A 144,179-nucleotide genomic window follows, 5' to 3' on the forward strand; every position below is an offset into this window, starting at 1 on the left:
AGTTGACAGGCTCGTATCACTTTCATCTGCGCATGTGGTATGCCCAAAGTATGGGGTATGCGTGGATGGGAACTTCAGCAACATCTTCAATACGGCTGATTACCCTAAAATCCATCCTGCTTGATATTTGTATGTTTTATTAGCCGCTGAAGTACAGAGGGCTGAATCAATCTCTGCGCCAAAAGTTAACTTAGCCTCAGATCACTGAATATTTCGTCGTACATTTCTTCTGCCTTTCCTCTGCACTGCAAGGGAGAAAGTCACAGCAGCCTTGAGGATTTCCCTGCTGGCCAGGGCTACACAGGACCCTCCAGCAATCCTCAGAGCTGCGACCTGCAGCAGCACAGAGAATGTCTGTCCATACACTGCCATGACCCACAAGCCTCCCCCTCCCTCTGCGGAAGCGCAGTGGTGACCACTTCAAATCTGCTCTAGCTAAAAAATGCCTTTACACTGAAAAACACTTCAGTGAGTTACTTATGGCAGCTTCACAGCTCATTTACGTAAAGGAGTCATGAGCCACGGATGAATCAGGCTCAAATAAAATGATTTGCAAAAGGCCACACAGTAAGCAGCAGGGAGGACGTGAGCCAGAGACTAAGAGCATGCTCTATTGTGCTTGGTGTTGCCAGTGCAAAAATCCAATGCCAGCGTGCAAAATGCACCATTTTCTCTGCTTAAATCTCGACAAAGAGATAAAAGTAGTTTCTCTCGTGTGATACAGCTGCCTAGCAAACCGACCTTCATGTCTGACTTCAGAACTTTATGAAAGACTGTAACTTCCTTTTGCAGTCAAAATTATAAAGGATCTTTAAAAGAAAACTTTCTAGCTACACTATTCTCTCTTCTTGGGAGGAAACTTAAATGCAGTGAAGACTTTGAAGTGAGCCTTGGGTTTGCTACAATGGACTAACCTGATTAGAAATCATGCAAACTCTTGCTGCTCTTCAGCTGCATTCCCCCACAGGCTGTATTACAGCTCTCTAACCAGTCCCACAGCATTGAATGATGTCATGGGATCTGCAGCTCAGCGAGATGAAAGGGATAAAGCGGAACCCGCTGGCACTGGGGAAAGCTTCCAACACACAATCCACAACACAGCTTGGGAACTCAAAAGCTACAGATCCAGCCACTCAACCCCAAGCATTTCAGAGTCGTGCGCATTCTCCCAGCACAAGCAAGGAGAGGGGGAAGAGAGCCAGTGCAGAGCACTGAAAGGCAGAATTTGAGTGCAGCTACCTGCTGGAAAAGGAGCTCTTTTTCCTCGCCAAAGCACTGCCTTTGATGTACGGCAACTGATCACTGATCAGATTACAGGCATTTGGTCTCAGTGCTCGTCTGCCTTTGATCTGCATGGTTAATTTTATTTTCCCGGATTTGGAGTTTCGTCTGGGCTTGTGCTGACATACTTTTTTGTTTTTCTTTTCTTTTTCTTTCTTTCTTTTTTTTTTTTTTTTAAGGAGGTAAAAGCACTTAATACAGAAGCTCCGGCGGTGTGAAATTAAGCTGCAGAAACTCTGGCACTGGAAAACTTCATCAGATAACAGGTACTGAATTTTGCGGTTGTTTCTCAGTTTTCTGTTGCAAGAATTTAAGGAATTATAAAGTTCACATAACCAATATTACTACACATCATTGTGTGTACAAAGTTCAAAAGATTGTTTGTAATTTATGCAGCATTTAGTTTGCAGCTCTTGGGCAGAATTATATAGAGAACAGACTATCTAGGATAATAGATTGAAAAACTGAAGCAAACCCAGTCTTTTTTAATGCTTTGCGGGTACATAAGGTTTTGGGTTGCACTGGTCATTCATACCATCTATAGTTTTGTAAATTTGTATTTGAATACGTGTATTACATGACTCAGGGGAGTACTTATTTTCTGAGGAAAGACCAACCATAACCCCTACACACTGTAATACTTTGTTTGCTCTCAGTGCATTTATTAAACTGTGCCTTCTTCAGACAACACTTTTAAGCCCAATAGTTCCATACTTGAGATGAAAAAAAGTCTCCACTTCCACAAGTATTTAGAACTAAATTTATAAGCATAACATCCCTATCCACAAAAGGAAATGGTTTTATTTTAAGTTTGAAGGGATTATAGTTCAGCTGTACCATATGAAATATTGAAAATAAAAGTAATCTTCTGACCTGATGATAGAAGTTTCCTCTAAGGCATTTTAATAAATATATTAAAGAAATCTTAGGTTTGTCTAGAGCCAACAGCTAGTTTTGCTGAATTTCATAGAAGTTTTGCTGCATTTCAGTGATGCAATTTCCACTCACAGTGTTTTGTCTTCTGTTCCTCAAACTCTTATTTATGAAAAGTATTGTGTTGAAGAAATTTTGAGACATCTACTCCATAAATTCATTCTAAGGGAACAATCTTTTGAAGGTTTAGGATTATTCACACATTTGCAGTTTTAAAGGGCCAGATCTTTGTGCAGGTTTGGGCCAAATCCATGAGTGTTCTGTGCCTGCAGCTGGAGTCAGACTGTTAAAATAAGACTCAAACTCCTTCTGTAGTATTTAAATATAATTTAGATTTTCAGAAGAACTTAGAACCCATAATTGGGACCAGACTTGTGAACATTCCAGATACTGAGGTCTTTGAAGATCTAGTCTTAATGGTGGGTAGTAATACTGACTTATATAGTCTTAGGTCTAAATTTAGGTGTATATAAATTTTAAATACATTTATTAAGAAATTGCAACTAAAAGTCAGTCAAGCATCACTTGAACACTATTCTTTAAGATGTCTACCAGTCCACAGGACCTTGAAGATATTAATATTTCAGTATGCACCATTGCAACATGCAAACCCAAATTTTAACAGGCTGCTTGCATCTGAGGAAGATCAAGTTATCAACACTTTCAGATAAATGTAGATACCTTTCATTAGTCAGTCTGCAAAGTTTGTTTCTTCTAATTAAAACAGTATTTGTATATATAAAACTTCAATTTACTGAATATCAAAAGATAATATGCCAGATACAGATTAACTAGGCCTGACTTGGAATTACTTAGTTTTCCATGCCACCAATTAATTCACATTCTTACTCAACAAGTCAATTATATTATAAGGAAAGTAATTAGCACTGTATGAATAATATGTGTATAGCTGTCAAGAAAGAATATAATTTAAGGCATAGCCAAAGCAAAATGTAGTATTTCTCCCTAAGTCGCAATGATTTGCTAAAATATGTTCCTGTAACCCTGGAAAGATGGCTCTATTTATTAATTCTATGCTTTGCTGTTGAGCTTCTCTGCCTTTCCAGTCCCCTCTTGCTTGTTGCTTGCTGTCCAATACGTACATCTATTTTCTGAGGAAAATTGTTTCTAAACTTTACCTCTGCTTGGTGTAAAGTAGAAAGGGAAGCAAATTTTAAAAAATAACACAAGGAGTCTTTTTCCTCAGAAGTAAAAATATCTGTACAAGTCTAATGCAATTAAACTATCACTACAAGGGTCTGACCTATCACACAAATGGGTGAAGTTGCACACAGGAGAAATACTGGTTAATCAGATAGATTACACTGCTGAGTAGGATTTGTATAGATAATTATTTGCAACATTTAGGCCCTGAAAATGCATTTAAGAAACAAAGTGTTCTTAAATTTTGTAAAAAGCCCCTAGGATTTTAGGTAATCCGCCAGATATTTAAACAAAGATGGGCGTCAACCCAATTAAGCTGAAAAATATCTTTGCTCGTCTGTATGTAAGTGAGGCTGAAATGAAAGCACACTTGAACACATTCAAGCATGGTGGGAAGAGGATTTTCAGCAAATTTTGTTGTTTTAAATAGCAGTTCTCTGACAGTTTAGCCTGTCATTGATCTGACTTTTAAAGATTAAATAGTAATAATTCTTGGCACTAGTAACTTTGCTTTTACTAAGAGCTGTATAAACATTAATTAATCCTCAGGCTTAAGCCTTCAGAAACAAAAAATTCACAATGCTTTTTCAAGCAGATCTGACTAGGAAACTCCCAAGTGTATGATTTTTTTATTAAAATAGCTTGAGCAATTTCTGATTATAAATAGATCCATTTTCAAACAGTGTGCCTTAGATAACATCATAAACATATTTTAAGGTTTGTAATAGTTAAGATTATCAAAAGACATTGCACAGTTATACTGACATCAGTTTCCAACAGCTGTCATAACAAGAGTAGATCTATCTCACAGTTGACTGGGGGAACTGTGTTAGCATTTGAGATATGGAGATAACAACTTCCTATTGCTGTACAATTTCTGCTTCCACATCAGATATGTCACGCAACTTAGTCTTATCAAAGGGGTCAGCTGAAACTGCTTTCCAAGTATTTCTTTTTTGCTTTCTCTGTTATAGTGAGAATCTCTGTACTAGTTTGAACAATTCACTTCTTCAATTTCCTGAGAAGCATCATGATTTAAAACAATGTAAACTCTACAATTTTCAATACCTTTCAATGATGAATGGAACTAACTCATCCATTTTACATTTAGAGGAAAGATTTTACATGCTACAACAAGGACTTAAATGTTTAAGTTTCAGTGTTACAGACAACACGTTGCTCTGAGTTCATTAGCATAGTAACCCACTGTCTGATGAAAGTCTTAATGTTTCTTTATATGGTAATCCTGAGTGTTTAGTCAACACTTCAAGAAATCTGAGATATTTTAATACCTTTGTCTAACTATACTGCTTTAAAACAAGTATCTGAAACACACATGATGATTCTACTAAGAAGAACTCACGCAACAGTTTCACTGGTGGCTCCAGAAAACAGATAACACACAAAAGATTGTCAGTAAATAGTGAGACAGTGTGCAGTGCTCAGTGGTGTGCAGCAGCTGCTATTCACAACAGATGCGCTGCTGTTGCGCCGCAGCATGCCATTCCTGGCTGAAATTCCAGCCCCTTGCAGAGCTCCTCCTGGCAAGGGTCCTGAAGCAAAGCTCTTCTTTGAAGGCCCTTCAGAAGAGAATTACAAGAAAACCCCTGTACATTCAGAGTTGTTTGGGTTTTATAATTGGAAACAACTAGTTTTGCAGCAGTCATTTCTCTCTTTGCATACAACTTGCTGGATTTCAATAAGCACTCCTTGTTTTTAGAGAAGCACTTTGGCTGGTGATCTTCAAACTTTTTTGGTGAGGAGATCCAAAATTTCTGTTTATTTGAAAATGCTTTACCTCCCAGTATGTTCATTTTTTCAGAGCCTAACCCTGTTCCTTGTGTGTCCATACAGTTGTCTAGACTGTAAGTGGATCATTAACTTTTTCATTAGAAGTAAAACTAATAACCTGAAATCCTTGCAGCAGCAGTACTTTTACCAAGGTCTTCAAGACTAGTTTCACCAATGTTGGAGCATCACTAACTTCAGGAAAGCTCCTAATTTGTGTCACAGTAAGTGGCAGTAACACCCAGCCTAGTGACTATGAATAATTTACTGTCCTTGAAGGGCTGGATTTCTCCATTTCTTCATGGATACTTGCATTTGGTATTGGCACTGTGCTTACAGCTGGGTAACTTATTACCTGCAGAATGGATAGAATATTTCAGGCTCTGAGCTAGCAGGAAGAAAAAGCTACTCAAGAAAGGAGAATTTGCAGTGTGTTATCAGAAAGCCTCTGTCATGCTTTTTGGGCAGGAGAGGTGGAAAGGGCTTTGCTGAATTACAAGGATTCATTGTACACTCACCTGAACAGTGGCCAAGAGCCAGTACCTTTAGAACATCCCAGCAGCCACAAACAAGCCTGAGCTCCCTCTGATGGGGATCAGCAACGCCAAGGCTGCAGTCCCAACACTGGGCAGCATCTGGAAGCAGCGGTGGGCACAGGAGTGCGCTGCTATCCTGTCCTCCTGGTGGGATAAAAGGGACACCAGCCCCTCACTTGCAATTCATCCTGGCTTTGCACCAGTGGTAGGGGGCACACTCCCCCACTCACCCCCTCCCAGCATGGACGCACGGCGCCATCCATCCATCCATCCATCCGTCCATCCATCCATCCATCCATCTGTCATCCATCCATCCATCCATCCATCCATCCATCCATCCATCCATCCATCCATCTGTCATCCATCTGTCATCCATCTGTCATCCATCCATCCATCCATCCATCCATCCATTGGCTGTCCGCGCTCAGCTGACAGCCCGGGGCGGGGCGGCGTTGCCGGGGTGACGGGGCGCCCGTCGCGGGCGGGCGGCGGCGGAGGCGCTGCGGGCCGGCCGTGGCAGGTGGGTGCGTGCGGCAGCCGGGCCGCGGGGGAAGCGGCGGCTCCGCCGGGGCACCGGGGGCTTGGCCGGGCACCGCCGCCCCGCCTGGCACCGAGCCGCCCGCCCGCTCGCCCCTGGGGCCCGCGGCGGGCTCGGTGAGGGCAGCGGGCTCGGTGAGGGCAGCGAGCCCCGCGGAGAGCGCCGGCTGAGGGGCGGCGGGGCCGCGGGCAGGGCTCGGCCGGGCCCTGCATCCCCGCGGCCGCTCCGGCTCCGGCGCTCCGAGCCGCCCGCGCGGTGGGTGCGCGGTGGGTACGCGGGGCACGGCGCAGCCACGGAGCTGCTGGTGGTGGTGGTGGTGGTGGGTTCTGCAGGTCTCGACAGCCCTGGAGTGGCTGCTCCACGCCCCGGAGCGCGGCGAACAAAAAGCCCTTGAGAGCCGGGCTTTCATGTTCGCGAGCGCTTCTCGTGTCTGCTGCATTAATAAGCTGCTGTTTGCTTCAAACAATGTTAGAGCTGGAGTTGGAGGAGTAGGAGCTCCCCACTTTTTCTTTTGGCTGGTAAGAGGTTTAAAAGCTCCAATTACAGTTCGGTTTATTGAAAAGGTTTTGATTGTTTGACTTCCTTTCCTGTCCCTGTTTAATCTGACCTTGGACCAAAAGCTTTACCTGATATTTGTGAAAAGTCTAAATACTTATTTACCACCTTTATATTTACAACTACTTTAGAAGGATGCTTTTATCAAGTTTACAAAGTGGTCCAGTAGCATTTAATATGAGTAATGGCAAATTGACTCAGTCTGTAGGTAGGTTTCTTAACTACTGCATAATCTCTTTCAAGCACACCTTCACCATCAGGTGTAAAGCCAGTTACTTAGGTACTTAGGTGTGTTACCTGGGAGCTTGTTACTGTAAGACAAGAGGGTTGGGTTTTTGGAGTGGGTTTTTCTGTTGTTGTTTTTGGTTGGTTGATTTGTTGGGGGAGTTTTTTTGTTTGTTTCTTTTCGACCTAGAAGTAAGCTTCTTTATTAGTTTACTAGTAAGATGCTTAAAATGTCAGTTAAGGAGGTAATAAGTCACTTTTTCTCACTTTCAACAACTTGCAATCCTAGTAAAAGAGAATGGTGTGAATGAAAGTAACTCATGTCTGTGGTAGTTAAGACATCGCATGCCATCCAAAATTGCTCAAGGCTGACTTGATAAATGTAGCATATTGGCATTGCACCATTGTAAGGTATATTAACCAGCCCAATGCTTTCTAATTCATGATCCTTAAAAATTACTTTGAAAAAGAACTATTCGTATATTTTGGTGTAAGTGAAGTATGAATATAATACTGGCATTCTCAATGTATTACTTATTCACATATCTGAGTACAAAAGTAAAAATTCATCTTGACACTGAGCTTTCATCTAGCAAACCAGTGTCTCCTAGAACTTAAGATGGGTGAGATGTGTTAAACAGAAGAAGCAGCATTCTTTTCACCACAGTTTTGATGTTGTGTGAGTAGGCTCATCAGCTTTGGTGAGAGTGGGAGTTCTTGTGTGAATCACAGGCTCTGATCCTCTAAAATGCTTTGTTTATGTGTAGGAAAAATGTTGCCACATTGCACCTTTGTTAACACTATTTCAGTCTAATATCTAATTAATGATAAGCTGGATATGTTGAAGAACACAAATGATAAACTGCTTTATCACCATTATTCCTGTAAAGACAAGTACTTTAATTAACGTAACTTGAAGTGTGTGGTACTCAGAAGCAGCACAAATATTTCCTGGCTGTGTCTTATGGGCCTTTCTTCTCATTTCCCTCAGCCCCAAAAATACATCTAAGTGGTTTTGATCACCAGCAAGGTTCTAACTTTAATCTATTACCTCTGTCTTTACAAAATTAGAAATAAATCCATAGCAGCCTAATGTTGTATATTTCATGGTATGGCAGGATTGTAAATTACAGATCTTTTCAATGTGATATTTAATGTGACGAATGTGTCCTAACTGACAGTATGGAGTTTTTTCCTCCACATTTCTTGGAAAACTTGGAGCAAATGTGGTCAGGCAAGACCTCATTTACTTCATAAAGTGGAAGACTACAAGGGTTGTGGGCAGGGTGTAAGGGGAAGGTGTCCTAGACCTGTGAGACAGAAATAACAATGTGCAGCTCTGTAGTGGAAGTTCTTGTCCCTAACTTGCTCCCTTGCTTTGTCTTTGTCATTGCAGCAGCATGAGTACTTTCCCTTCTCTTGTTTCCTTCCCCTGGGGCACTGACTCTGCTGAAGCCATCTGCCACTCCTTGTTTTATTGCGCGCAGTTGACAGCTGCGGGTGGGAAGTAGGTGGTTAGAAAGGAGCTGAGACCCTGTTTGTTGGATACCACAGACCTCTGTTGGCAAGATAAAATGATTATATTTTCAGTCCTCTTTCTCACCCAGAACTTGTCAGAGTACTCTGCTAGTGTTATAGAGTGTGTGAAAAGTGGTCATCAAGTAAAAATATCAAATCAAATACAGGAAATTTCAGAGACCTGGTTGTGCATTAACTGAGAATTCACAACTTCAAGTTAAGTCAATGTGAAGTTGGAAGTCTTCACCATTTTTAAAGTTTCCCTTAGAAAATGGATGATGTTAACTTCAAAGTTTGGATGCTTCTGTGTCTGAGAAACCTGCTAGTCGGCCATCATTTAGTCATGCTGCTTTGGTTCTTGAGGTGGTGTGTCTTTCATGGGGAAATTTGAAGTGTTTTGGAGAGAAAAAAGACATATTTTTCTGACATGGACTTTGAAATAAAATGATGAGTACTATTCAAGCAAGCTGGTAAATGTAGGAGTAAATTTTAGAGGGCCATGGATTCTATAACCTTCAAAGGCTGGAAGTTCTTACTTCCACAATACATTTATTACATGTTTGATATTGCCCTCTTTATATATATGCATAGTAGCCCCCAAATGACCTTAAAATTATGCAACTACATTTCCTAATGCAAGTTCCCTCTCCTGAGTTCAGTACATTACCAGTAATGATTGCTTTTCCCTGAGTATTTTAGGCAAGCACATTATTGTTAACCTAATAAGATGTATTTGGAATGATTTAGTGACCTCAAAAAACTCTGTCCACAGACTTCTTTCTTCTAATAAAACTGAGTATAACTGAACTCAGTTTAATATCAGTATCTGGACAAGAGCAAATAGTCTTTAAAGGTATGGAACCTCTGTTTGCTCACACGTGTTTTAGAGGCAAAAATCTTCTAATAACCTCTTACTTGAAAGCATGAGGTGAATGACTAGTGTCCAACAGACATCAGTATAATGCCATTTGATGTCATAAGAGAAGAAATTCGCCCAATGGCAGCCTATTATTAAGTGCTGCAGTCTCTGCTTTTCAAGCAGGGCTTTTTACCAAACTGGAGATTGAAGCAGGAAACATGTAGCTGACACAGTTATCTCTCCTCTGGGACTTGCACTCAATATATTGAGTTATTAAGGTGCCTTTCAATTTTTTTTATCAAAACGTTGTCATGAAAGAAGCATCTTATTTTATTTGTCCTCTTAACAACTGTTATTTCTTGTACACTGGCTCATTTCTCTCTCACGTTAGTCAGTGTAGAGTCTTTGGTGTTGTTTTGGCAGGAGTGGTGACAATGGATGCAATGATGGCACGATAGAGTACCACAGGCATTCATACACGTCTGCTGAAATTATTTAAATGTGTTTTCGTGCTGCTGAAGTGCTCTGAAGTTTAAGGTCCATACACCTGCAAGCCTCTTTTGGAATCTTTATTGATCATAGAAGACTTGTTATATAGAAGATATATTATAGGCTTAAAGCTGTAAAATCTCATGAAACTTGTAATGATCAGTCAAAAAACTGAACCTTAGTCAAGCATTGGGTAAGTTGGAGAAGTCCTTGCTAGTTTGATGCCAGTAATAAAACACTTGATTTTAAAAATTTACTCTGGGTTGTGGAACTCCTGGTGATTGGACTTGCCAAGACTGTTATAAAGGCAGTAGTTTTTCTTTTAAATAAAGAATATTTCACAGCTGCAATCAAATTTCACACCTAAGTGTACAAAATGTATTGTGGTACAGGATGGTTTGCCATGTGCTTTTTACGCTCTAAAAGTCTTTGAGATACTTGCTATAAGAAGATCATCTTATAACAGATAGGGCAATTCCAAAACTGAAATACAAGATTCAGCATGACCAGCAAGATTTTTAATATTGCTTTTTGTTCTGTACTGGCATTTAATTTTTATTCCATTGTGACTCCAGAATACTAAAAGATGAAAATATGTAATTAGCTTTGTTTCAGTATTGATTTTGAAGTTGTATATATACTGGTTTTTAATATTAAATCTTCAAGTTATTGTGTATTAGAGAAAAGGTATAATATACCTGGATTACATTAAGCTAATGTAGTTTTATTGTAGATAATTAGTCTGCAGGGCAGTTAATTGGGCTGTCCTAATTTGCTTTATTTTTTCTGTGCTTCAGGCGGCTTGCAGAGAAAAAATAGGCCTCTTAGATTATGTTACAGCTCCACATTTTAGATCATTAGGCTTATTACAGCTCAGCAGTAGTTTTTGTATTGAAAATTCAATGTGAAACTTGACACAAAAATATACAATTTTTACAATTGTCAGTTTCTTTTTGATATGTTACACATCTACTTTCAGAAGCAAAAGTAAATATTGAAACTTAAAATGAAACTTACTTTTAACCTTAGGAAGAATTCTGGTTTTGAAGTTTTGGTAGTATTCTATAGATGGTCATAATTGCATTAGAATTATGGTTTAGCTATTTTTTAATTATTAAGGAATCATATGACTTGGAATAATCACTTGTCATTCAAATCTAAGAAATTCAATTATGTTTACAACTTTATTTCCCTTTCACACTTCTGTAAAGTTTTAAGTCCTATAGCAACTAAGAAAGCACATGAAGTATTTATTTTTTCCACTAAACAGAATTACGTGAAATAAAAAAGTTAATGGGGATTTTCCTGCCAAGTCCCATTAATTTCAGCATGATTCTTTGGATCAGTATTTAACCAGTTTATTTAATTTAACTCTTAAACTTCTAGCTTTTCTGTCTTGTCTTCTCTGAATCACGTGAAGTCAAGCTTGTTTTACAGGACTGCTTTTCTGTAATGCAGTGTAGCCTTATTTATTGTATGATGATTCTAAGTTATTTTTTCATTTCTTCATATATTACTCTTGAATTTCTGTAGCATTCCAAAGAGAATGAACAGCAAAATTGAACAGGATCAAAATTAAGACTTGATAATTATTTCAAGGTTACTGAGGTGCAAAGTGTCACAATTTGTCTCTTATCTAATCTGGTTTTACTTAAAAGATTTGGTTACTTGTTGGCCAGTACATGATATAATGTATGGTGTGTGTATTTACCCATTTTCTATGTTTCTAAAAACAGATGAGAAACGTTTCTTGAAATTTCTGAGTTCTCTTAACAATATTTTTACTGTCTCTGTCCACCGTTTGCTCTTTGCTATTACTAGAAATTGTTTTGTTCGTGCATCCCTGATTTTTTTTCAGCATTAGAATTGTCAGCTTCCCATGACTTCAGAACTTTTAAAATTTGTTGACTTTCCTTTTTCATTTTTCTATTTGTCCTACAGTGCTTTTTACATGAAGTTGTGTTTTGGTCATCCAGAATTTTTTCTGAGATTTTTCCATTTAATGTTTCTTGCATAATTTTTTTCCCTCAGCCTTAAAAAAGAAACCTATGTCAAATACTATATCTGTATGTATTCACATTTCTTGAAACCACGTCTCCTTTTTTACCTATGCTGACATGCATTTAATCTGGTAATTGTCATTGGCCCATAGACCATTGCCATCACTAAGTGAGAAATAACCATAAAAATGTCATGTTGGCTTTCCTGTGGAGTGCTGTCTGACACATCTCTACCTGCTCTGTTCTTTCTAGTAGACTTTTCCTCTTTTTACACTTCAAGATACAGCTTCTCTTAAAAATATCAATAGTAACTGAAGCATACTTTCTTCTTATTGATTAGAATTTGTTAACTAGGGTATTCATGCAGTAAAATGTGGAATTGAGTGTTTATTATAGTTTTTGTTCATTCTGGTTGTATATTTTTGAAAGCATATTATGCTTGCAGTAGTTCCATGTTGGAAAGCATTTTGTGATTATTCTTAATATTTTTCTCTGGTATTTTCCTTTTGTGTTGGCTTCCATCCTTTCATTTCAGTCTCTGCTCTTAAATGATAAAAACAACATGGTGTATTTGAAGAAATTTATTTTTGTCTGTTGATCACATACTTAGTTGAGTGTTTTACAAGCAAGAAACATATGTTAGGGATGTTAGATTAATAAATGCTGATCTTCTGTAATCTGGATTGATAGCCAGTTAAGACTCTCTTCTTTTGAGATTTAAAGCTAGAGAAACTTTGTGTTTTGTCTTCAAAAGGCATATGATTTTTAAAGCATATGTTTGTTGTTTAGCATCTTCCAGAAATCCATTTGAAAATGTTAATGGCATTGACAGATTGTATTTTGACATGCCAAGTATCATGAAGTACAATGGACACATGACTTCTGCAATTTAAACAATGTAAATATAATATTTTTTTTTCCTTTTTATATTTTTCTAGGGAGAAAGGTTTAATCTCAAGAAATGGATGGTAAAGGATTACAAAGAGATGATAAACTGAAGGTGCTTGTCATTTTACTAGCGTATTTGGTAAGTTAAAGATTAATATTTTTCCCCCATGTTGAAAAAATTGTACTGGACAAAGAAGCTGTGTCTTTTGTTTTACACATTACTACTAACACTAAAAGTCTTCAAATGCTGCATGCAGACAATGCTTACACATTTTATTGATGTGAGCTTAAGCTTGGTCCACTAATTCATATAATTTCTGGCTCCTCCTCATACACAATTACAAAATTTTACCTTGTGAGCCTCTTCATGTATGAAGGAGTGGACTAGAACAGAAAATGTAAGTGAATATAGTGCTGTGGAGGTGATGCTGCTTCACTTCAGAGGTGGCCATCTCTTACTCCAGTGTGCTGTACATAGTTTAGATGCTTGGAGTATTCAGTTTATGGATAGATTGTGGCACAGCACGCAATTACCTTGCCTACTCAGTGTACTTAATTCTGGCTTGGTGTACAACTAAGGGTAATTAATAATTCCGAAAGTTATTTTTAAGATCAAAACATGGATTTATTTCTCAGATTTAGTATATTTTGATGAATTTACTTTTGTTTGTTTGTTTGTTTTGTTGTTGTTTTGGGTGTTTTAGCTAAGTAAGGTAATTTGCGAGACTGGAGACTGCAGAGAGCAAGAATTTAGGGACCAGACTGGAAACTGTATCCTCTGCAAACAATGTGGTCCTGGAATGGAACTCTCAAAGGTAAGGAAATCATGCTTTCTTGAATTTATTTCTGATAAGTGCATTTATGTATTTGATCTAAAATGATGGATATCTGTACTTACATTAAAATATGTACATTTTTGGCATTTGAGCCTTCTGCAGTTGTTCAAGAACCATGTTATCTGTTTCATTTTTTATAAAATGCTCAGTTCAGAAAATGATGATGCGACTAATAAAGTAGGCAATACCATCTGGATGGGCTTTCAAATGATTGTTTTAAAGGTAACAACAAAGGAGGGGAAAAACTACAAAGGGGGAAAAACCACAGTTTTTTTCCGGGAGTTAAGACTGCATAACCTTACTCTGTAGAAAAGAATGTGAAAAATTAATTTCAAACCAGTGATTAATTTCAAACCAAGTGCTGACATGGAGTGGTTTAATTTTTACAGTGCTGGCATTCACAATTGGTTCTGGATTTTGGGTGACAAAGTTTAGATATTTTATATATGACTTTTTTGTCTTAATAGAATGGGTCATACAAAAAAAAATACAGATTAAGATTCAAATGAGAGCTAATATAGTTCCTTAGAACAGGAGGGAAATAGGTGATTGTTCTGTTTTCACTAGGTCTATGGTTGGAGCACTTTAGGAAGCCAGATTCAAGTCAGGCTTGAACAATTTCTTTGTTTTACAATTCATTAAAAATGCTATAAACCTAATTTTAATCTTTATGCCATGAAAAGTAATTGAAAAAGTTGAGGCCAGACAAATACATGATAGTATTTAGAAAGCACATAGGAAGTTTTTTTGATTTCATGGAGAAGGAAATACTATTGTGAATCTTAGGCAATTGCATTTTGCTTTTATAACAATTGCAGTTCTTGCAAAAGCAAATCCCCATAAAAGTTTTTGAAGTACTAGGATTTGAGGACAGTGGAAATGAATCAACAGAGATGAATGCTGGTTGTGATTATGGGCTGGGATTCAGTAGAATAGAAAGTTCACTTGGCAAAATTTTCAACAAAATTCCAAGTCTGAATGCAAGTCACGAGGGGGATCTTAGTTGTTTTCAGTTCAGAGAAAGTAGGTGCTGTGCATGAGCAGGGATAGAGAACAATGAAGGAAAACATAGCTGAAAGGGAGGAATATGTTGGTATTCATTAACTCAGCTGCTGGAGATGAAGGGGGCAACAAAATGGGTTATGTGTCTTGGGAGATTGGATGTCTTGAGGGAGCAGGAGTGTCCTGCCAGAAACCTGAGGATGGTAAGGCAAAGAACAGTGCAGGGTGGTGTCAGGAGGGTGAGGAGACCTACCAAGACCCATGCATGTGGAAAACCCTTTCTGCAGTGTCCAGCTCTAAACCCATATCTTGCCCATTGCCGGAGTGTGACCCTAACATAACTGTGCAGTCAGATCGCACCTGGGAGGTGGGGCCATAAAGAGCATTCCATTTGCATGCAGAAGGGCAGACTCTGTCTTGTACTTCTACTGAGAGTGTGAAAAGGATGCTGAAGGTGGAATTTAGGGTGTTTAAGGGAATTTGAAATGTTTGTTTTGAAAATTTTTTAACATGAACCGTTACTAAGTTTGGTGTGTATGTGTGTTCAAACTGCAGGGGAAAAAGAAAAGTTCAGTTTCAGTTTATGGCTCTGTAGTTCCTATTATGTTCAGCTCTGAAAAAAAGCACAAGTTAAGTATTGTGGCTTGTGTGAGATTTGAAGGGATTTACTGAAACTGAGTGACACCTTTTCTCTATCGCTTGACCCCCTGTGGTGATTGTTCAGTGCATTAACAGAAATACTTAGTTTCACACTTTAGTGGGAATCCCTTTGTATGGTGGGCAGCATTAGTTAAGGTTTAGTCATACAAGCAATGCTCTTTAAGCAGAGATTTAGACATGACTTATGACATGGATGTGGTTTAGTTTGGAGTTTTTCAGAGTGGCCTTAAATTTGAGATGTTCTAGGGGGTGTTTTAATTTATAAAGGCACTTGTAAATATGTCACTTTGTAACAGTGGGCCAGTACTATGTGCATTTATATAGTTAGACAATATACTTAACTAGTCGGCAAACAAAACCCAAAAGCATAAAAACTCAGACCCTCAGTAATTACACTCAATTTAATAAAGAACTGCTAAACTAAACAAGATTATAGTTTGCAGTAGTACACTATTGAAGTTATGGTTTTGCTTCACCTATTTTTGTTTACAGTCTGTTAGTTTACAGATTGTTTACAAAACTGATAGGTTTTTTGTTTACAGTCCTGATTCTTCTAGGACTAGTTTGGTGTTTTTGAAAATAGGAATGATGGTTAATTTCACTATGTAAGCAATTACTTGTCGCAGACAATAATAGGCTTTCAAAAATATTTTTCTTTTATACTAGAATGAAATAACAGATTTTGTTCAAACCTAAATGATTGGAATTATAATTTCCTGTATAAATAGAGGTACAATTTTCTGTGAATCATAGTGAAGGATGTGATGCTGTGGCTGTAACTGAAATGTGGTTGAAAGTAGTCATGCAGAACTACAGCTTGAAGCAACAAATATGTAAAGTCAAAGGTCAAAATGCAAAGGGAAGAGGCCTTTAATGATACACTTGAAGTAACTTGCAGCCCAGGAGAAGTTTTGTTTGCTTGGTTTTTTTACATATGAGAAAACAATGATATAATAATGCTACAGTTTAATAACAGTTTCTTAACACTTAATAATATGTCAGTTTTCCTGTTGAATATTTAGTGTTCCTGCCTAAAACTAGATATACTGCTGGATGTGTCAGCATGATTGTGTGTCTAAGTGTATTGTAAAATGCAATGTTAGTGGTGGGGATTTTGGTTCAGTTCTCCCTTAGTGTTTTAAGCAATTGACAGACAGGTTTCATTTTTATATTTGTAACAAAACACATCAGCCTGTATGGTTGAGTGCAAAAACCCAGCTTTTATCACCTTGTGTATGAGAAATTACCTCAGTTACAATCTAAATATGTAGTTTTCTTTCTTGTCATGACTTTACAGAAATACAGGGCAAAAACCCAGCTGTACAGACTCCATATATGTGTGTATACTTATTTTTACAACTTCAGTTAGATATATCTGTCTTTGTTGCTATATTCTATGAGCATTTCACCTTTCTAAATGAGGGGAATTCTGTTGCCCTTTCTCAATTTATACATGAGACACTAACATAAATCAACTTGCCTGTGGTAATGCAGGACTATTTTGGTAGAACTATTTTGGTAGAGGCCATAGTGTGTAACAGAAGCTTTCTCTTCACAAGGCACCATATAGACAAGGCAAAGGGTGATGGGCACAAATTGTACCAGGGGAATTTCTTTTTTACAGTGAGAGCATTCATTCACTGAAACAATCTCCCTAGAGTCCCCATCACTGGGAGCTTCTGGGATGCAACTGGACAGGGTGCTAGATCATCTCAGATCAGCTCAGGTCCCTGACCCATGAGTGTTTGCTTCAGATGTTCTTTCAAGGCTCCTTCTGACCTGTCTGTTCTGTGATTCAATGGTGAGTCTTTTAATTTTGGTTGCAAACCAATGCTCAGTCTATTGGATTGACCTTCCTGTATAGGTAAGCAACTTCGGACACCCTTGACAGCATGAAACAAAACAAAACCAGCAAAAAATCAGCCTTATTTCATGTAACTAATTCAGAATCTAGACCATTCTTTTCAGCTTTTGCTGTGACAGTTTAATGGGCTCACTTTTTCAAAAATGTTTTTAAAGTAATTTTTCTTCCTTCAAGTGAGAAAGTAATAGTACCACCCGCAGCTTTTCCTTTCTGATTGCCTATATGCTGTTCTAATAACAATGCTGCAATGTTACATTAGCTTAGAACTAAAATCCATTGATCACTTATGTTAATTGTATCTTTATTAAGTACTTTTAACATATTGCCATCAGAAGAAAGGAAGCTTTATTCTTGTATCAATAGAATTGATGGGAAAGAGAGTGAAAGCTGCTTCCCATGTTTTTTTGTTTCTATTTGTTAATTTAAAAAAATCTCTGTATAGCCTTTTCTTCTCATAAACATGTCTTTGGTAATGTTTGTGAAGCCATTGAATCACTGAATTAGCTTAGTTTTCAGTGTGGGCAGTCTTTGTTTCATGTTGTTTTTTTGTTTGGGGATTTTTGTTCGATTTTTCAGGTTTTTTTTCTTTTTTTTGTTAAGCAGTGCTTTCTTCTGGGGTGGGAGACTGAAATGGTTGTGTTGATTCAGAAGGAAGAGTTTGCTTCATGTGGCTCAGCATTATTGCGTTTCTCATTCATTTAGTAGACAGCAAAGCTTCACATAGTTAAGCAGAAATAATTTAATACCTTTTATTCTTTAAGTGGCTTCAGTTTACCAGTGCCTGAATAGTCATTGGTTTGGCTTGATAGTAACAGCATTTCATCCTATCTTATATATGTTTCTGAAATAAATCAAGCCTTATATACTATTGAAATTTATACCAATCACAATTAATGCAGAAAAAAAAATGACATAGTTCATGTTTCAGCCATTTTCTTAAAGATGTTCAAGTACAGAATTGAAGTCCTTCCAGTCCTTTCACCACCATTTTTTTAAAGTTATCCGCTGAGCCAGTGCACTGCGGACAATAAATGTCAAGGAAGGAATAGAAACCAAGAGGTAAAATGGAGAGTGCCTGAAGCCAGCAGTGCCATCAAGTGAGCCATGATAAATAGTGTCACTGAGAGACAGCTGGTGGGACAGGGGCAGCTTGGTGGTTGCTGAGGTGGGGCTGTGTGTCACAGCTTGCTTCCTTGTACCAGGTGTGTGATGAGGAAAGAGAAGACTTGCAGGTTGTCTCAGAAAAAGGAATTGTGAATTAAACAGGCAGGTACTGTTTGAAGCTTCTCCTGGATGTGACAGTCCTGACACAAGAACATCAGTGTGCTGTGCTGCCACTGGTGAGCTGTCCCAGTGAAGGCACCGAGAGCAGCTGCTGCCACGTTTGCAGTCGCTCTTAAATTTTCAAAGCAAGAGAGCTGCTTGTGAGGAAGCCTGCCAGATCTCAGCTCAGGAGAGGCCAGCATGTGTTTCTGGAAACTGGAGCAGCTGCATGTAGGCATGTCAAATCATCTTCACTGAGAATGAAACTTTTCTGACCCTAGCTGTGCACTTTGACACAGCAGCTAAGCCTGATGTTTGCAGCATGCTGTTACAGCCTGTCCTGCTCAGAGACTTCTGCTGATAGATCCAGCTCATTATTGGATTCTAGATGAGGCTGACCCACAGCCTGAGGTACTTTAGGAAGCTAAAACTGTGTGCTATTTAAAAAGGCCATGTACTCAAAGGTATTAGGAAAACCTTCATTTCCCAGCACCAGCGTAGTGCCGCAGCCTGTTACATGAACCCAACACCAATTAAGTGTCTTAATGCCTGATAGACTTTTTCTTGAGAATACCAAGTATTCTTGTAATCATTATGGCATAAGTGGAACTGCTTTGGCTGTGTTGTCTAGGGATTTGCATAGTTTGTGGATAATCAGTGGGACTAGAAACAATTCTAAAATATACTTGCAGATTATGATCTTAATGATGCCTGAAAGCATTTTTTAAATGAAATTTGAAGTTATTTTAATTGAAATAATGTTTAAAATCTAATTTACTCTTCATTTACTGTCTGTGTTGGATTCAACTTTTAGGGAAAAACCATACCACTTAACTCCAGTACCCTTTATAGTAATTCTGTCTGGATCAATGTTTGGGTAGTACATAGTGAAATAAAACTTTAACAGTGGCCAGGTAGTTCTTGAATAGGTGTCTGCATTATTGTGTGCTTTTAATATTTTTATCTAGAAGCAGAATTATGAGTTTGGTTAACTAGTTTGCTGCAGATTCCTAGGCAGCCTTGACCAGTCACCCCACTTGATACCTCAGTGAAACACTTCTGAACAGAGTTGTTCTGGAGATACCTAAGTTAAAGGTCAAGAGATGGCACATTACCATGGTAGTGAAAGCTGTATAGATATCAAGAAAATTGTGGTGCATTTGAATTTTGAAGATTTTTTTTGTAATTAACTTGAATTCAGTTTTCTAAAGGAGTGTTTGAGTTTATTGGTTTGTGTCTTTTGAGAGAGAAAAATTTCATTCATTGTAAAGGGAAAGTAGAAAGGGAGGAGTGTGCTAAGTGTTCTTCACAGAAAGCTTTGCAACAGCAAAAATAAAGGCAGTATTTATTTGTGCTTTTTTTTTTCTGGCACAAAAATAAAATTTTTTTTTTTTTAAATCTAGCTGATTGCTATTACAAATTTTATTTCTCTTTTCTACAGTCCTAAGTTCAAATGCCACAGGATATGAGCTCTCTTTTAAAGTTAAGAGTGGGAGAATGGAGAGGATGAGGGGGAGTTGGGAACTATTCAGATCTCATCAGCCATACAACTTGCCAGTTTTTTAAATAGAACACAGAAAAAACTGGTGCACATCACTTTTGCACATGCACTGATAAAAAATGAACAGTCAATTGTTTGTATCTTTGCTGGACTGCTAAATTATGAAGTCCAAGATTTCAAAGTGTTTGAATCCATCATCTAAATCATATCCTTCAGTTTGGGGAATGTGGTTAATTATAAGTACAGATCTTTTTGAAGTTCTGCCTGGTTTACAAGCTTAAATATTTATTTGCACCTGCCAGGCAGTTAACTACCTCAAATATTATGTGAACAGAAAAAGTACATACTTAAAGTTTTAGTTGTTATGAATTGGTATCTGTGGAATTCCTGGCAAGGACTTAGAAACTGTCTTTGAAAAGATGGGAGACTGTAAATTCCTTGGGCAGAAGATTTCTTTATGTTGCATCCACTGTTTTTATAGCTTTAAAGTAAACCATTCAATGATGCAAAGGACCACTAGGATATGTCCATACATCCAGCCGTAGCAAAGCAGATCTGATCTAGAAACAATTTACTCAGGTTTGGTTACTCTGTTTGGGCCAGTGAGTGAAAGCATTTAATTCTAACTTTTGCTTCCTGCTTGTTTCTTGATCCAAAGCCTCAAAGGTAGTCTGGAGAGGAAAATAATTAAGTTAATTCAAGCCTTATATTTGAAAGTTTGATAGGACTTGGGAGGACGTGATTCCAAGTGATTTATCAAAAGATCCAAATGTAAATGGTTTAACTGAGTGGTATAATATATTCCATAATGCTACTGTTTGGATAAGCTAACTAGAAGGAGTAGGTATTTAGAAAGAGTGTGTTAAAGATTAATGATATTCAATGAAAAAGTTTATTTAGACTTAGGGAGTGCAAAATCTAACACAAGTTTGTCTGGTTCCAGTCCCTGGTGGTAATCATGTAGCTTTGTATACAGTTTTACAAGTACATAAATGAAATCAAGTGTAAAAATTAACACAGGAAGATAGGCTAAAACTGACATTGCTTTGGCATTGATTCCTGGTAGAAACTTGTCAATTTGAAATAAAATTGTGTAAAATGTTCTATATCTGAAATAAGTAAAAAAAAAAGAAAATAAATGTTTTTATATTTTTTTAAAACTTTATGCCTACCAGCTTTAATATGGTCCTAGTATATCACAGGAGGACCGTGCTGTACAGTGCATGAAACTGTAAGGTCTTTGGTTTTGTTACTAACTGCAATGATTTGCCTGTCTGCTCCTTGGTCTGAAAAATATTCAGTAGTAATAAGCTACATTTTAGCTAAAAGAAAGCAAAACAAAAACTAAAAATTATTGACTAAGTTTGTGGATCTATTTTTACTATCTTTTAGTAGTTGCTTTCATAAATTGTTCATTTTCTGCATACTTCAGGGCTGTTCTTCAGAGGAGATTAAAGTTTATTCTTAACATAAAGGAAAATTAGAAATTCTTAGAATGTCCTGTAAAATGCATCTGAAGTTTTTATTGTTACTTTATCATTTCAGGTTAGAGGCCTATTGGCCAGCTTGATCACAAAGCTCCTCCCATAGACGCTTTCTCAGCACAAAGCCTTGGAAGATCCAAGTGTATTGGATCTTGGAGAATCTGAGTGTTTCTAAAGTTTAAAAGCTTTTCTTTTTTACAGCAGATTTGGTTAGGTTGGTGACTTTGGAAAAGTTTTTTATATGCATCACACACATGCATGTTTATATGCATCAAACTGGTGGAAACCTCCTCTGAAGTTGTCCTAGTTGAAGATTTCCTGCAGCTTCCCACTGGGAAGATGCCCTGTTCTTCCACTGAAAATGGAAGAGCAAGGTCCCCATATTGTGCCTTTCCTAATTAATTCTTTCTGGCAATTTGTTGTGTTCCCCTTGCAGTTTTGTGGTGTATCACTAATACATCAAACCAAACTTCAAAGTACCAAGCAAAATTGATAGGACATTTGGAAGGAATAGCAGCTCCCAGTAACTTGATAACTCTTGATTGATAGTTCTTGGTAATGAATTCATAGGATTCAGTACCCAAAATTTTACATATGGCTCAGTGTTTATCTTTGCAGCTTGTCCATTGTATTAGGTGCCCTTTTGCAAATTAATGGAAATAATGCCTTTAAACTGCTAAATTTGGCAGAAATAACCAACTATAACAACATTACTTGTATAGTAAAATATAGTGCCCCCTGTGATCTGCAGATCTATTAAACTTTTCTGACAGTTTGAGAACTGTGAGAGCTGTAGTGGATTGAGTTTTTGACATTCTTCTTGGCTAAGCAACATTTTATGCCTAGCTGATGGTCATTAGCCAGCTCTGGTTTATTTGGTAACAGAAGTCCTAAGCTTTTGAAGATCAGTGCACTCTCTTTGGCAATTAACTTTGTTCGCCTTAGCTATGAACCTTAATATCAAAGTGCTTCTTTGCTGTTTTTGTAACTGAGTAAGTGCCTTCATACTTCACTTGTCCCAGTTTCTTCTCTTTCACATGACTGACCTAATTAAAAAACAGACAGCTCAATAATTCTACCATAAGCTAGTAATAATGAAACTGTGGGAGTCCTTGAAGCCCTTTATCATTCAAATACACAGTGGTTTCATGAATAAAGTGGATGACTAAGTATTACTTATAGAAGTAAGGGAGATTATTAGCAGTGGAAGACACATTTGAACTTGCTGAAAGGCTGGCTTTTGTCTAGAGAAAGACCTACTCTCAGTAATAATTACACCAGGTCTTCATTTTATCCCAGCATTCTCCTCTTGTTCACTCTTTCAATGACTGAATAGCTTGCTGTTGCTTGTTAATCCCTGCAGGAATGCGGCTTTGGATACGGGGAGGATGCGCAGTGCATGACATGCCGGCCAAACAGATTCAAGGAAGACTGGGGCTTTCAGAAGTGCAAGCCTTGTCTGGATTGTGCCTTGGTTAACAGGTTTCAGAAGGCCAACTGTTCTGCCACCAGCAATGCACTATGTGGGGACTGTTTACCAGGGTAAGACCATTTCTGACGATGAGACTTGAACCAATTCTAACCTGATTTACATTAAAATTGCTTGTTCATGTTTTCTGGATAAATGTTGGTACCCTTTGTATATGTATGAAGGTCCTATGTTCTAATCTTGGCTTTACTGTATTATCTGAGCACAGAATTTGTGAATTGCAGGAGTAATTATCTACAAAAATGGTTTGATAATTACCTACTTGGTCTGTGAGAGTATTGTCTGTACAGCGCCTGAGCAAAATACCTCAAACAGTGTTACTGGTGATTTAGTTCATTGTTATAAACATTTAAACATTTGAAAACATACACTGCTACCTTCTACAAAAATTATCACATTATTTGCTTGCATTTTTTTCCACCCTTTGGTCAATGCCTAATAATTCTCATGCACATAGATTCTTAGGTCAAAAGCAGTGGCTGTGGTTTACTTTCTGATATTTCTTTCACCTTTCTTTTCTTTAAAATTCATAAAGCATGATCCTAGCTGAAAATCATAAATTAATCTGAAAGAATTGTTTGCTGAAACTGCTGTTATAAATCAAGAACTGTGCTTCATTTGTTGTCCAGTCATCCCAAAATTCTGTTACTAATTTTCTCTGTTTGTACTATTAAATCTTAAGATCTCTAAAAAGCTATTCTTTCCATTGTTGCCAAGTTCTGATATTATAAACACCTGCCATGAATTTGTAAAAAGACATTTTTGTTGCTTTTTTGAACTAGTAATTTAGCTGACAGTAATAGTGTATGAGAACTGATTTGAAACTGTAACAGTCTTTGTATTTTCAGAATATATATTTCAGACTTGCTAAAAAATTCATACATTTGTTTAGTATCTATATTTCAGCTGTTCTTTTTTATTTGTATATATATATATTTTTTTTTTTTTTTTAATGCCAGCTATCAAATACCTGAACTGTTGAAGCTTCTGCCATTACTCCTTCTCAAGCTAGAGGTGAAACCTCCTCATTTAAAAGTACTTAGTACAGGTTTGGTAGCTAATCTTAGCTTAAGTCACTGTACAAGAGGGTGCAGCCCCAGGCATTATAGATGTTACCCACAACCACTTTTAGTACTACTTGCAGCCACATGGTACATTGATCAATGCTCTTATAGCATATTAATATATAATTATTGCAGGGCTTACTTGGTTGTCAGCAAGGAGATGATTTTCTTCTTCTGTAAACAATGTAAGCTGAATTTTGGAAGATGAGAAAGGATTAAAAGAGAAGCCACATTAGGACATGAATTAAAGGTAAAGCTAAGCTGGAGGACATGGGAATGCTTCTCAGTATTCCAGTCAAGAATGCCTCCTAGATAGGTATGTTGAGTATGTTTTAAAATGAGAGCTGCTTCCACAACCTGAGTTTTCTGACAGCATAGCTGGAAACAGGAGGAAGGAGGGAGGGAGACATGGCCATGGCAAGGTTAGTCATGGGACCCCTGGTCTGGATATTTTGAGTAACAGAACTTCTAAACACACCACCATTCATACCTGTCCTTCAGTTTAGATGCTGCCCAAACAAATGGAGGGTACAGCTAGGTTAACCAAATAGTTTAACTGATGTTTTACCTCTCAGCAGTCTTATTTATCTCTGTTTTGCATGGGTTTCCAACGTGCCATTCTCTATTGTTCAGCTTCAAAATACTACAGTGAGCATGTCAGCTAGAAACAAATATTAACATATTCTGTTCAGAGTAAATGATCACAGTGACCCCTTCAGTCTTGCAGCCTGTGGATCTGTTTCTGTTCACATTGATGAAGTGGGAGTTTCTTGAGCAGTTGGAAAGCTGTTTGCATTATCTGATAAAATACTTTAATGGCATTTGCAGTGTTAGGAATATAACATCAGTAGAGTTGGCACCTTTTATTTAATGTGCCACTACCACTACGTGTACTCATCTTGAACAGGCCACTACTGCTGATTCTGTCTTACTACTAATGAATGGTTGAAAGACAGACAGACCTATTTGATTAGAGGCTGTAGGTAAGTTCTTTAGAGGATGTCATACATAAAAATTTGAAATACAGCGTTATAAAGTTCTGCTTTTTCTTTGGTGCTACTCTTGTTCCCTGATTGGGAATGTAGGGTTTTGCCAGTCTCTGTAGTCAATATGATCTTCAAACATTAGCTCAGTATTAAAGTTCTTGAAGGGTCTTTAAATAAAATGTCACTGATATCCAGCCTGTTATATATTTTTAGAGGTGATAATTACCTTGTAATATATAGATCAATCACTTCATTTTTAGTTTTTAGACATGTAACTAAGCCTGCATAAGATAAGTTCTTAATGCGTGTCATTAATGTATGTTGTGATCTGTGTGGAAAATGGGATATTGATTTCTGTCCAAAATCTCCAGAACTGTTTTTCTTCTGTGAATATAAGATTGGACTAACAGATCTAGATGTTTTCCTCCTATTTATTTTCAATCTGTCTTGTCCTATTAATTAATAGGTACTGTACTTCTGTTTACTTTTATTTTCTTCTGTTTCCTGATTGTTTGCATTGAGACACAGATCGACAAAACTTGAAATTATAGAAGATTTTATTAAAACACCTGAATTATTTTGTGAGGAATAGTAATTTGTTTCGGTTAACTATTTTTTCACATTCTGCTATCTTCTAGATTTTATAGGAAGACTAAACTTGGAGGCTTTCAAGACATGGAATGTGTTCCTTGTGGTGATCCTCCTCCTCCCTATGAGCCTCACTGTAAGTGCTGGTTTTGCTGTTTTCTCTTTTAACTTTAAAGCCTGGCCAAAAAAAAAAAAATATAGTCACAGTCACAAACTCTTTTTAAAATTCATTTTCTTGTTAGTAAATTATTTTGTTCATACATTTCAGCAGGTCCAGTACTATCACTGAGAAACTCCCACAAATAGCCAGTCCAATGCTGATCAACATTCCTGTCACACCACATGGTCACCACATGGTCAGGGAGTCTTGATTCCACTTCTGATCTTGTCTTATAATTTTTTAATTTCTGTGTTAATGCCAAAAGAAAAGCAATCTTCCTAGACCCTCTGATAACTGTCAGGTAGGGTAGTATCCTTTCCTGACACCCAAAAAGGTATTTGTTGATACGTTTAAAAATAACTTTTATACTATGGTTACGGTGAGAGAGAACAATATAGACAGTAACTTTATATTCTTGTATACTGTTAAAAGGAAGTAAGTAATTGGTTTGTCTATTTGTTTTTTGCCGATGAGAGAATTAGAGTCTCTTCAAAATGAGAGAACCTCTTTATTCTGTAGCAGAAGCCTTGTTACCGCTTCTTCCAAGACTGTTGGTGGTCTACATTGCATCATGTTTTTAATTCATTTAAAAGAGTGAACTATTCTTTTTTGTGTTTATTGCTGTCTACTTTTTTAAAATAAAAAAATACATGTGATTCAAAATAATTATGTGGAAAATCTTGGGGTTACTTGATTGTTTCTGTAACGGTGAAGTTACGTTTTAGGAGGTTTTTTTCCCCTAGTTCAAATTGGAACATTTGTTTATAGAAAGAATAAATTGTCAGGGTCCTGAAATACTTTATGCTACTTTAATAAATACACACAGTCTCTTATAAATATCCTTTCTTTTTTTGTTTAATTGTGTAAAATTAAAACAGAACCAAGAGTATACTATTGTGCATTAAATCCATACTTTTCAATAGTTTTATATTGCATTAACTTCAATGAAATAATTCATCTTCTTCAACATTTCATATATTGCTTTAATAGTCTTTTTACAAATGAACTGAACTTTCTTCTGTCTTTTCCATCCTAGTTTTAGTGCCTTTTGGGTAATAAACTTGTAAAACCAGATTTTCAAACATTTTCCACATCTATGAAAACATTTAAGGACTGAAACACTCAAAGCCTGTAAATCAGAGAATAAGTCAAATAAGTTCTAATGTTCACAGCAGTAACTCATGCCCATGTATAACATAAGCCTAGAAAGTAAATTCAAAAACGTTCAACTATTTTTGTAGTCTAGACAGCATCTTAGTGTGTTTAGAAAGAATGTTCTTCATATCAAACGCTGTCGGGTTTGATGCCAAGAATGAAATGCTGATCTCGACTTACTGATGTAAATCACTCAAATTCAATGAGTTGCAGAAGTTATTCTAGACAGAGTATAGCCAGGCCATTTCATCTGTGTATGTATTTTAATTCCTTCAACTGGGAAAATTCAGTATTATTGCCTTTATCTCTTTTTAATCTTTTTTTATCTGGAAAAAAAAAAAGTGAAATGTAAAGTGGAACAATGTTATTCTAATGGAGGATCTCTAATTCATAAATTCAATTTATGGGTTTTTTTTCTCTTCTCTTGTTTGTTCCCTTCTAAGAAAGTGTGCTCTTCAAACATGAATTCTGTTCTCTAGCACAATCAAAGACAGGGAAAAGGAAATTATCTCCCTTATCATTTGGCTTTGACTGTAGTTAGCAACTTGTGTATTTCATATTTTTCAAAGTCACAAGTTATTATTTTGAAAAGGTGATGAAAGAACAGTTGCCAAGTCTTCTGAAATAACTCAGATTGTTTAGTTTATAGTGATTTGGCTTTCGTAATTGAGCCTGAGGTTGGATCCTAAATTGAACCATTAGGAAGCTATTACTCATTTTAAATGGACAGCAGGCAACCCCATGGAAAAGAGCATTTTCTCTGGCACAAGCTGAAGTGGTAAATCCAGATTAGAGACATTTTCATTCCTTACTCTCATGGCTGGCACAGCACCTTTGGCTAAATGACAGAAGTGGTAACAGCAAAGTTGTGAGAATTGGCAAGTATTTCTAGCTTTTACAGAAGCAATAATAAAAGGTTTGAAATCATTAAAATGTTTGTTATTTGCGTAGTAACCACCCATTAAAATCCTAAATAACAGAAATCCTACATGAAGTACAGTTGCCATATGTTGCTGTGGTTTTCAGGAGGCTTTTGTTCAGAATTTGTGTGTTGATTCTTCAGGTACTAACAGCAGCTGCCTCAGTTTTGGAAAGTGTATATGCCTTCCTCAAGCAGCCTAGGAAGTTTTTCCTACAACAGTTGCTAAATGAACTGAAGTACTTTTGAGTTTTACCATCAAATAGGGGGAAATTTAGGTCCGAGTAAAAACCATGATTCTGTAAGTGTACATAAATAATGTGTGGAACATTTTACATGTAATGCTGACAGTGTTAGTGGTCTATTCCAATAATGGATGTATTTTGATAGTTAAGACTACGTTACCTGAAGCTAAGTGGAGACAGATCATTAAGTGTGTGGGACACGCTCTCAGTGATCAGAGAACTAAGTTCCAATTCTCTGCTTTTCTTATCCTTCTCTCTTTCCACTGTGAAACTGAAAGTCAAATATTAGTGCAGCTAGCTCTTATGTTACAGATGAAAAGGAAAAGTTTAAATGTCCTGTTTCAATGAATTAATTGTCCTCCAAGGTGTGTGGCAATCTTTTGTTTGCTTAAGAACATTACCAGAAGGGCACAAAGGCTCACAGCCCCCTACCTGGACTACAGGCTCATGTTAAAGCAGAGACATGGATCAAATTCTTTCTAGTAGCAGTTGATTATTACCCAGCTAGCTATAAATCTAAATACTTGCTTTTATCTCTTTTCTGTAGACATTTTAAAACAGATCTGGTTTAAATATTTACTCATGAAAAAATGAGTTTGTGAATTGCTGGAGGCAAAGTTGAAAGGATTCTATAATGAACAAGTAAAGAGAGTATTAGAGGCCAGGAGAATTGCTATCACCTTTGTGCAAACTTTAGAGGGGGACACAATGACTTATGGGTGTTTTTAAAATGTCAGACAATTAAATACACAATTATATAGTTATATTTTAATTTATTTAGTTCAGGTAAATAAACTATACAGACCAATCTTATGTATTTGGTCATCTAAACATTAGAAATGTTTAGATGCTGACCAAATGCATGTTTTTTAATTTGTTTTTAAAATTGTGATTTATGCTCGCTTTGTAAACTGAAGACATTTTTGTCACTGAAGACTTTTTTTTTTCTCATCTGAATGACAGAATATGAATTCTTTGAACTGGAAATTAGAGTGGAATTAGAATTTATCATAGATGTAAATTCTGAAAAAGAAGCTAATATAGACTGTCCAAAAGTGTTGAAACAGTAAATTTGATAGGGTTCAATGACTCTTTTTTCTCAGTACCAATTTAGATTTGCAGAGTTCACTCTCCTGCTCAGGCCACTGTTGTGCTTTCCCCACAGTTATGCTTAAACTGAGGCTGCTCAGTAAGCTGGACTGTGAATCTATCTGTGATAGAGCAGAATTAAAATAATTCCCTTCTAAAGGTTATTTTTAAATCTAATGAGCTCATTGACCTCAAAACACTTGTGGTGGCACAAGTTAAGGAGAGATGTGGGAATGGTTCAGGTAATGAGCAGATTTTCTGAAGATACCATTGCTTTCTTGGAACAATCATTATGTTTTCAGCTAGTCTGTCTTAGCAAATAAGCAAAGCAAAAAAAAAAAAACACCATTAGAAATCATAATTACCTTCTTTCAGTCATAAGAGGATGGCAGATTAAAATTGAATCAAGAGATATATGTCAGATATTCTTACAAGTGGTTCCTTTTGTATTGTTCAATTCAAAATGCAGAGAAGCCCCAGAGTTACAAAAATCCTTTAGTTTCTGGACAGGCTTTCTGCTAAGCAGAAGAACCTGTGGCATGAAACCTTTTTGAGATGTATTACAAAAATAGTTCCTAGAACTTCCACATTAATGTTCTTTTCTGTATCAATCTAAAATCAGTGATGTTCCCCTTTTATGTGCAAATTCAGAATTTGGTAGAATTTAGCTGTACCAACAGTTAATTTGGAATAAATTGAGAGAGTCAAGGAAATGAGAAAATTAACACCTAGGCGCAAGAGAGTATTTTACAGCAAATCGGCCACCAAAAGAAGAGTCTTGTGCTTTTTTTCCCTCTAGTTACCACACTGTTACGTTTATAAAAATACAAATTTTTTACATCATGAAAAATTGAACAGATTTTCCAGCCAAAAAATTCCACAGGTTTTCTGCTTGTCTTCATGGCATAGATCAAGGAGCATGGGAATCTGGGGGGCACAGGATGGGGGAGGGATACCATTCCATGTGGAGCTTGGGAAACTAGCCTCTACATGTTCCAGGAAATAAACACATTCTTTGCTTCAATGAAGCAGAAATGTTTTGGTGGGTAAGTCACAGCAGTGGACATATCTCCAGTTTGATTGTAACATCATTTGCATTTGAAATAAACTGGCTGTCAGGTCTAAAATTGCTGCTTTGCCATGAACCAGATTGATTTCAATTATAAAGTATGTCTCAAACTAGAAAAGAAACAGTTTTTTACTAAGGTGTGGAATAAAAGTAGAGACTATAGCTTGTTGAGCCAAAATACATAAAGAAGATCATTAAATGTGAAAACATCACATTTTCTTGAGGCATCCATATCTTACCTGCTTTAAATTTTGTTCCTTTAAGGAACTCCTATGACATTTTGACTGCTTTAACTAAGGCTGATCACAAAGTTCTCTTTACAGTTTTCTTGTGTAGAATTTTTATTAGTTACTTTCTGTAGGTTTACAGTATTGTTTTATCTGGGAACTAAATATAAGTGTTCTGGAGCTGTGTCACTCTTCAAATCCACAAGGTATGTTGTTTCACTAATGAAAAGTACTATTTAGGGGACAAAATTTGCTGTTTTTTCCTTCTTCCTAGTGTTAAAGGTGTAGGATGGGTAGGAAAAGTGTAGGATGGTGTAGGAAAAGTCAGATTTCACATAGATCTACTTATTTACATTACCAAGATTAGGATCTGTGACATTGTAAACTTTCCTGTGAGTGTAATGAGTATTGGGGGTATGCAAGGACTAAACATCAGAACAAAGCTGAAAAGCTAGAAATTGCAGTCTGCAGGGTAAGAACTTATCTTGTTTTGTAAGGAGGGAGCTGGAAGCTTGCTGGCTACATGTGTATTCTGTAAAATAATTTCACTAGTGGTAAAACAGAAAAAATCCCATTGTCAAAGCTTTGCTGAAACTTTCTATATTATTTCATTAAACATAAATACAGCTTTTCAACTTGAGAGTAACTTTTGGATGATGTTCAATTCCACATTAGTTCCACTGTTTATATAATGGATTGTTAATTTATTTGTGTCACTTTCTTCTTTCTGTTTACAGAATTTTGTGATTTCAAAGCTGTCAGGCTCCAGATAATGTTTTTCCATCAATTGAGTTTTTCTGTCATTTTGTTTGGTTGCTTTGTACAGTAAACTTTGTATTACTAATGCCAAGCAGCCTTTCAAGGAAGGCTGCTTATGTGCATGAGGCAAATGGCATCTGAAAGTACATAGCAAGTGAAATTATTCCTAATTTTTTGGTTCTGTTCCAACATATATCCCCTTTTTATTTCAGTATTTGTTCTGATTTGAGATTACCTAACAGCATCTCTCATAGTCATCTTTGCCATTTTGACACTGTGATAGAAAGCAGCTGGAGTATTGCATAAACCTTTCACAACATTCATGAGCAGTGACAGCTAATTTAAGTACAGATAATAGCATCATTAGGTTATAAATATCATTACTTTTTTATTGCAGAGACATTGCCTTCCCCAAAACTGAAATGTAGACTTTTGTAAAAATGTAGTAAGTCAGTCTGATATTTTCCATATGTGACCTGATGATAGAGTAACTTATCTTCAGGAAGTCTGAAACAAACTCCATGAGGTGTTTAAGAGAGATGAGAATTGCTATTCATGTCTTAAAAAGTTTTATTACAATTTCATTTCTTTCACTCATCATAAAGAGAGTTAACTTAGGAAACCTAAATGTTTTTAATTCATTGTCCTTGGTATTAAGTTGGTTCTGACCCTTTAGGGTTCATGTATGACTTAGAGTAAAACAGCTCCTTTTCTTGCTGTTCTGAATTTACTTTATATGTTGGCCTCCTCTTCTAAAAAAAGTTGTAAAAAAAGAGAGGGGAGATTTTTATTTATTTTAATAACAGAGGTATTACCACTAAAATGAGTTTAAATAGTTCTGAAGTGTTACTTAATGGAGAGGAAATTCAAATACATTGCAGTTTAATCATGTTCTAAAACTTTCCCAGCTTACTCTCATGAACTTTCCTTGCATGTACCTCTCATTTCTGTGCCTATATGTATGGAAACACTTCATTATGTAGCTTGTTAACACTACATATGTATTATGGTTAGTAGACAGAAATGGTCAGCAGTATTTTCCTCTTTTCTATCTGCTATCCAGTATATGCCTCTTAAAAAGAAAAGGAAATTAAAAAATAAAACCAAGCCTACACAAACCAAAAAACACCACAAGTTTTCTATTGAAGAAAATTTAGCTTATGAATTGAAATGACATTGCAAGGAGGTGCAACTCCTAAACCTAACAGAATTTCTGTTAAGTAAGCCAGACACTTTACCAAGGATTGACCGAGGAATCAAGATTTGGAAGCTGAGGCTCTCAGGGCATCCAGTCAGTTTGAAGTGTTGAACTTCTGCCCACTTTTTTGCACTATCCTTAAATGTTTTCTACCATTCAGTTAATTTTTTTACAGTGGAAAATTTGTTTATACAGAAAGATTTCTAATCACGTCTATTACAGCTTAATTCCGCAAAAGTGTAGGTGTCAAGGTACTTCCAATGAATTGATTCACTTACTAGTAACTTCTGTGGAACAGAAGTATTCAGTGTAGCATGTCTGCTCTCTTATGAAAGTCTGCAGTAACCTCAAGTAATGAGTGTTTGAAATGTCTTTATCTTTTTATCTTCTTTGAAGCTCTTACAATGACAATAAGCAGGGTCCTTATTTTATGCCTACTACCTAAAGTCTAACTTAGATTTCTTTGCACAGTGAAATTTCATTTCATTTCATTAAGTTTGTTTCAAGTAGCCCAGTTCAAGCTACAAACTTAAAGAGCTAGGCTAGTAGCAAATGCTTTAGGGGTATCTCAGTATAGGTAACATTAGCCCTGTCAAGCATCTAAGAGGTATGTAAGGTGTAAATATTCAAATAGACCCAGGATTCTGACTCCAAAATTCCATCACCAACTGCCCTGCTTGAGAGCTTCCTAACTCTGCAGACATTTAAAAGCCCAAGGGACCTACAACAATTCATTTGGTCTCCAGGAGTATTCCACAAATTCTGGTCCAGGAGGCTTGGGCACATTGCAGCTTTAGTTTAGGCCAAAAGCTTTGATTTACCTGCTTTGCCCTCACTGCCCTGCAAGGAAGTACATATGCATGGAGTGAGCAGGATGCTCTAAACAGGTGTATAACTGGACAATACAGACCCCTTTCTCTATCACAGCTGATCCAAGAGGTAGTGGAATTGGAATTTAAGGAGGCACCTCCAAATTTCTCTGTACCCTTCTGTGGTCATCCAAAGGCTTTTGCAGCACCGACCAGTGACATGTCACTGAAGCCATCAGGATCTATGAGCTAATTGCTCTGTTGCTCATCTCTGAACAATCTGTTCTGTGGTGCCTTCTGATGGCAAACTCAGCAGAGCAGGCTGGGATAATGTCTGGGTGTTCTTTTCTGCATGCCTTCTTTGAGTGCAGAATTCTTCCCTTACCATGAGCACTGCAGTGTGCTGGCTGTGCCGTTACTCTTAGGTTCTTACATCACCAGTGTGTTCCTGTCCCAGGTGTGTTCCCAGCACTGAGGATGCAGCCCAGATGATGCCTGCTTGGCACTGCAGGGCCTGGGCCTGTTTGAGATCCTGGTTTCATGCCTTCTCAAAATAGCAATTTGCAATACAGTTCAATACAGTTCAACAGGCTCTAAGATTGCTTGTTGAGATAATTACAGTGTTTATAATTTTCACGTTCTGACTGCAGCCCAGTCATGGTTAAATAATAGAATCTAATTTACTGGTCACAGCTTTTCAAAATGAGGGGGGAAAAAATATCTACTCTGTTTCCTGTTTGGATATCCTGATGAAAGTGTACCAGTAAGACTGTTCTTTTTTGGACTGAAAATTGTTCAAAAAGTTAAGAATTTGAGTTGTGTTTTTGAAGTACAATTCAGGCTATAAAATAGTGAATTTCCATTTAAATTATTATCTGACTAATCAACTAAGCTCCATTCCGTACTTCCTGCTTTATGTGTGTAAAGTACAGGTGATTGGGTCAGACTTTCTCTTTCAATTATTCTCCTCTTTAATCTCAAATAATGGGCAGTCCTCTGTTTTGGTTGTTACTACTTTTGTATTATTAGATGCATTGAGACTGACCAGCAAGTCATAAAGGAGGTCTGTTGATAATATCCAATGGAAACTTAAAAAGCTGAATATGACACTGTAAAGGCTTTGCAAAGGTTTAATACATTGCTTCATGCACTATAATGAGTAATCTTCTACATCAGCGATTGAATCTACACAAAAGAATCACTAGACAACATTCTGCTGTGTTAACTGGTGTGGGTTTAGCCCCTTTTAATTCAGAAATGTATTGTCTTCTTGTCTTTCCCTCATTATAATTGCATTTACCCTTCTGAAATGCAAATATTTTCTGTGTAAAAAGATACAATATCCTTGATATAAAAATAAATATTTCTGTGGAGTATGCAAGACCAGGATATGGTTCAGAGTTTGGAGTAGAAATACAAAGCCAAACAAAATTTGGATTTTAATGCATATGTCATGGTAGTATTTCTGGAGGCTTTAGAGAACTTGCTTTGAATTCCCCTTTTCTGCATGTTAATTTCCCAGCAAATGGTTGAACCTTTCCTTTAACTACATGTGGTAATTATAATATGTGGTTTTTCTTTACACAGAACATGGTTTGTTAGATTGATTTCACGCAGGTTTCCATAATTAGAGCTGTGTGAGATGGATTGTGACACGTTCTTCTGGATCAAAATATAAATAAAAATTTCTGTATTGAAGAGTGTTTGTATATGAAGTAATGCGGTAGTTTGTGCAACAGAGGAAAATTACCAAAGTGGAGAAGCCTTGTTCTTTCCTAGTCCTTTCCTGCTGTTACTTTGTGCAGGCTTGTGATGTAGCACAAGTGGGATGCAGCCATAAGGTTTTCTCTTCCAGAATTGGATGAGCTTGTGTCCCACACTTGTGCTGGTTGTCTCTCACAGACACTGCTGCAGTTTCAAAAGGCTTTGTTGCTCACAGCCAAACATCTCCTGTCATTCTGCATCACTCTAAGTTCTGAGTGAACTGGGTTGGCTTTGTTGACTGAACACCTATCAGAGCACTGGGTGGTTATTATTGAGGACATGGATAATTTCTTTAATGCCTGCATCACTCTAATCTCTGGGTCCGTACAAGAATTTTCCTTCCTGCCAGTTTTGTGTTCTTTGGGGGAAACTGCTTTTTCCTCCCTTGCTGTGGAAGGCTAGATTTCTGAAAAGAAGGAATTTGCCTTCCATTATTATGTATTATGTATTTAAGCATGGTGAATATTGCCAGTGGCTCATAGGTGTGACAGTTGTTATTTTTGTCTGCTAAAAATAATTTCAGAATTGTAAATTTAAGTGTTATTGTAAACTTTTTAAGATACATGTTAAGAACAGAATTGTGGCTTTTTTCAGTTTGCTTTTCTAGGTGAACACAGTGTATCTATATTGTTGTCATTTATTCCTTTTAATCCTTTTGACCATGATGACTAATTTGTCTGTGCTGACAGAGTAACAGATCTCAGACAAAGAATTTTCAGATTTTACCAAAACAAATGAATGAATAGTGAAGAGGGAAGCCACATTAGTGCACTTATTGAGATGAGAAAGTTGTGGCATAAACCTCTACCACATTTGTTGATGGCAGAAAATGTACAGAAAAGAAAATAATGGAAAACAAATTATAATTTCTGAACCTCTTGAAACCATTCATTTGTTATGACTGGGGGAAAGAGCAGAAAAATTTGAATACTAAAGTTTGAAACTTTAAGAAAGCCATCTATCTAATATAAAATCTAGATTAGTATTAGTAGTCTCTACTTAGTAACGTGTTAGCAATATAAATATTAAATTATTTCAGAGTGAGCAAATATAAATGGCTCCATAATACACATGGAAATCATAGAATAAATTAGGAATAGAAATGTCTTTTTTTAACACTACTTTTTCATAATCTCTGGAAGTGTAATATATAAAATGTATATGGTCATAATCCAGTATACCTTTAAAGAGATGAAGTTGATGTGAAGTTTGACCAAGCTGAAGTGCTCAGAGTGGCCTTGGCTGTCAAGTTTCAGCATGAGAATTGCACTAATTATATGTAATCCATTTTTATCTACTAAAGTATGTATTAATGTATTTTGGAGAGAACACTGTATTCCACAGTGTTCTTGGAAAATACATTCCTTGTTTCATGCTAGAATATGATGGAAAGTATATATCTTAAAATTAAAGTAGAAATGTCAACATGTGATTTTTAAAATAAATTGAATCAAATTTCATTTATTTCATGAATTCACATCCCAAGCTCGTGCAGCTGATAATAGGAGTTCACATAAGCAGTGCCCATCTGGCCTTCAGAAGGTTGTATCTGATCAGTTCATGACAACACATAGGGCATGTTTTCTATCTTTGTTCTAACTCACAGCTGGCAACTCTGTCTGCTAATCCCAGTGAAAGCTGCAGCTGGAAATGCAAAACTACTTTTGAACTTGCATATCCTTTCCCAGAGATGTCTGAAGCCTTGGAGATGTGTTTCTTTTGTGATTCCTATTAAATTAGGGAATTAATTGTTGCATTAAGAATGAAGTCAAGCAATGAATCCTCGAATACCCATTGTAAGACCATGTTTTATATAACAAAAGAAAGCTAAGAATGACCAGTTTTCATGTAATAAAAACTCACTGTAGAGCTCACTTCTATATTACATTTTAAAAATACTTATTACAGAATGATGAAGTAATCACTGTGTTCACTTCTAGCTTGTTCATCTAAAATGTGAACAAGCAGTTTGCAAGCATATTTAGTTTTGTTTCTTGACACTGTTAAGTACAGTTAGAACATTAAATTCTCAACTGCAGACTATGAGAATTTCAATGTGTTTTTTCAAAGCAGCTTACCATACCTCAGTTTCTAGTAGTAACTTGTGCAACCTTTCATCTTATGAGTCAATCCTATAATTAGTATTCTTCTTTGCCAGAGGCATACTGCATGTTTGTTTTAGGTACAGAAAGTCTGCAAGAAATTTAACTTAATCATTACTTTTTAATGTAAGAGCTGGTTTGCTCAATTACACTAGATTAAAGTGAGCTTGAAATTCCTGAGTTACAGAGAAGGGGCTAATCTGTGACCTGTAGTGAATAAGTACTATTTCCTATGGTTTTTGCCTTATGTGCACTTACTAGTGTGGGTAGCCCTTCAGCCCAGGCTTGCAGTAGCTATAAGCAATTATCTATTTTCTGTATGGAGTGGATTTGCAAGGCTCTTATTTAACTCAGGCATTAGGTTATTCAAAATTATTCCAGGATTGCATGCATTGCAGTAAAGCTGAAGAACATTTTTGGGTTTTTTTTTTTCAGTAAACTTTTGCTTTATTGTTTTTAGGGGCAATCTGAAAAGAATAAGTGCTGGTTACAGCTTTTCAGTATTTTTTAGACATTTTCTAATTACAGAAGCATTAGACTGTTTCAAATATATTAATTTAATAACATGCTTTTAAGCTGCATTCAGACTGAAAATACTGGTTCAAATGTATCTCTCTTAATCATACAAGGAATGGTTGCATTAGCACCACTTCAGAAGCACTGAGTTTTGGTACCTCTGGTATAAATCCATGCTGACTGCTCTGACTTTGGGTACAGAGTCCAAGCTGTGACTGGCCACATGAATATAAAATGTTGCCAAACAAGTGCACAGTAGTGTGTTGGGGTTTTTATTCTACTTGGTGCTGGTAGGTACTATTTGACTCAATGATCTTAAAGATCTGTCTCAACTTCTAAGGATTCAATGACTCTGAGTTGCTCAGCTACAAAATTCTTTGGCTATGTTCCACTTAAATATCTTGTTCTTAAGAAAATACAGAATCCATCTAGGCTCAAACTTTCCATACTGCCAGCCCTATTAAGAAAATCATTGTCCAGCAAAAGTGTACTGAAATATCACACCAGAGGACTGGAATTACCTGGAGGACTGGAATGTATTGGAAGTAGGATAAAATACAATAGCCTTATAACAGGGGTTGTGTGCTGAGCACCTTGGCAGTAATGATTCATTATAAACCAACACCTCATGAGCTGGGAGCAGCATTATAGAAGAAGGGCCTAATGTTCTTACAGATCACTTGTATCCTTCAGATTATTTTCCTCTACTTTGCTCACCTTTAATTTTTTGGGTGATAGACCTCACACATTCTCACTCTTACTGGTTCATTTGTGCTAAAGCAGTGTACTGCCAAACTCCTCTTTTATAAAGATCATAGAATAATCTCACATGTTATTTCGGGCAGTGACATGTGCCTTTGAGGTATAGTCTGTGACTGTTTCCTAAAAACATGAGCTCTTTCTTAGAGCTTTTTAACCTAAAGGGTGGTGTCCACCAGTTTTGGTGAAGTTTCATTTCAGTCCAGTGGTACGATTCTATGTGCATATTACTGAATGGGATTTATAGTTACCCTGTATGCATGTGGAAATTTAAGATGGAATTAGTGCACCTTAATTTGGGCATCTAAAAGTTAATGCTTAGCACTGAAGTTGCCTGCCCAAACTCCCAATCGGGTGAGAATTAGGTACCACAAGAGTTCAGGCAAGCCAGATAAGGTAAGGTAAGCTTCAGTGACTAACACTAAGCAGTCTTTCAAGCCTTTTCAGAATAATTACTTCTCAGGAGATTCTGTTTCTGGCTTTGTTTTAGAAAGAGAGCCTAAGGTGTCTAGCTCTGGCTTTGTGTTCAGACCTTCAGATTTCTATAGTAATGAATTTCACCTAGATGCCAATATCTGGTGAGATGAAAACTGCAATTCAACATTGAATGATTGTGTCTGACTCCCTAAAACCTGATCTTGCTCTTTTTTTCTTTATAATTAATTTTAAGGAGGAAAATTACTTTTCATAGTGTAAATGTTTTTACTCCTGCTATATAAGTAAAAACACAAATAAGAATTTAGAAAAATGTTTTTCTTACTTTTTGATAAAATGTCTCTTACAAACCAAAGCCCATATTCTAAGAGAACTTGCTAAAGTTAGAATATGCCAGAACTGAGGCCTACGACCATGAGATTCCCTCATATATAGTTACTCTAATACTGGTTTTATTTACATTGTTGCATATTATTTCCCACTGGGCCTTTGTTTGTAAAGCACAGGATAGGCAAAACCTGGAATTCTGTAAGTCTCACTTTATTTGCTACCCGCTATTTTATATTCCATGCAGAATGTGAGGTATTAAATATTGCTGGACTTTTCTGGGGTTCTGCCACTATAAAGAAGTTGTTACAGATTTTGCTGTTGTGACTGACTTTTATCCTTTCAATGGAAGTGACATAAAATGTTTAACATCTTTTAGCAAACTGAAACAGAGGAAGTCAAAGGCCTTCACAACCCTTCATTGTTTCTTGACAAAACCAGGGTTGGATGCCACCTTCTTGACTGTGAATATGTGTAATGGCTACATCTATGAGCTGGTGGTCTGAAGTTCTCTCTATATGGAGAGTTCAAGTGTGGTGTTTAAAACAAATCAGACTAATTACACCCTAATTTCTCCTACCCACACACCCCCCCCAGCCCTCCCCATCCGCTGTAGAGAAAGTCCAGGTGATTCCCTCCAAAGCAGATCTTTGCTTTGGTCAGATGACTCTCATTTTTAAAGCTTGATTTTTCAAAGATAACCTTTCAGAATGTCTTCTGTATTGTATGGCTAATTCCTACTGACTTCTGTTAAAGAGGGGAGGTGTGATGTTTCAGATTAAGTAATGTAATAAAGCAAGGATCCGGTATATAGCAGCCTTTTGTTCTGTATAACTTGACTTTCTGATCCCCACAGCTCTAAGTGGTGAATTAATAGCTGCTTTTCATAAGCTATTGTTATTTCTGATGTCAAAGCTCCAGCTTTTCCATTTGTATTGCAGTTTGCATGTGCATGCACACTGATGCATTTAGGTAATTTCTTTGCAGTAAATTACAGCATTTATGATTTCTGCACTAATAGAACAAGCTGCAGATGCATGCCCAACTTCTAAAGGTGTTATCCTCTATATTAGAAAATTTTGAAAATTTATATTTAATCCCATGTATTTTGTGTTACTTACTCCTCCCAAAAAAGTGGTTTTAAAAGATCTTGGGATTGCAAAGTTAAAAACTTTGAAAATACTAGTAGCATTGGTTATGCAACTCTTAACCTTAATTCAGAATTGTAATTCAGCTCAGTGGAGTGTATTATGAAACTGTCTCAATTACATAAACATACTTTTTGTTTTCCCTAGTGCATAAGCATACTTTTTGTTTTCCTAGTTTTCCCTTATTTCTCTCCCCAATATGTGCCTTGTGTGGAGAATTTAAGGTAACTTAGTGGTATTTAAACATAATTGTAAGCAGGAAAAATGTAATTGCTGAGCAAACCTAAGTCTAGTTTATTTAATTTTGTTCCGGTCTGCATATCACGTGACTGTCAGCTGTGCAAAGAGGGGCCCTTACTCCTTCTGCCAAAGCTTCACAACTGGACAAATTCAACTGGGGAGGAGAAATAAGCTTTTACCCAGCTCAGCTTCTAGCCTAGTGGCTAAAACAATCTCCATGAAGGTGGTAGAAGAGTCTTCATTTGATATGTCTTGGCAAAGAGCTTTTAAGCTTTCTCAGAAGGCAGAAATGCCATCATTACCTTCTCTTTCAAGAGCTGCATCTGAAAGGCATTATAAGCCATGCATGTGATTTGTCTCTTAATTTAATTTCAAAATAAGATCATAGATTTTTGTTCTCCATAGAGTTTTAAGAGAAGTGGAGACTCCTCTGCCTCTGAGTAATTTATGGGAGGAGCAAAGTACATTATCCTTCTCCAGGTTTCTGTATCTATAGGCTGAGCATGGTGACATAAGGAACTGTGTTACTCATGTGACAGATATTTCAGATTCTATTCTGTATTTAACCTTTTCTTCACATGGTATAGGAAATATGTAACCTAATACAGGCCTTTAGCTTCCCAGATAGATCTGTATTTTAAAATTACAGATTTTACAGGTTAAGCCTTGTCCCTTTGTCACTTTTCAAAATGGATACCAAAATACAATGGCATCAATATTTTATATGTATTGACTTTTAGGTTACCCTGAATTATCTGCAATCTGAAAGTTATGGGTCTTCTTTTTTTTATTTCTCATATATTCTCTCAATTTGGAAATAAGCTTTTGAAATTTTAATGTAATAAATAGTCCAGTGTTGAACACACATGCACATACTTATGTATTTCCAGATCTCTTTGAGAACTGATTTTTATTATTCATATCTAATAACTAGGCTCTTTCTGCATGGGATTTCTAATACTTCAAAGAATTTCCTTGGCATTTATATTTTTCATATTTGGTAGCAAAAAATGTTAGTACATTACAGAGAATTGGAAGAGTGAAGTTGTTTCTAACTATCAGGATTTTGTTTTCCTTTCCCAGTTATTACAGATTTTAATTTTAGGCCAAGACGCAACAACGTAAAGTTACTAAAACTTTATTGAATTTTCTGGTAGCTGCTGGAACATCTAGATGTCTGGACTCAATAAGTTATTTGGCCAATTCAAGAAGCTGCTTTTTGACCATAATAAGGAAATTATTCCTGCACCTAATTTGATATCCAAATAGAGTAGTTTTTCTTAATGTATCACTTATTGATATATTTGTTTTTGAATATATAATCACTATTTTCTAAAGCTTTAGAAACTTTATGAATTAATTATAACACAGTATACTCTGCTATTGTGATGACAGAGCAGCTTGCTCTGTGAAGTGGAATAGCTGAGTATTGTTACCTTTACAAAGACTTTTTTAAGCAAGGACAAAAGCTATAGTTCTTGAAAATGTATTGCATAGTGATGTTTATGGAAATTTGTGTCAACAAACTTAGGGCACAGTCTTGCAATCATTATGAAAGTTTTAGCGTTACTCCCTGGGTGTTACCACAGCTGAACGAGGATAAGGAGGGAAGTTTTTGGGATAGAAAGTAAAGTGTTAGAAATTACTTCTTGTTGAATCAGTGAGGAACAAAAACTCTTTTGTGACTGATTTACATATAATTTCTTGCTTTACTGGGATTTGGACAAATAAATACATAGATGTGTATGGAAGAGCATGTATGTTCCCTGTCTAGGGGAAGGCTTGGCTGCTCTACCAGCCCTGGACTACCCATGGACCCAGGACAGAGCTTTGCACTCTCTCATATTTCAACCTACTGAAAACCAATCTATGCACCAATCCAACCTCATCAGCCAGCAGCTTTAAGAGCTTGTTTGAACCTTTTGGAGCAGATCTGTAACCTGAATGCATGGGATTCACAATGTTCTGTTACAGTTTTGATTAATGAAAGCATGTTATTCTCTATGGGCTAAGGAGACAGCCTTCAGATGCGCTGACTCTTCTGTTTACATGCATGCCATTGTCATTTAACTGGTGAATATGCAGGTAGATTCTGAGGGTTCATGGCTCCCCTCTCCTCCCTTAGCAAAAGGGTGATGGCAGTAGTTGCCCCCTGAACATGATTTGCTTTTCAGCAATGCAAACTCCTCTGTTTATATGGGCCATGTCTTGTGGAAGTGTTTTGGGACTGAGAGCAACAGAGTGTGTACAGAGACTGAATAGAGCAGAAACTGTCATAAACAGACTGAATTGACTCAAATTCTGCACAGGGATATTTTATTCTCTAACTGGATAGTCCTAAAGATTAAATAAGACTGCACATACAGAATATAGAGTGCAAAAATACGAAAAAATACAAAAAATACTTCCTGCTTTCATTTTCTATTGAAAAGATGAAACACCTTTCATAGCCTGTGTGAGGTGGATAAATTCTAGAGTTGGATTTGAACAAGAAAAAATACAAAGCCTAAAATAGCATGTTCTATTTCACAGAACATATCTGGCAAAGAATGTGTTTAAAATTACAAGTTAGAGGTGATGTAAGAAAATAGATTTTCTGCTGTATCAAGCAATCTCATATGTTCTGACATAGGTTTTATGGGACATAAACATATGAAAACACCTAAAAAAGAAGTTGCATTTTCAAGAAAATAGGTGTTGCCCACCCTCAACTGTCAGCAATGTAAAGTTGGCTTCTAGAAGCAAAAGTCAAAAAGGAAATTGCTGACACCACCACAATCATTAACAGCAACACAGACTTGGTGCCATCAGATCATGCTGGGTGTTTCCAGTTTATGCAGGAGAGATCTGTCTTTTCTTAGTAATAACCACTTATGTTGGGGGGTAGAATGTGTAGTTCAGTGGTGACACAGATTTCCTCCCACTTCCTCTGATTTTTTTTTCTTACTCGGGTTTTTGTTATTTGAGGGTAGCAGTGGTCTGAGCTGTTACTCTCATGGACTTCTATATTCACATGCTAGACAATTCTTGAAGTTGGAAGTTTTGTGTATGAAACAATGTTACTTTTGTGCCCCTACAGTGGCTCAATTTAGATCACCATGGTAATACCAAGATTTCACATCTCTGAATTGCTAAAAGAAAAATGTGTAGCAGAGGTTGACTATGCCTTACAGACATTGTAGTGTATATCCAGTGCTGTGGAGTTAATATATATTTTAAATTCACATACACAGTGCAATTGTTCTACTATTTTAAACATAAAAGCCTGTCAGCAGCTGGAGTTTGTGAAAATACACAGTGCAAGAGAAATGGTCTTGGAAATGAATAAATCAAATTTCAAAGATTTTAATTTATAAGCATATTTCTCAGGATTTCCAAACAATGGATAAATACTTGAATAGTCATTTTCTCCCCCAGGGCTTTTTGGTACATTTATTAAAAAAGTAACAAACCCAGCAAAATAAAACTAACAAAAAGAAAAAAATTGTAGTCAGCACTTGGAGCACATTTGAAAAATGTGGTTTGACGTGATGAACTTTGGGTGTAGGCCGTGCACACAAAAGGCTGTCTTTTTACAGATGTTGGGAGACTCTGTCCCCACTGTTTACCACAGTCTCCAACAGTAATTTAATAGAGTTTCTTACCTCCTACTTGAAAGACCAGGAGAAGGGAGGCAATCTGCTGCTTTGTAAAGACTCAAAGATATTTTTGGGGAAACTTGCTTTCCATTTATGTTGATGCTCAAGTAGTACATAAAACAGTTGTATTTAATCTATGTATACAGATCTTGTACATGTAGTGTCTGAATTGTCTATATAATATATAAGGATATATAAAACATCCTTCTGCTTGTTTGGGGCTAGGTAAGCATATTGCCTTCTTACTTTTAAATGAATATAATTTATTTTTTTTTCAAAATGGAGGAATTTCAAAGTGAGGCACATTGCTTTATGCTGCCTTGCCTTTTCCGTGGATCAAGGGCACACACACAGATAGCCACTGCAGTGCAGCTGACAAGCAGTAACTTGTTAAATTACATAACTTGAGGGTATGTCTGAGCCCTTAATTCTTGTCAAATTAAGGTTGATACAACTGAGTTGGGCCATTCAACATAAAGGTAATGGGAAAACAGCTTTTGTAATAGGCAAATATTCCTTTCCCCTGTCAACCAGGAATACCTATATTCCAGGAATTAACAGCATTTTAAGCTTTGCATTTTACTTCCAATCCTGATAGTAACAGATGGCGCTCTGTACAATGTTACCATTTTACTGCTTTTTAAGTGAAAGATTAGCTTTGTTATTTTGAGTAAACTCTCTTTAGGTTAGCATTGACTGGACACGTTAAGAAAGAAACCCAAACATAATATTCCACATTTAATCCTCCTCAGCTTTACTAGTTTATAGGAAACTATATGTTTCCTGTATCCATGGAAGAAAAATACAGCATTCCAAGTTCTGTTTTCACATGGTTGATCTAGGACAAAAAGCTTTCTTTTAGGCTTGCTGATTCCAGTAGCAACTGTAATTAATTACGGTTCTGAAAAAATAAATAAATAAAAATGGAGAAAACAAACATGAAATCAGTGACAAAGTATTTTTATATTTTTCCCTGTCTCTTGCTGTTTGGTATAATAGGCCGAAAATTCAGCTATTCTGTTTATTGGCAGAGATTTTAGTGATACAGCTGGGATTCATATGTTCCATATTAGCTGAGTTACTGCTGTTTAACTGCCTTGGATTAACAGAAACTTAACTTGCTTTTAAGGACCACACCTTTGCATATACTGCCATTATAATGTAATATTGATTAATTAAGGGAAGAATTCGTATTTAGGCTTACTGCTCAAAATTATGCAGCAGACAGTTTGATATTTTGGGCAATTCTCCTTCAACATTAGCACATTTTCAGAATATGCTAGAACTAAGACTTAAAAAAGGAAATCAACTTCTTAAATAAAATACAGATAATATGCACATGCTTTCCACAATCAGAAAACCGTGTGCACCTCCTCCCTCCTTTCTGAATGTATCCCATCCAGTTCACAAAGTGTTTAATTGCATATTTAAATTGAATCATGTAATCATCTAATAGATGTAAGTAAGTACAAGTTTAAATTTAAAATGCAACTCCTTGCTTTACTGAAGTGGGACCATTAAGTCTGTGAAAAGAAAGAGTTTATGAAAATGCATACATGTCTGAGTAACACTGAAAGCAATGCCCAACGGGCCACTTCTACAATAGCAATCCACTTTTGAAATGTTGGTCTCTGCAGGGAAGATCACTATCATTATAATTAGAGCTAGACTACAATGGACTGCTCAGAGTAGCTATTCCAAAAAGTTCTTTGAAGGTGAAGATGAGTGGTAGACATTCTCAGGAATAGAAAATTGCTTTCTCAAGTGAAAAAAATCAACAAAATGAATCTTAAATAGCTAGATGGCTAAAAAAAATTCAGTTTTGCTATCCCTATTTAAAATGAAATCACTGCATTTCCAGTTTGAATATTGCTGGTGGACGTTAAAGAAATATATAATTTATATTTTCCTAGAATATGTAATATGTAACCATACTTGAAAATAGATGTATTTTGTTAGCAAATGAACAGAGACAAAAACATAGAAACTTCATCTCCTGTGCTCTTTTTCTTTTTTGCCCTTCAAAATTGATAATTCTTTTTTCTGCAAATTATGAAGGCCTAATTGCTAAGAATTGTTTAGTGCTCTTATGTACATTAATGCAAATAGATGTATTGATATGGAAAATATTTGAAGATGTTCAGATCACTTTTTTTATTGTCTTGTTTTTAAATACTTTTCCAGTCTGTTTTTAACCTTCTAAAGACTAGATCAGGCAGTTAACTAAAACTGAAAACCTGATACCAAAGCACAGTCTGATCTTCACACCAAAACCAGCACACCTAGCTATATAGACAGGATTTTACATATATTTACTGCTTCTCACAAAAATCCTGAAACTTCATGCAGAAATTTTTTCAGTCTGCTTAAACTATAAACTGTAAACTACAGCTGCAAGAATCCTAGAAACTGAGTGAAAAGTTTTTTCTGTGGAAGATTGAGGTGCTCCTGCCAAGAGCATTCAAGTAATGACAAATTATTATGACACTTATTGCATTTTCTTTAGAAGTAATATTGGAGATTTGGAAAAGAGGCCATAGCACATAGCTCTGACTGAGAATGGAGCATGGCTCTGTCCTGTGTGCATGCTCCCTCCAAGGATTTATACAAACTGAGGAGGTTCCCCTGAGCCTTCTTGAGCTTGAGCCATCCCAGCTCTCTCAAACTGATCATAAGAGAGAGACTCTTCAGTTCCTCAGTCATTTTTGTGGCTCTCTGTTGTACTTTCCCCAGTTGCTTCACTATGTGCGATTAGGCAAGTTGAAAGCATGTAAAAATGATCTGCTGTGAATTTACTCTTCAGATTTTGATGTGACAGTGGAATATAATAGTACAAATTGAAGGTAAATGAAAATATTTAAGCAGATGAGAATGCAGTGATACTTGTTTATCTTCATGCTGAAATCAGGAAATAAGCAGCTAAACTAACTTTCTTCTGTATAATGAATGGCCATGATCTGATCTCTCCACTTTTTTATATTACCCTATTTACTAGCAACTACATGATACTGTAAGCTGCATAAACTGTTTTTATTTAATTCATTTTTTGGGTTATTTTTTTAATTTTCTGGATTCTTTATTTCATAGAATACTGTTTTCCTTTGGCATTAAGTGCTTTAAAGTCATAGAATTAAGTCAATTTTTCAAAATGCCTAGGTTTTGTCAATCTCTATATAACAAAGCAATAAAGTATCACAAACACTTTGGTACCCATGTTTGATCTGTGTAGAGGAAATACCACTACTATTCCAGAAAATTATTCCTTAGTAATACCGTTCCACTGATTGCACTAGCTAAGCTAGGAAGTTCTTTCCTGACATCATGAAATTGCAGTAATGATATTGAACAATTGTATTTATGTACAATTTGATTAGAGGTTTTAATATACTCTGGCAGATATTTATCTCACAATTTAAACTTATGACTGCATGGACCATTTCTTAGGATATTATAGTCTCTAGATTTTTACCAAATATCTTCTGGGGTAAATAGGCATGGTAATTTATTTTTGAAAGTTAGTAAAATATGGTTTGTGGTTTCTTAAAATTTTGCTGTCATAGAAGTTATTTATGTTTTATTCCTTTTTTCTTATTGAATTTAGGAAGACTTCACAGTAGATTGAAATAGATGGGCTGTCAAAATTCATAGATTGTTTAAAAAATAATTTAATATTAAAATACAAAAGACAGTTTCAACAGTTGTAGTTAAAGTTTTGATCCTTTAAAAATATTTTTCACCTTCCGCCTAAAGGTGAAAATATTTGTAGCTGGAAACATTGCTTAAGTCTTCACTAATTTGGGTATAAAGTTAATCTGTTGAATGTTGACTAGAGGTATTATCTAGTATTAAAAAAAAATCACTGAAGAAAAAGAGCTTGCAGAGTTGAAATCTTGGGTTTGATCTTGGAAATTACTATGGTGTGATGACATATGCAACAAAGTAGGATGATAATTTTGATGACATTTGAACTTCTGTGGGTGTCTCAGTGCCCAGAAAGTTTCCTTATTAAGGGAAGTTCATGTATTTGTGCCTCCCTCTAGTGGATCACTCTCTCAGCTCTGCCCTAGGAAATGTTCTCCATATTAAATTCATGTGGCATTAAACATTCAAATGTCCTTGTTTTCATAGGGAGGATCTGATTCCCATTCTCATGGACATTCTGAATGTGTTGGTGTGCATCTCCACTCATTATGGCACATTTTGTAATATGTCTTTTCTAAGACCCCTTTTCATACTGAAGGTGCTGATGATCATATCTATCTACATGTGCAACTAATGTTGCACATAGAAATACATTTTCTTTTTTTTGAAAAACATTCTCTTTTTTTCTATGCCAGAAATTTCTTCTGTTTCCCAGACTTTCATTTACATGACTATATTCTGGAAACGTCTGCAGTTTGGCTTAATCATTATTTAATTGTATTTCAGGTACTACCAAGGTAAATCTTGTGAAGATTCCTTCAACTGCTTCCAGCCCTCGAGACACTGCTCTGGCAGCTGTTATCTGCAGTGCACTTGCAACAGTGCTCTTGGCTCTTCTCATCCTTTGTGTTATCTATTGCAAGAGGCAGTTCATGGAGAAGAAACCAAGCTGTGAGTTTCCAGTTTTTACCCTTTCTTGGTAATACTTATGGAGTGGTATTAGTTTGGCAGATCCCTCTGTAGGTAAAGAAATGAAATGTCTACATCATTTCAGCAAGTTTAGATTGAGATGGTCAATACAGCAGAGCCCAGGACTCCATCCAAGTTTGCCAACTTGAAAGTTGCAGCTGCTACTGAGAAAATGCTGTGTAAATGCCCAGAAATACTCCAATTACATCAGCCCCATGCCACACTCTGCTAGAGGCTGCACAGATACATTTGGACTATTCATGATCCAAGATGGGACATTACAGAGTTGCAATGTCAATGTGGAAATACCAGTTTGGAAGATTTGTGCATTAAATACTATTGTGAAACAAAGATTAGTTCATCAAGATAATGAATGTGGCCAGTGTAGATGAGAGATTTGTCCTTAACAGTTTTGGTTTTATGGGCATATTCAAGATTAATTAAATGCATGAGACAGATCTGTAAATTTCTTTTAAATCCCTAACAGCTCATCAATGTAATTTTTTTATAATAAATATTTTTCTGCCTCTTAATTTAAATTAAGAAAGAAAAAAGTGAAAAGCACTCTAGTTCCCATTTATAGTTTTATAAAACTTTTATTAAAATATGTTTATAGCATCTACTGAACCCTGGATGCCAAACAAGAATACTATCTTAGTTAAGTTGATGTTGCTGCTGCTCTCAGCACAAGCAGAAATGTTCAGAGGTTTTCACAGGCATTGTAAGAATTATTCCTAACCTAGAATTTGCTTTACCCATGAGTTTTGAGAAATTCTGACACAGTGAACTCAGACATCATTTAGTGAAGTGCAGTAACTTGTTTGCCTTTGCCTACAATTATAGAGATTAAAGGTAGTCTGCTGTTAATATAAAGCTCTTTAAGATAATATAAACAAAATCCCAGTAGCTGAAAGCTGACTCTGGAAAATTTCAGATGGGAATCACTGAGAATCATTAAACACTGCAGAAATGTAACAGTGAATAAGATATACTCTCAAATCATCCAAATGAGAGCAGATGTCTTCCTAGAAGAGGCTGCAGTTGAACCAGCTGTTCTAGGCTTTGTTGCAAAATCTGTGGTTTACATTATTGGAAGCCACATGGTCACTGTGGGTCTTTCAGCTGGAAAATGTATGGACATACTTTATAGCATGACATTACACATTTTATAAAGATAGAGGGCTCTGAGCAGGGAAAAGGGTAACACTTGCTGACATGGACTTTTATTCACTTCGTTCAAAGGGTCTCTGAGATCACAAGACATTCACTACAATGGCTCTGAATTATCATGTTTTGATAGACCACGGCTAAGTGAATATGACCACAGAACATGCTGCCAGTGCCAAAGAAGTGCATCACAGACATGTGGTATGTTATGTCTGCTGAAAGGTGACTTTATTTTATCTAACACTTAAGTTGTGGCAATTCAACTGCAGAGCTAACACTGTCAAACTAACCTTTGTCAGAGGCTAATTTCTTAATAAGCAGAAGTAAGTAGCTATTTGGGTTTTTTTTTTTTTGTTTCTTCCTGTATTCATTTCAGTGACTTCACTTGAAAAAAATTAAAATGTCTATCTCATTTATTCCTGATAAAAATAGCACTGCATATGGCTTTGAGACGTAAATTAGTGTGAAGGATTTACCAGAGAGTGTCTAAGAATGTGGTATGAATGCTAAACGTGGACAACAACGTGGACAGTTCAAATCCTTGTCATTTTGTGAAGTCTTATCAGAACAGATGCAGTTATGACATTAGGAAATAAGAAGAAGAAATAATAAGACAATAAGAAATAATAAGAATAATTAAGAAATACATAATTTAACACAAAAGCACAGGATTAAATATCGTCCTGATAGCTTTACTCAGAAAGCTTCCACTTATGTATATTCAACTGAGAAGAAGAAAATTAATTTAAAAAATAGGTACTCATGACTGGCTTCTATGTTACTACTAGAGGAAGGACTTGGCTTTTATAGATATTTCAATTCTAAAGGAATAACGATATTTTTTTAAATGTTTTTACAGAAAGAAATCTCTTGCTGAATTTCCTCAATTCATGTATTATAATGTAACTGGCAAACTAATACTCAAGTTTGAAAAAGATCGGAGACTAAATTTATACAGAGTTTTAACACTATTAAAATTAATTTTCATTCCTCAGGACCAGTTCACTTGATTCCCTCACTGTGCTGTGATGAAACCTGTAGCATGGAGCACAGCAGTCACAGTTGTGCTTTCCACTCACAGACCACACTCAATGAAAGGTAACTTAGTTTTACAAATATGTATTAAACATGGAGCATTTTTATGCAGTCAAATCAATATTGATACAGAGACAACAGCTGCTTGAAGTGGAATGAGGGATTTTGATGAGCTGTACCCATATCATCCCATGTTGTGCAAGAATAGGTTTATGGTGACAAAATTAAGTATTACTTAGTAAATGCTGACTTGATCCATGATTTCTCTGAAGAAGTGGCTTCTCTCACAGGCAGATAATGTTCCTTCTAGTCTGTGGCACCTTATAGGCTTTAGCCACCCCCTCTTCTGCTAATGGTTAGCAAGTTGCTGCATAAACTCATAAATTTGAGGGGGTTAAGGTACAGTTCACAAGTGGCATGAAGATTATTTTTAAGGAACTCTTTAGGACTGCAGGATTTGAAGTATCTATTATTTCTGAATTTCTAGCAGGTTTTAGCTTTTATTTTCTCCCAATCAGCTGAGTATAAGTATAGTAGTAGTTATTTTTACAGCAGAGCCACGAGCTAAATACATAAAATTTATGGTGTCCTTCAGAGTTTCCTGGTTACAGATTTTAATACAGGATGTATTTATTTCTTTTAGCTAGAATGATTTTCCATATAAGGTTTAAATTGGTCTTCAGCTGTTTTGTTCTTATGGCCACATGTTACTAAAAATGTAGAGGCGGCTTCTTCATAAGTATTGTTTGTGCAAGGTGACTTAGCGACATAAGTACAAATATCTAAGTTCTCTATAACAACTTGTTTAAATACCAACAAGCTTGAGTCATCCTTGTATACCACCAAAGCTGACAAATTGAGAGTTGTGTACTTTTTGAGAAATCTTTTGGTTAAGGCTTTAAAAATAACTGTAATATCCATGCTATGTGGACATCAAAGATCCTGTGGTTTCTTCCAGTAGAAATGGAGATCGTGCCAATTTCCTTTGCCAGAATAATGTATTTCCTTCAATTGTGGTGCAATGTCCTGACTTTTGGCCTCATCTCTGAAAATGCTTTGTGTGTGTATCAAAGCTATTAAAGTGTCATGTTTTGGAAATGAGTAAAGCTATTTAAAAACTGTTCTAGATGTGTTAATATGGGACGAGTTTTGTCATACTGCATATCAGACTTAACATAGCCCTTGCATTTTTAAAAATCTGCAGACAGTTTTTGGAAATAAAACATTGTTGTAATTTCCTGGCTTTGTTAATACTTTTTTTGGTGTATATATAGTGAAAAACACTACTGGATTTTCAACAGTGTTTGGCACATGTCACTATTATCATGCACTTTAAATACACTTGAGGTAGATAATACTGAGTTTCCACTTATACTTTCTTCCATTTTCCATAAAAAGAAAATAATTCTTGCTCTTCTTTAACATTATGTCCTTAACATGTAAAAGAGAATAGAAGAAAAACTTTTCACATTTTGAAGGCTAGACAGAACAAACTGAAAAATCTAAAGTGTATACGTTTTCAGGTTTAAAGCAAATACAGTTTCAAGAAGCCTTGTTACCTATTCCATTCTCCCAGTCTGAAGCAACTTTACTTCTTTTACTTCCATTAGATATTTGTCTGTCTACAATTAGGGGAATTAAAAAACCAAACCAAGCAAACCCCCTCAGTGTTGAAGATTCTAGACTCTGCCCAACCATCTTTATTGCTGCATTTTAAGCCTGTTACATCTTGTCTTAATACTCCCCTATCCATGCACTGAGAAAAAAAAAGTTCTTCTTTGTGACAGTGTTTATACCTGAACACTACTATATTATTTTTTGTCATATTTCTGACCCTAAACAGCTCCAACTGTAGTTCACGTTTTGTGGAATCCTGGATTCACCGTCCAGAGTATTGGTCACCAGAGCTTTTGTCATTTCCTGCCAAGGAACAGACTGTATTCCTTCTCCATAGAATTACTTTGTACAGGATGTCTTTAGAGTATTAATATAACCCTGTTAAACCTTCTTGAAATACCTATTACAAATGATCAGTAACTAAAATACTGATAATATTTTCTGGAATGGTTTGTAAGTCATGTGCCTTTTATCCTTCTGCAGAGCTGCTGATTCTGTTGGAGAAATGATTCCTGCTTTCCTTGGTTCTCTTTCACACTCTGCCTGTGGAGACATTCCAGATGCTTGGCCTCTTATGCAAAACTCAGCTTGTTGTGACAGCATTTCTATCTGTGAATCATATTCAGAACTGGCTGGAGGATCTGCAAAATCCTGCAGCCCTGAGACTGAAAATGCAGCCGCCGTTGAATTGGATAATAACCAGGAACCAAGTGAAGTACTTCTTTCAGCTAAGTCTCTTGATGGAAATGTTGCAAAGTCCTTTGAAATCTCCGAACATAGAACATGCACAGAAGTTTCATCACTTCAGAACTCGGTGACTGCTGAAAGCCAGCCAAAGACAAAGTGTAATGGAACAACAAATGACTCTACGGACTGATAAAGAGGTAAAAAACATAACTACAAAGGAATGAGAATAAGTGCTCCAGGCATGTAGAGCTAGATAAATATAGAATTGTAGAAGTTCTATGGTTATATTTCTCCACAAGTTACACCTAGCTATTGCTGAAATAAATTAAACCTCTACAAGAGATCCAGCAGTTTCACATTTTTAAATCATTAACTAAATTTGAAAGGTGTAATTACACAAACTGTGATGTTGAAATATTAGTCAGAATACAGGGGTAAGTCTGTACATCAGTCAGCTTTTATCAAGGATTTTTTTCATTAAATTTTAAGAGAAAAATTCAGTTTAATAGCCTTGTGACCAAACCATCGTGTGAGGCTAGCCTTTGTTTATGAGTGAGAACTGAGGAATTGGCTTTGCTTATTGCAAACAAAGCATAAAAGGCATACAAGTGTTCATTTAAAATATTTACAAAGCCTTTCTGTGGAGTTACTGCAGTAGTACTAGAAACACATGGGAATCTCAAATGCCTTATAATGCCATTTATATTCCCATGTCATCAGATAAAATGTAAGTTAGTCCATAAATTGCAACTTCATGTATAAAAGCTCAGAGAAAATGCAGGTCTGAGGTCAAAATGCAAAGAGGTGATAAACAATTGTCTCAACTATGTAACAATGGAACTGTTGCAAAAAGTCACATTGCTGCTGCTTCATCCGTATATTTTTTTTAATATTACCTGTGCTCCGTACTTTTAAAATTGAATTTTCTACTTTTGGAAGTAATCTGGGGCCTCAAATAACTAATCTGTGAAATTTATATTGGGCATACACAAAAATAAAACATAATCCCAAATTATGGCCTGTGTTCTGATGGCAAGTGGTGTTGTTACTCCAGGCCTATGCAGGTTGTGGCTGAAAAGGAGAAAGTCTTCTGTGCATGAACTCAGAGGCAGGAACACAAGAAGTTGCCACTAATATTAATAATGCACCAAATTTAATTAAGAAAATTATGCTATCTGTAATTACCAGCATTTTGGGCCATCTACAGAAGTGAAACTGCATTCCTTTGATCCTCTTCCATTTGGTTTGCACTAACACTTTTATGTTATTCCTAAATTTGAAGTAGAAAGTAATTAGTAATTAGTATTTAGCAAGAACCACACATATTCTGAAAGCATATAAGTGCAGTAGTTTCTTTGTAACTCCTTAATTGTTTAGGTGACATTGTCAAGAGGAGAAAAGGGAAGGGAACTGCTAAATCTAGAATGGCTTTGCCAGTGACTTCAGCGGAACTTGTAACCTGAAAATCTGCTGTGTCACTGACAACATCAGCCTTATCCAGGTGGCACATCTTTCTCTCAATGTATTATTTACAGTGTAAAGTTTTGTCTGTAACAATGCTGGGCACTGCCTGCCCCTGTGTCAAATAGCAGCACTGACTGTTTTATTTTGGTGTGTGCCCAATATTGTTTGGTGACAGCTGTACTCTTGTAGCTGTGTGTAGGAGGGGACAGTGACATGGATGCAACCTCAGATCTCAGCACTGCTAGTTCCTAGCAGTTCCTGATGTTTTAAGGGAATACATTTCCATATTAACAAGATTTTAAAAATCAGAAATTTGTGGGTGTTTTCCCACCAAACCATGCATCAACTTCAGAGGTATGCAGTTAATATTATTTAAGAATTTTCTTAGATCAAAAGAACCACAGGATTTCAAAATATGATTACAAAAATTAGCTTTTATTTCACTATACTTGTTACGGTGTATGAACTGTAAATTTTCGTACTGATTTCTATGTGTATGGAGACAGCTTTTCCAGCATCTCAAAATCCTGTATGCTTTGATAGTTTTCCACTGTCCTCTATTACTACTGAGATTTGTGTATCCTTTTGAATAATCAAGGTCTTCAGGAGGGTTAATTTTTTCTTCATTCTTTTTCCTATAATAGACCCTACTGATTAATTTTTTAAATTTCTCCCCAGACTCTACAGTGCATCATTATGTGTGCATTTTTGGCAGAGGAATTTCAGTAGTGTTCACAGGACAAGACCAGGACTAGGCTTACTTGAGATGTACTTTCAGGATGAACACTGGCCAGCTGTACAACTCCAAGACAATTAGTTCATCTCAGTCTATAGCATTTTTTCCCATCTGCTCTTTTTCTTTCATGTCTTTTTGAAATATTTTGAGGCAAGGATGGGCTTTGTACTGCCTGAGGATGTATTACAGTCTTTCATAGGTCAATATTTTATTATTATATTTCAAAAGAACAACACAAAATCAGAATATAGCATATCTTATATATGTACACACAATTCTAAGCTTTTTAATGTGGGTTTTAATACAGGGTTAATCTTCAGGTTTAGGTGAATTTTACAGCAAGTAGTAAGTGTACCTCTGCTCTTTTAGTGTTTAGTCAAACACAGAAGTGCATACAGGTTTCTTATGGGTTTATGTAACCACTCTTCTTTCACTTTGTTTTAGGAGCTGGAGCTGTTTCTCAGCACTAAAGCTGAATGCTTCCCTTACACTCCTGTGCTGATTCTCATCAAACATAGTCAGGTCTTCAGTGTTGCATGGTTTCCAATCCAGCTGGAAAAAAATGGCATCATTTCACACCTTCTGAGCAGTTGTGTCTGAGCTGTAACAGCTGTGAAGTTAAACTTCAAGGAGCATCCTGTGAGGACCCTGAAAGTGGATTTATGACCTTTCCAATCTATTTCTATTTCCTCAGAGTCTCAAAAGGTCTAATGGAGTAAGCTTAATAGTATATGTAAGTAAAGCAAGAAATAAAAATACTTCAGTGTTTAGGGGAGGTCTCAGATATGGCTACAGGTGTCAGAAGATGTGGGACAATATGGTGCCAGTTACTCTGCCTGCAGATTTGTGCATGCTTTAGGATTTTTTTTTTTTCTGCTGGTTCTGATTTTAAATAGTATTCCTGCTATTGAAGGACATAAAATTTGTAAAAATAACTCCATTTCTGTTTATAAAAGGATCACCTATTAATAAACTGAAGCTTTTATTATGTATTACACTATAGTCAATAAGCTAGTTTGGGGAGTTAGAGAATTAGCATGTTACAGTATGTGTGGTTGAAGTCCCCTCCATCCAATTATTACATTTTTGGGAGGTGACATTGTTCTGTTAAGTGTAGCAGGAGATTAGCTTTAAAGTAGATTTAGTTTAATGAAGGTCAGACATATAGATAAGGACATTGTGTTTAATTAGTAGTCTCAGTATTGGAATACAGCACTTCTTGTTATAGCATATAATTTGGAATGTCGAAATAATTGTAATCAACTGTCAGATCAAAATGTCAGACTATAGCAGGTGTGCCATGAAAGTATTTATACAGTGAGACTGTTACAAAAATTTTTTTATTCGTGCATTATTTTTAAGAGTCAATCTCTGTGGTGAACTCATTCATTCATTTAGAAGTCACTTTCATTCAAGACCCTCTGTCCTTCTCACTGTAGTACTGCCTCAAATTCAAATTTTGCGCACAAAACATAAGAAGCATAAAAAGCAAAGTGTTTTGCTTTATCACATCCCTTAATATAATTTTTTTTCAGCCATTTTCAACCCTAAAATAGTTTTTGCTTCTGTGGATAATGTCAGTAACCTCCACTGATTCATGACACTCAACAGGCTCACACTTGTCTGTGATGAACTCTAGCAATTATTCCTTAAAGTACCCAATGTGCCTTGACTAAAGCAAAGCAATCAGCAAAACAGATGCCAACAAATTGGCAATAAATATTACTCATCTCTCCACACATGGTTTGTGTGGCAATGGAAATGTTGAGACAGCATTCAGAATCCATTATGGAAAAAGACTTCTGCTTGGAAGCACACAGAGGAAGGTTGGACCTGCACAAAAATATCTAAAAACAGTACAGGCAGCCATGGCAGAGAGACGCTCTAGCTCTTCACCACTGAGATTATTCCTTAGTGCAAAAGCCGCGAGTAATACTTCCCAAATTCAAACCAATGTGAACAAGTTACCCAAGTGATTTGCTGGCTGTTGTTGGGTTTGGTGTTTGAAGTAATAGATACCACCTTTTGGTCACTGATGGAATAATAAGCAGTTCTACAGTACAATTACTCAGATAAATACTTTCACATATATATTTATATATGAGTAGTTTTCAATAATTTCTTTGAATACTTTCATACGTTTAAGAAGTTACAAAACATTATTTTTCACTACATGTGCATGAAGAGATGTGTGCTTCTTTGTATATACTTTGTAAATAGAAAAAAATCCAATGTGCATTTCAGTATATGGCAAAATATTTCCAGAACATACAGAGATTTAACTTTTCACTAATAACAGTTCTTGCAAAAGCAATGTTCAAAAATTTTGCCAGCATCTGCCACAGTATGTTTTCCCATTGGAATTTAAAATTTGTATAATTGTTTTTATCCAGTAACCCTAGAAAAAGATACTCTTTTTTTTTTTTTTTTTTTTTTTTTTTTTAATGAGTGAAAGCTTGAGAGAAAATTGGGAGGAAAAAATTAAGACAGTGTTTTTTAGATATATGTGTATATTTTGTATATACTTTTTTCCTTAATTTAACCAAATTGGTCTTTTGTATATTGCCTGTGGCAAGCAATGTTGTACATGCCAATAGAAAACATCCACTATCACTGCATTTAGACTGCCCACATGTCATGTCTAGGGACTTACAGTGCTGTTTTAAATACTCCTTTAACAAATGTAAATTAAAACCTTGTATAAATTGTTTTGTAATACTTTTTCTACTTGTGAATAAAATGTTACATGAACCAGTCTTGGTTTGTTTACCTCAAATTAATAATAGCTTTCTGTACAAATTTAGTGATGAATTCTTCTAGTTCTTTTAGAATTCCATAATGGGGTAATTACATTAAGGTTATGGTAGAATTTGGTGTGTCTTTGTCTTGAGATGTTTGCAGTTGAGCAGTAACATCATTCTTCAAGCAGGAGGATCCTGAAGAAGCAGAAAATTAATATCAATGCTTAAAATCATAGTGTTTCCAAACTGTTTAAAAATTCTGCTTCTCAAGAAAGGGGAAGGGAAAAGAGGTGGGGGGGAAAAGTCAAATTGCTTTCTTTACAATGTCTTAGAAAAGAGAACCTGGTGCTCCACACCACTAGGTTGTTTCAGACAAGACAGATAAGCAAATAATGAGAGGAGCTGTATTTTTGGAGCCATGGCCCCAATTTAAATTAATAAGAAAGGAATGGCACAGTCTGACTGACAAGAGTAGAAGACTGAGAAGAAAGAGTAATTTGATAATTGCATAAAATTGGTCCTTATGATAAAGCCATAAGTGGTGACTGGAAACTGAATCCAGATAGGGATTGCAGATAACATAAAGCCAGGGTGCTTGTCTGGAGTGTGTGATTTTTGGGGAGACTCAAAAGCTGGTCTGTCCCTGTCTCTGGTTTAGTTGAGCAAATTCCACATTGATTCTTTTCAGTGTAATGCTGTTATTTCTACATTCTTTGAAGTACATAATTCAGAGCTTAACTGGGGATCCCCTGCCCAGAAAAGCAAGGACTCCTCATCCTCCTGTGTCCATGTGCTGCACTCCTGAGCAGTCTTCTACTTGTTTTCTGCTCTGACTGCCACATGCCCAGCCCACCTGAGTGTCCTTGGAGTTCATATGGAGATCTGCAAGTCTGCACAGCAGCACATGGCGTGTTTGGGAGGTCACCTTGTGCCAACACAGGGATCTTCATAACCCTCAGCACTGCCAGGGTTGCAATGGAGTGCCCCTGACAACAATTTTTTAAAATATAATCAATAAACAGGAATTGAAAAACAGATATTTACTCTATCTGGAAACAAAGCACAACTCAGAACACATGACATACATAATCACAAAATTTGCACAGACGTTTGCTCACACCAATTACTATATAAATGTCATTAACCAGGCTGCAATTTCCCATCCAAGATTTTCAGAAGGTCTAGAAAAAAAGCCACCCACCCCAAAATCTTTTCCTTGCTTTCATTCCTATTCATACAACAGTATTTCCTGCCTTTTCTACAAGGTAGACCAAGCCCTTAATCCAGTCCTCCCCATCCTACCAGGAGTTTGAGATCACATGGCTTTTCCCTTTGTTCTGGGCTCTTTGAGGGCCTTTGGTTTGCATTCCTATGAAGTCCCTCCAAGCAACAACCTCCATGCATTAAATTAATCCTCTCACTGTCTTTGGTGATGGAGGTTTAGATCACTACCTGCAGCACATTCCAGCACAGACACTGCTGCTTTGTTTTGCCCTTTTAGAAAAGGAGGATTGAAGGAGGGTGCAGTGTTTTATCAGGCATGGAGCAAGCTGAGGCTGGGCACTGCAGGCAGAGCCACACAATGCACACTTTGTGCTGGCAGGGTGCAATTTAATCCATATTTAGTTTTGGCCTGAGTGATGGTAAAACCCACTTGCTCTTCACATAGCAGCACATGAGCCATTTCGATTATGTCCGATAAGGTGGCTCTTTCAATAGGATAAAAATCATCATGGGGGGATTTGCTGGGGAGCCTGCTGCGCTCCACACCAGCACTGAATGATGGGATTAGAGGAAATGTTTTCTAATAGCCAGCTGACAGAGAGGGTGGCAGATTGGGGGCACACCGAGGCTTCTACACAGTGCCACAACTTCAACAGCAGGGTCAGCCAAGGAGGACTGAGGGGGTTTTCCCATCATTTGATTTTCTAAATCCTTATCACAGTTGGATTTTTTTTTTCCTTTTGGTTGATCTGACAAAAGGAGATTTGACTTGCTCAAAAGGTTATAAATGACATTTTTCTAAAGCGTTGGTGGAAAAGCAGACAAAAAGAGAAAGCAGCTTTTAGAAAGTGCTTCCCCTGAGCCTCAGTCTTTGTGGAGTTTTCCATTTCTTTTGCCCAGGTTTCAGTCTCAGTTTATGGATGGCTAATTCACATGCTACTTAGCATGCAAAAATTCCCTTAAGTATAGCAGTTAATATATCAAAATCTGGTTGTAACCAACAGTTTAAGGGAGAACTCCGATTTACAGCTTAGAAAAAATATTAAACTATTGGAATTCCAGAGATCATTTTGATTTGCCCCAGATCTGTATCACACAGTTAATTGGAATATAACAATAAACAAATATAAATACAGAATGTGTACCAAATAATGAACTTGTCACCTTGCACATGACCTGAGGCAGGGCATTGTCCAGGTGAGTTACTAATTTTATTCCTAAGTCTTTAAATTTGAGGAAATTACAGAACACTGTGGACCAATTCTGGGGAGGCCTGTACATCCACTACCCAAGCACTTATTCTGCATGTGGCAGAGATTACAAAATGAAGTGAGAACATTAAAAAAAAAATTACTAAAGGTTGTGTTTCAGTTTTTTAAAATGTCTTTCAGCCCAGGCATCCAAGCACTGTAGACATTTCACAGGCCAATATGGGAGCCTTAGGGGGAAAAGGTTGCACACAATGGGTGTTCTACAGACCAATATTGAACAAAATTGCAGCAGCAGAGGTTATTTGTCATTAAAACAAGAATGAGAGAAGGATATCTAGCTTTTAGTGCACCAAAAAAAAAAAAAGGCGAAAAGGAGCCATTACATTGCAAAACATATTTTAAAAGCCAAAGTAAAGCACTAGTCTACAGCCACCTTACTTCTCTAATTTCATGTTCACCTAAACACACATAAACTCTGCAGCAGCCCAAAGCAAAATGAGGCAGATCTGGAATCAGCAGAGTAACATCATTTACCATGCCAGTTTTGTCCATACCTTGCAAATGTGCTTTTTCATTTTGATCTTGATTCCAGCAACATTCAGCAGCAGGTATCAGCTGGGCCATTTGTTGTCTCTCTGTTACAAGAGAAAAAAGAAAGTTTTTGACCAACCTGGTGCTGATTTATCTTCTTAGATACAACAATAGTTGTGTTCCTTTATCAGAGCTTCAGCTTTATTAAACCTTTTCCCTAAGGATGTTCAGCAATTAATAACCCATAATATTCCAGCAAATAACATTTGCATTTTGTCAAAATTCATCATATTTTTTGATATTTTGGGACAACAAAAAGACAAAAATCCTCAATTGAAAAAGAATTATACACTTTGACAAAATGCTATGAAAATTTACATGAGGAAGCTTTCTCTGGGGAGGTTTGTGCAGCTATTCTCCATGTTAAACCCTCAGTCTAATGAAATCCTCAATTTAAATATACCTTTAAATATACTTTAAACCTTGGAGGAAGTGTTGCTTACTCAAGAAGGACCAATCAATTTTTTATGGGCAAGAACTACCTCAAAGTTATATTCATACACAGTTTTTTAACTGGCAGAACAGATGGACTCAGGCAGAAGAGACTCTAAATCATTTAGGTGATAAAATGCCTGTTGTATTGATGGGTTAATAGAAGCAAGCCCTGTGGGTTCAGCCTTCTCACTAATACAATGGAAGAAGCTGTGGGATCTTCAGGGAAGAGCTGAAGAATGCCATAAATTACATCTCCTGTGGCTTTCAACAACAAACAGACAGCGGCTGGAGTTGACTCAAGGTGTTGGCAAGTGCTGTAGAAGCGATTCCTGAAAAATACCTGAGTGTCAGATGATGTTTCCTAATACACAGAGTGTCACTGAGGAGGGCTTGTGGCATTTATGGCCCAGATGCTTTTTTGTCCTAGAGAAGAAACCTTTCAGTTGCCTTTCTGCAGCGAGGGGACTCTGGGCAGTGGGGGCAGCAGGAGCAGCCTCAGGAGGCAGGGGAGAACAGGGAGCACTGCTGGCATTTCCAGCACAGGGCAGCCTCTTGCAGCTGGTTTCCCTCTGCAAGTCTAGGGGTGCAGACACAAGCTGTAAAAGCCCAGTAATCCCCAAAGATGCAATATTGCACCTTCTGCAGATGTATCAGTGTTGTAAGTGCAGCAGCTGAGAGAGGTTAGTAAAAAGCGATTATTATCATCTGTTAGCTGAGGGGGTGAACCTAAAACAACTAAAAGTTTTGGACTCAAGGCTTCCTTGGATCTGCTTTCTGATGTTTGCTTTTCATCCAGTCCAAGGTCTACAGCTGCTGCAGCTCCTCTGAGGATACCCCTGTGGTTCTTACCTGATCTTAGGGAAGAGAAGTTGGCTTCCAGTTCGGCCTTGTCACACTCCATGCTGTGAGAGCTGGAGGGTTTAAATGCTGACAATCTCTGTTCTTTTCCTAATTGCCTCAGGTTTTGGACAAAACAATAAAAAGACTGTATTCAGATTCTGCTTAACTTGCATTACATTTTCTCATGGGGAAAAAAAAAAAAAAAAAAAGAAGGCAATCCTAATGCCACCCAGAATCCTAATGGCCCTGGAATCAACTACTGCTTCTCTTACTGCTGCTCTGTCCTCTGGCCCGGTAACCAGGCCAGGAAAAAATACAAAAATACCCTCATCTTTGACCAGATCAACCTCAACCCACACCAACAACCCATTCTTTAAAAGTCTGCTATTGAACCACTGCCTATGGGTAGTTCAAACAAAAGAAAACAAAAAGGGGCGGAGGGGAAAAAAACAGGAGAAAAAAATTGCATAAAAGTTGTACTGGAGAATCATTCAGCAAAATTCCCACGTGTATTAAAAGCTCAGCTAAATAACTCTGGGCTGCATGGGAAAACAAGTAGGAAAGAAAACTCTTCTATTCTCTAGAATTACCCTGCACCTCAAGCATACCAAGCATTTTATCTTCTTAGTCTTCATAAAATATCCATTTTGTGAAGAAGAGATGCTGCATTTACCCCTTTTTCTTGACACAGGAGGATTTGTCCTCCCCATCCCCTGCCCCGTGTCAGAAATAGTAACACAGTGAAGACACTTTCCACTCAGGAAAGGAATGTCTCTCTTTCTTATCCCCTCTCCTCCTGTTTTATGGTTCTTTCCTACCCGTCTGCCTTATTTATCACTGCTGCAATTGTCAGGTACTTGTTTGCCTGCTTTCCTCCAGGTCTGCATTTCCCATTCTCCTCAACTGCCGGGTCTGATCTCCCCTCGACACTGGAAAACAGAACTGGGCGTTTAAATTCATTATTTTGGAAGATGTAACACATGCACAAGGTAAAGCTTGCTTTTAGAAAGGCAGAGAGCTCAATTCAAAGGCAATCTACCCAGGGATTTATTTGGTTGGATTCTTCTCTGTGGACAGCTGCTTCTGAAATGGAAGAAAAAGTAAAGTGCTTAAAATTGAGAAGTTTTTTTTGAGTACCTGCCCTGATTGGGATTTTTCTGCAAGAACCCTCCATGAAAACTAGGGACAAGAGCTGGTCACAGCAGGAGACAGAGCTGTCCATGACAGTATGTAAAAATTGCTGATACCTGAGGACTCACCCTCAGGTGCTGCAAAATAATTATCTGTGGAAAAGATTAGACAGGTCAGTAGGGAAGTGTAGTGGTTTAAACTGACTGGAAACACAAAGCTGTCCTCTTTTTTTGGTGTGGAACATTCACTTTCTCTTCCCTGAGATAATCTTACCACAAAATACTGCAGCAAAACAAATAATCCTTCATATCAGATCTACTTTGCACACCTGGTATTCGACTCAATTTCCTAAATGGGTGAGTCAAAGCAGGTTGGGCTGACCTGTTAGCTGAGACATGGCAGGGCATTTCCTCCTGTGCTCTTAGGCGGGTGGAAAACAGCACCAAAGAGCAAAGAAGTTACAGCAGAAAGGAGGACACAGTTAAATTGGTCTCCTACTTAGAACTGCTAATTATAAATCAGCCCAAAGTTATAATGGTTACAAGTTATTTGGTTATACTCAATTAAACGGAAATTATTTTAACAATGATGTTTTAAAACACTTCAAAAACTTAAGAACAGCCAGATGGAAGAAGTGGAAGACAGAATCTAATTTTGGCCAAACCAGGCAAGAGTCCTCACAGACACTGGGAGGGGATGCCTGGGCAGGGAAACACCCCCTGCCTGCAGGCTTGCGGGCAGCACTCCACTCCCACCTCACACCCTCATCTCTTCACCCTGCCCAGCCACTGATGCTGAACAGGTCCAGTGTAAACAATAGAATTATATATTTTTCTATTATGCTGTTACAATCTTTACACTTCTACAGGAAAGAAAACTACAGGGCCCTAAAATGGGCCTTTCAAGAGCCCCTTCAGCTGCTGATCGGGGCTGGGCTCTGGCTGTTCCAGTCCCTCTGCAGCTCCTCACCTGCCCCCAGTGCAGGCAGAAGTGATGCCATGGCCATGGCTCACAGCAGCTCCTCTCTCTGTCCCTGCAGCAGGAGCAATCCTGGGTTATCATGGCATCTGCCCCTCCCTTGGCTTTTGCAAAGTGTTTTGTTGAGTGTTTGCTCAAAGTCTTCCAGTGGGTGAGTGGCTTTTACACAGGAAATATGTACACCATTGAGTGTCCTGCTGTGCTGTGACATGTGGCCACAAAGGAGCATTTTCACTTGGCCTGCTTGTCTCAAACCCTTTATTAGGTGATGGAGTGGGAAACTGCAAACTGGGTCACTGAGTGAGCCTTTTTCTTAGCACTGCTCATGGACCTCCAGCAGCTGAAGAATACTTCTGTCTGCAATTAATCCATCAGTTTGTGGTGTGTGGAAGCCCAGATACAGGACTGTCTGAAAATGGTGCCACTGCCATGTGTAAGCTCTTCCAGTGGTCTTCTGGGTTGGGATTTTTTTGCTCCTCTTTTTCTTTAATTAAGAAAAAGTGAAGTCTCAGGCTGACCTGGACAAGGAGGGGGATTCCAAACACCAGAGAGCTGGCAGAGCTGGCAGCCAACTCGGCGCAGCACTGAGGAGTGGAGGCCATGGGAAAATGAAACATTCATCAGCAGTACCAAAAGGGAAGAAAATCAAGATGGAAAGTAGGATGTACAAAACAGATCCTAGAAAAGAGTAACATTTGTATCATGCCATCTGGGATTGTATGAAGACAGTGACAGTGGACTCTATGAATGCTTCTCAAAGCAGTTTTTAAGTAAGTCTGAGTAAGGTATTCAGGTGATTTACATGTTTCCAGTCAAAATAAAAAATTCAACATTTTCTTGGCATGCCTCAGCAAGGTTTAATTCCCTCTTTAGAGCTTTGTGAATTCCTATTTGAATGAGCACAGCTGTGCTGTACACATTTCAGTTCAAACCAGCCCGTAAGAACACACTTCCCAAGCCCTGAGTTCAGCAAGACAGCTGAGGATGTGACTTGAGTGTGCCTGCAGCAGCTTCACCAGGACCATTGTGGCTCCCTTGGGATCAGCTTGCTGTAATGGCCCTTTAATTACCTCCTCATTGCTAGCTGAAACCGCCTCACTCGTCTGAGTGTGAAATTCAGACCTGGAACTGTAAATTAAATACTGTTAACTCCCAGCTGAGCCAGCCAACAACTACTGTCACTTCAGCATCCTTTTCTGGGAGAGAGAGAAGAGGCATGCTATACTCGGGCCAACAGGAAAAGCCACTGAAGGCATCAACACTCTTGGGACATTGACACTGTGGCTGTGCTGCTGAGCAGCAAGGGCAGGCCCAGTCTCCACTGGTGCAGCCCTCTCGTAGAAAATCCACCAATTACCAACAACTCCATCCCCTCAGTGTCACCAGTGCCCACATTTCTGTGGACATCTTCCACTCGCTGCAGCAGAGATGGCAATTCAGCAGCCTCACTGATAGTGATCCTGAAACTGGGGTGAGATGTGGAGGCTGCTGGCAAACACCCCAGCACTCCTGAAGAGTAAGAAAATACCAGTTTGGCTTCCATGGGCCCTGACAAGGGATGTTATGAGCCCCAGATGACCTCTGGGGATATCAACATCTACTCTTTTCTAACCATGTCATGCTGAAACCAGTGCTTCCTTCCACTTTGAGCTGGTTTATTCACATTTAAATTGCTTAGAGCAGTAATAAAGAAGAGAGAAGTTAAAGACACCCCTGCCAGACACTTGCCTGCCTTTCTGTTAGTGTTCTGTTTGTTTTTTTTTTTTTTTTTGGTACAAATAGCAGTGTCCAGGAGGCTGTAGTATTTATGGTATAGTAATAGGGAAAAGGCAAACAAGAGGTAGGAGAATGAGTTGGCTGCAGAGATAGAGTTTGTCTCTCCCAGGACCAGCTTTGCAGGGCTGGAGAGCAACACCCTGAGTCCAGATGGAATTTCTCTGTAGGGTAAGTCAGTATAAACAGGGTAAATTTTTCTGGTGAATTTACTCAGGTTTATTTCAGTTCAGTGGAGGATGGTAAGGAGTAGTAGCAGTACAAATGGAAAGACTCAAAACTGGCTCTGATAATCTGGCATAACAAGGAATTTTCTCCATTTTGCAGAAAACAAAGCTTTTCACCTACCCCATAATTTTCCCCAACATTCTGGGGGAAATATAATAGAATTACATGATATCAGCCAAAGCACCAGATCAAACTTCCTATTTCTCCTATTTCCGTGTTCATACTGTGACTGAGGTTCCAGGTTTTGATAAATAAACTATCCAGGAGCTCACTTTCAACAAAGCCTCTCAACAACCACAGAAGCCCCATGCTGACTTTGGCCCTTAAACTCTGTTTCAGAGGTCCAAAGCTAATGCAGCATTCACACACGTGTCCTTTAGTTGACTGAGAGCACCAGAGGGACCTTTGGGTGAGCACAGTGTGAGCTGAGGGTCACCTTCCCCAGTGCTGATGTTGATAAGAGGTGCACAGCCTCTCTGCTCCAGGCTAAAAGCCCAGGTGAATAATGGAAAAAGAAGAGCAAAGCTCAAGGCTCCTGTTTGCTCCAGCAAGTCCTGCACTCCTGAAGTGACCTTTTCCATAGTGTGTGGAGCTTTTGATTCCAGCTGAGACCACTGCAGACTCAGGTGGAATCAAAGGCTCCTGACAGCCAGAGAACAAGTTCTAAAAAGGGGTTTGTAGCTTTTACTGACCCACTTAAATTTGCAGAACTTTTTTTTTTTTTTTCCAAATAAGGAAAAAAGCTGGAGTTGCAAGATGGGATGAGAAACACACCTGAAGCAGAGAAGAAGAAAAAAATACAGGCTATAGCCAGAGAGGCAGAGGTGCCAGACCAGCTGACAGACACTTCTGACAGATGAGAGAAAGGCATGGGAAATGGGATAGCTCACAAAGAAAAACACTGAATGTGAAATTAGCTATTTCCCTGTAGTCAGCCAGCATACATCAGTTTTTCACGTACATTTGAGACTGTCAGAAACAAGCAAACAAAAAAAAAAAAGCTGATTTTCTTGGAAAACAGAGATTACAAACTGAACAGACTATTAAAACCACTTTGTCTTGGGAATTTGGCTTAAACACTAGATGAAATCAAAGATAGCTAATTTGATTAAGCAGAACAACTTATCTAAATCCCTACTTAGGGAAAACACCGCCAACAATTCAGCACTGTTTTGCAAAAGACCTCCAACATTAAACAGTTTCAAGGAGAGCAAAACCTACAGACACATGGCACTTCTCCATGCATGAGGGACACGTTTGCTGGGCAGGCTTCAGGGCAATACAACAAATTAAACTTACAAGAGATAAGAAGAAAATCTGCCATGATGGTGAGGAACCAGGAGTGATGAGAACTTACCTTGTCACCATCAGCTGAGGTTAGAGACCCCAATGGCACTGACTCTTCCTTGGAATGGCACCTCCAGTTCCTGGGGAATTCCTTCCCCAACTTCTCTGTGACAGCACAGGGAGAAAAGGCAATATATTTGTGCAAATGTTAAGAGACAATGAACTGTCACTTCTACTCTCATTTGTAATGAGTAGGATTTACTGTGGCTAGCATGAATCATTTTGATAACATATATAATTAGTTTTATAGAAGTTTTAGTACGTTATAAAAGCTGCTCTATCACTTGTGTTCCCCCAGGGCTCTCTTATAAAATGATTTTGTTACAACTGTATTCTCCTTGGAAGTGAATTGCAGACAACTGAGCACATCTGTGTGTCAGAGGCATTGTAAGCCAAGGCATCCAAGGCAATTTTAATGCCTTTTTCATTTCTAACACCCATGTGAAGAAATGCAGGCACTTGTGGGCTGCAGCCCTATCAGCTGACCTGTTTGTCTTTGCCCAAAGCCAAAGACAGCCTCTGCTTCCAGGCTGTCGCTCAGCCACCTCCACGCAGCCCCTGGCTGCCCACAGCAGATGCTGCAGATCAGCAACCCAGGAGCTGGGATGCTGTCAAATTACCTTGGGGGAAAACACTCAACATAAATAACACAAATCTTTAATAACTTCATTTGAGCTACAGAAAGGTATGTTGGAAGAGAATTTGTCTCTGTGCAGGTAGATGCAAGGTGAGTTAACTGGATTCCATCTTTGTGAGGAAGAAAAGTGGGAGAGTGCACTAAGTGAAACCACAAGCCCTTCTGATCTCATACATGTTTTTTGATTTCATATGTATTTGAAATACTAAATGTAGGCTATGATTGAGCCTTGTGGCCACTTCTGAAGAGCACCATTAATAAACAGACTATTTTTAACAACTGCCCTGCTAATCTGCTGTGAGTATGCTTGATGAGGTTAAGGGCTGCTGCAAACATCAGCCAAACACCTTCAAACACCTACCTGATAAATTATTCATGAGGAGCAGCTGCCTGCAGTGTATTGAGAGCTGCTGTCCTGTGGCCTGTAACCTAAAGGGGCTTATCCACCCCAAACTGGCCCAGCTTGGCAATGCTTCAGCTTCTTAGTGGGTCATATTCAGGGCATTTCCCCAAGGGAAGGTGGATGAGAAATGCTGTTAGAGCACAATACAAACCCCAGGCTGAATGGGCACCAGCTGCAGCTGTGGACAGGGTGGGAAGCCCCTGCCATGGTACCATTTTGCTTTTCCTCTGACATGATCACAACCCCCAGGTCAGTCACAGCCCAAAGCATCTCTCGTCTCCTCCCACCCTCTAGGTCATGTCCTAGCACAGCTGTAAGAGCAGGTGGAGATGGGGGCACTTAGAGGTGCCTAAGGAGTGAAGTGAAAGGGTCATAAGGAGTCAGAGGGACAACATCCAGAAGGCACTTCATAGAACCCACAATGTCCTGAAGATTAATTCAGAGCATCTTCTGTGTCTATTTTAATATTGTACTACGTGATGCAGTCAATGATGCATGAACTCAGTCATGTATGACAGACAGCAAAAGCAAACAATGATGGCATTTGAAAATCGAAAAATTGTAACATTAAAAAAAGTCCAGTACTTTGAGGTGTTCTGGACAGAAACCAGAGTTCCTGACACTTCTATTCCAGCCATCTGTGCTCTCTCTCTAGTTACTGGAGCAAGAAATGGCACATAAAAGAACTGGTTCAACCCCATCCTCAGACTGGTAGGATATATTCCATTTTGAAGATGTCTGTTTCTTCTCATAAAGAGTGAATGCAGCCAGAATGGCAAGTTTTGGCCACTTACAAACTGCCTTAGAAGCTACTGGCTCTTTGGCAACTGCGGCAAGAGGCATCCCACTCTCTTCCCAGTGTGCTTTTAAATCTACACAGCAGCAGAGCACCAACCAGTGATCCTGTCAGATCTGTATCACCACTTTGCTTCTGGTTTAAGCAGTTTGTCTCCAAGAGATTTTTTGGATACTTCCTCCAAACAAGAAGTTGTAATGATTTCATGATTTCCTACACCCGTGCAGCTCCACATGCCAGCTGTTGAGGAGCAGCCACAGCGGACTTGAAAATAAACAAATCTCAGCCCGGGGAAGATCAGAAGGGCCGTCAGACAGCCCTACTGGTGCTGATTTATACTTCCTTATCTTTTATCTCCTTCCCTCTCCTCCCCGAGCACACTAGCTGCTCTCCCACGGTCCTTCTCCCAGGGAAATCCGTGTGCTTGCCTCTTGCTATCATGCATCTTCAATTCTCAAGTTCCTTAACTCTTAAATTCTTTCTAACTTTAATGCAATACTCCCCTTTTGGTATACTGCGAACCTGCTGGGGCAAAGAGCCAATTTGAACTTGTTCCCAAGAGCACACAAATAAATCCCTGGCTCTGGGAACACAAAATCTCCAATACTTTGCCCAGAAGCAATCTGAAATAGCAGACACACAGAGCCTCCCACTTCAGAGCAAGCAGAGGAGGTGCTTTGGCTGGCACTGCTTTTCCAGCTCTCCATAGAAGACAAGGGGAAGCTGCCAGCAGGACAGTTATCCAGCAAGCACAGACTTGCTACCCTTGTGAAAAAACCTCCATCTAAAGACACTCTCCTCGCCCACAGTTTGTTGGACCACAAAAGGTGGCTCTTCCCTGGTGGAACTGAGGCTACAAGGCTTCTCTGAATTAATCTGAATTTGTTTTTTTAAGAAAACAGTCCAGTTCTGATGTACATTTCTGGTGCTGATCAGTCAACCCCAGCTCTTCTCATACATTGTCCCTGCAGTCAACATATAAACTAGAAATCAGGTGCAACTTTGTCTAATTTCAGCTACCAGCTCTTGTTAAACACTTGTTTTCAGATCAATGCTCAGTCTTTCAAATTTATGCTTCTGCATCATCGTGACATCAATCTTCTGATAGACTAAGATGCATATTTTCTAAGCCATCAATATTGCTGCTACAATAATCTCTTCTCTACATTTCCATCTTAGTGTCATCTTTGATATAAATTCATTTTTTATTTTTGCACAATGATTTAGATTCTGACTTGCTGTACAAGCAGCTATTTAACATCTGCAGAAAAGCTTTTATCAGCATATGATATGAATTCTTCCATCTGGCATTCCACTGAACACAAAGCAGAAACATTTTTGAACACCTCTGCCTTTTCTGTTACTGGCAGTCCTGTAATTTCCATTTCAGACTTACTGCTGTGCAAAGAAAGCCCTCTTTTTCTCTGCCCAAGCTTTTAACTCAGAGGTTTTTTTGCTTCTGTATCAACCCATTCCCATGCCTGGTTTCTAATCTATATTAAATTCTTCCCTTCTCTTCCCTGCCTTCTTGACTGCTGCCTTTTCCTCCTGTTATCATCTTTGAGGTTTAGAGAACTTCATCCAGCACCAGCTGTATTTATGTCACCTGATAGTAATTATTACACAATATTTCAGTCTATCTGAAGTGAATCAGAAAAATAATCACATCAAACATTTAAAAAAATGAAAGCAGCAAAGTTCACACCTCAGACTTTCAAATGTAATCCACCTGTGCTTTTCTGATGTGTTATAATTATGTGTTATTATTTCAGGATTGCATAAGGGTATAATTTCTTCTGAAGATGTTCACTACTTATTTTCCATAGCAGCCAAAATCCAAAACATTGTAAAATTTCAGATGAAAAGCATGATGCTGAGTTACAGTATAATAAACCAAACTTTTGGATAGCTGGTTCAGCAGCCCCAGTGGGAAAGCATGGAATGCTGGAAAAGGATTACAGTGGTTTTTACATTTATGAAGAGTTACACTGCTGGTCACAAGAGAGCTCTCATGTTACTGAGAGTACACATTATTTGCTGGAAAATAAAAGTCTCTTGAAAAGCAAAAAAAGAAAAAAAAAGAAAAAGCATCAGACATTTGAACAGCTGGAAGCATTTTTAGAAACTATCAAAAAAAGAGAAAAAATTTAGAATAATATTTCTCCTTCTGTAGTTAGCCTTGTTGCGGTGGTATATAATATGTTCCCTAGAGGCTTAATCATGTCTACTGTTCAATCCTCAAAGGTTATTTCATTTAAAAAAATCAGTGGAGTCAACAGAGTTTCTTCACAAAAGAACCTGAAGCTGTCATTCTGAGATGTATTTATTTTTCTATCAGCTCTCATCTTTGTCAGATATCTCACGAGTTATAAATCTGAGCAATAAGCTGCAATCCAGCATGCTCAGGCTAAAGGCGAGATTTTCTTCCTTTCTTTGTTGACATCTGATTTCATATTAGGAAGATATTGTTTGATGCAACTTTGATAAAACCTTGAAAAGACTGTTGTTTGCAGAAGGATCAAATGAGATGGTGAATTACTGAAGTAATAGCAGCCATGAGCATAAAGCAGTGTGACTACTACATATAGTTTGAAGAGCTATCTGTACACTAAATCCAATACTACTTGAATTTTCTTTCAAATTAAAATGTAGGAGCAATCTCTTAATTGTCAATGCTCTGCTTATTCCGCCAATTATGATGCTTTATTTTCTTTACCGCAGCACTTCCAGAGCCGTGTCAGCACGAGGATTTCCGTTTGCTCAGTTCTTTTTGTCACAATGAATCTTTCAACGTGTGCCAGCTCCAGATAAACATAATCACTAGTTTGTTCCAGTACAAAACCCAGGCAACAAACAATGAGAGGCTCCCTTAGCAACACCCTTGAATTCCCTTTGAAATACACTTCCATTAAATACACCACTATGGGCTGTTACATTTACATTCATCAGCTATTGTATACTTTACAGGCCTTCCCATCTTCACAATGTGGTTCTTCTCACACCTAAACTGACACTTACTTTGTAGGTTTTTTAATGACTTTACTTACAGCAAAATGCCCACCTAATTTGCTAAACCAAACCATTCATTCTTTCCTCTCAGGAACCAACTGCAGACCCACAGTGGAGTGAGTCAGTGGCACAAGAAATAAGCCTAGTTGTGGTACAAACATGAAAATGCACCCACTATGGCTTAACCAATGCATCTAAGAATGTCGAAACCCAGCTCTACCAAAATGACAGCGCTACTCACACAAGGCAACTTCCACCTTGCAAAAACAGGCAGTGAAAAAACTGGGTAAAATATCAAATACCTTTTGCACAGATTCTGCTAAAAAGAGGGCAAATCAATCAGCTCTCACACTTATTTATCCTTTCTCAAACACCCACTTTTTCTGGCTGGGATCTTTTACCTTTACTTGCTTCTCTCTGTTATTTGCTCTCACGTCTCATCTTTGGTTTCTTCCTGTCTTGCTTCTTTCACTGCATTTCCGCTGAGCAGGACACAAAATATGTTTTATAACAACCTACAGAGGACCTCTAAACAAGGCCATTCCTACAGCAAAAATCACCAGGGGTTTTTTAGGTGGTTTGGTTTTGGTTTTTTTTTTTGATTTGTGATTTTTTGGGTTTTGGGGTTTTTTTGTTTGTTTGTTTGTTTTTTGTTTGTTTGGTTTTTTTTCCCCCAAAACATCCTCAAATACCATTTAATAATTTTCTTAGAGGGAAAAAGAAAAACCCACTGATAACATTCCCTTTGTTCATCATCCACTATACAATACACAATCCTACCAAACTGCTCCAGCCTATCTTGGAAAAACATTTTTGTTCTGAATTATTTTGTTTCCCCTCCAAAACCCACCCTCTTGTACTTTAAACAATTCCCCACATTCATCTACTCATCATTAAAAGGAAACTGCATGTGAACATGCGGGGACCAGATAATCTGGAGGGTACCTATTTTACTCCTTTGTCTCTCTTATGTGTTGCAACATATCTCTTTCCTCCTCACCTAAAATTTTCCATTACAGACCAGTAGGACCACAGATTTACTTCTCCCATCCTTCTCTTCCTTATCTCAAATACAGCTCCAAGTTTCTTTCTTTCCAATTTTCCCTTTTTTTCAAACACAATTTGCTCTTCCCAATGTAGAACTCCTACAAAAAATATGGTTAAACAAAGTTAAAGAAAATCCATGAGCATGTGAGAAAGACCTGTGTGAGCAGTTCTGGGCCATAACATCAAGAGGTAAACCCTAATAGTGAATCAATGTGTGCACCAAAAGACCTTTCAAACCCCTCCAGTCACCCTGAACATGAGTTCAATTCCCATTTACTCTCTTCCAACAAGATCAAATTTTCTAACAGACCACGCTAGAGGATTTGTTCTCCCAAATTCCATGCTTAAACTCCTATGCAATGGAAAACAGTCATCTTCATAAATGAAACCAAGTGATCCAATGAAAGTATTTATTACCGTTCCACCAACATAAACAGTCAAACTCTAAAATTGTTCACCAAAAAGCAAAACCAGTCACAACAATATTTTATCCACACTTATGAAGACGTACACAATCTTGCATAAAAGAATTCGGTTCTGTTGTTATGAGTCCATGATAAATGTTTCAAAGTCATGGTCTAAGTCTGAAACAAGGGCATCCACAAAATCTTCAACTGAAGGGGATTTCTGCAGCATACCTACAAAAAAACAAGACAAGACACTCTTCATCAGGATGCTGTGACCTTGACAGCTTCGTCAGTGGCAGCACTTACTGCTAACTATCTTTTAATGTCGCATACAGCAGAAACAGCTATCAGATTTCTTCATCAAGAAAAAAGTGCAATTAGAGTGTAGAGGGATTATTTAATTTCTTCAAGATACCTGTTACACATTTGCACAGAATTGACAGATTTCAAGGCTTTTAACGGATTTTTGTCATTAAGACCTTGTTTAAGCAGGGAATTATATCTGTTTTAAAGCAATGTAACTGTAGACTCAGTCATTCCTAAATGACTGAAATAAAATAGTGATTGAGCAGGTATATAAATCCTTATCTGCTAAGTCTCTGTTCTGACCAAGCCAGAAAAAAATGTATTTTCTCAAAGCATTACACACACCTTAGAACCATTTAATTTAGCCATTTAAAATACAGCTATATCTGAAAATTTTTACAAGGCACAAAACATAAACAAAAGCATTTTTAATATACTGCAGTTTTAGTTTTGCTTTTTTGCAGTACTAGGACTTACCTTTTTTCAAGAATTTAAATTACTATATCTGTTAGCTATAGCACTTGGCTACACGATAACAGACAAGAAAATTAGCATCATGAATTAGAATCATGCCCAAGTACTTTGTCAGGCAATTCTATAAACAGAGAAACTAAAAATTTCACCTCTTCCTCTCCAGAATCCCAATTTTTAGATGGCATGAGAATATATCCTTTCAATTATTTTCAGATGTTTCTTTGTACTTAACATCACCTACAGTTGGTCTTTTCACTGTTATTAACATTTTCAAGATTACACATGAAAATTTACTGCATAACTTGTACCAGAAAAAAAGCCCCAACCAAAAAAACAAACAAAAAAAAAAAAAAAAACCAAAAACAACAGTACAACTGCCAAAAATGTAAAATTTAATCTTTGTATTTCTTTGAAGTTATCTTTCTGGCATCTGCCAATGTAAATATAACCTTGCTCTACCCTTTCTGATCGGTGTACCTACTGAACAGAAATTTATATTCCTTCACATCCTCAACAATATTTGCTTTTGGTGGAAATTATAATTGCATGCTGCTAAAAGACTATAATCTTTTACTATAACACAATGATTCAAAACCCATCAGGAAACAGATCAGCTCAAAGTAAATTGGTGTGAGCAACCAAAAAGAATTTTGTTGCTAAGACCTTACTGAATTCCATTTCAATCTGATTTAAAAACATGTTACAAGTGTCAACACAAACTACCATGGCCCAGTAGATTAATAGCAAGCACTAAAAGGAAAACAAATCTCACACTATATATAGATTGACTGAAATGCTGTTAAATGAAGTTTGCATCAAGCTATTTTCAAAATGAAAGAGAACAGAATTAATATTTCCACGTACTCAGTAAACTTGTCACCTACTCTAATGTTAGAAAAATCACAGTGGAATTATTTGTAGTTCACAATGAAAAATGGCTTGCTATGTGCTGGGCTGAGCAACAGATGTGTGCAGATAGCCAGCTACTGATCTGAGCTCCCCAGAGAGCCGTGGCCTCTTGCAGACTCCCTCTCTCGGGTTCCTGGCTGGGGAATATGCATATTTGCTCCCTAGCAGCCTTGGAAAAATTCCAGTTAGACTCATACTTTCCTGCAGTTTTCACAGAAGAGGAGAGTGCCTTAAGAAGGTGACAGGGATGGCAGCCCACTGGAACATGTACAATCACTCCTTTTCCACCAGATACCATGACTGAGAGATTACTAAAATACTGCAGAGATGTTACATAAAGATGGCCATAATAGACATAACCACCACTCCTCGAGCCCCATTACACAAAACTCTCCTGCCATTACTGACTTTATAAAAAACAGCCAGTCTGGATGATGTTCAGCCAATTCTTTCACACACTAACAACTACTCTGCCAATTATCAATACATTGGAAAAAACCGAGAGCCAACAATACAATGATAGGCAGAAGAGAAGAAACTGAAGCTGGGATTATCTTCAAGGAGATTTAATTTCCCCTCTTACATAAAAACGGCAAATCATAACAAAAAAATTCCAACCCTCGATATTACAAAATTAATAAGAGAAATATAATTAATTACAGTATACTTGGATATATTTTAGGGCAGCTGAATACAGTCTTACCAAATATCACTCAAAACTTGTTACAAATTGTATTTATTTATTAAAACCAAGTTTGCTTTAAATATGTAGGAGATTCCAAAATCATTCTGGCAATGGTGATGTCTAATGACCTCAGATCCAGTAGTTCCGATCCAGCTTTTGATAACAAAAACAGATTTCAGATTTCTTGCATTAGTGGTTTGTTGCACTCCTATTTTCCCAACACTGACATCAAAAGCAGACACCAACAGAATTCACTTTTGCAAAGAAGAGACAGAGAGTAACTGAGGTCATTGCTAAAGAACTCCTACTGTAATGAAATGATCATGCTCTCATTAAATAAGTAACTACAGATTTTAGAGTAAGACAGTTCCAAAGGAAACAGGCAATGATGGTATTTCTGTGTTTTAATCTCTTACTCTACCCTGATGTGCTATAAAGAGTGGTCATGTCTCTCTTCAAACCCCATTAAAATATATCAAAGCAAGATCAGCTGTGATATATTGTTAGTACTCAGCACTTCAGTCTAAATGATTTAGTAAGATGTCCACAAGGTCTGATGGTTGCAGTTTTCAAATTTAGGAGTGTATTTTAATACGTTCAGCCCAACTCCTATTTCAGCTCAGTCTCTCCCAAGCCTAAGGCAACTGCATAGCTTATCTTCACCGCTTTGAAGTTTCTTTCACATTACAGCACTGTGGTTAACCACACCCTTTTGAGAGATGGTTAGCCATAACCTACAATCACTGAAAATTGAGAGAAGAATAAAGCCTGTGGCAAAATTTGGCCTCTGCCCCCCTGGAACACTAATTATTCTGGGTCCATGTAGTTTGAGCTAACATATGTTGCCAGTCACATCAACTTCTAGGATTTATGCATATTTCTTACACTTTCAAAGAGACATACAATCATTATCTGAAGATTTTTGCAGCCTCTTCAAATTACAATTACTCCATGAAGTACAGTCTGAGGCATGGAAAAGCAAATTTTCAAACAGCATTGGAGTAAATGGGTGTTTATTTATACAGTCAGTTGGTTTGGTTACCATGAAGGCTCAGAGCTGAGTATGACTGTCTGCAACGTAATACAAAAAAGCAGGAGCGCAATCTCACACGCATTTCGCACAAGGACTTCTTCACAAGCCCCAAGGACAACGTGGCTGCACCAAGGCTACAGGAGAAATGCACTCCAGGATATGTTCCATGTGCTTAGTTCCCAAAACATCCAACCCAGTAGTTTTCACGCTGCAATTCACTCTCTGCCTATGCACCTGGGTTTCTTTCCAGCCAGAGTGCCAAGGGAGAGAGGGAGGAATGGTGCACATCTGAATCTTGTTCAGACCTGCAACCAGCACACAACTGGACCTGGAAGGGATACCTGGGTTATATAACTTCAAAGGAATTTGGAATCCCTAATGCCATGTAATCCTAGGAAGGAGAAAATCTGCAAGAGCCATGTAATCAACACAAAATCACAGAGGAATCAAGTTCTTCTTAAAACATAATTTTTCTGTAAGGAAAAATTAAAAGAAAATAAGCCTCTTGGACAAAACATTGTCTACCCATTTTCAATTGCTCCCGATATCCATATTTGTGGCTGTTTCTGTATTTCATTGACTATCAAGGGGGTAAGATAAAAAGGATCTCTTCAGAAAATGTTTTAAAAGTTCTCAAAAACCCTCTATGATTTTGGCTTTTTAAAAGGAAACAAATACCAAGAGAATCAAATGCAAACAAAAACAACAAAAAAGTATATTGTGTTTCCTAATTAAAGACTAGTTCAAACAGGAACCTTGTCAGCAACTCCACAGGTCAGATCCTTTATCTTTCCTAATCAGTACATCTATGGAATCATGTTGGAGAAAGATGAAAAGCTAGGGTCATATCCAAACACAAAAGAAAAACAATAGATAGCTTCTGAGAAGAAAATCATAACAAAGAAGCTGCATTAATGAAATGTGCTCGTGAAGTAACCTGCTATCAAACAGCCAATGAACATGGCTAACTTCCTAATGAAGTATGGAAACACTTCAAGGGTGAGGCTGCAGATGTGCATCCGAAAGCCAGACATGTGCAAGCCCATATAAAAACCACCTGAAATAACAACCTAAAGAACTTTTTAAAATAGGGTACTAGTGAGCACAGATTCTTGACTATTTCTCTGAAGAGGAGTAAAATCAACAAGCTTTAAAGTGGAATCTGTCTTTAATCAGATATGTTTTGTTATCTGCTATGGGAGCAGTTTTGAAACTGATGGAAAGCAACAGGAGATGGAAGTCAAGTAGTCTGGAATATCAATAATGAAAAAAAACCAGCAAGAGAAATCAGAATCTCATTGAACCTAAACAAATTGAATTGTTCCTACTTTTCTCCATAAATTCTCATTTTTTGTAAGAAATACAGACCAATCAAGTACAAATATAACTTTTTTCATCAGGTGTGCTCTATTATTTAGCTTCCAATAATCCCAAATCAGCAACCAAGTTATTGTCTTGTCAGAACACCTGAGTCACCCTGATTTCATTCTTCAGGAAGTCGCTCAAGCACGTTTGTTAAGTTTTTTACTTAACTACTTTTACTGTCTACAAATGAACATCATGATAGGCACAAAGAATCTGCTGATGAACACTTGTTATTTTTATGATCTTGAGTATCAGTTAGGATTTCTGAATAAAGAGTGTAAAAGTGAAATTCAGAATACAAAAGTGGCCAGGGAGATAATCTGAAGCAAGGAAGGTGTATCTTTGATGGAAGAGGATCAGATCATGGTACACTGAAGAAAACTGGGCATAAACAAGCCCACAGGCCCGGGCAGGATGCACCCTGAGTGCTAAGGGAGCTGGCAGATGGCATTGCTAGGCAACTCTCAGTAATCTATTAAAACAGGAGAGGTACTACAAGACTGGAAGAAAGCAAAACTCATGTCTATCTTCAGGAAGAGCAAGCAGCAGAACCTAAGGAGCTGAGGCTGGTCGGTCTTACCTCAGTCCCTAGGAAGGATCTGGACCAACTAATCCTGGAAACTGTTTTCAGACTCACAAACAGCAAAAAAATCAGAAACAGTCATGGATTCACCAAAGGCAAGTCATGCTTAAGTAACTTGATATGATGAAATAACTGGTCTGGCAGAAAAGAGGAGAGCAGTGCACGTCACCTCCTTTGGACCTTAGTGAGCCTGAGCCCTTTGACATGGTCTCCCATAGGATCCTATCACATGCAAGGGAGAGAGCCAGTTTTACTTCCATAGATTTTCTGTAAGACCATCCACAGATGAATTTTGAGACTTCATTCAAATAGTACTTGATTCACAGAAGCACACTGCCAGCAACTTCAACATAATTTCCAGGACATTCCAGGAAAATTCCATGTTCAGTAAAATAAAGAATATATCCCAGAAAGAGATCATAAGCATATCTGGTATTTAAAAACATTTTTTTCTTTCTCTACCATATGACTTTCAATGTAAAAATTGGATATGCTTGTAAAGATGCACATTCCTGTCTTGCAAATTCTAATCCACAGTTCTGGGCTACAGTTTTTCAAAGTTACAAACACAAACTCTTCAAGAACAGTAAAGAGAAGTAAGTTTGGGAAGGCATATTGAATTAAAAATAACCCTGTAGATCAGAAACATAAGTAGACAACCTAAAGAATATATAGTTGCTTAATATATGATGAGTCTAAGGAGAGCAGAGGTCATGGCCTCAAATATAAACAAATGGGTCAAAGAACTGAAATGTTCTAGTCATGAAACTGTGCCAATCTCATGATGAAATACAGACATGTTACCACTGTTTCCCTTATCTGTAGAAAAAATTCCCAGAAGTTCCAGTCTGCTAAAATGGAGTTTACAGAGGCCAGTGAATTCATATTCATTCTTAATACTAAAGATTTCAGAGAAAGTTGAAAGCTGTGCCAGGACTTAGCAAGTGCTCACCTTAGGAACAGCAAAAGTAATGTTTGGTTTGAATTCTGCAACATTACACAGGAAAGTCTTTACCTTGATTTCAGAGATTTGAGACTAAGTCAGCAGTTTCTCAAACTTGTTTCATTCTTCTGGCACTAATTTTTAAGGTATGAACACACAGAGTATTTTTGCTATGGGTATGAATGATTTTTAGAAGTTATTTTCCAGATTCAAGACACAAATATTGTAGTGAGATGAATAATGAATTGTGTTTCTTACAGTTGTCAGAGCTGCATTTCATGAAAATGTACACTCGAAGTACTGATACAGCCAAAGATATTTTGATGACACCGAAATGATGTGGCCAAAACAAGTTCAACTTCTCCTATACAAAATAACCAGAGATTTTAGGAATTTCATGCATGGAAAAGTTACTACTTTACTGTATCCAAGAAATAATGTAATCTATCTCCCTTCAAGTTTATTCTGAATTCTTTAGACAGCCTCATAACACAAAACCTTTCCAACACTTCAGCCCAGCTATCTGTGTGTACTCCACATACCACAAGGAGTTCTACTGACCATGATACAAAGGTGATGATCAGTCCACTTAAATTTTTCCTTCATAAATCCAGTGAACATCATAATTAAAGTAAAAAGACCAAGTTGGGAAATGCAGTTAAGTGGAAGTTCCTTTCTTTTGCAGGGGACTAAGAGAGTTATAACTGATTTCCTACCTTGCACCATCAGCATGGGCTCCTTTCCACCGCCGTGTGCCAGCATCTCCCTACGATAGCGCTCCCCCATTGCCCTGGAGAAACACAGGTGTTAGAGCCATCTGCAAACACAACCTGTCCAGCCTTCACCCAGGTTTGCTTCTAGGATCTCTACAGACCTCACAGACAGAGACCAAATGAAATTTTCTACCCTGAAACAATGGCTGGTGCCACATGACCTCCTCAAATTCAAATTACATTTAAAATTCCATAATGAGGAACTGAACTAGAAAAATTTTATGTATAGGAGTGTGTGTTGGTGCCTATAGAAGTTAATTTGTGAAGAGCATTTCAGGCTTCATTGTGCCCAAGGGAAAAGTTGCTCTGTTACTATGTCCTGAACATTCAGCAAAGGTATAAGAATGCTTACAATTTGTGACCTCACAATTTGCTTTCTTAATTTCACAAAGTAAAATGAGTAGGAAAGCTCCACTGAGCTTTGATGTTGGTGACATGAAGCTTGTTTAATACCCACAGTTGCTTTGATTTCAATAGAAAATTACAAGTTATTAGGCATCTATGAATTTCAAGCTCTCTAATTAGATCTAAATAAGGATTTCAGTGTCTCCCCACTGACTCACCTGTATTTTAAAACATTGGCACATTTTTTTTTTGCACCAATGAACATGTCCCAAAGTATATATATACACACACACACACATGTATATTTGTGTGTGTATATATATATACATATTTCTGTGGTTATTTCCTGCTTTGTAGTATCTTAAAATCAAGAAAAAACACTAACAACTAATTTGCGTCCAAAAAGCCCACCACCTAATTTGTTTCACGTTTTCCAGAAGCAACTAGCATTTCATTCTATTTAACATTTCTGTGTTTTTACCTGTCAAATGGGTTCTGAGCAAAGCACTGTTTCCACACCATAGAGGCAACAGCCCTGGACATGAGGTAGGAGTAGTATTTGGCACCGTAGCCCACAAGGTGACTGAATCTCAGCTGCCAGGCCTGTAAAATGAAAAAGAACCCAAACCCCATGTAATCTTTTAAATTCTTTTTGTTGTTCAACATTTCCTTATGTATGATGGAAGAAATCTGATCCTATTAATGACAAACAAAAAAGAAAAAAAAAGAAAGAAAAAAAAAGCCACCAGAAATAAATCCCAGAACGAACAATACTTTATCAGAAGAAGCATTTTTCAATCTAAATGGTGTGCATGCAGTAGGCTGATCATCAGGATTGAAACTATATATAAACAGGATCAGAAGGGGAGAAAATAAAGCAGTAAAATAAATCATTCATATCTGATAATAGCTGTGTAGTTCTACTGGTCTTGAACAAAGCCCACAATTACCTTGTTACAAGTAACACAGTATTTTATAATTTTCCATGTGGGTATGTGCAGTATCACATTCAGAAAAGTTCAACTTATAATTTTTGTCAGAAACAAAATGGTAATAGTGATTTGTGTTTAATGCTATAAAAAAAATACAGCTTTCCATGTGGCAGCCATCTTAGAAGTACACAAATTCCATCCACATGCAATGCCATAATTCACAGACTTGTCTGCACATTTTTAAATGTGTGTATATACAGCAGATTATAATCCACAATTATATTGCTATTCATTTATGGATTGTTACTTCACATAGTGACTCATTCAAGTGATGATAGACTTTTTTTTAATGCTTTTTAGTGTTGACTGTTTCCTTATGTTTTCTTTGCAAAGAAAATCAGAACTATCAGCCTTATCTTCACAGAAATCAAAATACTTTTTTCTTTTTATTTCCCTGACTGCAACAGAATAATTTAAACTGTGACAGACCTCCAAAAGTCATCTGGTCCAACCCTCACTCAAAGCAAAGCCAGCTTTGGAGAGATTCCTCAGGGCCCTGTCTAAAGTCTCCAGGGATGAAGATTTCATCACCTCTCCAGTGTGATGTGTTAAGCAAGTAGTTCCAACCTGAAATGCTGTTTCCCAACAGATTGAAATGAGAATGGATGACTGTAGAAAGGAAGGAGTATGAAACTTCCTCTGCCCTTTGGTTCTGAGGAAACTCCAAAGAGAAAACAAGTGCCCTATCTTCTTTGCCTTCCTATCCAAAGTCAAAACTCTTATCATTTTTGTGATATGTCTGTTGTCAAGATTTTTGCAGTACTATAAAAAACAGAGTTTCAAAGAGGAACTAAAAGATAAACAATAATGTAGCATAACAGATGTTTTAAATTTAAGTCCATGGGTTCTCAGATACTTGTTCTTATCTACAGTCAATGGCTGAAATTCTGATGAAGCCAAATAAAAAAGTGAAAGGACATATGTAATTTTCCAAAACTATTTGTCTTTGTGATTCTTTAGCACACTGTAATTAATAAGTTCCTTCTTTTTTACAGCTGAAATAAACTATGCTTCTTTATTCAAGAAATTCCTGATTATTATCTTACTCTCTATTACCCCAAAAGATGTATGTCTATTCTAAAAAAAAAGACCAACTGAAAGGGTGGAAAAAAGTAAGTATTTGGCTTTTATTTAGTCTTTTTTCCTTAAAAGAAAAGAGAACAAACAGTGCTTAATAATCTAAATTACTTCCAACAGCTGATGAGAAATAAGTTGCTAGCTACACGACCTTCTCTAAGCAACAGCTACAAATAAAGTTCTCAAAGTCAGCTGTAGCTCAACCATTCAAAAGCTACTTTTTACAAGATGGTTACTCCACCCTAAGACAGGCGCCCAAAACAAATGGAATTTGCCATGGGTGAGCAATTGATCCTGTACTGGTGACCTACACAACCAAAGTAGGAGTAGCAAGGTTAAATGAGATGAAAAAAGTCTTCAATTTTCCTATGGGTCTTGATGCATGGTGCAAATTCGTTAAAATTATTGACTCTTTTTCTCTTTAAGGTAAAGCACTGTACTGAATCTCACTGTAATGCAAGTGTGTTACAACATCTAGCTCAGACACAGAGTCTCCACTTTGCTTTGAAAGGTATTTTGGTTGCCTTTGAAAGGTATTTGGTTTGGTATATGTTTATACTTTATAGCTAGAGTTTTTCTAACTAGTCCCTTAATTACAACCATAATCATTAAACTAAAAGCACATTTTGAAACAGAGCAGAGAGACTACATTTTTAGAAGACTGAGCAGGAAAATATGTCAGTTTCTTTTATAATGTTTTAAAAGTTATGATTAGAAGTTTCTACTCTCTCTCTCTCTCTGGAATGTGGAAAACTTTACTGACGAATTGGTTTCACATACTCAGAAATGGTTTTTAGGCTACAAACAAAAATAATTTCCAGGTGTTTGGCATACTGAAGGATATTTCTACCTCTCCCATCAGAAAGGAATTACTTTGATGATCATATAAGCTCTAACTAAGACAGTATGTCTTACTTGAAACCTCAGATTATACTGTTTCCTCAAATCTCTTGGCATTTAATGGTCTGCATCTAAACCAGCTCATCTGCACTTCCAGGTTGATCAACTGCTCAATTTATTGGGTTTGTTGAAACTCTGTATCACAATTAAGCAAAGAGAAAAGAACAACTTCTCAGCAATCTGTCCAAGACCAAAAGCTTGATTTCAAAGTCTGCACCTAAAATGGCCTCAGTACACTCTGCTCAATTTTGTTTCACTTTGTCTTTGCTGGGCTTTACTAACGAATGTCACATTGTTTCCTTTCATAAGAGAAAAGGAAACTACAGAAAGACCAAGGAATGACACTGCTCATCTCCTTATCTGCATCTGGGGAGGCTTACAAATATGATGAAGTGGAAATTTCAAAAATTTATTTCGGAACAGAACAGCATCTAAAACAAGAAACAGAAATGGAGGGTGAGTCAAACTGAAACTAAGATTGTTGTCCCACTGCAAACAGCAGTAAAGGAAAACCAATAACAAACAGTGCTATTCCCTACTGAAATTTGAAGTCTGTAATTAATTTTTTTTTAATCAGTACAGATTTTCCCCACTCTAGAGCATGAATAACTCTAGCATTTCATCATTTCCTGTCACTACTTTTGTCCAAGTCCTCACACTAAGTTCCTGATCAGGAACTCCCAATGTTCAATATTACCCAGAAACCATTACATTATTCAAGTACATTTTCTGATTCTATTCTGTCCTAATAATTAACTTTTCAAGACTGGACTTAGCTACCTATAAAAATATATTTAAACAATAAAACCCCATCCTCTACCCTAATTCACAAGAAGCTACCTGCCCACATAAAAAAACTTCTTCCTCTCCTCCTACTTCATACAGAGGAGAGATTATGACCTAGGCAATAACATGTTCAAAAACCACAAGAATATATAGGCTACTGCTCCATTAAAAAGTTCTATGATTAATAAAAAGACACCCCCCATTACTGGGGTGATTATCACAAATAACATTTAAAAATATTTCTCACAAAAAAGAGAGACATTTTAAGAGATTATCACAAATATTTAAAACTAAATGATTGATCTTGTAGCATAAAACTCCATTTCTCCATGGTAATAAATTCAGCTATAAGATGACTTGATTTCTTGTGTTATTTCCAACAAGGAGATATTTCTTCATTAAAAAAAAAAAGACATATCAAATTCTCTTTTGGACAGGGTAAAGGCTAGACATGCAGAACTAGGGCAGTCTCCTTATTAAATGTTATATTTTTGGTAAGCAGCTAGAAAGTTAATGAAGACTCTGGGTAATTGCTTACTTCAAAAAGTTCCATGAACCCATTCCAGGAGTTTATAAAACAGTGCATTTTACAGCATAGCCCATGGGTTATGATAATATGCCATCCACAGGTCATGTTCATGCCTGCTTTTTATTCAGCACAACAGACTGCAATAAAGGTGTGTGACTGATCCACTGCTGTTATTAAACAGACCTTTTTTCCACCAACATTATCAATCTTTTCTTATAACCATGTCTGAAGCATTTCCAAAATTTCATGTGCAATGGCTTTCCACCCCATCATGTGAATACAAAAATACCTCACTGATACTTTGTATTCTCACACCTTATCAGGAGTTTTTTTAAAGTCCTTGTAGAATACATTCTTAGGGTAAGATTCAGTTCATTTTACGCTAGCTACCTAAACTATATGTGTCTTGCCCAAACTAGTCACATAGGCCTCCCTTGTAGTAGAGGACAGAAATATTTATCCTGTTATCTTTTGAGAGGATAGAATTACTGCTTTAGGAGGAATCTGAATAATTTACAACACCTTCCATCTTCAAAAGTTAAGCCCCTTTGTTCATTTTAACAATATGGTAGGATCAGTTAAACCAAACTATTTTAAAGGTTACATTACTTTAGGATTCAATTATTTGAATTTTAAATTTAGAACTGTTAATATTGTCACAAAAATAATCTGATACAAAAATTTATATGTGATGGTAAAAGGACAAAACTGAAAGAAAATCTGTAGGCATCTTAATATATACTAAGCTAGCTTTTGCTTGACTGGCTAAACATGGTTCTGGAGGCTTCCACTAATTTCATCATAAATCAGTTCTACAAAATCCTACTACACCTTCTGAAAAGAAATCCTACAGAAATTCTTGACTATTGCTTGGACTTTTCAAAACATTCTTCCAACAGTTTCTGCTTCAGGTACTTTAAAGTACATTTATGTCCATTTTGCTTTGCATCTCAAGACAAAAAACACAAGTGAGAACCTGAAAAGACTCAACACTAAATTAAGGGAAGTACTCGTGTCATTTAAGACTTCTAATTACAAAAAGTGTGCTACAGTAATTACATCAATGATAAAGTTGTTGAATTGTTTCTGTGAAGAACAGTATTTGATGGAGATGATATCTGGTGCCCTCCCCCTTCTTAATTAAAATTTTATTCTGGCAAGAAACCCAACAAAGGAGCAGCCAATTTATCTCCTTCAGGGGCTACTGGGTGGAGAAGCCCTTGTGTCTGGCACTCAGGTGACACTGTTGCTCCTAATGCCCTTGACTTTAGCTATCAGCAGGGGTGGATAACTCTGGGAGTTCAAGGAGAAGCTGCAGGCTCTGGTTCCTCGGAGCCAGGAGAGAAGGGCAGATAGCATGGGAATCAGCACAGGCCATTTCCCTCTGCTGAGGCTGAGGTTTACTAGTACCAGCAGAAATCCAGGACAATGCTGCTCTGCCATGCAGACAAGCACACTTTGGCCAGTGCTTTGAAATGGTTGATGAGTATCAGAGTGCAGAGTTTGCAAACTGTTTGTGCCACCTTTGGAGAAAAGCTGTAGCATGCCCTGATTGCAGAAACAACTCTCTCCATAGGTAAGCAGCGGCTTGCATGGTCAACTTACATTCTGGATTTTTGACCTCAACCCCTCTAAGTTTTACAGAATTACATCATCATTCTTCTGGAGTTTCACAATAATGATTAAATGCAATAAAGAACCACTTTCTTTCCTGAAGTTTCAAATCTTGCTTAGAATAACAGAAAACTAATTTCAAGAAACCTCATCTCATGCTGCATCTCTAACTCGCCTAATATCATTACTCTTCAGTTTTCCAGTGCTCTGCATTTCTGTGTTAGGAATGGAGAGAACACAAAGTAAACCAAACCAGAGACACCGCTGACATTTCAGAAAGTGAGTCAAGCAAGAGATTAAGTCTTCAATTTATAACACTTCCGTGTTTTTATTATAAAATGATAAATAAATCTAGCAAGGGAGGAAATGTAAATATTTTTGCAGTTGTTTACACTAAGGAAGAGGAAAAGAATTTAACATTCAATTAACCACTTAGGTGACTCTAGATATGTACCATATGGTCTTTGAATTGCTTAAAGAAAAATATTTCATTTTTACTTATAAACTATTCATGAATTTGAGCTGCTTACAGCAAAATCATTTAGAACTATTTACTCTATACCCTCTTCTCCCCAGAAATGGACTGAGGGAAGGAGATCATAATAAAGAATACTGACATCAAAAATCTGTACATCTGATTTGCATTGCTTCAAATCTTTAAAGGACATGGAGATATGAAAATTGATTCTTTATTGTATCCTTTAACCGATCTTATTTGGACAAGTTAAGAGACAGTGTTACTTGTAAAAATTACAGCTAGTCTTTCAAGTAAAATATAAGAAATTTGCAAACGTACGATTCTCAAACAAATCTTTCATGTCTTACCATGCAATTCTACACAGATATACATACACATGCAATAACCCCCTCTTCAATTATAATTAGTAATTTCTATTATTGCCTAAGCTTTAAATTCATAAGCCTGAGATACACAGAATCAGGTCACTGTTTCCTTTGCATACAGACCTGCACTGAAGCCCAAATTTTTTACACTACTTTTCCAATTAAACCTAATTTTAAGTATTGACCTATTATTTTAAAATAAACATCATGAACACTGCTTAAAATAAGCCCTTACAAAACCAAGAAATACCTTAAGCAACATGGTAACTGCAAAATGTATTTGCAAGTACAACTTATCAAGTAAAGTATCTGAACCAACACTGGAAGATGAAATCACTACCTGTTTACTGTTTATTTACTATCTTTTACTAGAGTAATTTTAGCAATGGATTGAAGGGATCACAACTCTAATCCTTAATCTGCCACAAGTGCAGTGTGAATTTAAAGAAATTACATTCATCTCATCTCAGCCACCTCCTGTGAAGCAAGGGTGCTAATAGTTCCTCTGTCTTGTTCTTTTCTGGTTTGACTTTTCATAGAAAAGATAGTCCTCCACAGCACTTGAAGAGAATTTCATTTCAGACTCTCTAGGCTGTGTTTATGGCCATGAGGTATTCAGCTGTATATATCACTGTCAAATATAGCTCCAGTAATGCAATCTCAGGGGGGAAAAAGAACATGTGAGCCATGAAAACAGAACTATATCAAACTAGATGAAGCTATCTGTGCTTTCATATATATGTACAATACATCTAAATATATTCAGAATTTTAACAGGAGATGTATGCAACTGCTTCTTGCGCTGCTTCTTAAAATGGTCTCCCACATGGTAAATATGGCAAATGCTATCACTAAAGTATGTTTGAGTTTCATGGGGCTAACACTTGGAAAAAGAATTTCCTTAAAAGTGCTTCATATCTTATGATATCTGTAAACACTCTACTGCTGTAGATAGTTGCCCAGTGAATAGTGTCATATAACCACTGGAAAACAAATCTTCAGAGTATTTGCTATCAGCATTTTCTTTATCATAAAATGAACTCAACTCCACAAAGACAGAAACCTAAACAAACCTTGAAAGGTGACTTTAAGAGCTTTTGAAAGTCCCAGCATCTACTTTAATACTGACCTCAGCAGGGCACCAATCTTCTTGAAATGGCTTTTAGCTATTAATTATTCATAGAGCTATCACTTCCCCAGAGTTCACTGTGCACTCCTTTATTAATTTTTTCCTCAGACCCAGACTCTTCAATTTGATTTTACAGTATACTTTTAAAAAGGCTCATATGAAAACTAATCCAGGGACTTGCACTCTGTATAAACAACTTTAGTTTCCAACATGGCAAGGTAAAAAATTACCTTGAAGGGGTTACACAAACTTCAAGGGGTTGAGTAATAACATATGACTTCGTCCCTCTTCAAAACTCAAAAAAGTGCAATATGAGCAACATCACTACCTTTCAAGTAACTGCAGAGGGAGAAGCAGAAAAGCCATCCTCTATGAAGGCTCTCTGGCTTTACTACGAAACTTATGTCTCTGTGATCTGCAACAGTGGTTTCTCTAAAACTGCCTACAAGATGTGTGAGACATACTGGGTGTCTGCTTCCCTCTTCAACAAATGAGCAAAAAAAAATAACAATACTTTAAAAGATTAGATATTACCCATAGTCACACTTGCTATAAATTACATAATTTTTCCTCTCCTACTATTTTCTCATTAATAAGAAACAAGTAATCACAGCCTCAATTCCAAATTTTTTTTCATAAAGATTTTCAATACCATTCACGTATGCCCATATAAATTTCTCTTTGCTAGCCCAATACTGGATTTCCTTAACTTTCCTCGTAGTTCCTGTTTCCAATCTGGACAGATTCCTGGTGATGTCCACTTAAAATGTCCCTGTCTGAAACTAAGCTTCCACCTGCTTTTCAGCATGTTTTCTGTGTGCTGACTCAGCAACAAATCTACAGCTTGGTAGTGCCATTATGACTTGCAAGTGTTAGAAAGCTTGTTAAGCATAGAGTTATGCTATCAATTACTTACATCCTGTTTCCAAGATCAATCAATGTCTTAGGGAGAAAGTGGATTTTTCTATCTGAGGCAGTTCTTAACAAAACTGGAGTTATTTTGCTCACTTGACTGTTCTCAAGGTACTTACAAGAAGCCGCTTAATAATTGCTGCAATTACTTGTTGAGTGACAAAATCTGAACAATTAGTCTACAGTTCTCAAGTTCTTCTCCCTTCATAAGAGCAGTTATCATAACACTACTACTTTTTCATGAGTTTGAGAGTGATAATTCCTCCAAGTCACTGACTGTTCTGACAAGCTTAAATATTCTGAAAATCTGACTACATCTAATCTATTTATTCTATTTTATTCTGTAATCTCACTACTGTTTTAATCCATCTCAAAACCTGCATGTATTACTTACCTAATCAAAATTCACTTACTGTTCAAAAATGTTGAGGCAGAACAGAATATCACTGCTTTCTCTGACATTTACTGTTGCTCTTTCTCCCACTCTCCTCTTGTTTCTTGAGTAATTATGGAATTCTATTACCTTCTCTACTTGCAAATCTCAACTCAGCCTTTCTAGCCTTTTTTGTTCTGAATTCTTGCATTCTTTTATTAATTATCTCCAGTCGTACAATGATTTCTACTTTTTATTATCTTAATAAAGTTTTACAGGGCTTGGTCCTTTACTGCCAAATCTTTTTTGCATCAGGATGGTTTGTATCCTTGGTTCAGTCTCTTGGATAACTACATAATGTCTTTTGAATCATCATACTTAGCTATGTTCCACTTCCAGCAAATATCTGGCAGCCTTCCTCTTTTTGATGCATTGTTTTTGATTATTATTGCTGGTTTGGTTTCTAAGCTGCTTGAAACTTCCACAGTTTTACTTCTGGTTTGTTAGAACTTATCCTGTATTCTGTTTTTCACACTTTTATTGGCTTTTACTTTTCCAATAACCTCCCTTTCTCAGATAGTCAGTTTTCTCCCACTGAGTTCTTTTTAGCATCTTATTGATTAGCGCCATAAATTTTACTCTCTCATCTGCCTCCCAGAATTTTTTTAAAAGCTCTTTGCCAATAGCACCCACTCTACCTTGTAATTGGTTTTTGACGTTTTCTTTAATCTGGCTTTCAGTTTTCCTTAGGTTCTAAAGTTATATCATAGTTGAGCCTAAAAAATATAAAAGGAATTTTGGAAGGTTCTAGACAGAATAAATATGAAGTGAAATTGCAGTTTAAAATTTAATAGGTGGCCACTACTTAGCCTTCCTTACCAATAATTTTAAGATTTATTTTCACCACTTGAGTTAAGTTTTCAGAATTCAAAACCACTTTTACCAGCAGAAGTTAAAGGTTATCTCTTATTTACTTTAAGCCAGCTGCCTCATTGCTTGCTCAGTCTGACTATTTATTCTTTTTATATGCATTACTGATATTCACATGAAATTTTATACAAAAACAGAGTTATATATAACTGCACATTAGTAGTCACTCCAAAAACCTAACAAGAAATCCTAAGACAACAGATGCCACAAGAACACAGATGGCAAATTCTGTAATAAGATACTTCACTCAAACTGCCAGCCAGCCCTCAGTAAGCTGAGGAATAAGCCTGTTAAAACTACACTCTCTTGCACACAGATTTTCTTCAACAACAACAGAACAGGAGGCTTTGGCTCACGGCAATCATGTGTGATGCAAAAACTATTTTCTCTCTGTAGAGAAGCCAGTTCTGCCTATTGACATCAACTCCTCCTCAGCTGACCAAACACCCATGCCTCTGCATGTTCCCTGTTAATGAAAAACTTGTGTTTTCAGCTCCCATGGCAAGCCACATCTTCCCATAGTGCCTGACAGCCTCCCTGAGCAAGCACTCCAAATGTTAGGTTGCATCTCAGCCATTGATTTCCTTTGTCAGGAACATGACAGACACAACCACAGCAAGTTAAGACAAGGACCTAGGTGGAGCCTTCCAAGGTCAGGATCCCTGTCTGGGCAGAGTCCTCCCAGCTGCAGGAAGAAGACAGACTAACAACCACACTGGTGATACACCATTTTCATACACATCTTTGCTCTAGGGTATCTCTCACAATACCTGCCTTGTCTTCTGTTGGCAAACTTGGCTGGCTAACACTTTTGGTCTCACAGGTGTTTTGGTCTTTCCAAACACTAGTAACCATAGGCCATGCTGCCAAAGAAACTTACACTCTGGACAAAACTATATAGCCATAATTAAACCTGTAACCTGATGCACATTTTAAGGTACCAGTAAAGTAACTTCTGAAGTATCTTCTGAAGTAATCTGTATTTTAATATGTTAAAACAAAAAGGCATATATAGCAAATTATTCAGTGTTCCAAAAAATATCAAAGGCACCCTGCATACCAACATGTTGCCTCCTATCAAAAGTAATTATAATGATGTGTGTAGTTAAATTCCAGCATCTCACTTTGTATTCAAGTACCACACAAGAAATTCAGCTGCTTCTGGAAAAAAAGCCTACCAGAAGAACATGTAATTTTGAAAAATGCAAAAGGGACTATTTGGCAGTCATCTAAAAAGGAAACAGATTCCTTGTATTCCTCTTCAAAATAATTTTTCCTCACAGTCACAGTCAAACCATCTCCCACCAAAATTCCAGATTAGGAAAGGTTACTACAAGGGACAGACAATTAATATATTGAGTCCATAATTTTCTGAAAATAAGAATTAATAACTCAAACTACTTCACAAAGAAAATACAGGTATGATGATCTGGGCAGGTGGTGTTTATTGTACTACTACTTCATTATTGAGAGCTCTTCGTGTAACTGGAGGCTGCAAACTCCACTATCATTGCAGAGTCTGTTTACCCTGTGTGTCATTTTCTTTACAATATTGAACCAAGCCCCCAGCAGGAGATAGGAATTATTATGCTTGGCGAAGGACTAGCAATGGCATATCATTAAGTTTTGATAACTGTCTCAAAGGAAAGTACTTTTCAAGTCTGAACTTGGGGAACATGAGTGGACTAAGCAACAGATTATGAGGAGAAACTTTGATCATGTCTCAGATTGATCAAAGGGTCACCCGATACATTTTCAAAAGCCTCTCTGGGCATCTTGGGGACAAATGTAGAAGAGACTATGGGAGACACTCTAAAAGCAGACAGTATCATCAACTGCAAGGCAGGCCATAATTAATGAAAACTGACTTCACAAGAGATAAGAAATAAGCTATGATTTGCACAAAAGTTTGGAGCAAAAGCAGAGTACTGAATTCCCCACAGTGCACAGATTTTGACAAAATGTACATTCAGGAAGGAATGTCTGGAAAATATATGGTCATTACTAGTATGTTTATCTTGCTTACCTAAGAATCAAAAAGAAGACTGGCAGCTTTTTAAAGGGATCACAAGGACTCAAGAATCCAGTGAACAGCAAAATTGCTATTCGCTTTCCAAACTCAGTAACACTAATCTCCTCTGGCAACAAAAACTGCTGGACTCTACAAAAACAGGCAGATACATTTCCTTGCCCCCTGCCTGGCACTCATCAGCTTCTGGAATCAGTAACAGAGCAATAAAATCCCAGTGGAATTTCATCCTCCAGGAGCCAGCAGTAAACCCTGTATACTTTTGAACAGATAAGCAATGGCCAGCCAGAAATTGAGATTTGCATTATTCAGACAAACAAAGTCTAGTGGGGTGCTGTTTCTCCGTGCTTCCATCTGATTTCCTTTCTGCCTTGCATGAGGCACCAGCTCCCGTGCCCGTCTGCATCAAAGCAGTCAAAGCAAACATGGCTGTGTGCAATGCCTGCTGCCCCAGTGCCTGCAAAATCTGTTTGAATGGAAAATACAGACTTCAACAGGGCTTATTTTCTGCTATCTCTCAACAGGGCTTCTTTTGCACTATCCCTCCTACTGTTAGCATGTAACACATGATGCTTAGGTTTACCTTAAACAAGTACAGCCCATAGGTGCAGCAGCAGCTTTTACTTACTAGGTGTAGTCTGTATGCCTCATTTTAAAAGCACTGTAACAAAAAGACACGTGCAAACTGTCCTATTATCTGAGCTGTGCCTGAGAATGACAGAAGACACATGCTGTGCCTCTACTCCAGAAAATAAGTCTGCACAATAAGACTGAAGCCCAACCAAGTACATTCACAGGATATATACTGCGTTTACATGCCTGTCAAGAGCAGTGAATTAGGGTTCATCAGGAAGAGATAATAATGGATGCTTGCAGCCCTGACAGACAATGCTGCTACAGAAAAACCACATTAATGCAGTGAAGATCTTCACTAAGGAAGAAATTCTCTTATCCAACACCACTAACTTAAGATGTAGAAGCCTGACTTAACAATACATAAAGGAATCTAAAGGTATAGAGAACAGCTAAATTCAAATAATCAAAACACTTTGTTTTGTCTGCCAGCTCTGCAAGTGCCTAGCCAAATAACAGACAAAAAAAACCACCTGGTCCCTACTACTGAATTTCAATGTCTACCTCTGAAATCAAATGAAAGGAAGAAATATACTCTTCACTTAAAAACTTCAACCCTTACTTCAAGGCTTTTATTTTTTTTATCTGGACTACAAATTAAACATGCGAACGTGTCTCAAGTTTAGAAGGAGGAACAGTGAAGGACAGCAAGACAAACTACAGACATTAAATACTCTACAGAGTACTAATGTTATTCTAATACATTGTTTCACAATATTTTACTGAAAATTTAAACTGTGTTACAGTTCTTGACACTAATTTTACATTCAATAAATATAAACATAGACTTTCAGATTATTCAGAAGTTCACAGTATATTTTGCTGGGATTAAGTTCCAGACCAAAACCTGCTGTCCCACTTCGAAATGATCACAGCCTCACGACAAGATGTGACACTCTTTTGGAGGTGTGAGCAGGGGCAGTACAGGTATGATGAGGGAACAGATCTCCCAACACTGTTCTCAGAGAAGGAAAGACATTTTGCCAAGGAGGAGAGTACATTTCCTGTGAAGCAGCAAAAGCATTTGGGTATTCTGACCACAGTGTCAAACAGTGACAGGGGGGGCCAGGCTCCAGGCAGGAATTCAGCTTCACACAGACCAGGAAATCCCGTGACTGCCATATACAAACTACATCTTTGGCTGTCACATGATGTACAGAACAAATGCATGTCGTGATGAAGATAAAATTAGATAGCTCAGTAGAACTCCAGACTTCTTCACTTTCACATCACACATGAAACATAAATGACATGACAAAGGTCACAGGAATACAATGAGAAGAAGAACACACTTCTGTTTCCTGCTTCACACTTTCTCTCATGCTGACAGCATACACACACCAATTGCACCACAGTGTTTTGCTTGCCTTTTATAAGCAGCCTTTGAAAAGCTCAAATAAACCCTCTTTCCAATATATTGTTTCCAGTGCCTTCTTTATTAAGAAAATAAAGGCAAGGTAATGAAGTTCATAATTAAAAGACTACATTTATACAAAAACATCCCTACTCTCTGGATAAAGTGAGTGAAAGAAAACTCTTTCAGTATAACAATACAGTAGTAAACACATGAGTGTGCAAGGCAAGGGTCATGGAGAGGAAGGGGCATTATTATGCTATCAAAGAAAAGATGCAGTTTATACAGTTATTCTGTTGCTACTCACTGTATTGGGTACATATGGCAATCCATAAACTTTCTCCTGTGTTTCCTTTAAAATTTCTGTGGTTGACTTTTTTAGAGGGTGTTTACCGTGGTAGATTTGGTCCAAGACAGCATAAAAAACCTGAAGAGAGAAAACACAATTGTCTTTGGCACATGTTATTGGCTTATGAAAACAAAAAAGACACAAAGAAAAGAACATAAGAGATGGACTAGGGAGAGGGAATAGTTTAAATATATATGGTTTGGAAATCTTCTATAATTAGCATGACATACTAATGTTATACGAGGAGAGAAACAGATTTTTGGAGTTCATCAGCCACCACCATCATGACCTTTCATAAATCCATGTTTATGTCATTTATCACACTGGGAGCACTAAACTGCACCTTTTAAAAAAGTTAAGATCTGTCCCTAAGGTCCTCCAGCAATTCCCCTTTTCAAGAAAAGTATTTTTAAATTTCTATTTTGAAGTTATTTAAGTGGACACTGCAAAATAAGCTATTTCAAGATGTGTACATGCAGCCATGAGAACACCTCACCCCTGCAGGGGCAACTTATGGCTTAGGCAGCGAACATAAGAATTATGTTAAGAATATGACAGAATCAATGAGGTTGGAAAAGGCCTCCCAGATTATCAAGTCCAACCTTTGACCTAAAAGCACCATGCCCACTACACAGAGCTGTAAACACTACTGGGTTTCTGTCAGAGCCCTGCAACAGAGTAGTAATCAAGGCCAATCTTTCCTTTATTTTAGCTCTCACCATCAGAGCAATAAATTGCTTAAGTGTAAGCTTAGCTGAGAGCACACTGCACCAGGAGGGTACTGTGCCAGAAGTAAGAGCTGATCCATAAGGAATTTTTATGCATGTGAACTACAGCAGAATGCAGGTGCATGACCATATAACTGAGGTGTTCAGAGAGTGGGAAAGCAGCGCCATTAAAAAGACTTTCCAAGCAAAGACAGCAAGGCAGAGTCTCTGGAATGGTAAGAAAAAACATGAAAGAGGCATGGACAGAGGAAATTATTGCAGCCTGTTTTTTTGGTATGAAGATTTTTTTAGTATGAACTTATTTTGTAGAAGTGCAAGGAAGACAGAGGACACCCACTGCTTTACAACATGAGACATTTTTAAGTAGTTTGATCGATCCAGATGCTCAAGGGAAGAGATCAGGTCATCCTGTAATCAGCACACTTCATAGCAAAGTTGACAATAAGGAGCCTCAAAAAGCTTTTTTGCAAGGAATTAAGCAAATCATTTGGCTAGAGATTCAGGCCCAGTCACACTCCTATAATGTGCAATACCATCCCCAATGACATAAACACACTGTTCCAGGAACTATAACCATGAAATTTTATGAAAAAATAAAAGTTGTTTGGATGTTTTATGTTACCTAATTAACAAAACTCCTTGAACCTCAGAAAAGATTCTTTATTATGAAATGTTAGTACAAATAATTCTGAATTCCTTAACAATTTATCAGAATTCAGAATATTTTTATTTGTTCTGGAGACAACATGTAGTTTCACCAAAAATGTGACCGTTTCTAGAAGAGTATAATCCTTCTGTTTGAATAAGCTGTCTTCTAACATACAGAATTCTGATAAACCCTTTGACAGTCTCTCTTGGCAAATAACAAGACATTGGGGTTTTTTTTCCAAGAAAAACTGAATGTTATAAGCAGGGGGGTGAATAAACTGTGACTTGCAGGAGCTACTCATAGATTTCCTGCTTGCTCCTCATTAGCCATGGCTAAGGAGGAGAAGAGATGTCAGTAAGACTCAACTCACACAATCACCCATTAATGACACTGCAAGTTTTATGTCTCAGGTAGCAACACTGAACAAGACATGTAAGCACTCAACATTGTCCATCTACTAACACAGAGTAGCCAGAAAGCATCTGTTTAGACTAAAAATATACAGAGAAATCTACACTAGACTGCAAAAATACTTTACTCTTATTTATCTGAGAAGAGAAAGAGACTTTACAATGGCTTTGCATTCCCAGTCACTAGAATCCCATTCTTTTTTTTTAACAAAAGCTACAGGTTTATGACAGCAAGGGCAACTAAGAGTATGACCCGCAGTAAGTACCATGAATAGACCTGAAAATTACCTCATGTAATAGTCCTAAAAAGGTCACTTTCTCCTGTCACCTTAGACCTTTTTAACTCTGCAGTAGTCATTTCACACTAACTTCCCCTCTCCTCTCTACAAAATCCAAATCAAACATGAGGAACTTCAGCATCTGACAACAGACTTTAGCTTCAAGCTTCAGCACAGCCTTGATCCTTTTTTCTATCTCCCATCTTTGTCTGGACCAGTCTGCAGTTGCTCTTCAGTGTTCTTCACAAGATGGGGGAACTGCATCTGCACTGCAGGGGACCTTCTCTAAAGTAAAATTTGGAGTGAAGTAGTTTGTGGTCAAGGAGCAAAAGCTCAACTCACAGCTAGGAAGTGGGGAAATGTCAAAGAAAGGCCAGTGAAATGTTCTGTCTAAAGAACAATGTGGTGACAGGGAAATGAGTCACTGAAGTCAGCTATAAGTTCTCCCTTGATCCTGGCACATGTACAGTGTGGGAAGAAAGCTGTGAGCCAGGCCACCTGGACAGCACGGTTAAAAAAACCATCCCTGAAAATAAACTTGGATGAACTTTATACCCACAATGCATTTCCATCTACAAACCACAGTTCTGTGTGTTTACAGAGGCCTTTGAAATGGAAATGGAAAACACATCCCAGGATCACAGGATTTTAGATGATACTGCTGAGGAGCAAGCTAATACTTAATATCAAGCAGTAGACAGAAGATGATTTCTTATTTCAGTAAAACACATTTCTTAAAATATGTAAAAAAATAAAAATGCCATCAAATGCTCATTAATTTTCATACTGTCTCTCTGTTTTGCACTTACATTGGTATTTATTAGTTTCACTTGATTCCAGTTCTTTCTAGCTCCTTGTCTGCTTAATAGCATTAATATGCACACACTCAGGCATTTTCCAGTGAAGTTACTACTGACTGAAAGACTCTGGGACTCAATCTGCCTGGCAAAAGCCTTAGGAGATGTATGGACTCTCCTATCTTTCCTTCTGAGTAACTGATTACACCACCTAAAAGAAAATTCAGAGGTATTACAGTTATGAAAAAGCAGCAATATTTCTTACTTTCATGTGCCAATAGACTTATTTCCTGAACAGACCACAGAAGAACAACTTCCAGGTGTATTCCAAACTGGTGGAATATTTGTCAGCATTTTTTCTACTTTTAAAGGTCAAATATAGCTAACATAGCATCTAGCCATCAATACAGAATATAGTCTTTGCAAAGTCTGAAGGAACAGTATTAGAATCATCATTCACAGTATTTTCAGGTATACAGCTAGCAGCATGTATATATTTTGGCATCTGGAAATTAAAATATATGTTGCTTCAATTAATTATTATACTTTTTAATTTGCATGACTTACAATATGTATTTCTAAAATGGAATCTTAAATTTGTATTTGCCATGTAGTCAACTTCTCTGGGACATTTTTGAATTATTCAACAGAATAGCTCTGCCAATTTGTCTCTTTGAAATGAGCGCACACTTATGCAGGTTTTACACCTGGCATCTCCAAAAACATAGTGCTGAAAGTAGGAAATGAATAATATTATTCAGAATGGCATTGTGGTCATTTGGCATGTGTTGAAACTAGTTTAACTTAATTTACACAAGAAAAATTTGATGGCAAGCAGCCTGCTAAATCACTGCCAGCAGCAGTCAATCATTAGGCACCCACGGGAACTTGAGCCCACCAGAAGTGGGTGTTCTTGAGCCACAGGCTGTGGAATGACTCCAAGACAGACTCTAAAGAGGCCCAGGGAACAGCTGAGGGCCAACAACAGCAGGGACATTGCACAGCCCCACCACAAGCAACTGATGCAATCACTTCTCCTTTTGGAATACTCTCTCCTGCACCACAGAACACGGAGGCCATGTCACTTGTGAATATATTTGTGACTTATACTGCTCAATATCTGAGCCCATTCAGCCTCCACAATGCCAACTTGGTCCCAAACCTTGACAAAATCATAGCAAGTACATATAAAAGGTTGAAAGAAATCTGTCAGACTGATACGTAGCTGTTATGGACAGAGATGCCAGAAAAGAAAGGGTGCAGGTCAAAGGAGCTCCTCAACACTTTGGTGGTTACTAATCTGTACACGTGCTGTGCCCCCCGTGAGTAAAAGTCCACAATTAAGCATTCAAAGTATAAATTTTATTTCAATCCGGAATTTTTTCCCCAATAAAAACCTCCTGTAATAATTATTTGTATTCTGGCCCACATTCTTTCTGGATTATCAGACATGTCTATGAGAATCTTTCAAAGCCAGCAGTGTGCATTTTAAAATCAGACCTGTAGAGAGAGTGCAGTTATATTTTCATGTCACAGAGGTATAGGCACAGGTAGCACCTGCCCAGCCAGCATTGGCTGCTAACAGCCAGCACTGCACTGAAAGCACAATTCAAAAGTCCAATTCAAAAGCTCATTACATTTAACCAAGGAAAAATACATGTATACACTGAAAACAGTGTTCAGTCTGGCTTTGACTAGTGTAAATGACACGTATACAGCTTACAGGTCCACACTCGAGGCTTCTGATTAGTTTAAAATCTTCCATGTAACTGCACAGAGAAAACTGCAAATATTGACGTTTCTCTTTCAGATCAACCTCATTAACCAGCCCAACTCCTGTTTGTAGACAGGGTTGTGATCATTTGGCCACTTCTCAAAGGAAGACATACCAAAGATCTCTAAATTTGTTTCTTTCCCATCTCAGCAACTAACCTTCACTAAGGTACTAGCAGAGTTATCTCACCTAAACACCAGGTTAATTGCAGAAGGAAAAACTATATGCTTTGCGCTTAAAGAAAAACAAAGAAGAAAACAAAATCAAACAGCAAAATCTTGTAGCACACTAAGCACAGCCAAATGCTTACTGGATGCTAAAGCTACTGTACATATCTGAGAACTTCTATTGCAGGACTGAAAAAGGCCAAATACCATTTTAGACAGAAATCTGATTTCCTTTACTTCCTTTGAAGAACAGCATCACTGGTTGTTTACAGAAATTACTGATCAATCACAGCTACCCACAGAAAATAAAGGTTTATGAATTTAGTTACTTTTCCTAACACTATGAGAGAGAAGTCTTACATTCTCACAGCTCAGCCAGCAATTTTGATGTGACAAGTGGCCACTTTCATCTGGAGCTGCAGAAGACAAGGAACTCAAATCACATTCTAGTACATAGATGTGCTGGTTTGATTTTACTGTGATAGCCTGTATCTCCCACTCATACTATATTTTAATGATCCAAGGTACACAATACTTCCTCTACTTCAAGTTCCCCTTAAATGATTCCATCAACTCAAGAATTCAATCTTAAACTACATTTGGGGATTCTGATAATCCAATGATTTTCAAAAGCTGTGGTTTTCACGATATTTTCCTATAGATAGAAGCATTTAGGTTTAAGCAGCAACAGAGAATATGTGCAGAAAAACAAACATAAAATTAATGTAAGAATTAACTAATTTTCATATACTTAGATAACACATCTACATGAAAATAAAAAAATTGGTCAAAATTATAAAAACAAAAATATGTTTTGTAAGTGCTGAATAGAGAGTTGAAATCAGAAGGCAAAACACATACCTGGAGTTGCATATCAGCTGCAGCACACACCTTTTTGGATTCACACAGTCTTGACACCATGTTTTTTGGTAGTGGCTTGAAAAAAAACAAACAGGTCACATTTAGACTTATTGTTTATTTGTAAATTGTGTTTAAATAGCTAATTACTAAAAGAGGCTGAAGATACAAAAAAAACCCTCAGGGTACTAAAACACATTTGAAGTGCTTTGCATTGAGGAAGGAAATATTTTTTGAACAAAGCATTAAATGGCCAATTAAGATATCAGCATTAATCCACATAGCAAGACAGAAATCACTAAGCAAAATCTGTTTGTTTTTCTATAAATTAATTCCATATTCCCTTATATGCCTGTAAAAGATCTATTACTATTTTTAGACATAAAGAACAGACTGGGGCAGTTAAAGCCCTCCCACATCATATAACTCATAATACTGAGCTTAATAATACTGGGTTTTCATAACTTCAACTGAGACAGCATGAGACCTTCTGCCCTAACCCACATACAAATATTTAGTTGTACTGAACAGTAAATATATACCCTTTGAAATTTTTAACAAAGTTAAATTTATTCCACATCTATGGCAATAAAATTATCCATGTCACCACATACTGAAAAGTCAGAAACATTTTTCAAGTAATTATAAAAAAACCTTTTGACTTTCCATCCAGATGTCTGCAAAAACATCCAAAGACTTTTTAACGCCACATTTTTAAGAACATCTGTCTATGAATGCGTGACCTTACGCTTCTTCCACCGCTTGCTGAAGTTTTTCAAGAGATGTTTTTCCTAACAAACATTTTCTTTTTTTTTTCCCTAGCAGCTTCCTTAACCAAACAAATGGAATATAGTTAAAGTAACTGCATTTTTGCTAAAAAATTAAAAAGGTACTGAAAGTTGTACAACATGTATAGAGTTATGTTTAATATGTAGCATCTCTATGTTATAGAGATGCTAGGTAGTAAACTTGACTCTAAAATCACACCTATGCTTTTATAGTGTGTTGAAGGATTCAAGAAATAATCCAAGAAAGTCTACAGATATGGCAGAGCCATATGTTTAGATTCTATGCAAATTATATGAATTCCAGACAAGCAATGTTCACAGAATAAAGGCCAGCTCTATAGAAGGTACACCTAAGTGAAGAAATTTTATCAATTGACTCTAGAATCTCAAAGTTGAAGCAGGTAAGAAAAAGTCTCTGCTTGTGCAGCTGCTTTATGCAGTACTTGCTAAGGCTTCTAACCTCTTCTCCAAGTCAAAAGTTAGCTAGGTCAAGCATGGTATAGAGCCAGACAATTTAATAAGGCAGAAAATCAAAAGAATCAAGAAGGAAGTAAAAGTAAAATCAAGAAGAAAGTACAGGTCACTCTTATAACCACCTGTTGACAAAAAGGCAAAGGAGAAAAAATATTTATGTCTTTCTTAAATCTATCTGTGTTACTAACCTGGCTCAAAGATTGTGTTGTGATCATAATTCACAAGTCAAGTAGAATTTGGCACCAGAAAAACACTGCCAAAATTAGATTAAATTGAAAGAATTTAAGATGATAAAGAAGTCACCTATTTTTTCCAAAACACCTTTGGGATCTTAATATTTCAGGGAAGCAGAATTTGACTCCAGAGGGTTTTTCAAAGATCACATCTCCACTCCAAAGTACGTTTCTGTGAATGTCGTGCACACAGATACATTCAGGTCTTGAACTGGAGCATGTACTGTTTCAGGCAGTAGAAACTATTCCTCCTTGCTCCATTACAATCTCACACAGTTGCTTAATAAGCAGCTGAATTAATTTAAAAAAAGGTATCAGCATTCTTACTTCACTTCTCCTGAAAGATGAACTCTCTGGTAACACCAGAACAAGACTGTCATCTTCCATCTAAAAGAAAGACTTCACAGAGCTTTGCCTAAAACTATGTCATTGAATAACCATTCAATTTTTAAAATTTAAACACTACATGCTTTACTTTGAGTCCACTCTTCTATCCTTCTCCATTAAGTAACTTTAAGATCTTGGAATGAATTTTTCAGTTTTCATGGTGGCTAAAAGAAAAGAATTCTCTGCGTCCCAAAGCATGCTTAACTCCTTACTGTTGTGTAGTAATTGCAACAAACTGTAACTGTACTATCTGTGGGCTTATTCTTTCAATCATGTTAATACAATACTGTCTTTGTAATTCCATCTCTGTGAAAAATGAACTCAGTTCAAATTTGAACAGCTGAAACACTGGCCATTGTTCAAGAGAGCCTCCAAAGACACAAAAGCTTAAAATTATTTAGCTCAGACCTACCATGTATCTCTGCAGTTTACAAATGAAATTAAACAAAATCACAGTGATACAGAATGGCACCCATGCCCCAGACTGTCTAAGTGCTGCAATGTCCCCATTTTGGTAAGGCTTGACTTCATGAGCTTACCTGATTAATCCAACTTTAGTAACTAATAATTACAGTCCTCTCTATTTATTCATTTTATCTCAAGGATTTTTTTGTTTGAGTCATCTTTTGGATGAAAGGAAAACTAGGGTTGCTACTTTCTTGAAACAAATAGATTTGTTCTGGCCAGCTTTTTCAACTAAGTTCAAAAGACCTGCTCCTTCTGACAGGAGAGTTTGCAAGCTTTGTCACTCATCAACATTCAACAGCACAACCTTTCAAAAGAGACAGAAAGCAGAGACAAGCTTTCTATAACCTTCAAGATATTTTGGACCAGAACCTCATGATCTACATCTAAATGAGCTCTCATCTTGGAAGCTCTGCCCATCAATTTCTTTTCCTGCAATGCTACTAAAATACAATTTTCAACAGTTCAGATGTTTTAATAATCAAAACACCTCTTTCTCTTCCTCTTCCCACAAGCATAAGCACTGATTATAAGTGAGATCCTCAAAGACGAGTCCTTCTACAACTGACTTTTATAGCAATGGCTAATATGAGATTACACTGGCAAGTTTTTCTGATGCAATTATGCTCAGCAGGAATATTAGAAACCACACCACCTGAAGTTTCCATGCAAAAACTAGAGCACAGATGCAGCAATGCCAAAAAAAGGATGCTTTGAAAAATTATCTGCATTGCCTCCAACACAAACTGGGTCAGTAGCAAGTCCACCTTCTGCAAACATCCAGCAGAGCTGTGTGGTGTAGCTGGTGCAGAACACAGCTTTCTAGCAGCTTTCTAGCATAGAAAAGCTCGGTCTCTTAATTCATAAGAAGAAAATTAATGCATGTTCTCATAGAGAACAACATATTGATTAAATGGTTTCACAATTTTCACATTCTACCTTTTTTGTCCATTTTCCTTACTTCCCCTTGAAAAGGGGGTAAAGTGGACTCATTTTTTTCAAATAAATCAAAAACTGGAGAAACAAAAAAAAAAAAAAAAGAATTTCCTCTTTGCGCCACAAAAGAATTAATCAGGGAACAAGCAGAGAAATTAAGCCCCAAAAAGATCTTTGTGAAGTTGAAAATGTAAGAGAGATGGGATTTTAAAGTCTAACTACTTCATAACATATACACAACAGAAAAGATTGCTTCAATCTATTTATATTTAAATGACAAACGTGGAAATTCAATATCAGATTCTTAAAGTCAGCTTAGATGAACCAACATAAGCAAAAGCAGATTTATATATGTTGGATAATGGCTTAAAAATGCATTCTAAAATTTTTAAAAAGCAATTAAAAGGAAGGAATCTAACGCTCTCAAGAGCCACAGAGCAGTTTCAGGCTCTTCTCATCATCCAGCATAATCCATTCTTCAAGACTGGACTTTTACATCAAGCCTCTCTCAATTGCTGTCTGAAAAGGGAAGATTTCACCACCAATAAACAGAAGTAGTTTATGGAAATGCCAAATGGGACACAAAGTCTGGTTCTTAGCTTTTGCACTGAAACTAAACATGGTTTAGATTTGTCAAGTCATTTTGAAAATACAAAGCCATAAATAATGTTCTACAAATCTCTTTCAGATGTTTTAGTGAAGCTCATTCTCTGAACTTGTATGCAATCAGATTAACTCCATGCTGTTTAAACACTTCACGAACTTTATAGAGAACAAGAGAACATTACAAAGTCCTATTTCTGTATGTAGATTTAAATAGATAAATGATCAACACTCCTGAACTGAGTTTAATTCCCAGGTTGCAAAGAGACCTTTCTTAGTGCAATCAATTCTGCAGAAACAATTGCTCTCTTGAAAAGACAAAAAAAAAAAAAAAAAAGAAAAAAAAAAAAAAAGAAAAATTACAGAGCAAATTTCTCAGACAGTATCTATTAAACAGAAGTTAGATAGCATATTTTCCTAACTGTTCAATGGAGGCAAACATATTTCTACTTCCATAATACTGAAATGCACTGAATGCTTAGTACTGGATAAGAAGCTCCAATGAAGTATAACACTACACAACTTAGGAGGAATTTTTGAAATGTCTGTATAAATATAAATCATTCTGTATTACCATGTCTTAAAGTGACCACCAAAAGTCACCTTGCTCCAAAGAGCACTGCTTTCCAAACACCCCACAGAAAGCAGATCCTTGTAACAGACTGATAAAGAAGAACTTCATGTACGGTTTTAAAGCAGAAATTCATGACTAACAGAATCTAACTAATCCTACTATAATCCTAAATAGAGCAGTATATTTTTCATCACAAAATATTTCACTCACTGCCCTACACGGTGTTAAAAATGGAAATTTTGAAACACTGCAGATAATTTCCATTTATATCCATGATTGGTTATCTGAGCTTTATTTTAAGACAGACTTTAGAGAGTTCAATGACAAATGCTATTTTTGTCATAACTTACCTGTAATGATATTAAATCATTCCAAACAACTCGATTCACACAGAAGTTGTTTACCTACTATACCTTGTAGAAAAAAAAGGCTGAAAGTTTTAAACATGTAATTGGAATCTAGGATATAAGAACCTAGTATTCTTACACAGATTTACATTTATCTTTTTTGCAATGACAATATTAAATTTTTTTCTGAATAACTGAAATTGTACTACAAAAATAACTTTATCCATTGTTTATTTCTACTTTAAACATTATTAATTAATAACACATGTAAAGATGATTCTTTTCCTACAGACATTTTTTTTCCTATTTTCAAAATTTTACATTTTTTTCCCTACCTGTCCTGTTTTATAATGCCTTGCAAACTGGTTAACCACTCGATAGTCATTTGCAAAGTACTCCATCAGAATTGAGGGAACTTCAGCAAAATCAGTAGCACATCTGGTTCCTAGAGGTAGAATAATTGTACACATTAGCATCTGCTATTTTCACTAACAAATAGTTAACTCTTCCCAAAAGGTTTTGCAACTTTCAATTTGGACTTTTGGTGAACTTTAATGTTCTTTCATTTATTAAGTCAATATTTTATTTCCATTATTGTACATACTGCCAGAAAAGCTTCATTATAATCCTACACATTTTACTATAAATCACAAAGTAAAACAAAATATTTGAACAGCTGGGCGAGGCACCTTATAAAGCTCTGGATCACACCCTTTTTAAACTAAACCAGACTGTAGCCAAACTGGCCCTACATGAAACACCAAATCTATTTAAGTGTCCTAAACCTAAATTAAACTACAATGTAAATAAAACTCTGCCTTAATCCCATTCACAGTTACAAGTTTTAGCTTCCATCTGTTTGCTGAGCTTTCTTATGCTTTACATTAACCTCGCTTTATGACACCAAGTCATCCACTCAGAGAACACTCTTGCAGATTGAAGACGTGTTCTATGTACGCGCAATGAGGTAATATCTCAGCTATTACTATTTTCAAAAAGCCCTTTACCAAAAACCTTATTTACTCTAATCTTTATCAGCATCTTACCCAATGGAAGTGACTAAAAAGGGTAACACATTGCCAAATCAAAGCTGAATTTCTAATTTCTATATTAAAGTTAGCAATGGAAAAGTTGTTGCTTTCATAATGGACCCACTGGGTCACCACCTCTATCCTGGTCTACCAGAAACAATGCCAACATTCAGAATCAGTCTTAAATCTCAGTCTGCTTTTACTATTATTTGAAGACTGGTTTTTAAAATCACTCCTTTGACCTCTACAAACCTTTCTCTAATTGTTATTCTTAATTTATAATCTGTTTACACTCAGTGATTCAGACAGATAATGCTCTTTATTACAAATACCATTTATCACACTGGTTTTTACCTACTAAATAGAGGGAAACTATATTCTCTCTGAGCATCATTATCCAAAGACAAGATAAAGTCTAAGAAACTATCCATTCTAGTTCTCTGTACCTGCTGCAGTTTAAATTCACCTCCAGACTAGACACACAAAATGAACATGCCCATAGAACAAGAATATTCAGATGTTGTTTGGTTGAGTTTTACATAATATCTGCAGATTCGATACTGTATTCTCAAATCATCAAGGGTATAGAACTATTAAATGACAACCATTTTTGATTCATACTCTTTTTATTCTTCTGTTCTATCTTCTTTAATTTTTTTTTTTAATCTACACCCTTCTTCTGGAAATTAAACATTTCACTAAAACAAAAAAAAATCTCGACTATAACTTTCTTACCAGTGACATGTTGGTAGCGAGTTCTCCCCAGCATAGAATGCATAGCATGACCCATTTCATGGAACAGATTCTCCATCATGCCAGGACTCAGTAGCGTTGGTGCACCCCTTGCTGAATTGGGAAGGCTCAGCATAAGAACAACTACAGGTAGCTGGTACTCTCCATTTTCCTTTAGCCTGCCTCCTCGAACTGTAAAGTGACAGTCCTTTTCAAGGTAAAAACAAACATGGACAGCCAATGTCATTATATCAGTGATATTAAAACAATGATTAAATTAAACTAAACTGTTCAATCAAATCAGAACATATACTCAGCTACACAAGTAGAATTCAGTACTGCTACTGAACAACACTGTTCCTCCATCCTTACCATATACCTCAAATTCATAAAGAAATTACTTTATTCCATAAAGGAAAGGCTGTGTTGCTTCTAGAAAATAAAATTATTTCTTTATGTTTTAGAATTATCCAAACCGTTGAAACTTTCTAACAGGTATCACTAGTGACAAGAAATTTACTGATGTGTCAAATCCATAATGTACAGATTAAATTCTCTCCTCAACCTTCAGCAGTAACTTCTGTATAAAGTATACCACACAGCACTACTAGCATATTGTGAATTGCTAGCAAAAGAGTTATATATTTAACTAACGTAGATTTAAAGTTTGTCCACTCATCACCTCACTAAAGGTGGCAATTTGCAGATGCTTCTACTGAGTACTGAGTGAAGTGTGTACTGTTCTGCATCCTATTGCAAATATACTGGCACTAGGTAGTGACTGAGCCACAACAGTTAGAACCAGCTACAGTTTTAAAGAGAATTTAGAATAAAATTAGTTGAGTGTAAAGATTAGTAAGTATAAATGTCAGATTGTTTCTGTTTGTAAACAGTAGGCCAGAAAACAAGTGTTTAAACCTCTACCATTTCTCTAAACAGAGTTCTCTAAACATTTTGTAGCACTTGTTATTCTGTGCCACAGAGTCTGAGCTTAGCCTATTGGGTTTTTTTTAAATGAAAGCTTGCTCTAAAAAATATTTTACCTAAACTCACACATGAAGTTACAGACATTCTCTGTTTAAATTTATTTTAACATGAGGAAAGTTGTACTAAATTTATATTGAATGCAAATAACACTAATGCTACAGTTATTACTTTTATAAAACCCAAGCTGAAGTCAGATCATAAATGTTACCTGATGTGGTTTATCAGGTCGCTGGAAGAAGTCACAATAGATGTACCCTAGCAAACCTTCAGTTTCGTGAACAACAGCCTGAAGAAAAAAAAGGTATAATTTCTATAGAGAAAGCACTGATATTGTGCAAATTGAAGACGTAATATTCAAATCCCAAGACTTATAATGAAGAAATAACAAACAAACTGGGAATAATTAATATAAAATCTGTTCTTAATTTTAATTGAAAATAAATATATGGACAAAATTCACATATTGTATCTCAAACTACAGACATTTCTGCATTTCACTGAAAACTAGCTAGTCACAGATTAGTATTAAAAGTACTTTCTGTGTTCAAAAAGCCCACAAATGACAAACAGAAGTGATTTACCACAGAAATAAAAACAGAAAGAGTAAGGAGTAATTATAAATTGACCCACAGTATATAAAGAACAGCATCTCTTGCTGGAGGCTGAGGATAGAAGAGCAGTGGAGAAGATCTGGCAATGAATAACTGTAGGAAGACAACAGAGGAACTTGGGAACCTGATGAGTAAGCTACTGCCCAAGTTTTGATTTCTACCCTCCCCTAAAAAGAGGGCAGAAAAATAAAAATCAATCTCAAAGTAAAGACGACTTAAAGAGTAAAAAAAAATGAGGCAAAGACACACACCTCCAGCACTCTAGTCATCTAAGGTCATCTACAAACTGAAACTAAAACTAACAGGGCCCATTCAGAAAGGTGCAACAATAATCTCCAAACAGAAAATGTTTCTGATTCAGGCATCGTTGACACAGAGCTATAAAGGCTATAAAATACCAAACATCCAAAAGGCACTTAAAAAGATGATAAAGCTCTTGAGGTCTAACTTCAACTCAAATTAGACAACAGTTTGTGTTTTTGATAGGTATCCAAATATTTTTTTTTAAAAAGTTTGATTCATAGCTCACAGGAACACACTATCTTGATTATCTTCCCTTTGGTTTCAGATGCTGGGAACAAGAATACTTACCAACTTTCTAACATCTTCAGACCAAATCTCTCCTCTCTTTGTCTGTTCAGCATAGAGAGAGATCCCTAGAAGCTGACTGAACAAAGAGTTCAAACCTTCCATGCATGCCCCAAGAGAGAAAAATGGACAATACAAGCCAGGATCAATGTTGTACCTAAGGGAATACAAGAATCCCAAAACAGTCAGTCAGCAGAGCTACATAAACTACAGTACTCACCTTCAAGCCACAGGAAGTCTCAAAATACACCAGCTCAGCCCAAAGACCCTCAGTGAGCATGTTTGGCTTTATTTTTCAAATAGTGAAACCAAGTTACAGGCACAGTACTCTGCAGTACCTCAATTATTTCAAATAGAGATCCCAAATTCAACAGATGTTGACTATGATTTTGAGAAATGTGGTGAACATGCAGCCCAAACAGACCATGGCAACATGATGGGTGGCCAAGCAGTGGCTTCTGATACTCAAGAGGCCACTGGCACTTAAGTGCCTTTCCCATGCCAAGGCTGCATCGTGTGACTGATCAGAAAAACAAGCTGGCTTTGGCTGTGGTGTAAGCCAAATCCCCAGCTAGGGCAGGAAACCAACTGGTAAGCACTGCTGACTCTGCAGCCTTGCCTTTCACTGCAGCAACAGAAACACCAAGTAGACACAATCACCTCCCACACAAAAATCACACCTCAAGCTCTGGGGACTCTCTTGAACCATGCAGAAAATATCTTACAGCTGCAAGCCACCTGGAAATTTCAGTATGTGACATGGATTTCAAACATCGCCAACACAGCTTCCTGAGCCTAACCTCAACCAACCAGGTTCAAGATGTAGTACAGAAGATACTCATAGGGAGGAAGACATCATACATCTGCATGCATACACAGAATGAATAAAAAATTCAAAAAAGAGTTCAGAGATGTATGCAGTCTGCAGAAGGGTTTACACTCCCTGAGACTCTGACCCTAAAAAGTAAACACACTACAAGTGTATCAAGCAAATAAATGCTTTGCAAAATTACACCTTTCAGCAGCTGATCAGCACCACACAACTCTTTTGAGACAATAGCAAAATCAGAACTGGAATCTGCTTGTAGCTGTGTGTGCACCCCAAATGGCAAAAAATACTCTTGTCTCATTTCACATACAAAGCCCAAGCATTATTTTATGCTATTTTCTAGGGTCTGAGAGTAAAGACTGTTTAACTCTAGACAATCACAGTCACTGGAATTTAAACATGCATCAGCTAGACTACAATAGCTGGACACCAAATATGAGAACCATGCTGGTTTAAGGCCTGGGATCAAAAGGCTTAGTTACAGACTAGCTGTGAAAGCACCAGATAGTCCCTACCCACACACCTACCCTTCCTTCCTTCCCACTCCCACAGAGAAGACGTGAAAAAGAAACCCACTGGGGATACTTCATTTGCTGAAGTGCTGCTTACAACTGCAGCTCTGATTCACTGATGGGCATCACTGAGCTGTGAGGCACAGCAGGGTGGGGTTACTCCTCTAAGCCATGATATAGTGATGTACAAGATTTTGCTTATTTTCACACCACAAATGCAAGAAGCTAAAGTCGTGTATTCCATTCTATTTTAAACTATACTAGAACATAGAAAATAAAGCAGATTTTGCTTCTACCATACAAACATAGTTTTTCAAGAACTTCACACTTAAATTCACACACTGCATGCTTCCATGTACATGTTTTCCCTCTTACTCAAAAAGTCATTACACCCAAGGAATAAACATGATATAAATCACTTTAGATCAAGTTAGATAGAAAGACTGAAAGCAAGTCTCTAAAAGAAGGCAGAAGAGATGAGTTAATTTTCATACAACCACAGAAATTTGGAGTACAAAGGACATTGATTGACACAGAGAACTGTCCCTTCCACTGCAACATACAGAATTACAGGGTATGTGTTGAATATCCTAAGAATTTTTAAGTCAGTAATTCTTAAGAATTGAATGCTTTCAACAGTGGCCCTTTTGGGAAAGCTTTAGCAGGTAAATCTCAGATGTCTCCATACTTTTATAGAATCACCCAGTGATTGCCTTCTTGCCAGACTGTTACCATTAAAACGGAAACACACCACTAAGTGCTTCAGACCTCCTGATTCTGCTCTGAAGCTCTCCCTGCATACAGACTACAAGACCAGTTAAAACGCCCCATCTTTGACAGCAAATCATAACAACCTCCATAATAGTTTAGAACTGTTTTTTGTCATATCACTTTAAATCTTGTACCATCATCCCACATGGCACTATGAATAGTAAGCTGTAATTCAAAGAATTGCTTCTTTAACTAATATCTGGCTACAAAAGTACTGTCTCAATACACACCACAGACAAGCTCAAGTGTCTTCACTGCACAAGGGCTCTTTGCAGGGCGTTTTGCTGAGTGCATTTCAATCAGTCCTGCCAAATCTATGCTTATTTGCAAAGCCTGCACACCCTCCTCCCCCCAGACATCCAGTATCATCCAGGATTCCTGTGCTATTTCCTCCCTGCCCAGTGGGAGAAGAGAGACAAGCATACAAGGTATTTCAGGAAGAAACATATGATACAGTACTACAAACACAGACTTCAGTAAATCAAAATTTAACACTACCAACAGCTCACATTCATAACAAAACATCAGATTTTCACAGCTGCAGGAAACTAAAACATGTTACTCCCAACAGTGAGTTCAGCTGCAGGATAAGAGAACATGAAAACAATAAGAAACTAAAGAATAGCCCCTTGAAAATACTTCATGAAATTAGACAACTTTTACACAAGAAATAAGAAAAATCAAAAGATGTGTAGAGACTGCTCAAAATTTTCTAAGAGCAGAATTTTTTTTTGATGGACCAGCTAACCCCAGAAACCATTTCCAAGTACATGAAAGACAAGAAAGTCACCAGAAGCAGTCAGTATAGATTCAGCAAAGACAAGTCATGGTTAAAAAGACTTGATAACTTTATGTAATGAAATAACTGGCCTGGCAGAAAAGGGGAGAGCAGTGCACATCACCTCCTTGGACTTCAGTGAGCCCTTTGACACTGTCTCCCATCAGATGCTCACAGAGAAGCTGTCAATGTATGGGCTGGATGAGCAGACAGAAAAGTGACTGAATGGCAGGGCTCAGAGGGTGATCAGTGCCACAAAGGCTGCTTGGAGGCCAAGGACCAGCAGTGTGCTCCAGGGGTCAGTACTTGGTCCAGTCCTGTCCTGTCCAGTCATTGGCAGGTAACACCAAACTGTCATCCAAACTGGAAGCAGTGGCCGATATGTCACAGGGTCTTGTTTCCATCCACTGGGACCTTTACAGGCTTACAGGATAAATGAGCTGACAGGAATTTCAAGAACTTCTCCACTGCACCTGGGGAGAACAACTCCAGGCACCAGTATGTGCTGGGGGACACCCAGACCCAGCAAGAAAGGAGTTTTGCAGACAGCGACCAGGGGGTCCTGGTGGACACCAAGTTAAGCACCGGCTAGTGAGGGACCCTTGCCACAAAGAAGGTGACCAGCACCTTGGGTGCATTAGGAAGAGCATGGCCAGCAGGCTGGGGGAGGTGACCCTTCTGCTCTACTCAGCACTGTGTCCCGTGTTGAAGTGCTGTGCCCAGTGCTCAGCTCATCAGGAAGAGAGGCACAGCCACACTGTTGTGCCTGGGAAAGAGAAGGCTCAGAGGGATCTTAATAAGGAGTACAAATTCCCGAAGGAAGGGTGCAAAGAGGAGAGAGCCAGGCTTTTCTCAGTGCTGTCCAGTGACAGAACCAGAGGCAATGGGCACAGAAAGGAACACAGGATGTTGCATCTTAACATCAGCAAACATTTTTCCCCCAGTGAGGATTAGCAAGCACTGGCACAGGTTATCCTTAGAAGCTACAAAGTCTTGCAACTTGGAGATACTGAAAAAGGTGCCTGGACATGATCATGGACACTCAGCTCTAGGAGACTCTGCTTTAGCAGGGGGCTGGACCACATGACCTCCAGAGAAAATTTCCAACTCCAACTACTTTGTGAAGACGTCATGGAACCTAGGACTAAGAGCACACAGCTGCAGTATGAGATAGATTCCAGCTTTATCAGAGGAATACAATGTTTCATACTGAACACAAAGGATTACCACTTTCAGTTGAAATACTGGATTAATGTGTTTGCTGGAGGGGTGGAACACAACAACCTCTGAAACGAAGTTTGATTTCATTTCAGTCAAATACAAAAATATGTACTAGTAGGACAAAGCAATGATATTTCTTCATGGATAGAACAGCTGACACTTATATATTGCAGGGAGAAGATCAATGCCTACTTCTCATTCTCAGCACTCCTTGAACATGCACAATGTCCCCATGACCCCACCCCAGGATGAAAAGTATGTGAAGAAGGTCTTCTGATAAATACTTTGTAATATACTGTCACTGTCCAAAGTGGGGAGAGGGGGTGGGGTGGTGGCAGTCTGGAATAGTTTTGTCCTTTGAAAAAAGCATGATACTTATCCACCCCCTCAGAAAAATAGTAGCAACAGACTATAATGCCTTAAGGCAGACTCCACAGAGGAACTAACCCTGCTACTCTGGCTAATATTTGAAGACGTCGCAATCTTGACATTTTGAGTACAATGAGGTCCTGACTAAACAACCACTTTAATAGAAACTACACAAAGTTAATGTCAGTCCCTTCTGCTAGAACATTGCCAGGATCAAACCTCTCCCACATTTAATGAAAGATGTATGTTAATGTTCTTCTTGCCAATGGAAAATTGAAAAAAGTTTTGATAAACAACATTTTTTATAAAGAATGCCAAAACAAAAATGTTTCTACTTCTGATCTCAATTGTCCATTTCTGCCTTGCCTATTACACCAGTGGGCAAAAAAAAAAAAATCAAAGCAGAAGATATTGAAAAACCCTCAAATACCACTAGTGTCTTATGCCACAGATTCAATATTTAACTTACTTCTGGACACACCTGGCAGCAGTCAGCAGAGATTATTATACCTTGAGTTATCTGGCATCCACTGTTTGCTAGCCAATGCAATGTCCTAGGAGTTATGCAGAAAGGAGTTAAAACCCATAATATAGTGCAATTATCACAATCAGATTATAATAACCAATAATACTTCAAAATGAGTACTGGGTAATGAAAAAAAAAGCTACTCCTCCAAAAAGTGTGTATTACATCTTCAAAAATCTTTGTCTAAATACCCATATATACCCACTAAGCAGTAAACATTCCAGACACCAAAACACAGATCTAATTCCCAAGTTTTGAATTTGGTCCTACCTCATACATGAACTCTATTTTCACAAATTAAGAACAACCAACTCTAAGTGAAGAAAACCTAACCCCAAAGTTGCACTGATTCCAGGAAAACTTTCTTTTTGGGCTTACTTAGGAACAGCAATTAGCTGAAACCTCAGCTGTCTGAAACTGATGTTCTATAACCAAAACCTCAGCTCCTGGAATTAGTACTGATAGATGATCTTGCCTTTCAGTGGCAAGAGCAAGCATATGACTGACTCTTTTCTGAGCCCCCACCTTCAAGATTTAATGCTACTCACTGAAACATAAAATGTGTAACACTAGGTAAGATTAGAAGACAATGGGGAAAAGGGGAAAATTGAAAAGATTTGAACCTTCCCCAAAAGTAAAAATACTCAATGAACAGAACAGGAAATGCTGCAATCTCTACTAGTTCTCTAAAACTTAAATCTGGCATATGGGTGTGGGTAGGAAACTATTTGGAAGAGTTTACAAAGTAGATGCTCCCTTGTTGAAGATTCTTGGTTGATTTCAGACACTCAAATGGTAGCAGTCATTAGCAACTTCATTGTTTCCAGACGACAAGAAAAAAGCATCTGTTAGTTGGCAAATGATTACCCAATCTCAGTTACTGACAGCTTCATCTCTTAGTGGGACTGCAAGAACACATTTCCCAGGCACAGTATTTTGGCATTCAAATTCATACAAATTTAAAAACACGGTAGCTCAACTTTGGGCAGCAATGGGGACTGTGACTGTGACAGCAATCGAAACATCTCTTCCCTCAGTCCTTTCAAAGAAAATTCTCATGCTGTTAAAGGGTCTCAGGTTGTATCTTCAAAACACACTCTGAGCTGGGCTAGATTTTGTAAAAGACCACATAAAACTTTAAGATGAAGACTTCTCTCAATACACTCCTTTAGCATTTTAAATTACCCAATAACAAAGACAGAACTTGTCTGTGTAGGATGCAGAGCCTTTTTGAGAGCTGATCCAAGACTGTAAAATTAATTTATCCTGAAGCTAAAAGGAAAACTCAAAGTTCTCCATCTTCTATCCCAGGTGTATGGTGCCTCTTTGATCCCTATTCTTTCAAACAAGAAACCAAGTGTATTTGTAAATGCAGACTAAAGCTTCCCAACAAAACCCTACCAAAACCAAGGCATTCCTGCCTTGGCAAGAGGTTGGACTAGATTATCTCCAGAGGTCTCTTTCAACTCTAACAATTCTGGGATTCCACCACATATTACTTTTCAATCAACAGAATGAAAGTACAACTTCAGTCAATGAATTAGCTGATATTGACTGACTCTACATGAAAAGGAGCAGAATTTCCAAAGTGCTTTAGCTTAGCCTGCCCTTGAGATGCTCACTAGCCTGAGTAAAGCTATCTTCATAATCTACATGTTAATAAATGCTGATGACCCTACTGTGCATATAATTGTTTTTATTACACTACATGTTAAAGCAGCAACCAAACTAAGACTCACTTTATGCACGATTTTCAAGCTGTTATCTAACTGTAAGCTTGAACAGTTGTACAGCTTTGTGACTTCTATTTAAAACAAATAGTAAAAAATTGAAATAAAACTGCAAGAAGCAGCTGCTTTATTATGAGCACACTCTTTGGCAAGCAGCCTCCACATTTATTCAGACAAGTTATGATTTTATCTCCAACAGGAAGTGCACTCAAGTATTTTTGGGAAAAGAAATCAGAAAGGAAATTATCATGACCCACAATGAACTACACTAACAGGCACTCTGCTACCAGTAAAACTTCTGCTAAGGGTTACTGCTACTAGGAAGAAAGGTTAATGTTCGGGAGACAGACAGCATTTAGTGACAATAACTACTGCAAAGGAGACCTGGAAGACAGGTTCTCTTGTTTGCTGTAATATGCAGCCCCAGAAGAGCAGACAGACTCTTCTGCACATGGCAGAGTAAGATCACCAGAAAGACACTGTACTGCTGTCTCCAAAGCTGGCAAACACATGGAAACATGGTTACAGTATTTCCTAAGGAAGAAAAAGGATTCAGGGCAGCTAAGCAAGCCAGGGCAAGAATCAAACACCCTGTCTGGATACCCTTTTGCTTAAAATGTGAGTTCTGGGCCTTAGGATACCCATGTCACCAGAGAAGGCAGACACAAACATTACGACACTTTCAAGCTTCATAAGGTACCAGTCAGAGGTAACTAGCACAAGTCTAGAGCTCAGCTATGAGCTCTTGCTTCTTGCTGGAACTTAGGCTTCTCTGTTGTATAGTTGGATCCCAAAAGGATGAAAAGCACAGTACTTTCTATGGGAATTTGCCTTTGAAAATGCAGGCAAAATAGATGGATCTCAGATGGTGTTAACTTTGCAGAGAACTATATACTCCAGTCAAAAAGATTTCTTACCATGTAAGATTTCCTCTAGCATATCCCCAGTAAAAAAAAACACAGGTATGGATTGACTTTTGATATTTGCAATTTGCTCTGCTACAAAAAGATTTTCCCAACTACCCTTGAACTTGAGCACATAAATTTTTCTTAAGCCATTATGTGAAACTTAAAGGATCTGAATGTAATTCTGGAAGAACAGGAAAAGGAAATATCAAAACTTCTATCCGTTACAGACATACACACACCCATCAGAAAACACAATGATCAATCTAAAAGAAGACTTCCTGAAATCAAGGATTTTGTACATGCCTAGATATTAATAATTTATTTTTAAAAGGTTGCTTTTAGTTTTGATGTAGGAAAGATAGCATTTATGTAAAAAAAAGGGGACAGCAACACACATTCACCCTGCATAAATCAGTAACAGTATCAACAAATATATACATGAACTCCTCTACAATGGAAAAGAATATTTTCCTCTGTGCCAAACTTTCAGTTAAACTGCTTTGACTTAAGAAAGATAAAAATCAAGACTCAGAGGTCCCTTTTATTGTAATAATGAACATTAAATTAATTGTTTCTCTTGTAGAATTGCATAACTCTCATGCTTACATGTCGAAAACTGTGAAAGACTGAAACACAAACTTGAACATAATAGGTTTGCTCTGTATTCACTTTGCATATTGCAGTAACTTAATTCACTCTGAACATCTGATTTCAAATGCCAAAGCATTTGTATTTCTAACAAAGCCCAAGAAATAATGAAAATTCTCATATATTCTATGTCAGAATGTGAGCTAAGTAACTTTACAAAGAGTAATCTCAGCAGCCTCCTAACAAAAGTAGAAATATCAAAGAAAGCTGTAGTTTCTTTAATGTAAATTCCTACTTCTTATTAAAGGATAAACTACATTTAAGAAATCCAGACACTTTACTTTCACAGTTTGCAGCCCAGCAGTATTTTTAAGAGAAGCAAAGTAGCCAAACCAATTAAAAAAACGATTATAAAAAGAAGTTAACTGACACAATGAGGTTTGGTTATTCTTCAAGAACAGCAGGCTTCAAACAAAAAGGCTGTGCCTCTGTGAGAAACAAAGATGTAGTATGTGATTATAAATAATTATTTCTAAGCTTCTGTGACTTCACTGAGTCTAAATAAAATGCAGACTCCTAAAATCACTTTCATTTAAGCTGTGTCTATGGAATGAGGCTAAGACTGTTTTGTGCAACATGACTTTCATCTATTCTATTAAGAATGCTTTTTATGAAATTGAACATTAGGGATATTTGAATCAGGATCACTGCTCTTCAGAACACAAGCATTCAGACTCAACAATTGCAAATTAGCTGCCAGGCAAAAATTCTTATCGGTGGCTATTATATGTAGTCCCTGATATATCCTGACCTCTTTGGGGGTTTTTGTGAGAAAAATTATTATCCTGTTGATATCCACAAAAATATAGACGACAAAGTTAACTATCTCTAATAAAACCCATCCTGTCAAAACTTTCAAAAAAACTTGAAAAGATCTTGTTAGTAAAGATAAAAGTAAGATGAACCCCTCAGGTTAACTTGAAGAGATCAAGACCAGGAAAACCCCTTCCAATTTTCATTACATGCCAGACTATGAAACTTAATTCTTTACCTAAAGGGAGGCTCTGAACCGTGATTTATAGAAGACTCTGGACTTCTTAAAAATAATAACAATAATAATAATAATAGAATGCCTTTGTACTCTCATCAACTATAAAGTAGCACCTGTATTTCACATTCCTTTTTTCTTTCTGCTAATTGTACTTCCTAGAATATTTTGGAGGAGGTCAAGGGGTACTTTAGAATATTGGTATCAACACTGCACACAACTTTTAGATTTGATTTAGTTTTCAAATCAACAATTTCTTTGTTCTTCCACAATGTTTTGAATAAAGAAATAATTCTTGAAAGTTGAATTCTGCTTTACAGCAATGCTTTTCAGTAACTTTCAGATTTTCCTCCAAAAATCTTAATCCACCAGCTTTAGTGACTAGTGAGTTAAAGTAGACTTTCTACACCTCCATTAGTTGATTTAACAGAAGGGATGCCTTAGCTTTCTTACAAATAGTTTGTTACATGAAGTTCTCCTCTCTGAGCACTTTGGTTGAAAGATTTCCTAGTTACATTTTGCATTAGTTTTCCACTTCAGCTTTCAAATTGAACAGTGACAGTTTTCTCACAAGTTCTGCAAAAAGTCTGGGCTATACTTCCACATGGCATTCCCAAGAGAGAACAGTCTTTCATAAAACTAAAAATAATTTTACAAAAAGCAGCCATGAACAAGTTTCTTTACTAGTAACTTGCAAACCTCAATATTAATTGCAGCTTTTAGGAACTTGTGAAACATCCAGTCACATTTTCATACCTTGGTACTTGGTAAGCCTCTGAAAAAACCCAGAAATGGTGCACACCCTCCCCTGAAGCCAGTAAACCATGTATAATTCCAACAAGAAAGGAAGTGATTTATTCCTAATCTCTGCTAAACTGGCACCCCCGGATCCAAAATGCCTGCAGCTGTCATGGTGGCTTCTCTTTCCTACACATCAGGAAACAAACTTATTTTTGCATTGATCTGTAAGTACTCTGCAAGCACATCACAGCTTCAAGTGGAATAAGACCTGGGACATTTTGGCAAAAATCCTAACAGTGAATTATAACCAGTGAAGTCAACTCAGCCTGGCAAGAACCACAGGTTAAGGAAACAGAAGTCAATACCAAATACACAAAGCTCACTGCTGATGGTTCTGAAGAACACTTCTGCACCTCTGTCAGAAGTGACTAAGCACAGCCAATCCTACCTTCAAGGCAAATGGCTGACCTCAAAAAGTCTCTCACAGCATGTTGTGGTGATTTTCTGTTGTGTTTTCTTCTCTGACCTGGAAGAAGTCAGCAGGACTACCACATCTTTGCAAGATCAGGGCCCTGAGAATTACAGCTGCACTTACTGAAAAGTAATGCAATTTAATTAATACTTGGGTACTTGTCTGCACTAAAATGCAAAATTATTATTTTTATAATATACATATTAGACAGCTTCTTACTTGTTAGACGCCGAAGCATGTCCTAGCATTCACTGGTTTATTACCCTTAGCCTGCCAAAATTCTTGAGGTTCTCCTAATTACTCTATCTTCTTTTAAGACACTACTATCATGAATTTCAGACTTTTGTCTCTTGTTTCTCTTAAAAGTACATTTATACCGACATGTATTTTCCCTGCCTCTTAAACTACAGCTACAAAAACATTACACTGTCTTAAGTGTAGGTTTAAAGCCAGAGAGGCTACTTAACATAGGCTGGGGAAGAAAAAAAAAAAAGGAACATATCCTGTTCCCATCAACAGGAGGCTTACACTTTTGAAGTAGGATCAAGTTTCCAGGGAAAAGACTTGGTGAAAGCTGACAGAAACAAAATTGTTGGGGCCGGGTTTAGACAGAACAACCGCAACGCAGCGGCTTGAGTCTGGAGCGCCTCCTGCTGTTCCAGGGACAGAACAGCAGCGACGGTCGGGAACGACGAGAAAAGAAGTGACAAAAACCAACCCGATGCGACAGCAAACAGCATCAAAACTCTACAGTTCAAACGCATGAGGGCATTCTGCATCCTTCAGAAGTAAACATCTACCTCTCAGAACTAGTTATTAGAAATCTGGTGAAGGATTTGTTTCTTTAATACTGCTACAGTAAAGACTAAATGTATATTTACTAGACAAAATATATACATAAATTTAAAATGCACAACATGCTGCAAATATAAAATAGACACATTAAAAACATATCACGAGTTTTAGAGTCATGTGAGATGTAGCTGGTCAAAACCTGGAGGACTAAAGAGGAATGGCTGAATAGGCCAACATTTTCCAGCAGACATACAGTCCCATCGAATATTTCTTGCACCCCCTAGTGCTGAGTTACTTCATTAAGAACTGAATCCCCATAGTCTCTTTCTTTATACCTGCATTTGTAAAGATAATCTGCATCTCATGTACCTGACAATACCTAGAAAATTATGAGTCTGTACTTCATCTGGAGCCACGGTGACAGCATTAGTCCAAAGGGAATACTCAAAAACATATATTTGCTGCCCTATCAACAAAAATGTTTTACTAAGCAGAAGAAAAGAGAATTTCCTAATACAAAAACCTACCATGCAAACTACTACTGAGTCCCAAAACATGAGAGACAAATACATAAGCCATGCTATGTGCACAGCACTACTACAAATACAACCATGGCATTTCTGTTAAAGACCTAAAGCTAAAAGTAAATTTCTTCCAAAAGAAAGAAACCCTTGGAGAACAAAAAAAAAATCTAACAGACTAAATAAAGAACAGGAGAAATGCATGACAGTTAAGTGCATCTTGTTTAAAAATATATTTTGTGATTCCAAGATGAAAATATGCAAAACATAAAAGGACATAAGTAAAAATAAATTATTTATTGAGCTTATAAATAAAAAAAAGAAAAACAATATTTTAAAAGCATTCCATAATTTTCCTATGGAAAAAACCAACCAACCAAGGAAAATAACATCACTTTTCCTTAGATGAATAATTTAATACTATGAGATAACTGGCTCCGTTAAAAAAGGAGTAACAACAAATAGCCAAAAGTCAAACTGCAGCCAAACATCAAGGTTTGTGTGACAGATACAGTTCTCATCTTCCAGTTACAAAAGTGCTTAACTGAACATACCATAGTATCCACAGGGCATTCAAGAAGGGATGTGGTCAAACAAGGAAAGTACAAATAGAAGATAAAGAATAGGAGATTCCCATTTGGGCAACAGGGCATTTAGGGCAGAGACATGACAAGGTATATTCTCATCCTGCCTAGTTTCACTCATAGAGCACAGTCTTTGAGACTGTGCAGGGGAGTAGTGAGTTTTACTTTTCAGAGCTGATTACCCAGTGTCCAGTATCCTGTTAACCACCCACAATATGAGCAGAATAAATGTAAGGCCTTGTTCAGGCAGTTAGATCAAACACTTTTTCCAAAGACAGGCAACTATCCAGAAAACAGGCCCATGAAAGATCTACACTCTTGTGTTAAAGCAAAGCAGCTTTGCACACAATGGAAAGGAAAACTACTTTTTCCCCCCCATCTTGCAGATGCTCGTATATCTGCCAGAAACAAATAGTCCTACCCAAGCTGGAGGGAGAAAAACATTGGGCCCCAATCCTGGATTGTAAGCAGGGAGGCCCTACACACATTCAGGAGACTCTTCACACTGACCCAACTTTCAGACTTAGTGCCTGAATACAAAAAAATAGGAAAGATACACTGCCAATGTCTAGGTCTGTTTTACCTGCAGCTCTCCCTTCACAAAGACACCATGCAATTCTTAAAGTAACTTAATTGGGTCTCTTACAAAGCCCTCCAAGGAAAGGAAATATTTTTCTTTCTAATGCCAAAAAGAGCAGAATAATCTACTTGTGATCATCAGCAACTCAACCATGAGATGGTTAGCTTCATGAGGAGATCTAAGAAGGACAGTAAGACCACTAAGACTAAGGACAATCAGCACCAGAAGACTCTTCCAGGACAAGTGAAAAACACAGTGCCTTCTACACCTAATGCTCTAACCATTATGGCACACACCAATTCTGAAAACGACGAGGCCAGCTTCTAGCAATCCTTTCATGCTGTCTATACTACCGCAGCTTTCTGATCCAGAGTAAACTACTATTTTAATCAGATACATCCAGTCTATGTTTGTTTAAAAACCAAAAAACTGTAAATCTGCAGTGAAGGAAGAATTTTTATCTAAACCCCCTTGTGAGAGCATCACATCTTTCAATTATCTTTTCCAACAGAAACCTCAAAGGTCACTGCTGCTGATCTAATAAAGGCAACATGCAGGGCTTACATCTTTCAGAGCTGACATCTCATTATGTGCAAAGGCCCTGTGCACTATTTAAGTCTGTGTAAAAGATTTATTTCCCAGTCTTTGCAAGAGAGATAAGAATGAATTCTATCCATAAACAGTAAAGATTTACAGAGGGAGTTGCTATTTCAAGTCCGCAAAAGAGGATGAACTTGCACATTCAGTAAGAAACACAATGAAGATAAAATATGAAGTTGAATTGTATTCAGGGTTCAAAATTTATTTTTAAGCATTAGTACAGCCCAGCTAAGAACTAAAAGCAAAACAAGAATAAGGATTTTCTATCAGTTCTAGAATTGCTTCGTCCTCTTTTATCTTCAAAGAGGGCAAATATTTCCTTGCAAAACAACACAGGAGCCAAAAACTTGTACCGACATTGGAGCAGTAACTAAAAAATATTACAAACAACTCTCCCACCAGATAATATTTATTTTTTCATCTAGAGGTACATCTTCAAAGAAAGAAATCCTGTTTATGTTGAGGACTTTCTTTGTCTTTATTGCAAGGACACTCATTTACATTACAATCAGGAACATAAGGAGCTTACCTCTCAGCACGAAGGACTCCACTGTAATAGGGGTGATCCCATGGCATCAGCATCTGAAAGAGAATTCCAGCTTATAATTACAATAACAGACAACAAGTGAACCCAGAGTAAAAGTTTTGTTTCACTTGAGTATTTTTGCAGTTTCACTAAGTCACAGAATTTTGAAAAGTAATCTGAAACAGTTAGGGCTCAATCCAAAAATAGCATCATATATCATAACCTGAAAACTTTTTAAACACTTCTTGAAGATTGGTCTTCTTCTTATTCAACTATATGATAGGACTTCATACCAGATTTCAAGAAATACACTCAGTTCAAATAAAAAGATAAATCTAGATATGTACAGCATTAAGATACATTCAATGTAGTACACAAACTGGTCTTGAATCTAACCTAAAGTAAAACCTTTATTTATCAAATGAGTCAATTAATTCAAAGCAAAGTGATAGTCCCTTTCACAGCTTTATGTTTTTCTTATCTCAGTATCACTTCGTATAAACCAACAGCAAATACTCAGTATTTAGTTTTAATACAGCAACTAAGTGGTCAGAAAGCATTTGAAGCCAGTAGAGAGAATGTTTCTAATTCTACTACATCTTATACACTGAAGTAGAAGTAATTGTAGAACATGATTACCTTGTACTACATTTTTTAAATGTAACTTACTGAATTGTGGGGATTGAGCTTCATTTTCATCTTTGTCATCATTTCAAAGTCTTTTTGAGTTCTGAAAAATATTTTTATGATGAAAACAATAATGAAAGATTTTTGAGCAGTAAAATACAGTACATGATAATATTACATCCTAATAAAATGTCCATCATCAGAGATTTATAGTATTATATAAAATGACTAGATAAAATGGCAGGTCCACATACAACAGTACAAAAATCTTTTCAATCTGCTTCCGCCATTCAGGTACTTTCAAATTCAGTCCCTCTTCATGTGGTTGTACAGCTCAAAAGCATTTTCATTCTTACAATACAACCCATTTATACCCAGTGATGAAACTGTTTTGTGCTGTGTGGAGCTCAGGGTGGCAAGAGGGACAAAGATGGAAATTTATTTACAGGTGCAAAATGTATGGAGTTGGCATATGGCAAGAAGACCAGGAGAGGTGTTCCACACTTCAGCTTGGTCTTCCTGTTTGCTGTTAACTGCACTTCTTGCATTCAGTCCGGGGTGTTCTCTGATCACAGACAGAGAATCTATTCTAAGCACACAGCTTTTATTCTCTCTCAGAATTCTGGGGAAGTCTTGGTTTTTATTTAATCAAAGCACATAATAAGCAGCACTGACTAGCTTATTATTGCACAAGTCCCTCTATTCTTGAAATAAAGAGTATGGTTAAAAAAAAAACATAGTGAAAAAGGCATACCTTTTAGACAACTGCTCAGAAAGCTTCTCTAGAAATTGTCTTACTGTTTCTAGAAGGAAGGAAAAAATATTAAATTTATTCTTCCCTTCCCAAAGGATGTTAAATTTACATGAGATGGATGTTAAATTTAAAGGATGTTAAATTTAAAGGATGTTAAATTTACACTTACTATTCCAAATAAAAATTCCATTAGATTTTTTTTAACAAACTACTCCATTGACATTATTTTAAGAGCATCTAGTACTCCATTTACTTTTTTATGTGCTGAGATAACACCTTCATAATCTAAGGAGTGAGCATCAATTCTGAACTAAAACACCAGACCCTCCTCAGTGAGTACTGTTATTTACAGTGACCACTGAGTATGGCATACACCAAAATGTAACTGCAATAGAACACTTCACTGGAAGAATTATGTGCAAACTTAGCTAAAGAAACGAACAACCTTTGATCTCATATGTTACACGTTTGACTTCTCAACATGTCCTTCCATACATGCCTTACTACCTGGATTTTTGGCCATTGTTCCCTGAAGAGCCCTGTGGGCAAAGGTGTCATAGCCAACCAGCTGTGCCAGGCTGTTCCTGCTCACAAGCAGCTCCTCCAATCGAGCCAGCTGCTGAGAGTTTGAGTGCAGAAAAATCTTGTAAGCAGCTTCCCGCACCTAATGCAAGGAAAAAAAAAAAATGTCACATTGCTACAGAGTGATTTTTAACAGAAACAAGTGATGCAACTGAAGATTGGCATAACAGCTGTATTACACTGATATTGGTGGGAAAAGGCCTAAAATCTTTTAACAATACTAATTACAACTGCCTGACAATTACAGCTCTTACCCATTAAAAGTGGAATGAGGAAATGCAATGAGACAACCTAACAGATCAAGAATGCCAAAAAGGGTCCTGTTCTCTACTCCTGTCAACAGCCTGTCATCACCTCCCTCTTTCTGCCAACATCTGTGCTTTTCAGACCACTCTGTGGGCTGCTTTAACTCATTAAAACTTCTGAAAATAAACCCAAGCTGTTCTCTGCATATCAGTTAAGTTTGCTAATGGCAGAATCTGACAAGAAAAAGAGACAGGGTCAGGGGAGAGAAAAGAGAGGAAGAGAAAAGCCTTATTTCTTTTGTAGTAGAAAACTATTAGTCTGCCCATCTATCCATAAACTTTCTCCTTTTCTCATATTTTTAGTTAGGGTCTTTAGTTTGGGTCTTTTCATAACTCTGAAAAAAAAAACTACCTGAAGCCTCATAAAATTTAATAAAATGCTTTTATGTTTCACAAACCAATCACAAATAATTTTATTTCTACATATGGAATAAGCTCAAGAAATCCAGCAACAACTTATACTTGCCTTCATCTGAACTAAGCCGCTCTCTACATAGCATAAGTGAAGAAAGAACCCTGAAATGTTTCAATATGCTCCTGATCCTAGAATTGTAACTAAAAGTCTAGAGTGCCACTGCCATATTTCAATGAGTCTAAATTAATTTTAAATTTATAACTCTAAATTAATTCTTTTTCAGAAAACCAACATTAACAATAACTAAAGTAAGTTTTTTTTCAGGATAATTGAGGTTGGATGGGATTTCATGAGGCCTCTAATCCAACCTCCTGCACAAAGCAGAGACAGCTATGAGCTAAGACCAAGTCACATAAGGCTTTTTCCAGTCTAGTCCTGAAACCCTGCACATATGGGAGAGACAGGATGATCTCACTATTTCACTGCTTGGTTATCATCAGCAGGAAAAACTTCTCCAACTGGCATTTCTCAACTTTTCCTTCTGACACTTGTTCTCCTGTCATGCACCATGCTGAAGAGCCTGGCTCTATTTTCTCCATGACCTCCTTGTAGGTAGGAGAGGGTGCTGGCAGGGTCCCCCCAAACCACCCCTGCTACAGGGGGAACAAGCCCAAATCCTTCTGCCCTTCCTTACAGTGAACACACTCCAGTTACTGCCCATCTTGGTGGCCTCTGCTGAAGACACTCCTGAAGAGTGGGGCTACAATCTCACCACTCAGTGTCTAAGGGAAGCCCAGATGCTGTTGGCTTTTTGCTGCCAGGGTCACTGCTGGCTCATGCTCAACTTGCTGCTCACCAGCACTGTGGGCCTTTGCCACAGATCACACCCAGCCAGGCAGTCCCAGCCTGACCCATAACCAGGAGCTCTCCATTTCCAGGTGTATGATTTTGCTCTTGTCCTTTTTGAATTATGTAAGACTGGCACTGAACCATTATCCCAGCTTTTAGGCCACTCTGAATGTCAGCCTTCACCATCAAGTGTATTGATTGTTCCTCCCTATTTGCTCTCCCCTGCACATCTGGTAGGCAAGCCTTCTGTCACTTCCTCTATGTCACTAATAAAGGTGTTAAATAGGGAACCCAGGATAGACTCCTGCAAGAATTCTTCCATTACCAGTCTTCCTGTAGGGTGCATTTCAACCACCACTCTCTGATCCTGAAATTTGTTTTTTTACCTATCTGGTTGTTCACCAATCTAGACTGTAATCTCCTGCCTTGGACTAAAGTCATGGTGAACACTGAGACAAAAGCAAGTGAGAGCATCTCAGCCTTATCTGTCTGGTGCCTCTGTCCCCCACCTTACTCAATACCAAGCCTAGGTTTTCCTTGCTTAGGCTTTTAGTACCAATGCAACAGTAACTGCTCTCATTGCTTTTGATGTCCCTTCCAAGTCACAACTGCAGTTGAGCCTTGACCTTCCCAACACCATACCTACACATACAGGCAATGTCTCTACATTCCTCCTCTGGATCTTGTACCTTCCACTCCATGTATGATATATTCTGGAGATGAGCTTTGTTAAGAGTTGTTTGCTTGTCAAGCCTGGTTCCTCATACATCTGCTTGGCTTTCTAAGGATCAGGATACATTGAGTATCTAAATCCTCTCACACACTGGGAGGACGCTGCCATTAGAGAACTGCCTGCTTTCTTGAGCTCCTTTGCCCTTCAGAATTGCAATTCATGGGATCTCACCTCTGAATAAACTGAAGTGTGCTTGCCTAAAATCCAGTCTGTATTCTGCCCCTCTTCTTCCTACAGCCATTCAGGATCTGCACAACCATTATTTCATACCTGCTACTGTCAAGTATGCCATTGATTATTACATTCTAACAGAGTTTTTCCCTGTTAGTAATTACAGCATAATCACAAACCACAGAGATTTGACTCACTAACAAGTCAAATAACTGATATGCACTTCTGGTATAAAGGATGCCAAAGTAAAGTCAGGGAATACAAACCAGATCATCAGGACAATCAGCATGCAGACCAGCAATTTGTAGGTAATTGCCTTCGGCTGTAAAATTATACCGAATGTGCTCTGGCAACACATGTTTGTCAATCTTGTTGGGAATGTGAGTTCCTATCAGAAATTCGTTACACAAATCCAATATTCTCACATTGAGCTCGACTGCCTTTTTACGCTGTAAGAAAAATAAAGTACAAAACAGTATCTTCAGACAGAGTACAAGCAGAACTCAAAGTTTTTAAACCTTAAAGGACTCTTTCAAAAATTAAGCAGAAAGTACAACACTTAAGATTATACCTACAGAATCAATAAAGTCATAATGCAGGGCAAGTCAACAAGACCAGATGCTCATACAGCATTGAAATTTCAAAGAAAAGGCCCACATTTCTGCAGTACAAAAATATACAGTGGAGTTCAAGTAGAAATTACACAAGCTTTGCTAACTTGTAACTGATTGCTATGTAAAACATTGAATAAAAAAAGGAAGCATTTTTAAGAGAGATACCCTAAAACAGATATAGAATAAAATTCTCTTTTTCCTGTTTGTATTGTGCTGTTTTCTGGAGACTGTAAACTATTTACAGTATTTCAATCCTTCCCTTAGGAGTTTGTGATTTAGAGTTTTATCATCATCACAGTATTTCACACACTTAATCATACAAGATGTGCTTCAGTGAACTTGCTCACATTAGTACACTGTGGTCTTTATTGTCTGTGGGTTCACAGCTCAAATAAACAAAGGCTGAGGGTACAGATACAACATATCTTGTAAAATCCAAAGAATGACATAACATGATCTCTGTCCTCCCATTCCCACCCCTTCTCTTGAAAATATATCTTAGAGTTTTATTTTAAAAAGCAGGAAGTCTTTGTAGAAGAAGTAAACCTCAACTTAAAACAGGGAAGGATTACTAAAATCTTAAATGAGAAATGAAAAGAAACACTGAGCAGCAAGCAAGGAAAGTGGGATAGGCAGGGGAGGAAGAGGAAAACATGCAAAAATAAGTGAAATTGTAACTGAAAGGAAATGAAGCATCATAGAACCAATAGCCAAATCAGACAAACTCCAGAACTTAAGTTTCAGGGTTGTTCTTTGGACAATGTAATTGTAAAAATACATTCTAGAACCATTTTCTAGGTCACAAAACACCATTAAAACCATTATCTTCAGAATAACTCTTTAACATCAGTCTGGTAGAAGAGCTTTTGTATGGATCTTTTTGGAGGGCATAACTCAAATAAACAAGGAATTAACTTCATACAGTGACATGAACTCTGAACAGACAGATCATCCATACAACAAAGCATGGTGTAAGCTGCTGGGTTTGAAAAATCCATCACTAACTACTGTAAAAGTATATAAAAGCTCCAAGACAGCCCAAGGTAATCAGACCATGCCCAGATACTCAATTTTGAACAAGATTTACAACTTCTGGTTATGTGAGCTCCCCAGGAGTGCCTGAACACACACCTGAACCCTTCTAACACACTCCACTTGATTAACCTCAAGGTCATCAAGGTGCATGGAGAGCTGCTTTTCCCTCTCTGTAAATATCTTGTTCTGACAACTGAGTAGCTATTTTAAATATCTGATGCAGACACCAAAGAAAGAAAATAGAATCCCAGGACTTGCTTATAACTCCCCAGAACAGAAAGGAATGATGAGGACCAAACTACGAAGAACAACCAACTATTTAAAAACTACCTTTAGAAGTGATGTAAAATAGTCAAAATTAATCACTTCTAAGGCAACACAATTCCACATAGGACAAACTGACCCAGAAGCACAAGATTTCATGTCCCACATGTTTCATTATCTGGTCTTTTGTTCATACATTGTAGCCAGAAATTACCTTTTCTTCATCCAAATGAATGCCACTGATCTCAAAATCAAACATAAAAAGTTCTGCCACTCGCCTAAAAATACAGTAAATCCCTGTTAAAACAGCCTCATTTAATACTAAGCAGCATTTTTTAACAGATCTTGCCTTTAGTGGTTATTTATGTTTCATGTCTTTCACAGAGAGTAACACCACAGTTATATGAATGTTTTTATTATGGACAAAGATTTCCTACATTTTAGGTCCTTAATAATTCACTCAATGAGAAACAATTTGTCCTTTGTTCTTAGTTTAGTCATCTGCTTTGAAAATATCCTTCAAAATAATTCCAGTACCTTAATCTAGATGTTCAAACAATTTGTGCAAATCACCATTTTAATTTCCTTTCATACTTCATTTATTTTAACATCACAAAAATATCTTTCCAAATCTAACATCCTTGATTGTGGTGAAAGAAGGAAGAAGGAAATAACTTATTCATTAAGCTTGTCTAACCATGTCAGTGAATAAATAATTCAAAACTGTAACTGCATAAGCAGCTAATTAAACCTATTACAGCAACCATAAAGTAAGCTTTCAATAAATATACTGCTAATCTAATTTTGAAAAATATAAATGAATTTCTATAAAGTGAAATCAAGTTATATAGTCTGTTCCTAATTTTATTCCTAAGCACATTGATATGTACACCACTGTATAGTATATAATTTTAATCAAAATAATGTTATTGAAGAAAATCTTAAGTTTTCTTTTATTTTGTTCTTGCAAGATCTCAGGTTATTCAGCATAAATATATCTTGTGCTCTACAGTCACATTCTCCAAGATTACACAACTACAAACTTCCTAACTCTTGTGCAGGTAGTTTGGTAGAGACTAATAAATGAATAATGGAAATGTGGTTTGTTTTCCAAAAGTTGCATTTATTAATTTAAGAAAACACAAAATATAAATACAATAAGGAACAACACATGGCATCTAAGAAACTAAATCTGCAAGGTTCTATTTATAATCTATGAAGATCTATAAGCATTAATAAGTACCTGGTTTCTGGATCTAAGGAACTCAATACAGTTTCATCAGCTAGCAGACGTCTCAGACTCTGACACAGTTCAACATCCGTATTTAATCTGAAAAGATACAGGGTAAAAGAATCATGCACTAACAACAGACTAATATTTCAGTTTCTTGGTATTACTTATTCAAAGGCAGTATTTAGTGAAACAACATTAAAAGCCAAGGACTGTATTTTCAAAGTGATTTCTGGTTCACAATAACAGCTAAAAAGTAGAAAATTTCTACACAGAGCATGTGTGGACAAACCAGCATGGAAACAGGCATTGTGCATCTGACAGAAAAATACTTTTGGATGGTACTCTGTGGCAATATGAGCAAGTCTAACACAGCCTATGTTTTTATGAACAAAGATAATCATGGTGAGAGCATAAAGGTGGGAGAATGTTTTCTAATCCTTACTTTGAAAGGACTCCATTAAAGGAAAACCTGTGCTCAAGTTTGCCATCAGATAAATGTGCTGCTGACTGCCACTGGGCTACTAAGAGCTTACTATCCCCAGAACACTTCCACACACCAAGCACTGTCCCCATGCAGGTAACACTGTGCCCATCAGATTTGCTGGCATGTTATCCTACACTCCCAGGTGGGATACAGCGGGCAATGAAACACATGTACACAACAGTTGATGAGCCTGAGTAATTTCTTCTTTCTACAAATTTTCTATCTGAAGTGGTATTCAGATATTAAAGTCATATTGTTATATATCGTATACTTAATCAAAGTCCTGAGAAATCCACTTTCAAGCATTTTGTCCATAAACTTTACAACCACTAGAGAATTGTCGCAAGCCCTAGAAAAATGCCACTTCAGCCTATGATGGGCTTCAGGGACATGGAGTCATAAACTGCAACTAAAATAGAAAAGCCTTTCATGAGATACTGTAACAAAACTAAATCCTTAAATATCTGTAACAGAAGACTGACACTTTGTTCCCATGCACAAATATTTTTTGTTGATTGCTGTTTTCATAATGATCATACAGTAATTTTTAAAGCTTCATATGGAAACAGAAAACAAAAAAGAGAAAACAAGAAGAAAACATACTTCTCTACCACAGTACCAATGTTCCTGCAAGCTTCTTCAGCAGCCTCTCTGAACGCAAAGTCAGGATGGGCAACTTTTACAAAATCAGCCTGACACAGTAGAAGAAGAAAACAGTGAGGCAAAAAGACAAATAAAACAACCTCCCAGTTTATAAATAAACTGCATTCAAGCAGTTCCATTTATATTAACATTTATTTTTAGTTCTATGCAATCATTTTGTAGAATTTGCCTTTTTTTGGCTAAAATATAAAGTTGACTAGAAAACTTTGCTGACAATTATTAAACCACACAGTGCCTTGTATCCTTCCAATAAACATCATTAATTCACACCCTTCTTAAAACATTTTAAGCAGTGTGTATCTTAGAGTCCTCATTATACAGACCTACTCCAACATATTTAAATGTTTTCAAAAAAGATTTTTAAAACTAAATTTTCTAGTTAAGATGAAAGCCCACCACTAAATGTGCACATTTCCTAATAGGAAGAAATATTGATTTTTTATAAATCTCCAAATCCTTTGGGGGTTCACAAGGCTAGAAGGATGCTAAAAGGGGCTGGGGAGCTAGGGGCTTCCATGACTGCTGACACCAAGTCAGGGCAGTTTTAGCACTGAAACGATAGACTTAAAATATTGGGAACATATTTAAAGTCTAGGACTATATTGAAGATATTAAGCATGATTTTACAGAAAATACATGCAACAAGCTGATAGTGTAAAACATTGCCTTTTGATTGAAAAGGCAGCCTTAGAACTTAACACCTTTATTTCTTAGAATTCGTTTTTAAAATCCTGTATAATACTGACAGAAAAGGTGCTGAATGACAGGTATCAAAATTTCTAACAACAGACAACAATGACCAAATAACTTCCAGACAGTTCTGCAAGCTGTGTAGCTGTGAACATAAAAAGCCTGAATATAATACAAAGGAGATAATTTTAGCTCCTTTATATAAGTTTGCTTATAATTTTATAAGCAAACTTATAAAAAAACTATGGCCATTAAATTCTGACATTAAAGTTTTACTTAGGTATTGACTGATTAATCAGAATTAGGCATAGTCTATACAAAACATAAGAACTAATGACTTGACAGAGCTTCTAAGTACGTTCAGAAGGAAAAAGTGCCTGGCACAAAAGATGTCTTAAATCTATAAAAGAATAAGAAACAAGATTGGAGAATTGAGACATTCAAACGTGAAAACCCAAGTGACCTCAAAAAACTCAGTGATCTATTCACTAAGAACTGATTTCAGTATGAACGTTGGTTCTGCTTCCTCCAACCAAAGAATGATGCTTTGATAAAAGATATACTTTGGGCAAACTTCTAGAGAGCAATATGAAATGCTCTAATAAAGTTTTGTGATGCAGAATATCAGACCAAGTACTCTAAATCTGTAGATGACAAAAAATGCAATCTAAGAAATTGCTGCCTTTTTCTTGTGTTAATAAGATACTGCTGCCTTTACTCTGGAAGTTTTTTATGGACCTTCACCTAAAAATGATCATAACTTAAAACATGTGCACTGCCACTCCAACTTTAATTCTGAAATCAAAACCCTCTTTTCTACAATATAAGTAACGCTGGAGAGTTTATGTGTTAATATTGCAGCTGAAGCACAAGTACAATTTCACTGTTGTTTTTCTGGTTGTGGCTTCTATACTTTTTCGCATCTGTCTTCAAAATAGCTGGACAGTTTGACAGGATTTGTACTTCGCTGTCATTTAGTAAAAGCTTTTGTAATTCACTTTCAATCAATTTAATTTTCCGTCTTAACACAAAACTTCATGGAGCTGGTCTGCTATCTGCACTATTACTGCAGTGTAGAAAATCATAAAATGGAACATAGTGTAAGCTCAGCCAGTTTAAAAGAATTTATGTAAAAATAAAAAAAAATAACATACCAAGTCTGCTACTCTGCACAGGCTATCTGAAAGCTGATCAAAGATCATTACAGTCTCTGGCCCAGGTGGTGTTGAGCATGCCTTCTGAACAAGCTGCTCTGATTCTTGCAATGCTTTGTCCTGTGCTTCTTGAAATCCTTCTGGACAGCTCAGCTCCGGAACACCAAACAGACCCTGCAGTGCAAAACACAGGGAAAACACATCACTACTGCCCTCTTTGACTTCTGCACCTTTCCTTTGTTTCAAGACTGAATTATCACTACAGAATTTTACCCAAATGACCCCAGTTAGCACACTGTAACACTTCACTGGACAGCAGCACCAGATATCAAGAGATTGCAGGCAACAGGACAGCTGTCTCAGGCTCACTAAATGAGCCCCCAGTACTGGAAGCAGACCACAAAGGAATAATCAACAACAAGTGAAAATGTTTGTGGAATGAACTGTTTTATTACCGAAGTTCCCATCAAGCCTGGCCCTGTCCCACGGGGCAAGGTAAACACTTACTTGTGCAGGGTAAATGCAGATGGCACTTAGTTCTGCATTTATGGAAGAGACTTAGGTTCTACCACTAATCAAACAAAACTACTAATGCTTTGTGGAGAAGTTCCGCAGTGTAGACCTACAACAAGAAAAAGATTTCAAAGGATCACAGAATCCCCGAGTTGGAAGTGATGGCTAAAGACTTTTGAGTTTTATGTATTCTTCATGTATTTGTAGCTTTGTAGACTGTTAATACATAGCTATAACTTCTAGTAATTTCCCAGCTCTCTTTCTCACAGCTAACAAACTCCTATTGATCCATTCTGGAAATTCTGTTTAGTCTTGCCTGTTAGTTTAGCAAGGTCACTTTATTTTGCACCACATATCATAGACATAATAAAATGCAGAGTTAGAAGACTGGGGGAGGCTTGGGGGGAGCTCCAATGAGGCTGAACCCAGGGGGTAAATTATCTAACCCAGCTGCTCTTCTAATTGGACAATATTTGATAGGTATACTAATCAACTGATCTTATAAAAATGTAGAAATACAGTATCATGTGTACATATCACCATGTTGTGCACTTTGAAGGCTTTCAGTCAAAGATTTGTTTTTGTATTATCATTTTAACACTGTTTGAAAAAGCTTTGTGTTTCATTCCTCATGAAGAAAGGACCCACAAGGATCACTGAATTCAAATTCCCAGCCCTGCACAGCACCCTCCCCAAGAGTCACACCATGTGCCTGAGAGCACTGTCCAAATACTTCTTGAACTCTGTTAGGCTTAGTGCTGTGACCACTTCCCTGGGGAGCCTGTGCCAGTGCCCAACCACACCCTGAGTGAAAAATCTTATCCTAGTAATTCCTTAATTTCATCTAAATTAAAGCAATATCTCCTCAAGCAATACATCCCTTTGCAACTGCCCAACTACAACATGAGCATCTCCTCACTTCCTGACCACAGCATCAAACAGTGAAAGGTATGTGATTTCACAGGAAATCCATCCCTTCCAAATTCAACCTCAGTATCTAAGAACCACAATCTGGATTTTCAAATCTGCAGTACAATCAGTTATAATCCACATTCTGAAAACTCTTTCTATTATAGCAGTCAGCTGCAGGTTTGCAGCTTGCAAAGATTTAACCAAATAAATCAAAAAGCTACAAATTGACAGCTTTCTGTACAAGTATATATTCTGAAGCAAAAGCAACCCTTGAAGTACGCATCCAGAACATGTTGGGTTGCTTTTTCATATTTTCTTTCTCTCACTGTTGCTAGAAGCACCTTCTTTATTTGCTAATGAAAGAAAACTTTTCCTCATACTTCCCATGTTTTAATGTATTATTCGGGAACAGAAACTGGCCTGAAGTGAACATTGAAAGGTATTTTTATATTTTTACATATGTGCACAAAACATAAATATCCTTGTGTCACAGCACTCTTGAATAATGTTTGCTGTGTAAGACACGCAAGACTGCCCTTTCACTCGGATCCTCAGCCAGAGGATGCAGTGTCCTGCAATATCCCTGGGAGCTCCATGCCTTCCTGACATCATCACCCACCCCCCCAAGCAAGCTCATCCAGCACATGTAGTGCGCTGTGACCAGGATATATCTTCTCTTGGAGATAAATTAACTGTAGAACTCCTATTACATATGATATCAAGTTTGACATAAAAAAATAAAAATTACAAAAAAATGAAGCCTGGTGTAGCTCTCTCTGTTCTTTAATGTTATTGGCTGCATGGCTGAAACATTTTTGTCTTCACTTGGTCTCAGCATTTACATCCTACTTGGCACAGCCTCTTGGTGAGCCTGAAATATGCACCTCTATTCGAAAAGAATCGTGGGCCAAGTGAATCACCTGGAACACATTCCCTAGACCAGCCAAATGGACAATATTTAACTGATTATTTCCCGAAGCAAGACTTCCACCAGTGTGCCTGCAGAGGCATGACAACCTGAAGCAAGGTTTCCAAGGCAAGCGCCAGATTATAAACAGAGGTCAGATTTGTCCTTTCTAAAACCCAAAGTTCACCAGCTCCACCAGGCTGGGCACCATGGCAGGAATAGCTGAGTCAGCAGGCAAATACCTGGATTTTACAGCTGCACCTCTTCTGTATGCACTGTGCTACCTTACCCTCTCCGGGTAAGAAGACACATGAACAAACGTTCCTGACGCTAAAAAGATACGCATCAGAAAACTCAGCTGTCACCAAATCAGCAAAGAAATCCTTTTCTCGCCACAGGCAAGACATCAAGACTAAGCCCAGGCAAGAGGATGTGGGCAGCGTGGCTGCTCCCGAGGCACTGTCCGAGCGCAGGGGCACGGCACTGACACGGGAAGGACGGCACAGCCAGGGGAGGGCTGGCAGCCAGGGGGAACGGAAGGGGCAATCTCACTTTATGGACATGGGCACCACTGAAAAAGCGTTCCCACGCACAAGGCCGTCACTGTCAAACGCTTCTGTGTCCAAAACCAAGAACGTTTGGATTTCCTAGAAGCAATATAAACGCTTATAAAAATATATTACACACAAGAGAAAAACTACCCCCAAAAATTCCCTTAAAACAGTTGAGACAAGCAGAGGAAAGCACGAGGCTGCCAGGGCTCCTGCCGCAGGAGGCCCGGCCCTCCCCTCCCGCCGCTCACCGTGTCCCTGCCCGCCGCACCGCCGCGCAGCGGCTGCTGCTGCTGCTGCTTCACATCGAAGGCAGTGCCCACGGGGCACCAGCTGGTGCTGACGGCCCGGCCGCCCTGCCCCGCCGCCCGGCCCCGCAGCGCCCGGCCCAGCGCCGCGGGCAGCGCCCGCCGGCAGCCGCCCAGCATGGCGGAGCGGAGCGGAGCACAGCGCCGGGAGCGGAGCGGGCCCGGCACGGCCGCGGCCTCCGCGCGTCCGCGCCGAGGGGAGGAGCGGCAGCAGGAGGCGGAGCGAGGCGGAGCTCCGGGTGCCCACGGCCCTCATCCCGCCGGGCGCCTCCGCCCCGAGTTCTGAGCGCTCCCTGAGCCTGTCCCGCTTCCCGCCGGGCGCCTCTGCCCCGGGCTCTGAGCGTTCCCTGAGCCTGCCCCGCTTCCCGGGTCACCAGCGCACGACCCGGCCGCACCGGGGCCTCTGCCGGCTGATACCTGTCCTACACGTTCTCCAGTAATACCTAAGGCCCTTTTAAAATGGTTTTTCGGTCTACATGTTTCTGTGATACAAACTTGCGGCGTGTGGCTTACGGGAGGAAGCTTCCTCTTGCTGAAAATTTCACAAAGCCGTTTCCTCCGCCTGAGTGTCCTTGTATCTCCCTCGCTGTCATTTGAGAAGTGCAGCTGTTCCTCCTGAATTAACCCACCGTGCCCTTTCCGTTTGGGCTCCGTGATCCACACTCGGGTTCAACTACTGTGGGAACGTGCCCACATTCCCCTGGTACCCCGAGGTGATGATGGGATTCCAGGCCTTAAGCTCTTACACTGCATTTCTCCTGAATTTCATGATGCTGACCCATCTCCATTGGCATCTCCACTTTATTCTCTTCTAAGAGAAGTGAATAAGACTTCCCTTTTTTTTTTTTTTTTTTATTTTAGAAGAAAAGGAGTGGGGGGAGGGGGAAGAAGAAGAAAAAGAAAATTTGGGGGGAAAAATGACAGAATTTTTATGCATATTTTATTTCCTGGTTCATGGCATAGGAAATAACTCTTGACCAGTTCTCTGGCATGGCTGCTTCAGTATTGATTAAATGTTATCTTTAATCTGGGAGAATTTGTTTTGCACCAACTAATTCTGAAGTACAGCAGATTTATGCTCTATTTTTGCACTGGCCTTCAATATCTGACCACATCAGAGAATCCACATGGCCCTTCCTCCTATCACTCCATTTTGTTCAATTTCAGACCTGTGACTGCACAGAGAGAAAATAACCATATTTAAAAGCTGTACATGAAACAATGAAACTTGCTTGTACCATTCAGCAAGCAGCTTCTGCAGAGCTATCAAACTACACTAATTTCAAGTTTAAAAATTATTTTAATGTTGTTGGATGGAAACTAACCAAGTTTGAAGTCCATCTATACATGCCACATTGGAAGATATAAACTGGCTTGGAAGTAACTGCTGCTTCTTGTTTATACAAGATATCCCACACAACATAATTCCGGAAGTTTTGTCTTTTATTTTATCCCACTTTGCTTTAAAATTTGTTCTTCAGAACTGGGGTACACACCCCTGTGAATGCCTTCAGTAAGTCACCAAACCACTAATGTTAAGCCTAGCACTGTGGACTCTGAAGTCTTGTCCTCACTTTTGCAGAAGCTGTTCCTGAAACCAAGCGTTTTCTGTTGAATCCAGCAGAAATTTTCCAGCAGATAACTGCTTTCTCAGGGAGGGCTGGAGGGCTCAGGCACGCAGCATTTGGGGATAACACAGAGCTATGGGGTGTGCAGCAGCAGTGGCTCCAGTGGGTCAGCGGTGCTGAACAGGAGGAACCCAGAGAAGGTGGTATCATCATCACCATCTGCATAGAGCCCATTGAAAGCCTCTCCTTGGTGGGCCTGCAGCCACACCTCGTCTCCTGCCTGCAGCTCGAGGATGGCGGCTCCCGAGGCCTGGTCCTCCCCGCTCTGGTACCTGTCCACCGTGTGCAGCATCTTGATGCCGTTCTTCACGAGAGCTACTCGCACGTTCCTCGAGTAGACGGTGATGTGGTAGGTGAAATAGTAAACGCCGGGGTGTTTGCAGGTGAACTTGCCAGTGGCCGAGCTGAAGTCATTCAGACTGTTATATAGCACCTTGTCAAACTTGATCGGGCGATTCGGAGGGGGAAACTTGGTGTTGGCTGTAAGGCCGACACTGAAAGCACTCCTTGGCAGGACTCCCGGGGCTCCTACCTCCCCCTTGTCTCCTCGGTCTCCTTTCAAGCCTCTTTCCCCCTGAACTCCTGGGTTACCCTGTGGCCCTATACCTCCAGTATTGCCTTTAGGACCTGGATTACCAATCGGGCCAATCGGCCCTGGGAAACCAACTCTTCCAGGATGGCCAATTTCACCCTTTGTCCCTTTTGGACCTATGGGTCCAATGTCTCCTTTTAACCCCTTTTGTCCTTGCAGTCCCAGCTCTCCCTTCTGACCTTTGTAACCCACTGATCCTATAAATCCTTTTGGTCCCAGTTTCCCAGGTGGTCCTCTTTCTCCTTTATCTCCTTTGTTCCCCTTCTCTTCAACAGTCCCATTGGTTCCTAAAGGGAAAAAAAAAACGAAACCAAAACCAAATAATAATTAAAACAAAACAAAACAACTCCACAACATTCTTGTGATCTTCCATTGGAAGGCACAAATTGAGGTTCATCATTAAGGAGACACATGGGCAGGTGTGCATACTCCACTGTGCTCACTGTACACACAGTTTTTCTCATACATTTAAGTACAGGATAAGCATAATGTCTGAAGAGCCTGCTGTTTTGTTAGAAAACAGGTGCTCTGGCTGGCAGCAGCAAGAATAAACTCAAAGAAAGGAAGGTTATCTATGGGCTGATGATAACACTGACAGCTCACATCATCTCATACAAAAGCAACATCTGTCCACACTTTTTTACATCCTTTGGTCTACAGAATGGATGAGAGGGTTCACAATTTAATTAGAGGAAGAGGAAGAGGTTTTTTTTACAACACCCTGAACATGACTTGAATTGTCACATGTTTCTATAATTTCTACATATAATTTCTACTTCTCCTGGGTCACACAGGTTGCTACTGCAGCACAACTAAAGGTGTTTTGTCCTGGTTACTTGCCACCCTATGCTTTATTTGTCCTTCATCCATCACTGATTAGAAGATCAAAGCCTTCAAAACTGCTCTGATTGCTGCACAAGGTTTTGAAAGTGAAGATCTCATGATGTGAAAGGCACTTTAGCAGTTGATAGACAAAAGACACCATAAAGAACTATGCTCAATCCATCAAGAAAAGAAGCTGGTCAATTCTGCTCAACAGCCTTTGGTTTCTCTTTTTGGGGATAATGCTGTTTGTACAGTTTGTTGTTCTCAATTTAGAAATGAGAGAATCTAAATTAGATGAGATTGTATGATGAGTTCACAAACACAAGGACAGCAGTTCATAGACAAATATTAAATTGAAGCACTTCTCTGACCTCGTTCACCTTTCTCTCCATTGACACCATCTTTTCCTGGACTTCCAGGAATTCCTGATTCACCTAGTACAGAAATAAAAACACAGATATTCATTAAACAAATTACCAGAAAGTTTGGGAAGAGTCCTTCTTTAATCTTTCCTCCTCAATCCTGGCCAAACAGTAATGTAAAGCATATCTTACTCCTGACTTTTAGTATCTGCCACTGCTGGTAGTTTTATCTTACAGAGAGATTGACAAAGAGCAGAGAAACTCTGCTTGAGGATGGTGCTTTTGGGGTGCAGATGAAATCCTTGGCATAATGAGATGAGTTATTGAGACATGTCCTGTTGTTATAATTTGGCAAGGATCATGAGTGTAAAAACTTCTCTTCTTGCATCCATCCATGGAAATTTAGCAAGAAGCATTGCTGGGGCAGGAAGCCTTGCAGTTAGACAAGAATGTGGTTTTGTGGTGGGCCTGGCAGTGCTGGTTTAATGGTTGGACTAGATTATCTTAGAGGCCTTTTCCAGCTGTAATGATTCTGTGATTCTAAGAATGGTGAACTCCCACCTCAAGAAGAGACGTGCAGGAGTTTAACTGATGGCAATGGATCATTACAGCGGAATAATATTGCCTATAAAGCTGAGGAAGGCATTCACACTCGTGATCCCTGTACCTAGCATGACATGGACTTTCCACTGCTCTACAGAGAGCAATTATAGAAGTGATTTTTGTAGTACCAATGCCCAAGAGGTCCATGATCAAATAACTGAATACATCCTGAGTGCAGCAACAGAAGAAAAACAGAGTTGGCAGTTTGGTTGTAATCATATTCCAAGAGTAGCTTTCCAGTCATGTGGACCAGAGAACAGTTCTTTAGAAGTTTCCTGCACATTGGGTGCATCCCAGCATCTGCTGAAACTTCACTGACTTGGTAAGGACCAAAATTAATTCTCATGTATTAAACCACAAAGATGTATCTATATAGAGTGTAAAAATGGTGCATTCACCGCACTTTGTTCAAACAAAGAACAGTCAGTACAGTCATCATAACAGATGAATTTAGGAAAAATGTTGGAGAGTTTATCAGAATCTAATGGTATCATGATAACTCACTGGAGTGCAGGAAGGGCCTTTACAAAATAAATGAAAATATGAAAGCTTTAGGTTTTCTGGTTTTCCAACCTTTCTGGAACCCTGCATACAGAAAAAGAGGGCAGTTAAATGTATGTGCCTATTAAGATGCTAATGGAAATCTTCATTGCTTTCTATATTTTAAAAGGTGATGAAGTGTTATATGTCCACATGCCTGCAGATTTATCACCTTGTGCAACCCTGGCCTTGATATTCCAACATGGACACAAGGGCCATCATTAACCTAAGGCTTAAGGTATTAAGGGGGTGATTAGCTTTATGATGCTGAGATTATCGCTGGCTTTGATATCTCACACAAATCTCTATTATAGCCTGCTATAATAGAGCTATAGCCTGCTAACATTGTTGTTCAATAGTCTCCATTTCTGAACTTACTCTAGTGACTTTCGAGTTACAGCAAGTAGGCACACTCAGAATCAAGTCCTACTAATGTATAATTTAGATAAGAAAGAGAAGTCTTCTTACCACTGCGTACTTCCTACTACACCAAACAAGGTATCAGTTGTTGCTTTTTTGTTTAGTGGGCTTGAAGCTCTTTGCAGAAATATAATTTCTATCTTAGAGGAGTAGGAGTAGGTCTGCAGACTTTAAAATTTTCAAATACACTTGAAAATACTCCCATGATAGAAAGTAAAGCCTTTTTTACTTTAGTTTTTATCCAATGAGCCTGACATCTCCATAGTATTTGCTGTCTTGCTTTCATTATGCCCTTTTTTATATTTCCTTCTTCAAACAGGTAAATGACAAATGTCTGAAATGTTTTCATTTCAGCTAGGCAGAATAATCCCATTCATGGAGAGTTACTACAGACAAATTTGGGAGTGAATGGCCTTGCATTTGATATATTAAATCGTTCATTCTGAACACAGTACCTGTATCTCCCTTGTCTCCTTTTGCCCCGTCACGTCCATCCCGACCAGGTATGCCATTGTGCCCAGGATTGCCAGGGATGCCAGGATACCCTTGGGTGCAGACGTCCTGGCTCTGGGTTTCTGCTGTGCTGACCACAATAGCCAGCAGTACAATCCAGCTTTTCATTCTTTAGATAGGTTATATGACTTTGGCTGAAATGTTTAAGAAGAAAAAGTACATCTGCCTATGCCTACCTTAGAAAGGAATGCAGGGTGGTGCAGGGAGGAAAATAAGGAAATGGGGTTTCACCATGTCTCTTCTTTTGTTTTATTTATTTCTATAGCATTTATTACAGTCCTGGAGACTACTGAGTGCTATTTTAAATAATTATTTAACGGACATATCAGTCCTGGCATCATTCTACATTTAAAATATTAGCTTTACACAATTGTCCATCCACAGTTCTCCCTGCACCTACTTGTGACTGCGTGGTTGTACCTTT

The 144,179-nt window shown here is 37.6% G+C and overlaps 3 protein-coding genes across 7 annotated transcripts in view; 1 reads left to right on the plus strand and 2 right to left on the minus strand.

Annotated features, from left to right (window-relative positions):
* The first annotated feature begins 1,122 nt into the window (after nucleotides 1–1,122).
* TNFRSF19 (TNF receptor superfamily member 19) lies at nucleotides 1,123–58,137 on the plus strand. Of its 4 annotated transcripts, XM_058825310.1 has the most exons (11): nucleotides 1,123–1,286; nucleotides 1,461–1,547; nucleotides 12,825–12,913; nucleotides 13,479–13,589; nucleotides 22,748–22,926; nucleotides 25,562–25,647; nucleotides 48,499–48,663; nucleotides 49,924–50,049; nucleotides 50,844–50,946; nucleotides 52,984–53,384; nucleotides 55,832–58,137. In XM_058825310.1, the coding sequence occupies exons 3-10, from the start codon at nucleotides 12,848–12,850 to the stop codon at nucleotides 53,375–53,377; spliced, it is 1,230 nt and encodes a 409-aa protein (XP_058681293.1). In that variant the 5' UTR covers nucleotides 1,123–1,286; nucleotides 1,461–1,547; nucleotides 12,825–12,847; the 3' UTR covers nucleotides 53,378–53,384; nucleotides 55,832–58,137. The 4 variants fall into 4 exon arrangements, with proteins under 4 accessions (XP_058681293.1, XP_058681295.1, XP_058681296.1 ...); XM_058825312.1 differs by having other exon boundaries at nucleotides 1,220–1,547; XM_058825313.1 differs by lacking the exons at nucleotides 1,123–1,286; nucleotides 1,461–1,547 and adding an exon at nucleotides 6,168–6,222.
* A 16,037-nt stretch (nucleotides 58,138–74,174) lies between these two features.
* On the minus strand, nucleotides 74,175–138,441 carry MIPEP (mitochondrial intermediate peptidase). The gene is made up of 19 exons (XM_058825475.1): nucleotides 138,216–138,441; nucleotides 135,082–135,255; nucleotides 133,178–133,266; nucleotides 132,100–132,186; nucleotides 131,071–131,134; nucleotides 129,210–129,392; nucleotides 126,456–126,612; nucleotides 125,949–125,997; nucleotides 125,237–125,297; nucleotides 124,571–124,623; nucleotides 110,472–110,625; nucleotides 109,478–109,555; nucleotides 108,286–108,490; nucleotides 106,855–106,964; nucleotides 101,716–101,790; nucleotides 96,010–96,129; nucleotides 82,083–82,204; nucleotides 81,200–81,273; nucleotides 74,175–74,416 (listed from the first exon to the last, which is right to left on the minus strand). Exons 1-19 carry the CDS (start codon nucleotides 138,390–138,392, stop codon nucleotides 74,322–74,324), a joined length of 2,127 nt encoding a protein of 708 aa, XP_058681458.1. The 5' UTR covers nucleotides 138,393–138,441; the 3' UTR covers nucleotides 74,175–74,321.
* Nucleotides 138,442–139,171: 730 nt separating this feature from the next.
* The window catches only part of LOC131554524 (complement C1q and tumor necrosis factor-related protein 9A-like), a 6,333-nt gene continuing 1,325 nt past the window's right edge, over nucleotides 139,172–144,179 (minus strand). The window contains exons 2-4 of one of the 2 annotated variants that reach the window (XM_058799988.1): nucleotides 143,698–143,889; nucleotides 141,689–141,751; nucleotides 139,172–140,779 (exon numbers count right to left, since the gene is read on the minus strand). In XM_058799988.1, coding sequence (XP_058655971.1) covers nucleotides 139,974–140,779; nucleotides 141,689–141,751; nucleotides 143,698–143,863 — 1,035 coding nt within the window. In that variant the 5' untranslated portion in view covers nucleotides 143,864–143,889 and the 3' untranslated portion in view covers nucleotides 139,172–139,973. The remainder of the gene's footprint in view (nucleotides 140,780–141,688; nucleotides 141,752–143,697; nucleotides 143,890–144,179) is intronic. The other variant, XM_058799989.1, reaches the window with a different exon arrangement.

This window comes from Ammospiza caudacuta, chromosome 2, assembly GCF_027887145.1.
Source record: "Ammospiza caudacuta isolate bAmmCau1 chromosome 2, bAmmCau1.pri, whole genome shotgun sequence".
Classification (NCBI taxonomy): Eukaryota; Metazoa; Chordata; class Aves; order Passeriformes; family Passerellidae; genus Ammospiza; species Ammospiza caudacuta.

Excerpts from the sequence above, each read along its gene's own strand:
- TNFRSF19 (XM_058825310.1), top strand. The coding sequence starts at position 12,848 with ATGGATGGTAAAGGATTACAAAGAGATGATAAACTGAAGGTGCTTGTC. Across the intron at positions 48,664-49,923 it reads CATGGAGAAGAAACCAAGCT|GGTCTCTGAGATCACAAGAC; the intron begins GTGAGTTTCCAG and ends CTTCGTTCAAAG. Across the intron at positions 50,947-52,983 it reads CAGACCACACTCAATGAAAG|AGCTGCTGATTCTGTTGGAG; the intron begins GTAACTTAGTTT and ends ATCCTTCTGCAG.
- MIPEP (XM_058825475.1), bottom strand. The coding sequence starts at position 138,392 with ATGCTGGGCGGCTGCCGGCGGGCGCTGCCCGCGGCGCTGGGCCGGGCG. Across the intron at positions 133,267-135,081 it reads TGTGCAGAGTAGCAGACTTG|GCTGATTTTGTAAAAGTTGC; the intron begins GTATGTTATTTT and ends CTACTGTGTCAG. Across the intron at positions 125,298-125,948 it reads TCTGAGCAGTTGTCTAAAAG|AACTCAAAAAGACTTTGAAA; the intron begins GTATGCCTTTTT and ends AATATTTTTCAG.